The 144,179-nt window shown below is 34.1% G+C and overlaps 1 protein-coding gene across 1 annotated transcript; it reads right to left on the bottom strand.

Moving 5' to 3' along the window:
* Positions 1-39,708: 39,708 nt before the first annotated feature.
* LOC143256788 (kinesin-like protein KIF3A) lies at positions 39,709-119,535 on the bottom strand. The gene is made up of 17 exons (XM_076514463.1): positions 119,461-119,535; positions 110,064-110,162; positions 105,534-105,632; positions 90,206-90,374; positions 89,473-89,617; positions 78,263-78,347; positions 73,030-73,135; positions 70,932-71,071; positions 60,171-60,368; positions 57,035-57,209; positions 55,811-55,930; positions 54,051-54,195; positions 52,178-52,358; positions 49,609-49,845; positions 48,343-48,468; positions 46,813-46,946; positions 39,709-40,438 (listed from the first exon to the last, which is right to left on the bottom strand). The coding sequence occupies exons 2-17, from the start codon at positions 110,067-110,069 to the stop codon at positions 40,387-40,389; spliced, it is 2,118 nt and encodes a 705-aa protein (XP_076370578.1). The 5' UTR covers positions 110,070-110,162; positions 119,461-119,535; the 3' UTR covers positions 39,709-40,386.
* Between the last annotated feature and the right edge of the window lie 24,644 nt (positions 119,536-144,179).

The following is a 144,179-nucleotide window of genomic DNA, read 5'->3' as shown; positions in this document are numbered from 1 at the left end:
TGAGTATAGTGTCCACAACACACTGGCATAGCTACATTTTCAATGTGTGGCATTGTAGTGTGTCCTCTCGTATGGTTCCATTGTGGGTAAGGTTAGTAGGCAATGAATTTTGTCAATTTATATAAATCTGGAACCCAGTAATATAAGAAAAACCTCATTCTTAGGAAAGAGACCATGGTTGGAAGAGCATTTTTTCTCCTGTACCATGTTTTTATTCTACTTTCTTTGTTTGATAAACATTCAGGGAAAATGTATTCCTTTTTCATACAAAGGAGATTGGTTCTCTAAAGTCATTTAAGAGGCTGTGTTAAGGGGACATTTTGGTAGAAACATGGTACCTTTCAATGTTCTTCTACTGATATTTACATTGCCATTGTCAAGGCAGGTTATCTGAACTGTAAGCCTTATATTCCCGATCCTCTTAAGTGTTTCTAGTGTCAGTGGTTTGAACATTCTAAGACATCTTGTTGTGGTTCTTTCACATGTTCTTGTTGTGGTTTTTGACATCTGCTCGTTGTGGATCATGACACCTCTGTGAGTCAAATGGACCTTTGTGGTGTCAAATGTAGTGGTTCTTATACCATAGGTAGATGGAAGAAAAAGTGGTACAATGCTTATGTATTGTCAACAACATATTTTATCTCGAGATCTGCAAGTTGTTGTCCCTAGTTCCATCCTGGACATATGATACTGCATTGTTCCATTGCAACTATGGGAGTGTAAACAGATTTTCCATGCCTCCAACAGAGTCTTTTTATCGCCATGTCAAGAGTCGTTTGTCATAAGTGGATGCAAGAGCTCAGAATTCTATGTCGACTCCTGCCTCTATTCCCACTATCACTTCTAGAGACTGTTCAGGTCCGAGTCCTTCAGCCCCTAGGTTAAGAATCATTACTGAGTCATGCATAATTATTATTTATCCAGTTGTCGTAGAGCAGGATCCATAGAGATTGATAGATCTCTTTCTACTAGAGAAAAAAACGTCGTGATTACACACAAAAGGAATCTCCATTCAGTTTTCCTTCTAAATAAAAATTGCCACTCTGATACAGTGAAACTGTCGAGGTTTTCATTCTAATTTGGATGAAATTAAGGCTTTGATCAATTTCAATCATCCCCTGTGTCTCTCCTTATAGGTAACATCTCTTAGAACTGCTGACATTTTAATATTTTCACAGTTTTCCTTATACTGGAATGACAAGTTGTATGATTGGAAGCTCATGGAAAAGTAACACTGTTGGTTGATCAACATATATCCACCATGTCTGTACCACTCAGTACACCTTTGGAAGCTATACTCAGCCATATCTCCATGTGTCATATCATCACTGTGTGTTGTATGCCTATTTTTAATGCACTTACACAACACTTAATGTCTCCCTTTTTCTGTTGAGAGACTTTAATGGATACAATCTCCTCTGGGGTAGTGCTAATATCAATGGGAAGGGGCATAACCTTTCTCTCTTTAATACTGGTTATTTTACCTACTTTCGTTCATCTAGTTATTCTTTTACTGTTGCTGATCCATCTATCTGTTCACATTCACTTTTTCATCATTTTTCTTATAGTGTTGGCAGTGACCCATAAGAAAGTAACCATTTTCTCATCATTTTGAGGTAGATTGACGACAGTTGCTGCTACCTAACACGTGTGCTATACTGGAAGTTGGAGATGACCGATTGGCTCTCTTTCATTACTCTCTCAAAACTTTATCCTACTGTTGTTAGCCTTCCATCTATTAACTACTGTGTGGAGGTATTATATTATTCAAGAAGCTGTTTGTTCTGTCCTCTAAACCTTAATATGATTCCCATAATATCCTCGTTTCTGATGGTCTCTTGCCTGCCAACAGGCATTGAATGCCCAGAAATGGACCTGGAATATATTTTGAAGGTATCCAACTATGTTGCTTTCCAGCAGAGTCCTGCTCATGCTTGGTTGTTCAGATGTTAAAGCCAGAAGAAATCCTGGTTAAGTTCACCACCACTATTTCTTCTACCATAAGTTCCAACGACGTCTAGGACAATACTCAAAAGGTAAATTGGAAGTGTATTTCCCATTCCCTTTCCATCTTGCTCTACAAAGGGCGAGAAAGAACATAGAATGCTTATAGAACATTACTGATACTCTTTTGGAGGACTTTTTCCACCTTTTCAGCACATCTGCTTCTTCTCCCACATTCTTAGCTTTCAAGTCTTGAGCTGAGGTATCGTCCCTTTCTTTTCAGGTAGATCAACTCTGTTATTATAATCGCCCATTTACACTGGCGGAACTTAAGCTTGGTCACTACCAGTCTGGTAATACATCAGTTATACCTTATCATGGCCCCTACACTATGAGACGCTATGCTATCTTTCTCCCACCACTCTTGTTCTTCTTCTGGTTATTTGGAACTAGATTTGGCAGGAAAATGTGTTCCTAATGTTTGGCACGAGACTATTGTTCTCCATGTTTTAGAGTAAGGGAAAGTTCTCAAGATTCATTCTAATTATCATCCAATTGTTTTGACTACCTGTCTCTGTGAGATCTTATAGAGGATGGTTTGGTTCTTTAGTCAAACAACTTCCGTTTACCCACCTACTGTGTCTTTCGTCGATAGTGCTCACTGTGGATCACCTGATTCATCTCGATACCTCGATCAGGGAAGCCTTCCCTAAGGGAGAGCATCTTGTTTCTTCAGAAGACTTGCAACATTACGTGGAAATTTGACATTTTTGGAGACTCTCACTTTTATAAGTTGCATGGCCAATTGTTAATTTTTATTTATAACTTTTTCTTGAGAGGAATTTTCAAGTCCATGTAGTTTTATTTTATTCTATTCTTTTACACAAGAACTTGTTGCCCCTCAAGGTTGCGTATTAAGTGTCACAATTTTCAGAATAAAGATCAATGCTATCACTAAACATCTTACTTCTACTGTTGCAAACAGCCTCTACGTTGATGATTTCCACATTTCTTGCCTGTTATCGAACGTGGGATGTATTGAATGGCAGCTCCAGACTACTTTCACTCCCTTGTTGTAGTTTCACCTTCTTTTCCTCTAAAACCGTTTGCATTCATTTGTGTTGTCAAAGAGGCTTACACTCTGATTCTGAGCTTTTTCTCTGTGGTATTGTTCTTCCTATGGTTCCTAAGAAAGATCTTGAGGTTTATCATTGACCATAAACTCATTTTCATTTCTCACATTAAGCATCTTTGTGTCAAGCATACAAGGGCTCTGCACATCTTCATGAGAGTATGTAGATGTTAGATGATTAAGATCTATCGTACCTTCATATGCTCCAAGTTGGACTATAGGTTTCTGGTCTTTGTTTCTGCCAAAACCTCTGTCTTGAAGATGTTGGACCCTGTATATCATCTGGCACTTCAGTTCTGCACTTCACCAATTCAGAGTCTGTACAATGAGTCCCATGAATTTTCTTTCACCTCCAATGTTTGGAACTTTCTTTGCAATATACTACCAAGCTTCTATGTTTACCACAGCATCCCCCCCCCAGAGCTATGTTTTCCTTCCTTGTTGGGCTGTGCTCTTTCAAAATATATGGTCTGACATTCCTCCAACTGATCATTGTATCCAGGCACAGCTGGTTGAATTGGATGTATCATTAGATGATGTTGCTCAGTCCAATGATTAGCCCATCATATCATGGCTCATTACCAGCATCATCTGAAACTTTTATTTTAGTCATCTGAGGAAGTTGGATACTCCTGATTGAAAGTATCATATTTTATTTTGAGCCATTCTTCTGTTTCCATTTTTATGGATTTTCAAAACTAGGTTATTCTGTGGCATCTGCAGTGGTTGTTGTGGTTCACTGGTTGCTTATAGATATTATATTGGGCTTGAGTTGTTGTATAAGTAAAACTTCTTTAATTTTGCATTTGTTTATGTTTGTTTCTTTATTTAGTATTTGGGTGGTTTCTATAGTTGTGTTTATTTGATTTGCAGTGTTCGAAAACGTGTGAAGGTGACTTTTTGTGTTCTTTGAATCTGGTTTCCATTTTTCTACTTGTTTCTCCAATATTGAAGTCGTGGCAGTTATCGCATTGTATTTTATAAATAATGTTGGTGTGGTGTTTGTCAGTGTAGTTTTATATAGTAAAGACCTTAGTTTTGTGTCTGGTAATGCTGTGTTAATTGCTTGTGTTTCAACTTGTGTCATAAAAATATTGGCTAGAACTGGTGATACATGGTTGCCCATGCTTAGGTCATTTGTTTATATATAGTTGTGGTTGTTGAACATGAAGTTTGTATTCATCGTGGTGAATTCTATGAGGGTTGCTAATTGGTTTCTGGGAATGTCTATTGATGGGTTAGGGTCTCGGATATAGAGTTCTAAGGCTCTCTTGCAGACTTCAGCGGTTGGGACTTCTGTAAAGAGGGATATAACATCGAAACTGGCCATCAAGGCTTTATGATTAAGTTGATTAAGATTAGACTTGAAATTAAAAGTTTCTGATGAATGAGCTGGCTGATGTTACATATTTGGAGAATGCCCATGCTATGTATTTACCAAGATTGTAATTAAACCATTCATATGTCGTAATGTACAATCTGGTTTATGAGGTTTGGGAATGCCGTATATTTGTGGTGTGCGTGAGTCGGTCTTGCATAGGTAGGAATAAAGTGTTTACTTATACAACAACTCAAGCCCAAAACAAACCAATACAAAGGAACACCTTTATACCTATATTGATAAATATAATCAAACATCTAAGCATGCCCTCTATATTCCTATACTATTACACAACCCCCTTCAAACATGTGGTCAGCTATCAGTCAGTCACCTCTTTCTTTCTTTGTGAACCTGACCATGACCGAAGAAGGTCGAAACGTTGTTCGCTCCTCTACATAAAAATTTCTCAACCCCCAAACCAGCCGTTTTTACATATATAAATATGGGCGTAAAGGACATTCAAGATTGAAAGAATGAAAGGACATGTCATTTCTTCCTTCACCATCGAATGGCGGTGTAAAACAACGTGTTTGCACTACCTTGTCTGATTACCATTTAATACTTGCAGCAACTAGGATAAATTTTTGGTTAATTTACAGAAATATAATGGAACATTCATAATTTTTCTTTTTGATAGAAGCCTATGCTTCATTCAAGTATGAACATTACTCTAGAAACATTGTTGTTTTCTAATCCCATGTAAGGTCATATGACACATACATCCCAATGTATATCTTACATCATATAATAAAGTCTTATCAATTGCTATGTTAGATAATACAATTATTTCGATCTTATCATACAAGTACATTTCAACCGCTACTTTATAAGTTAACAAGTAAATCTCAAACTATTTTACTATATAATAAATCCGTATCAACATCAGCTGTACAATATAACAAGTACGCCTCAATCCCTGCCTTAATTATAGAGCGACAATTCCAGATGTTTACTCTAACACATAGCAAGTACTTGTTATCTGTACTTTACTATATAAAAAAGTACGTGTCAACTCTTGCCTCATCTTTTACAGATATATATACAGTTTTTATACCTTTATACCTCTATTTTTTAAATGATATTACAAGCAAATTTTTGTTGAATATCAAATATTGTTTAGTATGATAGTTATTATTTAGTTGATTCAGTAATCTAATATATGATGATTATTTAGTTTCATAAAAAAATTGTTTAAAATTAATTATTTTATTGGCGACAGTTATGAAAAGCAACGTAAGTTAGTCGTACATTGTGTGTGTAGTTCAATTGTTGCAGTATTGCTGAAGTCAGTTTTCTCGAAACTTCTAAAGTGTTTCTCGTTTTGTGAATATTGTTACATGATAGTATCACCTAGCTTGTAGGAACTTGTGTGTGATCAAGCGAAAGCAAGTTAAATAAAATTCAATAAAGAAAAGTTCTGTCAGATAAAGGAAAGAAAATGTAAAGTTAGTTGGAGTGTGAGTGCTTAGCCTTAACAGATGATTCATGTAGTTTGTTTCAAAGTCGTGCTCTAATAACAAAGACAGGAAGAATAATTTGTTTTGTTAATTGAATTCTAAAGTAATTGAACCAGCTTGTGTGGACTTATGACGGAAAAAATAAAGACTTGTCTTCTTAGAGACAATTATCTAAAGCTCTAGATATAACTGTGGTGACCAACAAAAGAAAGGAAGTCAGAAAAAGTTAAGTTAGTAAAAGTTAATTTAGACTGTGTGATTGTTAGTTTAGCCATAACGGGCAATATTTTAAAGTGAATGTTACAGTTTAACAGAGACAAGAAAAATAATTTGTTTTGTCAAAGTAACTGAACCTGTCTTTATGGAATTTCACAAAAATTAAAGGATTATTTAAAGTTCGATATGCAACTGCGTTAACCTACGGAGTAACGTAAATTAATCTATTCACAGATTGTACAGTAAGAAACAGAGAACAGAAAATAACTGGTCTGGTCAATTGGATTTTAGTGTGATCGCATCAGCCTATTTGGATTTTTAACAGAAGAAAAGAGAATTGTTTAGAGCTTTAAATAAAACTGCGATATCCTACACTGTAAAGAATCTTTGTACATACGTTTGACTTGTTTTAAGTATATTATTTTAAAATAAGTGGATTTTGTGCAATCTGATTTGTTGTTCGAATTTATCGCCAACAAATCACAGACACGTACTGTAAAAGAATCCCAGCCCACTTACATTCATATTTAAAACCCTGACAATTTTAATAATCACACCACACGTATTATATGCAAAATGCTTACTCTTAACACTAGGACATCATGCAGACATGTAGCTATATTCTGTACAACATCACTCCAGTAAACTGGCATTATTTCAACACTTAACACCAGTACTCTCGCAGACTGTCAAAATTCTTGCTCTGGACACCGATATTCCATGCAGGTATACATAATTCACATTGTGAGTATCAAGACTTCATGTAAGTAGGCAAATTCATAAAATGAACAGCACAACTCTACGTAGGCTGGAAAACGTTGATATTATGAAATTTAACATTTTATGAGGCAGGACAATTTTATATTCTTAACAGTGAATACAGGCAGGTAAAGTTTTTACTAAGAATATTAAGACTGTTTAAAGTCAGGCAAAATTAATATTCTGAATATCAAGATTCCATACAAGCAGGAAAAATCCACAATACGAATTTGCACGCACATGTAGAAAGCAGGATATTTTTCATATGTATTAAATTAATCAATTCATGATGACGAGAAACTCACTTGAAGTAAAAATGTATTCTCAAGACGGCTAGTATGGATATTAAAACTTTAATTAAAATAAAGTACAGAACAACGTTTTGACCTTTTTAAGTCATCTTCAGGTTAACTAACTCTTTTTGTTTCGATTAAAGTTTTAATACCCATACGAGCCGTCTTGAGAATAGAACTTAATCAATTATCCTGGATACCAGTACCACCACTTCAGTACAAAAAATTAATAATAAAAAAGTGCTTATATCACTGCACTCACTGTATACGAGTAAACAAGGGACCAAATATGTCAGTTCTCATTACATCACTACAGTCCATTTCTCCACAACCTTTCATGGTTTATCTGACTACAGTGCCTTTTGACAATAGCCTTGCTAATTAGTTCCACTGCAAAAGGCTCTGTCGTATAGCTATCATCACTTTTCCCTTCTAGCTTTTCACAGTCAATCCTGTCTATTAGGAAATTAGTTTGAAGCACCCATTTCAGCACTCTTATGGCACAAAAGACATAGGTGTTGTGTTTGGCAACTTGACCACTATTTCTTTGTATGGAATATAATGACTATCCATTTCATTACCTGGGAGCATGCAGTGTGTGATGATTAAGCCGAAAGTATTACTGGAACCCATAGCTTTGTTAACCCATATCCTTTATTCTTGGGCTCCAGATAAAGATGCTTTTTGATTATGTTGATAATGTTGCCTGAGACTAGCTATCGTGTTTTTGGACTTTGACCTGTTACAAGACGCCACACTTTATTTACCATTGCTGTGGTACAATTTGTTGCTAGTCTTTTTCTGGATAATGCTGGTGCACTAACTTGCACCATATTCCTTTGTTTTCCAATGTACAATAAATATCTCTTGTCTTGGAAATCTTAACCTTCATGTCTCTATATGAATATTTTGCATTCAAGAGGGCTGTTACACACCTTTCCCAAAAGCAATCAATTTTTTTTTATGATTACACACTGTATGTAGCATCAAATAATGTCAATATGTAGTTCTAATACATTGAGTTTCATCCAGATTTCATATTGTCTGTGATTCTAACGTGACTGCCTGATTTGCATATTCAAATCGTTTTAATAAAAAGTACTCATTTCTGTTTGTATCCGGATTACTCACATCTTAAGAAAATCAATAATGGCAGAAAACAATGAAGTCTAAATTGACGTCATTTCACAGAACCAATACATCGTCATTAACAAAATGATTCGAAAATTTAAACCATACTTTAAGTAGAGTTATATTCATAATAAAACGAGTATTAATTCCATTAAGTTATCCAGAAATAAATGTTGGAATTATCACGATGACATTTAGAAGCTGACTATTGAGTAACTTATCGCTGGTTGGTTTAATCTAACGTTTGTCGCTTACAAAGCGTCTTAATTGTCTGCTGTTTCAACTCTTCTCAGAGTAAATTTTGCAACCCCCAAGGCAGCATGGACAAGAAGGACTTTCGTTTGATTTTCCTCAACGACTTCATAGTTGGACGAAATGCTACCGAAATTACACGAAACCTCAACCAGTCTTTTGACTATGAATATGTTAAACGTTGATTCTAAAGGTTTTGACATGGAGATGAAAGTCTTGAAGATTACAAAGTCGTACAAGGAAGCTATCCTTAGGTGAAAACACATTAATGGAAGCAGTTGAGACAGACCCTTGTACAACAGTACGTGAGCTTGCAGAAAAGCTATGCACAAGCAAATCAAGCATTGCCATCCACTTGAGTGCAATTGTAAAGACAAAAACGTTGGATAAGTGGGTTCCGCAAGAGCTGAATGAAGGTAAACAAAATTGGAGTTGTGAGACCTGTCAAAGATGACGCTTCAAAAATTGAACGAATTAGGAATCGAGGTTCTGCTTCATCTGCCTTATTCCCCAGACCTTTCCTCTACAGATTTTCATTTGTTCAAACACTTTGATAACCTTTTGAGTAATAAATACTTTCAAAAACCAGACAGCTGCAGAAGAAGCTTTCAGGGAGTTCATTAACCATAGAAACTCTGATTTCTATAACAGGGGCATAAATAGCATCGTTTCACGTTGGCAAAAGTGTGTTGAAGCAAATGATGCTTACTTTGATTAAAGCATGTTTTATAACACTGGTTTATACTTTTTCAAACTTCGCAGTTCAAAAACGATATTACTGGACAACCTAATAGCTCCTAATTTTAGCATTTTTAATTAATTTAATATTTAATGTTCGTCACCGAACATGCTTTTCCATTCAGCCTTGTCAGCGTTGTAATGTGTGGGGTGTTGATTTACAGTATGACCGTTTTCTTCAATTAAAAAGGCTTCCTTTACTTTATCCTCCTTCCTTCCTCCCTAATGGCACAGTGATATATCTACAGACATTATACCCTTATAAACTGGGTTTTGATATCCATAGTGGGCAAATCATAGATAGCCCATTGTCTATTTTAGCTAAAAATAAATAAATGAACTATATATTGGTCAATTTAAAAAAAAAATCCTTTATTTTGCGTTTGTTGAAACCTGGATATAGTTTAAAAGTACAATGTTTTTCGTAGATATACTTTGTTTGTGTTTTTGGAAATGCAATAGTGATAAACATAGACGTTTTTTTATTATGTTCGATGAATCTGGTTTCTAGTTCATTTCAATTTCTTTGATGTATCTGTACAAATATTATACGTTAGTTATTTTACATACGACGTTGGTGTTGTAAATTGCCACACAATTTTATTTACTAAATATTTAGTTAAGGTCGTAATTTTACTTGAATTTGAAGTCAACAAGAATTTTATATTTAATGACAAGTTTTGTTTAAGTGGGAATTAATTTATTAGTAAACTGCCATGTAATGTTTTGTTATTAGTTGGTTCATTGGTATCAGTTATGTTCGTCGATTTCGTTTTGAGATATTTTTTGAGGTAGTTGAATGGAACATTTTCAACAGTAACTGGTGAAAATTGGTTCCTGTAAATGAAGCAATACTTTAGAAGATTGATTTCTTCATCAGTTTTTTTTTTTCAATTGAGTAGAGTTTTAATCATGTGTTTATCTTTGGGTTAGTCCCATGAGAAAAATCCAAGGAATGTAGAGAGCAGTATGAGTGTTCTTATGGTAAATTTCGGTTTTGACTTGTGTGTAGGTCTAATAATATTGATGTTGAAAGAAGGATAATTAATTGTTGTTTCGAGTCTCGAAGGTGAATTTAATGTTAGAAAGAATAGATTTTATGTATTTAGAGGAAGTATGTGTACATTCATTAGAAGTGAATCTAATGTAGAAGGAGTGGGTGATAAAATAAATATTTTAGTGTTTGTATTCGGACATAGATAAATATGTTGCAGAGAACAGGTGAAATAGAACTGAACATCTTAAACCACCTATTTTAATATACCTTTTGTTGTTGAGCATAAGGTTTGTTTTGGTTGTAGTTAATTCTAAGAAGGGAACAAAATGTGTGTGTCGGGGATGTCATTTAAAAGGCTAGGTCATTAAGATAGAGGTTAATGCAATATTGGCAAACGTCGCCGTTGGTGAGAACTTTATTAAAAAGTGACGGCCATTAAACTGTCTTTTAAGGCTACAGGTTTTAGTCGGTCAAGTGGGTTTCTGAGATTAGAGACGTCTTTAAAAATGGTATCTAAAGACTTTACATACGATGTGAAAGCTCATGCTATACGAGGGCTGTTCAAAAAATACGCGGACTGACGTCATAAAACAAAATGTACTTTATTTAGAAGTTACAGGTCTGGGACCCCTTCAAAGTACTCTCCTCCCCAACGCACACACTTATCCCAACGGTGTTTCCACTTGTTGAAACAGTCCTGGTACGCTTCTTTTGTAATGTCCTCCAGCTCCTTCGTCGCATTTGCCTTAATCTCGGGAATCGTCTCAAATCTTCTTCCTTTCAAGGGTCTTTTGAGTTTAGGGAACAAGAAAAAAATTGCAAGGAGCAAGGTCAGGTGAGTAGGGGTGGGTGGGGAAGAACAGTGATCGAGTGTTTGGCCAAAAACGCACGAGTTCTGAGGCACAAATTTCGCAGCAACGCGGTGCATCTTCAAATTTTCGGTCAAAATCTCGTAACAAGATCCAACCGATATCCCACACTCTTCAGCAAGCTCCCTGACAGTCAGACGTCGATTTGCCCGCACCAGGGTGTTGATTTTGTCGACGTGTGGGTCGTCAGTTGACGTGGAAGGACGTCCAGGACGCTCATCATCTTCAATGGTCTGTCGACCATCCTTAAAACGTTCATGCCACTTGAAACATGCCGTACGCTTCATAGCAACATCACCGTAAGCCGTGTTAAGCATAGCAAAAGTTTCAGTCGCAGATTTTCCAAGTTTAACACAAAATTTCACAGCAAGTCGTTGCACCTTCAGGTCATTCATTCTGAAATCCACCAAACGAAAAAGCCGCACTTCACTTAAAACCGCGTAGCTAATACACAAATGAAGATATCTGCAATCGGGAAATGGCGTCGTAATCAGCTGATCTGTGCGAACCTAGCGACACCAAGCGGATTCCCCTGGAATCAACTGGAGCCGCGCAATTCAAACAGTCCGCGTATTTTTTGAACAGACCTCGTATGTCTGCCAATGTTGTAGTTAAAAAAACGGTCATAAGGTAATAATGCGGGTCGTAAAATGCATTCTGGTTTGTGTTGTTTAGGAACTCCGTACAGTTGTCGTATATAAGTGTGTCAGTTTGACAAAGATAAGAATAAAATTCTTCATTAATTAAATTATAGTTTTTTATTTGTAACAAAGATCTATTTAATTGTTTTTTTTTATGTATTTGTTAGGTTGTTGTGGACTGTTTCGAAATTATTTTCGTCGGATGATTTTTTTTGTTTGTTTTGTTGCTAAGCGCAAAGCTACACAAAGAACTATCTGTGCTCTGCCCACCACATGTATTGCAACCCGATGCTTAACAGCATAAGTCCGCAGAGATACCACTGTGCCGCTGGGGGATTCGGATGATGCTAATATTTATTCGCGTTTTAGTAGATGGATCTAACTCAGGAGTTATTACACTTCACACGATAAAATATGTCATGATATTATGGTTTCAAAATGACATTTAGCTTTATTTCTCTTTAACATAACTTTGATACAACTTTACGCTTAGCAAATGTACTTACTGATGGACAAGTCAACCTGTTGGTCTTCTCTTTTGTAAATTATTTAAATCGAAAACAAACAAAAAACAATCTCATACATCCCAACGCCCAACATGTTCTAACTTACAATACATCTTAGCCAGAGCACAAGGACTTGGAGACTGGAAATTCACCTTTTATGATAAGTTAACCCTTGTTGAATGTAGATTTTCGATTTATTCTTTACCGCACACTATTCTTATCTAATAGATAATCACCTAATATGAGGATGATCAAACGTTTTGTATGAATAACGCAGTGGCGGCGCCAAGGGGAGGTTTGGGGGACTTGAGCCCCCAAATGAGCCAAGCCCCTCATCCCCCAATATTGTTTCCTACATATATTCATAAAATATGGAAAACACAATCATCGTTGTTGCTTAACAATTAACATCAAAGAGACATAGATCTGTATAACTCAACGTCTTCATTAAGACGGAAGTATGTGTCATGCGTCCCATAGCAACGTACTGAATGCACTGAAACTGTATTGCCGCTCCCTGTATAATGCCATTCTATCCTGAGCTTTGACGAAGATTAGACAACCACGTTTATTTCAAGTTACAACAGATCATCAGGGATTTTACTTGATAAAACAAAGGTTTCACAGGTATTTACCCATTAATTTTATTTATCTTCCATTGAAAAGTAAAACATAGCATGCATGTATAAGTGTATTGTGTACAGGTCAAAACTATGAAGCATTTAGCCGGTGTTGTGTCCTCTGTGAGATCATTTTGTATTGTGTATCAGCCATCCAAAATTGCACTGAGGATTGTGGCATACACTTAAAATTGTGACTTACAATACAATTAATGTTATGCTTATGATTAGATAATAACCTTACGTGTTAACTAACCAAATAATATTTCTACACAATTCTAGAATGAATTTTGAAATTGTCATTGGGCTATTTAGAAGTGCCTAATTTAAAGTAATGTAGTAGTTACATTATTGTAACAGGTTAGATTAGATAATAACCTTACGTGTTAACTAACCAAATAATATTTCTACACAATTCTAGAATGAATTTTGAAATTGTCATTGGGCTATTTAGATAATTTAAAGTAATGTAGTAGTTACATTATTGTAACAGGTGCTTGTCACACTTATGATAATAAGAACAATATCACAATCACAGTTTAGCCTGTATGAATAATGTAAACTTATGAAGAAACCAGCCTTTCTGTGAAGGTCAACTGCAATTTAGACATTTTGTTTTGGTGCTACTATGACCATTCAATATCCAGGCCGCGAGTTTGCTTTGTTCGAGCGCGCGTTTCCCACCTCGAACGCCTCAAGCGTATGATCACCGAGCCGCTGAACATGGTGTACGCTATGCGTACGGCTAACAATCGATTCAGCCGATCGAGATCCAGATGCCAGCCGCACGCCACACACCCCCCGCTCACTCCCATTAGCTGCCCACAGTTTTACAACATGCCCTATCAAAGCTGTGTTTGTATTCCCTAATTAGCCCTGTAATTTTACATTATCACTACCCTCTAATTAAGTACTTGTGCTATATGGTTAAAGATAAAAACTTTCTCTAACAGTATTTCACGGATATGTTATGGATGCCAGGAGACACACCTTCTATGCCATCATAGACAGGATGCTCAACGAGTTGAATAGAAGATTCTCCTCTGATGCCTGCAGTGTTCTGATGGGTGCAACTGAACTGAACCCCAAACACTCCACATTTCTGTACAAGCAAGCACTCTTAGAAATGGCAGCAAACTATGGTGTGGCAGAGCATGACTTCGTAGTGGAGGTCCACCAGTTGAACCGGCTAATCGCCAGGAAGAAAGACAAGGGGCAGGAAGTATCCATACCATTGGAGCTTGCAACCATGCTGGAGCCATACAAGGATGCCTTCAGGGATCTCCACAAACTTGTATGCATCGCTGTGACCCTGCCTGTCACTTCAGCTGCCTGTGAGAGAAGTTTCTCATGTCTGAAGCTTCTCAAGATATACTTGCACAACATCAGTGGTAACAACCGCATCAGCAACCTTGCTGTCATATCAGTAAACTCCAGGAGGGCAAAACAACTCGATATTGATACTGTTATAGACACATTTGCTGCCAATCACCAGAACAGGCGCATTGTTTTGAAGTAATATTGACCATAAACACAACATGATGAAAGATAGTTAGCCTGATAGTAATCTTACTTTTCCTCAGAGTGTGTTAACTTCACATGGGATAACTCGTTTCTGCTATGTAAACTATGTCTTTATGTTATATTTCTTTTGATTTGTAGCTTTACTCTTAATGGTATATTAAATGTTCAAATTAAGCTAATCTTGATTTTCTTTATTATTATGTATTACCTTGAGTGGAATTTAGGTGAGCTTCCTCTTTTACATATATTCATATTTTCATAAACAGATTATTTCTAATTTGTAATAATGAATTATTAATCAGAGAATGAGTTTCCAATGAAAACTGCATTGAAAACGCAGTTCAAAATAGCACACCTTTCTGAAATGTACCTTGTTATTTACATTATTATAATTTACCATTTATACTTCATATTGATGGCATTTTGGGAAGCCCCTCCACAGTTTACCTCAGCCCCCCCTCAGCACCCCCAACGAAAATATCCTGGCGCCGCCACTGGAATAACGAGTCACAAAATACTGATAAAATGACTCAATACACAAAACGAAAGACCTGCTGTGTGAGTTTCGCCCTTGGTAGGGTCATCGTATAGACATACTTCTTTTTATTTCGTGAGAACAAGAATCTTGTCGACCAATGGTGTGTGAAATACACTGGTATGTTCTTAGCGCCTTGAGCAACATAGAAAAGTTTCATACAGTAATTGAAGGTACAAGCACCGTTCTTGATCTAAAATTATACCTGTACTGCACAGCAGAATTCAGACTTTTTTTTAATTTCACACAAAGCTACATGAGGGCTATCTGCTCTAGCCATCCCTAATTTAGCAGTGTAAGACTAGAAGGAAGGCAGCTAGTTATCACCACCCACCGCCAATCTTTGGGCTATTCTTTTACCAACAAATAGTGAGATTGACCGTCACATTATAACGTCCCCACGGGCCGGAATTCAGACACTGGTTTCTTTTGAAACAACCAGTTGTACAATAAGTGTACGATTTAAAGCTTTAAACTGAATAATATACTAATCCTAACAGTTAAAGTAAATGGCTGCTTTCTCATCATTTTGTCCTCTAGGTCTATGCGAGAACCAAATTACATAATTTTCAGTATTCCGTGGTTTCTTTGTTAGATAATGGTTTTTGTTATAGTAAAAAGAACAGCAGATTATTTACCAACACAATACTTAAAATAGTGTCTGTCATTACGAAGAAAAATATTTTACTATATAGCTGAATTAACCCGCTAAAACTGGGTTTCGATACCCGTGGTGGGCAGAGCACAGATAGCCCATTGTGTAGCTTTGTGCTTAATTCAAAACCAAACCAAACCATATAGCTGAAGAAATTAAGCACGACTAACTTTGAATCTTTACTTTAATACTATACATATATTTTAAAGACGTCGAGAATACTCACATATTTTAACCTCTCAACAAGAACATTAAAAAGAAGATAGAAAAAGAATTGAAATAAATTTTTATGTTAATATATTTTCATCATTAAATAATGTGAACGCTGTGAATGATTAGTAAATAATGTACTTATTAATAAGGATAGAACTGATAAGCGCGGATTTCTATATTTACCTCGTTATATTAAGCCCTTTCCATGTGTGTCTCACAAAAGGTTACCACAACTTTGCTGTGGACCTTACTGAAATCCACCAGTAACAGTGGTTCTATTTCCTTCGGTAAACACCGCACATTGTTCAATGTGGCTTTGCTATAAGAAACAAACACACAAACCAATGAGTGGCAATATAGAATTATCATCTCTTGCTTGAACTGCTAGAAGTTGAGATTATTGGTATTGTTTATTTATATACATAAGTTGCTTTAAAAGAAATAAAGTGAAATGGTTATTTTCTTTCAATCTTATTCGTATCTCAATGCTTTATTGAATATAATTAACCTTCAACTGTGGCTTGGGTGAGCAATTTACTAAAAGTAATGAACAATTCTGAGGAGGAGAGATGAACATCGTTTCTCAAAAGAACGTTTTAAAAATGAGTGAGAAAGCGTGACCTGACTATACAGAGAAGTTCAAAACACCTTCTAATGTTGCATTCAATAAACTGAACGGGAATCGTTAACAAGAAAAAGGTATCACTATTCACAAATCAATCGATTTAGTTAAATATAGGATCTAGATTTTATAAAAACTGGTTCTGTAATTTGTAGGTTTAGTTTCAAGTAGACAAAACGGCAATAAATATTATGGGCCACAGAAGCTCATTTAATTCTGGTAAACAAAAAATAAATATTCTTTAAATAGCAACAAATATATTCAAATGTAAAGAATCCCTTATTGCTGCATTCAGTCTTCAAGAAATCGATGTACAAATAATTTAGTGTTCCAGCCTGTACCATGCGTAATTCCAAGTGATTTAAGATTATATCCTATTCTTTTATTAAATATCTATATATATATGTGATAAGTATCCTTTTTAGGCCCTTTCACATAAAATGAAATGAAATTAAGGAGAGCGAACTTATGATGATGTCTTCCTAAGGTATGTTAACAACATTCATTTACTAAGTCAACATGGTTGATTTATTGCAACATAAATAAATAAATGACAGAATGGTTGAATCAGTGTTACAGCACATACCAAGAAAAAGTTTGTACTCATTAATACAACGATGTTTTTAATATCCTCTTTTTTTCTTCAACATGTCTCGTATCAAAAGTGATCTCGACCGGTTTATAAAACGTTTAGTCAACATGCGCGTGACATAGTTAGTCCTCATAGTATTGATATTTTAATGAACACTTTGACAAGATAATCTTACATTTTGCACGGTTTTCACAAAATAAAGGTAAAGTTAAGATTAAGGAAACATCAGATAAAAAGTTCTCAGACCTAAATCAGTTTTTATTTTTTGTATATATTGTTTACATAAATAGATGTGTTTTTTATTTTTTTGTCTTCTTTTTGTGGATAGGTATGTGCGCATTTTGGGACAGCGGATACTCTCCATAGGTGTGTCGGTCGAATCTCAATTTACAGTCAGATAAAATACAGCAAAAAGATAACGTTGGATGCTGTTAATTAGCTGCCTCATCTCTCTCTCTATGTAGTGTATCCGTTTAAGATTAGAGAGGCTATATACAATTGTTTGTATAATTTGAACAAAAGTTCTGAGATAAATAAAAATGTTGATTTTCTGTGATAATGTACATGATAAGTAAGCAAGCTGTTGGTTTGCGAGTGTAGTAGATTGAGAAGTTTTGTGGCACATAACAAGTAAATAATCTATTTTTGTTTGTGGTACTGTAGTACATAACAAACAAACCTGCCGTTTATTATGAGAGTGTAATACACAGTAGCCTGCGGCATGTTCAAATACACTCAATATAGATATATTTTAAACGTACATGTTCTTTCCCATGAGTTAACAAATTTCTTTAAACGTAATTGATGTAGCCTTACTGACAACAGAAACAAGTGAATTTATAAACCACATTTGATGACTTTAAAGCTGGAATAATTTCCTTGAATCTGAAAAAAAAATGTATGCAACAGTTAGGTTTAAAAACTCACCTCAACTGCAATTAAGTCATGTTTTTAAATCTAATATAGAGCATAAATTACCCTATAAAGTACAGTTCTTAAATGATGTTTTCTAATCAAATAAAATTTGTCCCTTTATAGTAAGATAACAACAGTATGATATTTAGGTACTTCGAATATGCACAAGAGTATTATTGCAAGTGCGAGTTATTCTTCAAAATGTATTAAAACGAGAGTATTAAAAATAATTATTTATAAAACGAAGTAGGGTTTCTGCAACTAAAGCAATGAAACAATAATTAAAATCATAATCACAAATTTATAAAATTTAATCCTTACTTTAGCCTACACATAAGTGTATAAAGCTGCCAAAGTAAGGATTAAATTTTATGAGTTTCTGAATGTGGTTTTAATTCTTGTTTCATTACATTTCCTACCAAGATCCTTCCTTTGTTTTCAAATTCTTATATTTTAATACTTTTGTTTGTTTATTTTTTATTTTATACCTGTATTAGGCATATACTTTACTTTTAGAAATTGTCGCGTACGTATCCATCAATATGTAGCACCATCCATTGAGTTGAAAAGATATTTAAGTACATGCATTATAGTTTACCATTTATATCATACCTGTATGTATTTGAATTTTTATATACATAGCTTTATAAAATAAATTATCCACTTAACAGAGGTTTCTTCCTTTACCTTTGCCATCTTAAAGCAACGAACATAAAACAAAGTCATTAAATATGGAAACAAGAACAATGCCAAATTTTTCGTATGAGAGATTCTGGTAATCATACCCACTGGAAATAAACAAATGTTTTATTAAAATTGATAACTGTATTAAAAAAGAAGAATCGAAGAAAGCATTTAATCAAAAGTCTACTTATTTCAAGACCTCCCAAAGTCACTTTAAGCTAAAAAGCTTCCTAGCCTCCTTAAGAAAATCCGAAGTTCCAGAATAAAGTAGGCATTGTTGGTCAGTTTTTCTATCAGAGGATAGCGCAAGACTGAAAGGATCGACATATAAATATGTCAGAATAGTTTTTCTGATATCAAGACTTCTTGTAGTTTGTACCATTTTCTGTGGTTCACCCATTAAATATGTTATCATTCAAATAACATAACCTTTTTCCTTACCTCGGTTATTATGCCATTCTGCGGAAGTTTTTAATGCAGTGTGTGTATCTTCACAGACACAAAAATTAAAACGCTAAAAGCAGGGGATCAATTCCCTTCTGTGGACTCAGCAGATGTGGTTTTGTTGTAAGAAAAACACACACACGCAACATTTTGTAGAACCTTAATAAATATTACAAATATTTTGCACAAACAAATCATATTTTTAATGAAGTATTTTTGCTAAAGATTTGTTTACGAATATATCGAATCCCTTTCGTTACTAGTCCGAATGCGGAATGATTTTTCATGTTATGATTAAAAACTACTCTTTGTTCTATAAATCTCAAACAACATTTTTGTACTCTTTACAACTTCCTAAATATATTTAAAATAATTTTCTTGAGTAAAAAGTTATATTTTATTTCTCTACCCTAACGCCATATCGGTTGGTCAATTTGGCCAATCTTCTTGCAACGACAAACAATTAGAAAATAAATATATAGTATGCTTCTTTTGTTTTAGAATGACTACAATAGCACAAATGTTTAATACAAGTAGCTTAAATTTCATTACATTATACATGTATATATATATATATATATATTTATTATTGACCTTTTAAACCATGCGTGGCTAACATTACAGAAGTTCCAACGACGCAATTTACATGCAGCCATGTTACCTTACTCAAGAATATAGGACTGTTGTTTACAAAGTGACCTGTCTTGGTTGTTTCAGTGGACTATTATTTTGCGTGTGGGTTTTTTTTATAACAAAGCTACATCGGGCTATCTGCTGAGCCCACAGAGGGGAATCGAACCGCTGATTTTAGCGTTGTAAATCCGTGGACATTCCGCTGTACTAGCAGAGTCCTATTATTTTGTAAAATAAAGTTACATTTCAGCTATAATAATATATTATAATTTATCTCGGAAAAGTCTCCAATTTATTATGTTACGTATGTTAACGTATTACGATTTCAAATAGCCGGAAATTTTAATTTAAAAGTTAATTGAATGTCGATCTATATCAAATCTATGATATTTGTCAACAAGTGATAGATACAATTTTCTTTCTTAACAAAAATATACTTTAATGCACAAGCAACAACACAGTTTATAATAATAATTATTACGAATAGTTATTTAAAATATTAGTTCCGCTACAAGAGTTTTACAAACTATACTGAGTCTTCTATCAGGTCTAGAATTGATATTTTATCGTCGATTCAGGTCCACGACAAGCAAAGTACTTCTGAGTTGATACTGTTGCACCTCGGTTAAACTAGTTAGATGTCTTTTTTTTTTAGTTGGTCTCACACCGCTTACAAGCTGACTTTTTATCGCTGAAAATATTTAATGCCCTCATAGAAATAATAACGTCCGAAGTTAATTCACTAAAGTTGAATCGTTTGTAATATTCGAATCTATAAACGTTCCTGCTCAAATTATGTAGTTTTCTACAAATAAACTTTAATCACAATTATAGCTTCGGAGGCTTAAAGTATATTGACTGTAGCACCAAACAATATCCTATCACTATCTCTTGGCAAGTCGATTTATAAACTTTTAGACGAGAGCCTAGATATTTCAATTGGCAACAATACTGATAATCGCATTGTTGATTCTTACTCTAGAGAAAGCTTCTACAAACTTAGAGAATAGACAGGACTTATGCAATACTCATTTAATAATATGTATCACATTCATCAATCTGAAAGAAACGCAGAAATTGAAATCAACGTATAATAGAAATTCGTTATAATGCATATTCTTCATTGATATTTACGTGTGTGTAATTAAGCTCAAACTTACCGAATAACCTACCTGGGTTTTGCCCACCACGGGTAGTGAAGCCCAGTTTTTAACGACGTGAGCCCACAGACATGCCGCTGTGCTACTAGGTAGAATGGCTAATTATACACAAGTTGTTTAGCTGATTTTTTCATTAAAAGATAGAACTGTAAAGAAAGAAGTACAGCAAACAATTATCTCTTCTATTTAGGAATTTTGTAGTCGGTTGCTGTTTGCCCAAGATTGCTAAGCCTTATTAAATTTCGCACGTAGAGGATGGCAAATTAATTATTTTTAAGTTTTTACTTACATTTTGAAATAACTAAAAATCATAAATTGCTTTACTAATGCTATAGAATTCTGGTATAGCTTATCAAGTTAAGAAACTAAACTGTATTTGTGTTTTTAAAAAATTTCGACCTCACAAAAGTACTACCTTACCTTTTGAATTTTGTATACAAAGAAAGAGTTAATGTATCCACACATTTTAAAAAGGCTAAGAACGCCACTAGGAAACATTCTGTGATTTATATTGGTTACTCACGTCATAGACAGAAGTAGTTTTTAGTAATCACGTGTTTTCATAAATCGAAGGAAATGGGCGTGGCTACTCTGTTCGACTCCCTAACTTTAGCGATACCTCGGAAAATAGAAAAGTTTGTTTGTTTTGAATTTCGCGCACAGCTATACGAGGGCCCTCTGCTCTAGCCGTCCCCAATTAAGCAGTGTAATAGTAAATGGTCATAATCACCCACCGCCAACTCTTGGACTACTCTTTTACCAATGAATAGATGGATTGTTTGCCACAACAGAACGCCCCCACGAATGAAAGGGCGAGAATGTTTTGTTGTGACGGAGATTCGAACCAACGACCCTCAGATTACGAATTGAGGGCCCTAACCACCTTTCTTTAAACCATCTTATTTATGATAAGATCATTAAAATAGCAATAGCGCCATTTTTAAAGCTTACATCGCCCAAAAGTAGGAATAAAGGGCAATACAACTCAATAATAAAATATCCTCATCATGACGCTATCATTTTCCCCTTCTTATTCACTCAGTATCACATTCACCTAAATTTGAATTAATTTCAGAGGAATGGGATGGTCTTCTTAATACCAAAACATTCTACAAGATATTTATTTATTAAGCAGAAGTACTGAATATCTGAGTAACAGATAGTCACTTCTATTGAATTATATAACTTCAACTAATCACACCAGAATTATCTAACAACTGTCTAAATTGAACATTCTTCAGTTTTCGGGAAACGTGGACTTTACCCTCGTTTAGACCTTCTTGCTCAAGGTCCAGCATTACAACCATGAGTTCTAGGGATAGAACAGGTGTGACCTCATAAAAATGACAACTTAGGACTTTCTTTTCCACTTGTCGTATAAAAACTGTGCTTTTTCAGAATCAAATATAAATTCATAAAAAGCATTAAACCAAAATAGGAAAATAGGAACGTATGGTTTACATATTTACAGTATTATTACTAAATTCAATTTTACACTTCAAAACATATATTTGTTGGAAAACTTGTTTTATTGTACTCGACTAAAATTACTCTCTGATGACTGAAACTTCAACTCTTAAAAAAAAAAATTTTTTGTATCCATAGTTATATGGCTTTGTTAATATATTTTTCAGCTTTCGTAATATTATATCAGACGCAAAAGATATTACTAACAATACAAAAATATTACTGATTATCTGTAACATTTCCTGACTTAGAATTCAGATAAAGTCAATACACTTGAGTTAATTAAAGTTTGAATTGACAGAAAAACGGGGAAAATTGTAGGCTGAGAAGTTCTAAAACTTGTTTTTCGTCCGTGTCTTTTTTTTTTACATTCTACGTGCAGAAAAGTTTGTTAAAGTTGACCACTGAAGAAATACACCTTAAAAAAATAAGTATTTAGTCACATCTGTAACCACGGACAACCTCTAATATTTTAAGGATTCTAATCTTCTTACTAGAAAACTTTGTTATACTCGTTGCATATAAGACGTCTGACATTTTCCTAGCGTTTCAAACTATTTACTTTTAATTTGGATAGTAAGGAGGTACCTTGCAGGATAATGTGCAGTTTCGGGAAATCTAAAGTTGCAACGTTAATGTTGGGCTTCATCTTGAACTGGCCTATTGACTTCTAACTGCAGTAAGATGTTATGCATAATATCAAGATATCACAGTAGGTTATCGAGTGTGCGTGTGTTTTTCATATAGCAAAGCCACCTCGGGGAATTGAACCGCTGATTTTAGTGTTGTAAATCCGTAGAATTACCACTGTACTAGTGGGGAACGTTATCGAGGAACTGAGAAGGAAAACATGTATCGATATACTAATGGATTTCTAAGATCTGTATTAATCAATCTTCAGAAAAGAAGTATAAAACAGTTATCACTTGTCACTAATGTAAAATTTATAGCTTTAAATTTAACAGGTAGATTATTGTAACTGCTTTTTAGACTAAAAAGTGTTTGATCTGTGTTATACACAAAGCTACACAATGGGCTATTTATGTTCTGACCACCATGGTTATCGAAACCCAGTTTTAGCGTTAAAGTTTTCAGACATATCACTGTGATATTAGGGGTATAAACTAGAGAACTAGTGTCGTTTCTCACGCACTTGATAGATTTGAGTTCCTAGCTCCTAGAAGAAGTGCGGACTATTACTATTGGTTTGAGTATACTTTTTACCTCAAAGAGGAAGTAAACGTAGGCTTTATCTTTATGTTCATGCATGATTAACTTGAAATTTTTACTGAAATAATTTAATTAATTTATGTTACATATGCAGACCATAGTTATATGGAAAACGGAATTTGACTCGTACCCACTAAAAACAACAGCTCTGTATAGTGATTTTTTTATAGTTGCAGAACAGGAGATAGAATTTTAAAACACGTGTCATCTTCAGGGGCGTAGCCAGAAATGGCCATTGGAGGTGTTTTTTTTTTTGTTTGAGTGCTTGATGCAAGCACCGCAGACGCGAAGCTATGCTTGGGGGGTCCGGGGGCATTCCCACCGTAAAATTTTTAATAAAAACATGAAATAAAAGCCTGAATTATGCCCTCTGAGACTAAATTTTTGGCAAATTTCAGAATGGCACACTGAGGTGTTCGTCTTAATGTTTAACCATAAATAAATATATAGGCCTATATATATAATATATAACTTAAAGTTATCAGGCCCAGCAAAGTAGACCTACAGTCCTGTCATCAATATATAAAATATAGAGTCACTCAGGAGAGTGCAAAATATATGTATAGTGTCTATAATATGTATTCAAATATCATGAACAGTGTATGTTCAGATTCCCTGGATTTCAAGAATTAACTTCACAAATAACAGTGGGTAGCACTAACATAGTACTATTGGCGCCATCTATAGTGAATCATTCACTATTGGTGCCAATGGTACTGTGAATGTGACGTTGACAAAAAGAACGTGACGTTGACAAACAGAAGTTGCGATAAACAATCATTCACTATGCCAAGCCTGATAAAGCTAAAGACACTGCATGGGTTCTTTAAACCCATTCACGAGGCTGAACCTGATCAATCTGCTGCAGCCAATGAGGTTGAATCAAAATTGTCAACTGAATTGTCAGGGTCATCACCGTGGCCTTCAATCAGTGCTGCCACTACCACCTCAGGTCCAGTTTGGGACATTGAAAATTACATTTCTGATTATGTTAGCATTGGTAAACAGGTAAGTCGACTCCTCATTACATTAATTTTGTATTAAAAATCATGCAAACACCCTCCATCGTTGGCTTTCACAGTGGAGATGGCTACTCTACAGTCAAAATGCAAAGGGTGCTTTCTGCAAGTACTGCTGTCTTTTTGATCCTGATGGTGCTGGTGTTGAAAGCCAGAAATTTGGACAACATGTGAGATTTCCATACACAAACTGGAAGAAAGCTGTTGAAGGCTTCAAGGCACATGAATTGAACATTACCACCAAGACAGTAAAGAAAAAGTTAACAATTTCCTACGGGTCTTAAATACAAGTTCATCTGTGCACTTGCAGCTTGATGCAACTTACAAGCATGAAATTGAACAGAACTGGCAATATTTAATGCCTATTATTGATACTGTATTGCTGTGTGGGAGACAGGGTTTAGCTTTCAGGGGAAAATATGATTCTGGTCAAATGTTTGTTGGTGAAACTGATGAGGAGTCCATCAATAATGATGGGAATTTTCGGGCAATTTTGCGCTACAGGGCAAAGGGTGATGTCAAGCTTTCAGCAAACCTTAAGAGTACAAAGAAGAATGCTACGTATCTGAGTCCTCAAATTCAAAATGAAATCATCAATGCCTGTAATACCCATGTTCTCGATGCTTTGGTCAACAGGGTTAATGCTGCAAAGTGTTTCTCAATATTAGCTGATGAAACAACAGATATTTCAGGCATTGAACAGTTTTCGCTGTGTGTTAGATATTTGAATGCAAATGACAACTCTGTTACAATGAGAGAAGATTTTTTGCAATTTATATCTGTTTATGATGTGACAGGCACAAACTTGGCTGACGTTATCATAACCAATCTGACAAAATATGGTATTGATTAGGCTTACCTGTGAGGGCAAGGGTACGACGGTACTACCTCTATGAGTGGGAAATTCAATGGTGTCCAGAGACACATAACTGACAAATTCCCACTTGCACCCTATGTACACTGCAGTGCCCATTCCCTAAACTTGGCAATTTCTGATGCTTGTAAAGAAGTTCCTGTGCGAAATTGCATGGGAGTAATTTCTTGCATTGTAAACTTTCTCAATACACCCAAACGAAAGCACGTTTTGGCTCTGCGATGGAGAATAAAGCACCTGAATTGAAAAAAAAATTGAAAGGTCTCTGCCCCACCCGGTGGGTTGAGAGACATGACTCAGTGATTTTCTTTCTAGAATTAATCTATGCAGTTGCAGATGCCCTTGAGATCTAATCAGGTTGGCAAGACAGAGATTCTGCCACGCAAGCCAATCAATTGTTGTGTTCTATAATACAGCCATAATTCATCATCACTCTACTTAACATTGCTAAATTGTTGTTTTATTCAGTTTCCCTCTGTGCAACTTACTGCAGCAACAGAACATTGATTTAGGTGCTGCGATGCATCACGCAGAAATAGTGGAAGATTTAATCCATTCTCTCAGAAATAATACTGTGAATGAATTTAACAACATTTTATGTGAGGCTCAAACTGAGTAATGCGCTTCAAATTGACATCATAATGCCAAGGCAGGCTAAAAGACAGATGTACCGTGCTAACCCACAAACCACTAGCTCTGAGGAGTACTTTCGTATTGTTGTATTTGTACCATTTGTTGATCACTTTCCTTCACAAATCTGTGACCGTCTGTCCAGTCACAAAACTCTCCTTAAAAACTTCATGTGTCTACTACCATTAGGATCTACCACAGAACGGTCAGAACCTACAGCACAACAATGTGACCAAATTAAAGAGTTGGACAATATATACAAGGCTGACATTGACAGCACTTCACTAGCTGCAGTAGGTGAACTTAGGGTTTGGTACAAATCACTTGTGAACAACAGACCAAAAAATGTCATAGATGCATATGCAATGTGCAATACAGAAATGTTCCCAGTTATTTCTAGACTATTGAAGGTATTTGCCATGCTGCCTGTGTCAACGAGCTCAGTGGAGCGTTCGTTTTCAACTCTCAGAAGACTCAAAACGTGTTTGAGAAATACCACCGCTGAAGATCGATTGAATGGCCTGGCCTCATTATATATTCACCGTGATATTAAAGTTGAACCAAACTGTGTTGTAGATGTCCTGGCAAGAACGAACAGGCGTTTGAGTCTTTCATAGATATTCGATTGTATTTCTCTAGTTCTGACAAAACTTTCTGTTTTAAAAGAGTGTTCAATCAGAAATTTGCATTTGACTATTTGCTGTGTGTGAAATTATCTGCCATGCAAACACAGATCTTTATGAAACTTCACAGATGGCAACTGAACTTGACTAAAAAGTTTGGGTCCAAGGGATGAGGGGTAACCCCCAAACCCTCCCCTTGGCTACGCCCCTGGTCATGTTTCCTTTATTCAATGTTTGCCAACTATACAGGTCAAGGTATGGTGTTGAGAATGTTGGTATCTCTGAGTAAGCTAACGTCGGATCAAGTGATTTTTTTTATTGTTACATCCAACACACTTCAAACAAAATATATTACACTTAAATATACGAGTTACTTGTGACGAGGCCAACTAAAGAATTTGGCGCCACAATGGTGGAAACGAAGGTGCAAATGTATTAAAATTCAATTTGTTGTTCAAGTTGACCGACTACTTGGAACTTGTTTATCATTTTAATAATATTTCATTTTTTCATCATTAAATAAACTATTTTATGGCTTATTAAAATACGAGATCTTAATATATATTTGTTTTATTTTCGCACGAAGCAGCCGGTTGTGTTTTTTGTATAGCCACAAAGGGTTATCTACTCAGCCCACTGAAGGGAATCAAACCCCTGATTTTAGCGTTCTAAATCCGGAGACATACCGCTGTACTAGGGGTGGGCAGCAGTTGGGTTCAGAATCATGACATTTCTTATTTTATTGAAAACGTAAGTTATACGCTTTCAGATTTTGATGTAAAATATTGGCTTTAACATTATTAGCATAAGCTAAAGGTTCGTACAGAAATTTCATGTTAAAATAGATATTTTATATCATTTTTGTTCCAGATTTAATTGTGATATTTTTATTTGAATTCAAATTAACACCAAAATAGCAATAAATATAAGTTTCATTTTGAAGTGATATGATTTTATAGTATTAATATTTGTTAATAGGCATCAAAAGACATGTCAATTAACAAATAATTTCGTCGTTAAAAATGGGTGAAACATTTAGAGTAACCTAAATGCTGCCAAAGTTTGAGTCTTTGCCATTTGCAAATGGTGTTTGAAGACACCATCTGTGTCTTCGTATTTTATTGAAGACAATACGACTTCAGCTGAAGTATTTTTTTGTTTTTGTTTTAAACCTGCTACCCGAACGCCTTAACACACTTGGCTATGCCGGGCCGTTTTCAATGGCAGAAACATCTAAGTAGGATCTAGGACTGAAGTCATTCCCTCTAGTCTTACACTGCTAAATTAGGGACTGCTAGCACAGATAGCCCTCGAGTAGCTTTGTGCGAAATTCAAAAACAAACAGACTTGTTTATTTTTTTAAAGATTGTTAGAATACCCGCTCTTTCTAAAGGGAGGTAGGTTCCACACGCAATACAAATACATTTGCCCTGGTTTATGTATTGTAGTGTATTATGCTAAACTAAAGGATGAAAAGGAGTGGAAGTAGCAATAATTTTAGTTATAAAGGATTTATAATTAAACCTGCTACCCGAACGCCTTAACACACTTGGCTATGCCGGGCCGTTTTCAATGGCAGAAACATCTAAGTAGGATCTAGGACTGAAGTCATTCCCTCTAGTCTTACACTGCTAAATTAGGGACTGCTAGCACAGATAGCCCTCGAGTAGCTTTGTGCGAAATTCAAAACAAACAGACTTGTTTATTTTTTTAAAGATTGTTAGAATACCCGCTCTTTCTAAAGGGAGGTAGGTTCCACACGCAATACAAATACATTTGCTCTGGTTTATGTATTGTAGTGTATTATGCTAAACTAAAGGATGAAAAGGAGTGGAAGTAGCAATAATTTTAGTTATAAAGGATTTATAATTAAACCTGCTACCCGAACGCCTTAACACACTTGGCTATGCCGGGCCGTTTTCAATGGCAGAAACATCTAAGTAGGATCTAGGACTGAAGTCATTCTGCCTAGTTATTTAAAACTAACCATGGAAAATCAAAGGTCAAAATTGTTTAAACATTTCTGAATACTTGAAAAGCTCTCGCGAAAGATAAAAAGATTACTTACCAGACCACCAAAGTGCATCAGAAATTGTCAGCTGTATTGAAAGATTTGCTATTGGCTACTCTAAATAAGTAGCTCCAATTCCTTACTTTGGAAGTGCAAATATTTATGTTTATGGAGCATGTCCTTATTATCGAATGTTCTCTACAATGTATATGTTTCTAGAATTAGCTTATTCATTTTATTTGTTTGTTTGTAATTAAACACAAAGCTACACAGTTGGCTATCTGCGCTATGCTCACCATTGGAATCGAAACCCGGATTTTAGCAGTGAGTCTATAGACATACCGCTGTGCCACAAGGGGCCTTATTCATTCATGCAGTGTGTGTGTGGTAGTTTATTGCTTTCATGAAAGAGCTATGTTATTTTGTGTATTTATGTAAAATTATGAACTGCGTCTTATTTATTTAAAGGAATGGTACTATGATTTGTAATGTGTTCAATTGGTAAAATATTTTATTTTGTTCTGACTTGTTTATTGGCATGGCCTAGCGCGTTAAGGCGTGCGCTTCGTAATCTGAGGGTCGCGGGTTCGCGCCCGAGTCGCGCCAAAACATGCTCGCCCTCCCAGCCGTGGGGGCGTTATAATGTGACGGTCAATCCCACTATTCGTTGGTAAAAGAGTAGCCCAAGAGTTGGCGGTGGGTGGTGATGACTAGCTGCCTTCCCTCTAGTTTTACACTGCTAAATTAGGGACGGCTAGCGCAGATAGTCCTCGAGTAGCTTTGCGCGAAATTCAAAACAAACAAGCCATTGAAAAATTAATTTTATCAACAGTTTTTACAAATTTTCAAATTTAATGTGTTAATTATAACTAAAATTATTGCTACTTCCACTCCTTTTCATCCTTTAGTTTTCTGGATTCGTTATATTAACACACTCTCGTGGTAAGAATTTAGGTTGCTTTAAAATAAGAGGTGATCAACCACCCCTCTTTGCTTTGGTTTATTACAAATGTTTCATGAAAAGGGAGAACACGTGGAGACGAAAGATTTAACATGTGCGATTTAGTTAACTTTTAAATGCCTCAAGATATCAGAAAAAGTCGAGTCGACAAGGCTGCGAAAGTGGGAAATTGAGACTTCTCAAAACAAACGGCTCCTGTAGGAAAAGGGTCTTACATGGTAGCAGGTTTATATATATCCAATATCAGATAATTTTACTGTTGGGGAAACGGGAGGACCTCGAGAAAAACCTACTTCCACTGATCAAGCAATATCTATAAAGCTGATATTCGTCCAATTATTGAATATGGTTGTCAAATCAGATAGAACAATGAAAAACTACAATGTCAACAGAATAGAGTATTAAGATTAGCCCTGAGGCTTACCAGATATACACCAGTTAGCTGTTTACATAAAGAAAGTAAATTTTCACTACTTAAAGATAAGCATGATGCTTTGGCGAAAAGCATATTTTACGAAAAAGCAGAAACAAAGAAACATTCTTACTTTTGCCTTACACATCATTTTATGTGCATGACACAAAATAAGATCCCTTACAATACGCACCTTTGAAAAACATAAATCATGAAGACAATACGACTTCAGCTGAAGTATTTTTTTGTTTTTGTTTTAAATAATTAACCTATGTTTCTGTCTTACAGTCTGGGCACAAAGCAGGTAGACTATTTGGCATCTACTCTATGAAAGTGAGTTTTCTCGAAATACTTCCGTGCGCGAAATTCAAATCAAACAAAACAATTCCCCCAAAGCAAATTTAAATAAAAGGATACTCCATCATCAGACAAGACAGGAAGGATAAAAGAGATCCAAACATAGGAATATTACTATTGTATAGAACTAAACTTATTTCAGGAACTTAGAATACCTTCCTCTAATGAATCAGTAATAATAAACATGAGAACACAAAATAATACCGAAGTAACTGTGGCGGGCACTTATTGCTCGCCTAGCAAAGTATCAGATGCAAATCTTTTGCATTTCATATATAATCAAAATCCCAATATAGTAATTATAGGAGGTTTAAATAGTAAACATATCACATTCAACTGTAGATGTACAAACCCAAATGGCAAAATACTTTATAAATTTCTAGCCGAAACTAATATGATATTGTTAAATGATGTAACACCGACACATATCTCGTACGCACATGGCACCAGTAAAATACTGGACTTATGCTTGTGTTCGTACAATATGAGTCGTAAATTTGTAAACTTCTATGTTGGTCAGGATTTAGACAGTGACCACCTCCCAGTTTGGTGTATCTTCAATCTCACCCCCACTTAAACAAAAGTAAAAGTAAAAGATAAACTAAATTATAAAAAAGCTAATTGGCCATTATTTCAAACTGTCATAAACCAAACTTTATCAACTGAAGTACTAAATTTTGCCGCGGACGCATCAGATATACAGTCATGTGAAAAAATTAGGACACCCTATGAAATCTTGTGTATTTTTGTAAAAATTGTGGATAAATGGATATTTAATCTCAATTGTAACAATACTGAGAGATTAAAGTAACATAACTAAACAATTAAAACTGAATAAAAGACTTTTCAAGATCTTCTATGAAATGTAATTCTACAAAAATGCATATTCTATCTGAGGAAAAGTTAGGACACCCCCACTTAAAATGGCTCAACTCACACACAGGTGTATAACACCAGGTGCACGTGATTAGAAGATCATTACTCAGCATTTTAAATGAGGCTTGCCCTATTTAAACCTCAGACATTTAGTTTGGTGTGTTCCTGACTGTTGAAGTGAAAGTGAGCACCATGGTGAGAGCAAAAGAGCTGTCTGAGGCCTTTAGAAAGAAAATTGTAGCAGCTTAAGAGTCTGGAAAGGGATTTAAAAAAAATCTCAAAAGATTTTGAAATCAGTCATTCCACTATCCGGAAAATGGTCAACAAGTGGATGGGCTTTCAAAACAACTGCCAAAATGCCCAGGTCTGGTCGTCCAAGCAAGTTCACCCCGAGAGCAGACCGCAAGATGCTAAAAGAGGTCTCCAAAGACCCTAAAATGTCATCATGGGACCTACAGCAGGCTCTGGCTACTGTTGATGTGAAAGTGCATGCCTCTACAATCAGAAAGAGACTGCACAAGTTTAACTTGCATGGGAGGTGTGCAAGGAGGAAACCTTTGCTCTCTAAGAGAAACATCAAGACCAAAGAGAGAATATAGATAAAGACCAGGACTTCTGAAATAATGTTTTTTTTGGACAGATGAGCCCAAAATTGTATTATTTGGACACCAGAACAGAGGACCTGTTTGGCGTAAACCAAATACAGCATTCCAGGAAAAGAACCTCATACCAACTGTGAAGCATGGAGGTGGAAGTGTCATGGTTTGGAAATGCTTTGCTGCAGCAGGATCTGGACAGCTCACAATCGTAGAATCCATCATGAATTCTACTGTGTATCAGAGGGTGCTTGAGGATCATGTGAGATCATCTGTACGAAAATTAAAGCTGAAGCGGAACTGGACCCTGCAACCCAACAATGGTCAAAACATACAAGCAAATCCACCAAGGATTGGCTGAAAACTAGGAAATAGAGAGTCCTGGAATTGCCGAGTCAAAGCCCAGATCTTAATCTCATTGAGAAGCTGTGGGGTGACTTCAAACGGGCTGTACATGCAAGAAACCTCTCAAACATCTCACAGCTGAAAGAATTTTGCATTGAAGAGTGGGGCAAACTTTCTTCAGACCGATGTCAGAGACTGGTATATGGCTACAAGAAGTGTCTCACTGCAGTTATTACAGCCAAAGGGGGTAACACTAGCTATTAGGGGGTAGGGTGTCCTAACTTTTTCCTCAGTTAGAATATGCGTTTTTGTAGAATTACATTTACAGAAGATCTTAAAGTCTTTTCTTCAGTTTTAATTGTTTAGTTATATTCCTATAATCTCTCAGTATTGTTAAAATTGAGATTAAATGTCTATATATCCAAAAATGGTACAAAAATACACAGGCTTTCAAAGGGTGTCCTAATTTTTTCACATGACTGTAGATGCGTATAGTCATATAACCTCCGAGTGTCTAAAACATGCAGCCAACAGCTCGATACGGAAACAAAAACACTTCACAACAACACACTTATGGCAACCACATCAACATATAATACACCAACTAAAAGACAGAAGAAAACTACGCAGACAGTATATACAAAACCGAAATCCCACACCATTAACACTATAAGAAATAAAATAAGACATCAAATCAGACAACAAAAACAAGATAGTTGGAACAGCTTCTGCTCAGAACTAAATCACAAAACAATTCTGGACACACTTGAAAAGATATACGAATACAGGAAAAACAGCGTACACTAACACAGAAAAAGCTGAGATATTTAAAGGCCACCTAGAAAACACGTTCAAAACACATCATGAACAGATACTTCTATAATACAGTCAATAACTTTACTGATCACAACAAAAGCGTGCACACACCTATATTCCTAGTAAACACATTAATAAAACCATAGAAAACAATAGACTGGAGCACTCATCGACTAATAAAAGATATCGCAGTAATGGAAGTAGAAACTGCTATTAAAAACACAAAAACAAAGCTTATGGAGAAGATGGTATCCAAGCTGTCCTCCTGAAACATGGTACTCAGAAATTATATGAGCACCTATCAGCCTTATTTAACCTACCATTATCAGCTGGATACATCCTTGTTTCTTGGAAGGAAGCAGTAATATTAATGTTCCAGAAAGGAGGAAAGCCAGCGAATAAACCAAACAACTAACGCCCAATTAGCCTAGCCAGTTGTATCGGCAAAATTTTAGAAAGAATAATTAGTAATCGTCTATCTATATACTTAGAAGTAAATTCAAAACGCATTTAGAAAATACAGACAAACTACAGGCACCTAATTAGACTAAAAGAATCAATTACAGACAGCTTCAACAAAAACGAACGTACTGTAGCTTGCTTTCTCGAGATTGAGAAAGCATTTGACACAATGTGGCATAATGGATTACGTCATCGGTTAAAGGAAATAGATTTACCCCAGGGAATTATTCGCTAGCTATCCGACTTCCTGGAAAACAGAAAGTGTAAAGTAGATGTGAATGGGACCCATTCAGGATCCTTTTCACCCGAGGCAGTAGTCCCGCAGGGAGGGGCAATTAGTCCTATATTATTTATCATGTATATTAGTAATATGCCTTAGTCGGACCTAAATTTAGGTTTTGCATCACAATTTGCAGATGATGTAGCGGTCTGGAAAAGTGCCCCCACTCCTTCAATCAACAATCCTCCAACCAGTCCTGAATAATTTAGAAGAATACTACCAGAAATATATAATAAAAATTAATATTCCAAAACCCAAGTAATATTATTCAACAGATTAAATAAACTAAAAAAAAGATCCACCCAAGTTATACATGAATGGATCACTTTTACTGACTGCCATTTCTGCAAAATTTATAGCATTAACTTATGATACCAAATTAACGTGGATACAGCATACAAACAATATCCTGATCTGGAAAAGAGCAAATTATGCAAGAAGTCTTTCAGGTAAAAATCAAGGAACATCACCTGACAATATAATAAAAATATACAAAACATACATCAGACCTATAATAAAATACGCATCTCCTGTCTGGATAAACATATCACCCAAACAATTACAGAAACTACAAAGAATACAAAATTCAATTCTAACTTCAGCCGATAGAGTACCACGTAGCACTTCATCCACATTCATGCAAACATAAAAACAATATCTGAAAGACTCTTGCATAATGCACTAAATTATTTTAATAAGAATTGGCATAAAAATGATTTAATGTGTGATCTCGACAGATACTACGTACATGATGAACATAGTCCTAAGTACCTCTCTCCTATAAATATCTATTTAAGAAATATAAAACAAACTGGTCACCACGCACTAGACGCTTAAAACTAGTTTTATTTTATTATTATTATTTCACCGATAAATATATATAAAAAGAGAATATTATATACATAAAAGCGAAGAAAAACACAAAAAACGAATAGAAATATTGAAAAAAAACTTTAAATAATGAAAAAAAGGGCAAATCAAGACTATACATGGATATTGCTTTTAAAAGGGCCTGAGTACTGGGTAATACTCTGGCCCAAAGTCTACCCAATAACACAATCCGACGAGTAGACGACATGAAAGTTAGGGATGGAAGAAGAGGTCTCGTGCATCTGTCCCTCCTGGATATTCAAAAATTAACCTACCCAAATACCCACACAGTAGAAGCGAAGCGCAGCAAATTTCGAGGCGTTGGATTTACAGATCCCCGACAGGTCATAAAATAGTTTTTTCAAAAGTTGTCGATTTCTGGAAAACCAGCCTGGACTTTTAGTTTTGTCTTCTTCAACTTTATTTGTACTCCAAACAACTTCCAATTACTTTTAAGCATTCTCCAAACTCAATTTTAATTGTTTCTTTTAAAGCTCACCTTAAATGATAAATTACTGTCAGCGAATATAATATCTCACGATTAAGGTGAAGAGGAATATGAATATCCCTAAATAACCAGTTACGGAAAGTATTTTTTCCTTTAAAATTAAATTTCTGACACATTTAAAAAAACAAATAAGTGCCGAAAAATGTCCTTGGTCAGTGCTCGAGTCTTAGAAAATTTTAAAACATGAGAAGGAAGGAGAATCGTGACTTATCTCAGAAGGATTAAAAGTTGCTACGAGGTTCTTGCATTGGTAGAAAAATGTCTGAATGGATAAGAATAGCTCAAGGAAAATTTTGGATGTTTGGCGAGACTAGGTTCTTCATCATCATCACTGGAGGATGAGCGATGGAAGATTGGTTTGGCTTGTTTTGAATTTCGCACACAGTTACACGAGAGCTATCTGCGCTAGCCGTCCCTAATTTAGCAATGTAAGACTAGAGGAAAGGCAACTTGTTATCACAACTCACCACCATCTCTTGGGATTGACCGTCACATTATAACGGCTGTGAAAAGGCGAGCATGTTTGGTGAGACGGCGATTCGAACCCGCGACCCTCGGATCACAAGTCGAGTGTCTTAACCACCTGGCCAGGTGATGGATCGACTGATTTGAGTGTCGTTCACGTATTTTTGGAGCCAAGTTGAATCGTTGTAGATTGTGACTGGTTGTGATGGTGTATATGTGTTGAAACGAAAGCAGTCGTTAGAGAAAGTATACGTGTCGGGAGGCTTCTGTAGAATATTGGTCATTATGGATCGGCGATGGAATATTCTAGGCGCCTTTTTTCCCTTCTCTATGGCTTTGTACGAGTGAACTAATGAAGGAAATGAAAGTTATGGTCAAAGTCGACAAATCTCGAGTTTCTAGGGTTTCAGTTTGTGGGATCTGATTTGAGGTTTCCATGGAGTTTTTGGTTGAATTCCATAGCCGGTTACTGGTGGTGAAAGCAGGAAGAGGCAGGTTTAGAAGTGGGTGAGACGGTTTCCGATGGGGGGCTTCTGCTCTGAAGTGAAATAGGTGGTACGAGATGCTCTTAGCTATCGTGATCATTTTAATGTAGTCTTTAAAGAATCCTGTGAATGACATAGATTGTTTTTGTATTTTCACTCCTTTGCATGCTGAATTTTCTCTGTAGTCAGTGTTGGGTATACGCCCCTGAGAAATACAGAGAAGAGATTACTGGAGCTACATGGGTTAGTGCATGTGATTAGTGAAACAGAGTTCTATAGGCTACATAAACAATTAAAAGTCGGTTGTGGTTAAGGGTTTCTGGAAAATTCCATCTCTACGCAGGATCCTAGTTTTAGTTGGTTTAAATGACACCCCGGGTTTAAACTTATCAACGAAGGCGACGATTTAATGCGGCGAGAAGCCGTCAAGGATTACTACTGGTGAGACCCGAGAAAACACCGTGCGAGACTTAGCTAGCTTTGTGGATGTGACTGATAAATAACACATCTTACTAGCTCGACTGTCAACGTCGGAATTTTAAAACAGTCCATCTCAACGTTAAGTTTATTATTTAAAATAAAGTTACTGTTTTATTTTTGAGTGTTTTAGTTAAGAAAAAAAGACAATTTAACAACACCCATTTTTCATCAAGATACATACTCAAAAACCTTGCCTTCACCAAAAGTTATTTTGTCAAGAAAATTTATAGTCAATGAAAAAATAGGACCGATGTATCATTGTTTGTTTATATATATATAGGAAAGCTAATACAGTGAACTGGCGCCATTCCGAATTTTAAGCTGCCGATTAGATAGAAGGCTACTAGCTAGTAGCACCTACCGCTAACTTTCAGGCTACTCTTAACCAACGAATAGTATGGTATATAGTATATAAGAATACTAAATATAAGAGTACGTTTTTTTGTTTGTTTTTTATGGCTAAGCCACATCAGCTTATCTGCTGTATTCACCGAGGGGAATCAAACGCGTGATTTTAGCAAATTAAATCCAAAAACTTACCGCTGTCACAGCAGAAGACCTAAATATAAGAACTGTAGCACTTCTTACCTCAGAGAAAATGAATAGCTTCAACAAGATTGCAATGGCGCTTAAAAGTTACCTCACATACACCTGAAAATTGGCTAAATATATTTATCCGTTAGATTCTCCATATGATGAAATCATTAACTCCAAAGAGAATGTAAATTTTAGAAAAATTAAATATTTTTATCAAAAACAAACAAAAAACATGAATTTAGAAACATGTAGATACTTATGTTCATTTTACTTATCTTTAAACTGTTGTTGATTTCTAGTGCATTATCTTTGCTGTAAAATAATCAATATATGTACAAGTCGAGTATTCGTCGACCACACTCGATTTCTCCAAATTTCGAGAGTCCAATTCCACTTTTTCTCCTGTAATACTTCTTTCGATCGCCGTTACCCTTTTAGTTAAATTTAATTGTTAACATAGGCATAAATAGCTCTTAAATGTCGGCACCTTTTCTGCTATATAAAAGCCTGTCAATGAGAGAGTTCCCAGGACCAGATCAGACATAATTTACGTATGTGACACCACATCATTATGAAGTAAAGTTAGGTAAAATATAGGGTGTCCTAAAAACATGTATACGCACTTTGAATGATTATAACTCAAACTTTCTTTTTTTACAGGTGCAATTGATTTGAAGTAATTGCAGAAGCAAGACTAAGCTTTGAGAAAAGGAAGTTTATCTTAAAGTGTTACTGGAAGTGTGAGAACGTAGCTGAAGTACAAATACGGTTTAGAAGGGAGTTTCAAACAGATGCACCAACGCAACTCACCATTATTCGCATCAGAGATAAGTTTGAAACAAATGGAACTGTTCAAGACGTCCATAATGTGAGGGCATATCTTGACGAAAATTTGCCGAACAGATGGATTGGGCGAAGAGGTAGCACTGAATTTCCCCTACATTCACCAGACCTCACAATTCTGGTCTTTTTTTTTAATGGGGAAATGTCAAAGATAAGGTTTATAGCACAAAACCTGCAACAATCAATGAGCTGAGAGAAGCAATTGAAAGAGAATGCACTCAAATACCAAATGAAATGATTCATGAAGTTCGCAAGTCCATCTGTCCGTGTTATCAGCAGTGCGTGGATCAGAACATCATCAGTTCGAACACCTGCAATAACTCAAAAGATTCTACACGTCTTCTTAAACTTAGATTATAAAACCTAAATATATCTTAATTAGCATCGTATTTATAATCAAAGTGTGTACACATTTTTTGGGACACCCTGTAGAATGAACATACTAATTGTCTGTAAGGAAGAGAACGACTTTTACTCGAAAGAAGAACGGGTTTGTATGCAATCCCACAATCATCTTACGTTTAATCTTTTATCCAAAGGCACCAATGTGTGAAATGTTTGTTCACTTGGATGTAATGGATTCAGAAGCAATATATAGCATGTTTCTGGAAAAGAAAATTTAAAGACCCCGTTTGGCCAGCTGTGTTAAGGGGTTCGACTTGTGATCTGAGGATCACGGGTTCGAATCCCCGTCATACCAAACATGGTCGCACTTTCAGCCGTGAAACGTTGGTAAAAGACTAGCCCAAGTGTTGACGGAGGGTGGTGATGCCTAGCTGCCTTCTCTCTAGTCTTACACTGCTAAATTAGGTTAGCAGGGACGGCTAGCGCAGATAGCTCTCATGTAGCTTTGCGCGAAATTCAAAACAAGCAAGAAAATTTAATATTTCTTTCTGTTGTGTATTGATAGTTTTATGTGGAATACGTTTTGTTTCTTGTGTTTCCCCGTCATTTTTGACAGGCTTTTACACGCCAGTTACTTATATTGTCTGCAGCACGTGTCAATTTGATTCTGATGCTAAGCCTGATTGCGTTAGGGAAACGTACGTTTCAGAGCTTTTTAAAACATTTACTTTTATACCTGCGATTAAAAAATATGTAAAACTATTTAAATTACAAATATTTATTATTTGTGTGTGTATGTTAAGTGCAGTATATTCAAACATTATCCCAATATCTCGGCATTAATGTTTTTTTTTTCCTAAACAATCGCTTCGATTTAGACATTTGTTTACGCAAACGTTGCTAAGAAGATTCTATAAAGTTATATAAAAAACAACAAAAAACAATGTACCTGCACTGTTTTACTGTGTAAGTGATTATATCTCAGGGTCACGTATATTAAAGGCTTGGGCCACTAGCTATAAACATTTTTTCTGGGCTTTATGTAAAGTCCTTCATTCTTCATTAACACGCCATGATATTCTATTACTATAACCACCAATGAGCCATACGTTCGGCGAAATTAGTCGGGTGCAAAACAGTTTTAGGTCTAAGTCTTTCACAGATTCTTTCGTCGTCGAAATTACACATTTACCGAAGAGATGAAAAATCACAATTAAATATTTTATATTTTGGTTTAAAACCAACAAAATACGATGGACGATTAGTGATTGTGTTGATCAAAAATTAAACAACAAATTCTCAGTTAATTTTGTGTAGCGCTTTTATTATCATACAGACATTAAAAAATAAATAAATAAATACTGAAACACTAATTTTCGTTTCAACGAATCTGTGGTGCATAAAAAATTATGCTTGAAATATTATAGATTTGAAAAGTTCATTGTTTGTAAATATTACATGAATATACATACAACCACTGAGTTCTTGATCCTATATTAAGCACATATAGATTTTGCTGAACTAACTTTATAAATTAACCGCTTTTATTATTCGCGATAGTAGGCCTACAAACTTCGTAGATCTTAAAAATAAAACGAACACGTTCAGTATCTTGACAAGAATCTTCGTCGTTGGTCAGTCATCAGAACTAAGTGTTTAATTTTGGCAGAGAGCCAGGTTTTGTTCCAAGGAGGATATGCCGCTCAAGGATCGTCAATCTGATACTATCTTGAAGAGTATAAAACGATAGTAATAACTGAAAGGAGTAAGCTTATAGTACAAATTACTCTTTTCTTCAGTCGAGTGTGAAGAAATAGCTAGTGTTATATTGTAGAAGTGACTCACAAAAAACTGCAAAGCGCTATGGATGTTGGAATTATTCCAAAGTGCAAAATTTAAACTACAATTTTTAAAAACAACACAACCTAAACAAAATGTTCTTTTTTTTTTCTATTATTAGTATTTATCTTCGAGGAGAAGGTTAACGTTCAAACTGCTGGAGAAGAGAGTCGATATCTGCACTGCCTCGCATCCTACAAAACAATCACAACAGTTTTTTTGTCAATTATATACTTACAACAAACTTTCACAAAATATCCTCATCCGAATCTAATTATGTTTGGACTTTTAATAGTGTATTCCTATCGATTTAAATAAAATGAAAATTTTCACAAAAATCCCCAACATTACATTATATAAAATGAATTCACAATTCAAAGTGATGGGAAAAGTCAAGCATCAACTTTTTTGTTCCAAGTCCCATCTTTCTAACACACAGCTGATTCCACAAAACAATGTCATAAGAACATATTCTAAAAACGGTTGGTATGGGCTTTGTTAACCTGAAGATGACCTAAGAAGGTCGAAACGTTGTTTTGTACTTTATTTTAATTAGTTAATATCCATACCAGCCGTTTTGAGAATACATTTTTATTTCAAGTGGGTTTCTCGTCATCACGAATGTCGTAACGTGTTCTCGATTAATGGTATCCTAATAAATTAATGTAACACAGAGAAACGTAGCATGAACACAAACAAGGTTTAGAAAACCATAAAGTCGAAACTTAAAGAACTATGAGGATGCACAATTTTTACATCCTGCTGTATTACCTATCTGGATGTAATCATATTCAGTCTATCTGTATCTAATCATGTTCAAACTTACACAGTGCTTTCCCATCTGGTCTAATCTATATTCAAACTTTCACAAGGCGTTCATGTTTGTATCTTACACACTTATTTCAATACGGTATCAAAAAGTTAATGTGGTAATTTATCCACACCGACTCACTGAGCACAAAGTCAACATATTAATTGTTTAATATTATCACACAAACTGGATTCTACAATATCCAAGCTCATTAACAATTTTTCTCGTTCTACGGTTTCTTTGTTTGATACTTAAGTAAAGCAACGTGCAGGCTTTTTGTGGTTCTTTGCGGCAAAGAGACGCTAACCATGAACCCTCTGATAAAATAAGGAATGCTACTCACATGGTATTCCAATAGCTTAAGAACTGATCATTAAGTAATTTCAGAATTTCAGTAAAAATACTAAAAGCAAAGTACTTTTATTAGATCTTAAGGTTAGTATCACTGATAAATTTCTGTAACGAATGGTTCTGGAGTAATAAGATTAGTGTAAAATCAAACTAAATATACATTAAAATCTACACAGTCCTTTCATTTGATGAAGCCTTTTGCTTTGGACAATGTTCAGAACCGTCGAAACGAGAAAGAAGGAAAAAAGAAGTCATATTTGAAAAGTATAACTTAGGTTAACAGTACTAAACTGACTACGTAGTTAGATAATCACATGAAGCACTTAGTCATTTACAATACATGTCTCCATTTATACTCACTGTCGGTGTCATTTATATGTTCATGGTTGTCTATCAATCTAAAAAAAATTCAGTACAGATCATTTTCAAAATTTCATATCTACTTAGAAATTGTACTTTGTATTTGCAAAATATGCATAATATATATATATTGTTTGTTTTATATAACTTTACGTGTTTAAAAATACAATAAAATATTTTCAATCCACATTTTTAGTTACTTTTACTTGACCAGTTGGCAGGTAACGATGACACAAGGTAGGTAAAAATCAGTTGTTTCTAATAGAAGATACCGAAACTGTTTTAGTTTTGCTGGAGTCGCCCTTTTGTAATGTAATACTTCAAAATTATCTGAAGACAGAAACCTCTCATACAATGAAAATTCACAGCGATTCAATAAGAGATTGATGTTGAGCACCCCTTCTCGTAATGTATTTCCAATTACTCCACGTTTTAAACTGACATAGATATGAATTTTATTAAAGCCCTGTTTATTACATCTGGGATATAACATTACAATTTTATTTTAATCAAAGATATCACAATATCTTTTTCCTTCTAACGACACAATGAATACACTTCTCCATTTTAAGCAAATACTTATATAAGCAACTGAAAAGAAGAAACCTGACCAAAATATCAATGTCACTTCTATACTCTTCTTAGTTAAAATAGTGGGTGCTACCACTAATTCTGAATACATTTTAAACGTTATCAGCTAGCCCTATCAGTAAATACCCAAACACATAAAGAACTATAAAACATTTTCAACACGGAAAAAAGTGAGATTTAAGCTTTTCCACATTCTGAGCTTGATAATGAATAAAAGAAAATCTACGTGGTTAGCAATCAAGGAAGGAAACTGCAAGAAGTTGGCAGGTGCTTAATGTTACGACTGTATAAACACTCATAAGAGGAACAAATTCTTCCCCATGTAGCCTGACCTACTTTCTTTACAAAGGTAGGGCTTGTTTGATTCCTAGATTCTTCCAGATTTATTGATATTTATGTTCGTGTTTTTCTTTTGTCATGTTGGACTATTTGATGTATAGACATCACCACCGTCACTGTATGGGACGTGCAGCATAAATAACCATACTACATTCCATACACATTTTGTTCTTGCTACAATCCAAGACCTTGAAATTAAAGCAGTCTATCTTTCGTGTTTCATGCAAACTAGACATTTGGCTTTATCTGCGGATCTGGCAGAGTCGATGATCTACACAAAACACTCGAGACGGATAAACAAGTTTGACATGGCGGCAGTTAAAAACAGCCTCTTGTCTGCTCTCTTTAACTTAGTGCTGACCTTTCCTTGTAAATATACACTTAGACGATTGTACCAGCCTCTCAGTTTCTTTCACAATTAGTTAAAGAAAAAAAAAAGATAGCGCTTTAAAGTATACATGACAAAAACAAATCGTGAATAATTTGGAATCACGACTTTCAGTTTCCCCAAGATGTGTCATGATATGTAACGCATTTTAGAGATAGTTCAGGCCTTACATATGCTCTGTTGGTTCAGAAGCTCAACTGTAACGAACTCAGACTATCCATGACTTCCAGCTTCTCCATTATCTATCATGATATAATGTATTTTAGAAACAGTTGAAGATTTATTCATGAATTGTCGTTTCAGAAACTTAACTGTTACGCTCTCAGATTATTCATAATTTTAAGTTAAAACCCAGAAGCAGAAATTAATAAAAATATTTAACAATTATTAAAAGTCGAATTTAAATCTGACAGTTTAAGGGGATAAAACAAAACAATTTGTGATCCCACAAACTTTATATGCATGTGTGTGTGTGTGTCAGTGGCGTAGCTAGGGTTTTCAGCGGCCGGGGACAAAGTTTTCGCGCCCCCTCGTGACGAAATGTAAGCCATAATTCCTAATTATGTAAAATCAATTTGGCGCCCCTGCGATGCTGCGGCCAGGGACAAATGTATCCCCTTAACCCCCTCGCTACGCCACTGGTGTGTGTGCGTGCGCGCGTATGTTAATTTGACTGTACAGTTGAGTGATATTTATTTTAAAACTCTAAGAATATATTGATTCCTGCATTCTTTACAAACAATTCTGTTTTTATCCATTTGATATTTTTGTAATTCTTCTGCATATTCGAATATATTTGCATATTATGGAATAAACTTATCGAGATGGTTTGCCTATTCGTTTGATAACAATAACACGTACCTATTAACTGATCTCTTTATGGCGAAGTATACACAACACTGATAAAATAATTATGGGTTTGTTCCAAAAACCTGGACATGTATGCCAGCAAACTGTTTAAAAGCTATTTTAAATTTATTGTACGATTTTCAATAAGCTTATAAGTGATTTGATATTCAAGTATTTCATACAGTAAATGATTTAAGATTGTTTACTCAGGAATAAGCTAGTTCGAAAAGGTGTTCGAATTTGGCCAGTTCAAACGATAAAATCGTACATGCCCTTTCTGGTATGTACATTTTACACCAAAACAAAATTCCAAACCTCAATTTTATTATTTCCTCTTTAATGTCTTTATGTTCAGTTTCTTTTAGTTTGGTTACAGGACCACGAATTCCACAAAGAATACTGAGGTTATGTTTTCACCCTTGTGTGTGTTTGTCAGGAAGATTTCTTGGAAACGGCAGGATGCATTTGTATGAAAGCGACAGAATGTACTTAGAGAAAAGTTGGCATAAATTTGGATTATGACCCAACTTAGAACTAATTAGCTTTTGTCGTGTCAAGGTTATGAAAATAAAAAAAAAGCTGTTAACACGAGGAAAGATTTTTCACACCACTTTTGCTTTATAACTTGGACAAAATGATTGAAATTTGATAAAATGTTGTGAATAAATTTAGAATTTTATTTATTCTTCATTGTCCTGTCCTGCAAAAAACAAACAGTTATGTCTGTTGATAAGAATGAATAAAGTGACACATTTACGTACTTTTTGAGAACTGAATATGATTAACACTGCATGACTGAGATATGCACTCTACTTTAGTTTAACTGTTAGTGCGTGAATGCCTTTTCTAAGTTGCTAAAGCATGGTTAGAATTAATTATACTTGTCATATAACATCACTATTAGCCCTGTTGTGTTTTAACACTATATTCTTCACTCTGTCCCTAGGGTTCTTTAAGAAGAATAAGAGTACATATAATAGTAGTTCAGTCACAACTGTGTTTGTTGTATCTCAACCAGCATGATGAGAGCTGTATCGAGTGCAAAAAGCTTTGTGGATATAGTGAGTTGAAATACTATTAGACACTCTTCTTGAAAAAACCTAAGAAACTAGATAAAGATTACAGTATGATAAAAATAAGACAGGCCTAACACTAATGTCTTATGATAAGTATAATCTACATTTTTAACTACTAACTTGCAGACATAGTTGAAATATTATTAATAAATGAATATGGCAAATACTTGGAATGTTAATCCTATTCATAAATATCTGTAAAAAACATGACTTTGTAAAATCTTGAGTTCATCATGTTGTCTTTTGTTTCTTAAATTTATAATATCGAGTGAGCTATAAGAGAGTCAAATAAAAGTGAAATATGGCAATAAGCGCTATCATGATGTTTTAGAAGGTTCAAGTCAAAAACTCTTCAAACATAAATAAATTATTCTAAAGGAGAGTCAACCAGAAAGAAGAGAGTAAAGTCTGTGGGAATAGCTTCATAACTACATAAATAATATATCTGGTTCCTGAGAAAAATGAAGAATATCTGTCTAACTAAATTTTATAGTATACAATTAAATACGAGTTTAATCATAAATGTATTTCATCCATAGTAAACTTGTCTGTAAAGTAAGAAATAAAATAATTCTTTAACTATATTCTTCCATTTTTAAACAAGAGTTAGAAGTAATACAATGCTAAATTTTGTTTTAATAGTAGAATAAGGAACAGAAAATGTGCTCCAAAATCTTGAGGAATTGTTTTTCCTACTTTTAATACAGCAAATCAACCAGTAGATAGTTATACATCTGTACAAGAAAAGTTCAGAGAAATTTGTTTAAACACTTAGTAAAGTCTGATGCAGTTCATGAATAAATACTATAAATCTAGTTTATTTTCCAGTTGTTAATAAACTATAGTGTATTAACACATAAACATGTTAAACACATTACATAACTGTGGTCCATTTAAAAATTTTCCTCTTAGTAACCTCATCACATTTATCTGTTGTAAAACAGTATAACAGAAGTTAGTGGAGAATAATATGTTATGTACTGGGTAATTACTTCTGGTACATTATGTAATTTAATTTGAATTACGTAAAGAAATTACGATAAAAGAATAATTTCAGAATTTATGCAACAGTTTACTTCTAGCAGCAGCAGCAGATAGGGAATATTTGTTACATGTAATACCCAAATTTCTTTACAAAGCTGTCAGGCTAAATGAAGCACTTACTAAAACATTATACTTCTTACAAAAAGAAATATCCACTTAGAATACACAGAAATGTTTCTATCAAGGTTAATCTGATGAATTATTGCTAAAATTAGTATGAGTTATGTTTCCAATTTGAGTTGACATATTTTCTGTCTGAGGAAAATCTTTACACTTTTAATATCTTCATATTTTGTTTGATTAGTTTGTTTATTACTCTGTATAAATCTCAGCAAAGCAAGTGATAAATAACTCCTTTATTCTAGAAACTTAGTTCCCAAGCCCAGTTACAATATGCTTGTTGACTGTTAGTTCAGTGAAGCACCTAACTTGATTAGTTTATGACAAATGACTCAGAATAAACATTTCATTACCCTATCTATTCTCAACATACATATGGCTAACATGTCTTCCTTTATCGTTTTAAGCAGTATATTTGTAATATGTTCTAAAAATAACTTATTCCAAACCAAAATACATCATTTCAGTAAAACAATTCACCTGATATAAACATTTTTGTGCATAATGTACCCACTTAAAAACTGTCTAAACTGACAAACAACATGGAAACATAATTCAGTGTAAATGCACTGGTTAGCTTTAACCATTTATGAAGCAGTAGAATTGTTATTATGAAACAAATTGTAGTACTATACTTACTTTTTAGAAGATTTGGGCCTAGCAGCACTCCTTGGCCTACCTGATCTTGCTCTTGCAGACTTCTGACGCAGTGCCATTTGTGCACCTTCTGGAGTATAAGCTAGGTAAACATGGGATAAGTCCAAGTTTTCTTTCTAAAGCAAAGGTAAAACATTCAGCTTTTTTTGACAATCCCATCACATTTTTTATATTAAATTTTCAAATTTACTAAAAGAAAAAGAAAAATAACTTTACAATTTCAGAAAATTGTATACCAACTTGCACTGCAGTTGGTTTCAAATTACCAATTATAGGAATTATAAATGTTTAGTTTTATCTTCAACTTTTCTCACATTGATGAAGTCACTCTGTATTATTATAGTGTTTTTTTACAATGTCTTTTCATCTGAAGACCAGTTAACAAACTTGATTTTGTTTTTTAACTCATGTAGTGCAAGGAACACTTAAGTTACTTTGAATTAGCATATTAAATGCTTAACAGTGATTCAACTGTACAATTTATTAAAAAAGTTCACTTAAAGGATTAGCTCAAACCATAAACCTTATACAGCCATGAAGCCTTTCACACGAAGATGACTGTTACATTATTAGTTAGCTTACAAAAAAGTTTTGTGTCTCCTCAATTCTGTAGTTTAGATGGTCATTAGGACAAGCTTTTACAAAACATATCGAATTTCTTGAATAATTTGACATCACTTGAATGACATAGGAGACAAGTAAAATATACTTTTATTAATTTTTTCCAATTTCATTACAAACTAATCTAAAATTAGTGATATTATAGTCTCCATTCTTTGTAGAAGCATGATCTTTTACACATAACCATAAACACATACTGAATTGAATAAGCTTGAAGTAGTTGCTTCAAAAGGCTGTACGATTAAGTTATATCAAGCTTCTTGTTGTAATGAGCAAGCATTCTGAGCATTTTAGTTTTATTTTAAAGTTTAGTGGATGGCACGACCTAGATGAATCATAATAGACCTTTCTTGTCCCTTAAAGTTGTCCCCCCATAAAAAAAACTTCACGCTTTAATATTTACATGATACACTAACTTTTAACACTTTTGTGTTTTGTCAATATTTAGTTTAATGAACTTATGTGTCCTTAAATCATTCTTGAGAAAGTTATAGTGTTTAGGGCCTATTCAAATTCCAGGTTTTAAAATTAAGAGTAATCTATCATTATACTGTCTTCTTATTGTAAAATAACTCATCATTAGAGAAAATTCTTGCAGATTCTGAAAACTATTTCATTATGGATGAATCAAATAAAAATTATTCCACCTTTGAAATCTCTCTCAATCTTTTACTTTCAATCATTGTACAAAACCTCTCCTAGATTTATATCTTCCAAATTAACTTGTCAAATAAACAATCAGCTCAAACTACAATTTGATATTCTGGGTATTTCAACACTTAACAAACAAAGGTTGAAACCACTTATTATGCCATGCTAACCAATATTTAAACAAATTCATGTTTACCTCTTAACATTAAGCCTAAACAGAAATAAAGCCAAACAAATTACTTCTTTATGTTTATCTTTTTCCACAGAAGATGTCTGTTTGCGCATGTTGTTTCCTGTGTAAGCCACACATTTCAGCTGCCATTCTCCAATATCTTCATTCCAGTGGACTGACTGTTCCAGTAATTCCTGGGTATGTAGAAACAACAAACAAATAAACATTAATCTTTACCTAATCAATAAAGTTCCTGTACAAATGCATGAAATACTGTCATAAGTTGAGAGATTAACCTTACAATACCATTGGTCATAAACACTAGACTGAGACACATAAATGCTGTGTACAAAATTTAACTAAAAACTATTTCTTAACATGTTTTGGTTCTAGCTGTATCAATTTATACTTCACAAAAGTATTCAAAATGTTATATACAGGCTTTCTTTGGAATTATTTGATAAAATATAAAAAAGGGAAATATTTCTGGCAACAGTATTTTTACATTTTATAGGCAGTTAATGGAAAAACATCTTGTATCTTGCTACTTTTCACTAATCATGCAAAATTGAAACTTTGTCATATGCAATGTTTCTTTATATATTTAAAATACTCTAATGTACAATAAATTAAAAATATAAAGACCAATTCCAGAGCATTTTTTTGACAATACAAAATAAAATAGTTTACAAAGAACTATTTCAATTTTGATGGAAAATAGACATGAATATTTATTTTGTTTGTTGAATTTCACATACAGATATTTGAGGGCTATCTGCTCTAGCCTTCCTTAATTTTGAAGTGAATACCTTTATAGATGGAAGGCAGCTAGTCAACAGTATCATGTCTTGGGATGACATTTATCAAGGAAAAGTTGTATTGACCATCATATTATAGCTCTCTCACAGCTAAAAATATCGAAGCATATTTATTTTGGTAATGGGTTGCAATCTGCAATTTGTGAGTTGAGTGCTCTAATCACCATGACTTGCTACACCTGAGATTATCTTAATTTCTTAATACCAAAGTCTAGAATTATGTAAAAACTACATATCAGTTTTATGAGAATAAATAGTCAGAATTCATCATTGTTAGTGATGTTTTGTTAATTTTGAAGAGATAATTTACACATTAAGGGTTACACAAGTCATCTAAGGTGTCATTTTAAAACTGTATTACTTTGAACTTGTATACTTGCCATTTCTAAACAAATTTTTTTTTGTATACAATATCCACTTTAACCTCAAATTAATAACTTAAAAGTTAGTTTCCTATAAGAGTGTTTTAAGGAGCAATGATAATAAACTTTAGAATATCCTCCAATATTTATTTACCTGGTATTCAGGTGGGATGAAAGCATTGATGACTAACATATTGAGTCGAAGCTCTCTACTCAGTTGTCGAACATTTTCTAAAAGCCCTTCAGCTTCTCTCTGATGTTCTTGTTGAAGATCAGCCATCTCTGCCTTGGCACTCATTAACATGGTCCACACCTTCTTCAGCTTTTTGGTCTTGCCAGCAGCCTCCTCTTGCAAACTCGAGTACTTTTCTTCTATATCTAGTCTTTCAGCCTAAAAATTAAGAATCAAGAATTAAGGTTTTAGGCTACTTATACATTAAGTATTAGTCTGAATAATTATCACTGATTTTAAACTAATTATAACCTTATAATATTTTACAGTGTTCTTATCACACTGTACTTTTAATAAAATCAATGACAAAGAAGGTAGACACTTTTCTACCTCTGTTTATCATAAAAGTATTTTTACTGACTTTATACCAGTTTTTCACAGTTTTATAACCAATTTTCTAAACAACAAATTCCAAAACTAACCAATGTGCACATCACCTACAAATCTCCCCTTATTATTATTATTATTAGTCCACAAGTTTATGCTAAAAACAACAAAAAATTCTCCTCTTTAACAAAGAAAAAAACTTCTACTGTTAAATTTAGCTCAAATATACAGATCTAACTTTCATATTAAAAACTTATTTTAATATAAAAATCTTCAGTTCTAAAATTATTCAAAGTGTTCACACTTAAAACTCAACTGTCTTGAAATATATATACAATCTTTCAGTTTTATCCCATCCTCCAGTTTACCTCTTTACTTAATAACTAAGTTAACTACTGATTAATGATACTATAGTTTTATTTAATAAATGTCTCAAACACAATTTTCAGAATTCACTGAAGGTGGAATGAGTGTATTCTGAAATGTTTGGTTCTGACAACTATATTCATTATCAGACTTCAATTTCCTCATCATGAATTCACTGACAATGAGATCTCTCATAATGTGATGGAATTGTTCAAATAGAGTTTAATTTACATTTCTAACTTTAAATAATTACAATACAATTATTTTCTTAGTTCTCCTGCTATTCTACTTTACTGAATGTTTTCATGTGATTTACCAAGTGGAAGACCAATCCTAACAACATCTAAGCTAGTTTGTCAATTGTGGGGCCACTATAGATACACATATTTTTAGTCTGAAAACCAATAAGTAGTAGCCTGATAATGGACAAGTCAAAAAATTATTTCTCTTTTATATGTGGCTTTTTTGATCCCTTTAAGGTTATTTCTTGTTTTAATAATAACTTCTTTGCATTTGTTGAAATCAAAATAATGTCTGTCACTCAGACTCTTAAATGTTTCACTGGCTCCTCCAGAGAAGGAGATTACACATAACAGGCAACTAAGACAAAGATATACCATATGTAACAAAGTTTAATTAAATACAAAACACATGCATAAAAATTACTGTGAAGTGGAAGTCAGAATGTAAGCTGATTACACCATTAGAGTTATGGCTAACAACTAATGATTATTATACTAACACAGTGATCCTAAGTTCCAGTTTCATCACATGTAAGACTTGTTTGCACATTCAGTATTAGAGTTATAACAGTAAAAACACAAGTGAGTAAACAAACTTTAACCAGAAAAGATGCTGCCTAACAATAAAGGTGCTTGACATATTTTAAATAATAAACTGGATTATGAGTTTTAACTATGTGTAAATCAAACTACAGTTTACTACTATACAGGTTTATTAATGTAAATAAAATAATGACCCATGTCTCCATAACATACCTTTATTAGCTCAATATTTCACTACTTTATCAATAGCCCTTGAGAAAGCTTTAGTATTAAAATATTGAGTTAATGAAATATAGGTTCTGGAGATATACATCATCATTTTATTTACATTAATAAAAAGAATATGCCCTGTCTTTAACCTTTGATATAGTCAGGATGTATTTATCACAAAAGAGAAGTAAATAATTTTTAATATAGAATAAACTGGAATATGCCCTGGTTTTAACCTTTTTACGATATTTGTTTATAACAGACGAGTAGAACTAAATACTTTATGTAATAAACTAAAGTATCTTGGCTTTAAACCATTGTTTAACCATGATTTGCTCACCAGAGAAAAACAAGAGAAATTGTTTTATATAAATTATTTCTTAATACCATATTCCTCAAATGAAAAGTAGGTAAACTCAACATATTCACATTTACCCTTGACTATACCATTGTTTAGTAAACAGTAAATAAAAACTAGAATCAACAGAAGGTACATACAAGGTATAAAATATCAATTTGTTAGCTCACTTGAATAAAGTCAAACCAAACCAAAAACTCAGAGACCCATTTACAAGTTTTAAAACAGAACTTGTTTTATTCTATACAAATGCTAAAAGTGTTAGTCAGTCAGTAAGAAAATTTTAGTGACAACTTTTACAATTACTACTTTTCTGTTTTCAAAGTCACATACAGAACCCAAGAAAGTGTTTTCAAAAGCTAAATTTAAGGTAAAAATTACCTAATAATGGGCATTTAATTACAGTTTCATGAAAACAAAAATCTTATATGTACTTTAATCACACCTCTTTCTTTTCTAGTGCTTGTCTGAGTTCTTTCTCCTTCTGCTTTCTTTCTTCCAGCTCTTGTGCACTCTCTTCCAATAGTCTTTCTTGTTCTTCAGCTTTTTCGAGAAGATTTTCTCCACCAACAATAATTTTCTTCTCCAAAGCTTGTAGCTTTTGAACTAATGCATCATGCTCTTCCCTACATAAAGTAAGGAAAACCATATGTAACTTTCTTATCATCAGTTCAGAAAGCATCTCTTCACTGTAGTGATAATGAAACTGTAACGCAAGTTTGCAACCATACAATTAAAAAAATACAACTATTTGATTCATATTTCAAACTGCCGACTTGTGTAGTGAACTTGCATGATAGATAGCTCCTGAGAAGCTGTGAAAACAAAATATTGTACTAATAAAGATATATAAACTATTACTTTATTTACCAAAATAAAAGTGTCTCATGATAAATTACAGTTTGTATTAAACAAAGTTCAGAATAACAAATTATTCTCTGTAGGTCACACAGCCTTACAGAGTGTACAATTATTATTCTCTGTAGGTCACACAGCCTTACAGAGTGTACAATTTGAATATTAGTCAAAATTTATTTATTTAGCAGATGGTATGACCAACAAATATCAATCTGAGTTAATAAGCATGGAGGAAACCAGCAGAATAAAGAACATAATAAACAACAAATGGTAGAAATACAATTTTGATTTTATTAAAAAGGCTAACTTCAACATCAATTTTGCTACTAATAATGTGTTAAACATTTTGTTTCCTATTTCCTGTGATCACAAAGAATGATTTTTGTTATTGGTGAAATATTTAACACCACTGAAAGAAGAGACTTGAACTGATACTAAAATATAAATATTGTGAAAACATTTATCTACACAATGCACTGTGTATTATCATTCACATTTTGAATTTCTAGATACAAAAAACAAATTACTTGTACACTTTAAAATTTGCAACATTAATCCTAAACTATCAAATAGAAATTTCATATTTCTCTAAAAAGGAAAAGCAATAAAATCAGTTATAGTTACTTTATATTTTATCTATCTCTAGTTTCATAAAAAAAGATTCTAAACATATACCACAATCAAATTATTTTTGAAGTTCTTCCTGATCCTTCTTCATTTCAGTCTAATTATAGCAAGACTAGCACTGTTTTATCAATCTGTTATCACCTTCATGTTTAAAGCTCTAATTTTAAACTTATATACTGTTTTCACTTTGTACAAAAACTGAATTATAAGGCTTTAATGATAAAAATCTGTTTCTTAAAGTATAAGATAATATCAATGCTATTACCTTTGGAGCTTTTCCATGCAAGCCAATACTTTTTAACTACAATTTTTTAGCTAAACAATATTTAGGGTATTAACCTTAAATACATAAGACAAAGATATAAAGATGGAACAATTTTTGGAAATTTATAAATTTATGGTTTGACAGCAAACAATTATGAAAATCAGGATAAAAATATGCAGACTGAATCAGTTAGAAAAAACAATTTTTAAATATATAATTTTCATATAAAATACTAAATGATAACAATACAGAAACCTATAAAAACTTGGCTATCCAATTTACAACTTCCTTAACATTTTGATGTTAATTAAGAATAAATAATGGGAATATATTATTAATATATACACTTGTTACAGATTATTTTTTAATATATCTTGTACAACACCGTACTATCATAGTAACTAATCTACATTTTAAAGCCTAAGGTCAGTTCTGGTTCACACACACAGAAGACATCTAAATTAGAAAAGTATAATATGTGTAACTAAAACAGCTATACAGATATCTAATCATAGCACTTGTGTGTGAATAAGTCTACAAACTGTTTATATTAATAGAAAAATCATACTGTGCTTGTTTTAATTCATCTTCTTGTTTTATCAATTCATTAGCTATGCGGTTTCGTTCTTCTTCAGCCATGCCTTTTTCTTCCATCATTTTACGACTTGCTTCAATTTTTGATTGAATTTCTTTCATCTTTTCTTCAGAAACACCTGTAAAAGTAGGTACACATCAGAAAAAAAATTATTGTGAATAGAAATTATTTTGAGGTATTTTAAAAAATATAAAAATCTCAGTGAGAAAGCAAAAAAAAAAAAAAAGAAAAAAAGAAACAGACTTACCACTTAATTTCTACAAATTTTAAGAATTATCTTACTCAAAAATTCACAATATCAGTTTGGTTTATATACTGTAACTAGAAAGTCTAAGTTTTGACAAGTTAACTTTTATGTAATATCTACAGTTTGTATGCAATTAGTTACATTTTCTAATGCTAGTTACCACTAAATAATTTATGAACTTGTATTAAAATGAATGAATGTTTTTAAACAGCCTTCAGAAAATATTTTCATTTGTATTAATAACAAATGGTTCATTATTCAAACAGGTTAAACAGTTAAAAGCTTATGACATTAGAACTGATTAAAATTCAGTTATCTTCTTTCAACACATTCCTTTACATTATCTATGGTTTTGTTTAAACAATATTTTACATTCAGAACACATTCCATGCCTAAACCTCTGGACTCGTATAAGTTACAATTACACATTTCTACTGATCAAATCATTTAAGTGTTTGTGAATTAGATACCAGAAAAAACAGATTAACATTTTACATAAATCTAGAGCTATAATATTCAAGATAAGAATTGAATTAAAAATAATCTAAATTTGAACATGTGAAAATATTACAACTCTCTAAATCTTACAATTCTTAATAAACAGCATACTAAGAGGAACCATGTTGTGCCAATTTTCAGAATAAACTTACCTAATCTCACCTATATACAAGCTAAACCTGAAAGGCTTTATGTTTAAACATGTAATATACAATTGACTGTCGGAGTAAACCATATATTAAAGTTTGTACAGCCATGATACATACGTTTCAGCAATTCTTTTTATATTCAAATTGCTAGTAGTAACACAGATACAAATATATGAGAAAATCTTGTAGACTATTGATATCTAAAGTTCCTCTGGTTTGTATTATGTTGAGTAACATTGTTCAACTAATAATATTTAAACCTTGTTTGGTTAAATAGGAATAATAGAGAAATATTCTAAATTTGTATAATTGTCATCACTGAAAATTCCAGATAATCTAGAATAAATATGTAAATCACAACATCAAGTTTAAAAGTGTTTGTGCACATAAAACTGATGCATTACATGAATTAGCACTCATGTATATTCATTATTAGACCTGTACCAGCTATTCTTCTTCATATTTTCTTATGACAAGCAAGTATGGTAAGAGTTTTCTGTGACAATCTCCCCACAGAGTCACATTATTCCTTGAGGGCAAAGTAAGTCTTACCTTGTTCTGGAAGAAACAAATTTATTTTGTCGAACGCTAGGGAATACAAATCAAGCCCTGAATATACAAGTGATTTTGGATAAAAAATTTAGCTGAAACCACTACTAGTTATTTATGCTTTGCTCTATTATTATTGATAAAACTCTTTAATCTTAATTTAATCCAATCATGATCACATATTTTTACATGTTTATTTTAAAATCTGTATCACCAATTAATCAAAGGAAACAAGTGCAGAGCATACAAAAGTATTACTAATGTAGAAAAGAAATTATAATTGTTAATACCCTTTTTACGCTGATTTTTCTTCTTTTTTTCTTTCTTAGTGCCATTATTCTCTTCACCATTTTCTTCGGGGCTACCCTCAGTACCGCTGGTTCCTTCTCCAGAGTCGCTATCTTCTCCCTCTAAATAGCATGTTCAAAATCTTTAAATACAAAATCAGTGTGCATAGATAAAACTTTTATTAAATATAATATATATTAGTTCATTATAAGTAAAATAAGTGTTTTAAATAACAACAATTCAGTATTTATAAAAAGTAAACTAATTGGTCAAAGGTTTGGGTTTGCTGTTTTTAATAGTCCTTCCTTGTAATTTTACTTCTTTTACTATTTATTACTTAACTTCATTAAAATGTATTTATTTTCACCAATATGTTACACAGTTCTTATGCATTGTTAAGAACAAGAAGGTCTTCACAGATAGTTGTTTTTCTAAGTTGTTAAAATTACAATCAAATTTATCTTCTCAGAAGTTATAATAATGCTTTCTATTCAAATACACCCAAACTAATGATCTTTCCTATATTATGAAAAAAAAATGCATGCATAAAATCACAACAGATCATACAATAATATCAAATATTCTTCAGTCTAAGAAGCAAAGTTTCACCTGTTACATACAGCAAAAAGTTCTACAGCATTACTTACTGTTTCACAGATAATGTTTTAGTATACAGCTATGGACATAGAAATCAAAGGTTGTGACCTGTTATCTGGTTACTAGTGATCATTTTCCTTCAACTGCATTATGTTATATAATACAGTGATTTTCAACCAATTGACAATGAGATGCATAGTTATGGGTCATGTTTGCCCAGAACAGTTGTGACTACCTTAAACTATAAGTCACCATATATGAGCTTTTCAAATTGTCAAATAACTACATGGACCATAGGTAGAAGAAAAAACACAAAAATCATTTTGTAACAGACAAAAATATAAGACCCCAAAAATGAGTAAACTACATTAGAAATAAATAAACAAGTAATTGCAATAACATTTTCACACAGAACAGTTGTGACTACCTTAAACTATAAGTCACCATATATGAGCTTTTCAAATTGTCAAATAACTACATGGACCATAGGTAAAAGAAAAAACACAAAAATCATTTTGTAACAGACAAAAATATAAGACCCCAAAAATGAGTAAACTACATTAGAAATAAATAAACAAGTAATTGCAATAACATTTTCACACTGTTTGTAGTATACTGTTAGTAATTACCTTCTTTAAGCTGTTTCTTCAGTTCCTCTATCTCTTTCTGGAATTGTCTTAAGAGAGCATCTTTGGGATCTTCATTAATTCTGGCTTTGTTCTTGATGTTTTTGGCCCTGTTTGCATACCTCAGAGTACTAATGGTTTCATCATAATTGTACTCAGCAGGGCCGATATTTGCACACTAAAAAGCAATACAAGCACAATTCTTATTGCTAGAATAAAGGGATGAAAGTTTCTTTCATAAAATTAAATAAAACCACAAAATGATGAAAAAAAGCAGATTTGATTTTCCCATAAAAACTGTATTTACAAACATAAAAGTCAATCAATAAATCAATTTATTATGTAATTACAAAGTATGAAGCTCAAGAAAGCACATAATCCTGAATGTGTTCCTCAAGTATACAGAAAATATTCACATATACTTTCTTGCAGAATGATTCATAACTTGTAAAGCACTGTCGATGCAGCAGAAAATCTGGAAGTGGAGAATAACATGCAAAATGAAAAAATGGCTATGATAGAGGCACTATGATGTTTTACAATCAGGTACTCGATAAACACGCAAACTGCTACATTTTTGTCTGAAGAAATCATTCTACAAATCTGTTCATCATTAATATTGTAATTGTGTCTCAATGAGAGTGCTCTATAGCAAAAACAGTACATGTTATAGTACCATTATATCAGTTTTTGTCAAACAGCCATATTAAGTCACCATGCTTTTTAAATGTCAGCTTTGACATTAATTATTTTTTCTGCTCTTTGTACTTGAGGAATTCAGAGAATTTATAATTGAACAACCACCTGGTGGTCAAACAATGCATCACAGACTACTTTTGTCACAAACATACTTCCTTTGCATATCTTCCTTCACACATTCTTCAGTTAATGAGATATTCTGAAAATATTTCATACATTATGAATCACCTTCTTGTTATAATTTACATGAAACAAAAAAAAATTCTAGGTGATCTTTGTTAAATGCATGTATCTATACAATGTAGGATACTATTTGAATTGTACTTGCCATGTGTCAGTTTTACTTCTGTACTAAATCAAACAACCCTCTACTTTTTATACAAAAATTGTAACAAGCAGACTGGTCTGAAAGTGGTGAAAACATTTTCTTAACGGTAGTTTTAGGATAAAAGTTGGTAACATGGCATCTGGTCAATTTTTAGTGTGATGAATTTAAAAATCTATGCTACTAAACTGACAAGTGATTATTAAGGTCTTAAAATGTATAAATTAAAAATTGACATAAAATTATATTTTTTACCTCTCACATAACTTTCATTGTGCATGATACCTAACTGAAACTTAAAATAATTAGATATTTCCATATGCTCTCCACATGAATACATATTAATGGTAATATTTTATTACAATATTACTTATAATGTATTGTAGATACAACTTTTAATAGTCTGTTTCATTTCTGATTTTATCAATTATGCAAAACTTTTACACCAATGGTATTTCTAGTCCAAATACATGAAATGATAGTTTAACTAATTTGTAACAGTAATCATCCAGTTCTATATACAAAATAGCTAGGGTGATACTACCAAATAATAAATATTTATTTCCTATGTGATTATGACAGTATTTATAGATTTGATGCACTACGTTCTAGCAATCAGTCTATTGGTTAGACTGTACAAAAAATACACGATACATTGAGATTTGATTCCAATCACGTGGGAACATCACATGTGCACTAACATTATATGTATTTGGCATTATATTTGGTTAGCAATAACTGATAATGAACCCAATAATTAAACAGCTATTAGGGATGCTTTGAAGTATTGCAGCATAAAAGTACGTTACCAGTCTACAATATGGGGACAGGCATACACTTCATATCTTGTTTTGCCAGCACTAAGAGATATGGTACAGAAATGTATTAGCTAGAAACTAGTTCTAGTTCAGATATTTCTGTATCCAGTTACAAATGCATCTTGGGAAATTATTAGATTCCAGTGTAACATAGGATGTATAAACCTTTGTTGCAAATTTTGTAACACAAAATTACCATGTGTAGATTGTGTGGTTGCATTAGGTTTAGTGAAGAAAATTTCTGTTATGCACATTGCTTAATATGAGCTGTGATAAGTCACTCTTAACACCATATTCATGCAATTTACATTTCAAGTACATATCCAAATAATCTCTAATAAATTTTGGCTGTGTACTGTATATGTAACATCCAAGTACATGTAGTAAAACCAATGCTGTGTGTCCTTTAACAAAAGTTATTTATTATATGTGAAATCCATGTTTGTTGTTAAATTTTTTTAAGTTTATTCTAATGCCACAACCGTGAAATGTTACTGCATTTTTCATTTATATTAATGTTGCTACTATTAAAGATTCTTTATACAACACTGTACAGCTGGAATAGATAGGTGTATAATAATACATGGAAGAGCATTAAGTATATGATTCTCTCTCATTTAAACTATATGCACCTATATGCAAATAACAAACAGTAGCTCAACATTAACTAAAGGCATTAAAATAGCAGTTTGTTGATCATTTTTAATTTATGCATTTTCATCCTTTAAATGTCATTCTCCCATATAGAGACATGAACTTTCTTACTCAGCACATTCAAATTGACCAAATAAGGTATGTTACCAACTTTCCTCCAAAATGCTGTAAGAAATCTGCTCTTCCTAATCCAAAAACATTATAGTTGTATTAATGAATGACTGTTTCCATAGTTTCTGTATTTCAGTTTCATAAAATAACATCACTGTATACCAAACAGTACTACACACGTCAATATTTGCACTGATCACCACATAATAACAGTAATATCAGTACTGGATTACAACTTTTAAATTGTGTGTTATCATAACTTATTAGAAATAATCAATGGAAATTAGTAAGAGAAAGTGAAAAAAAAAGACTAAACAATGGTAAAAAACGTATCTTTCTTCACAAGACACAAGAGAGATGATGTCATAGAATCCATTAATCCACTATCACCCATAAAGTGAGGAAAAGTAAACAAACAGAAAAGTTCACCCACAGAAAATAAGTATTATAAGTGTTTGATGTCTAAGACTTAACACTGCTTAAGAAACAAGTATGCATGTTCTGTTTCTGAGGCTTAGTCTTTAATGATTACCATCAATGTCCTTGAGTTGCCTCCTAAAGAGTCTTGCAAGAGTCGAGTTAGTTTGGAGTTCCGATAAGGTACATGGGTACTTTTCCCATCTACCAGTGCAGAGATCACGTTACCTAAGGTCGACAAAGAGAGGTTAATTTTAGTAGCTTCTTTAAGTCGTTGTCCTGTGGCACCAGTCTTGCTTTGTCTCTCAGATCCCTGAAAAAAGAAAGGTTATATTAAAGGATTTCAAACAACTTACAATATATCATTCAGACTAATTTAAAAAACAAACATTTATTTAGGTACCTAAATTGAATCAAAAAACAATAGAAATTTATAGCCTATATTTCAAGAAAATTTAAGTTTTTAACAGTTTTTATGCCTTTTGATTACTGCATATTATTAAATATTTTTCTATACATTACTAACTCTTTGAGAAAAAATTTTTTACTAAAAGAAAAAACTGTATAGAATTCAACCTTTCTATACAAAAGTCCAAGATCTCAAACTCTTTACATAGTTCAAGTATAGGTTAACTGCAACACAAATAATTATACAAACCACACCTCTCAAATTTAAATATATAAGCACCAAGTACAATAATAAAAAAAAGGAAATACACAACCTTCTGCTGGAAAATAAAAATTAAATTAATAAGATTGTTACATAATAGTTTTAACAATTTTGGAACTTGTAAACTTGCTGTTTTTTCAGAATGTAATGTTAACTGGAGAACATAGAACACCCTCGTAAGAATAAAAAATGATCTGATATTATGAAAATATCACAAAGAAAAACTTTATATTGAACTAAGACATTTAAAAATTTCATATAAACATGTCGGTCCTTTCTCATTTGACATAACAACTTGGTGCTGTAGGTCAGGCATCCTTAATAACCTATTTGATATTGAAATAAATAATGTGTTGTTTATTAAATAATGCTAGGTAACACAAATTTTGTTCCTGGATAGTATGTGTTATTTCTTAATTGCTTATGTTTTAAAAGTACAGAAAATGGTCATTATTCCCTTCAGATTTTGCTTCTGTGACCTGGATAATGAAAATTAAAAATTAATCTATTTTCTATGTAAAAATGGGCAAATTTGCACATTTTCATTTACATAAGGTTTTAATAAAAGAACAAATGAATCAAGATATACATGTATTTATACTTGAGTTATACAAAAATGAACAAAAATGTTTAGAAGTAGTTTTTTGAGATTAGCAATCATAATGTAAATCACTTTCACGTATCAGCCCCCAAATATAGTTTCCCATCATGTTTTCCTCATATGCTCCTTGATATCACAGTTCAAACTTCAGTATATCTTGTTGGAAGTGCTTGCCTTGCTCCTCTGAGTATGCTCACATGTACTCCTTGAATTTATCAAGATGACCATCAAGGATATGAACTTTCATGGACATCCAGAGCCTCAACCAGTTCCACTTAATTTTCAGACTTGTGATTGCCCAAGAAGCCCCAAACCACTGCAACAAAACTGCCCAAAGCTTATTTTAATTCCTACTGAGCTTCTTGGGGAATTCTATGCACTCCAGGATCTTCTTTATTTGTGGTCCAACGAAGACACCAGCTTTGACCTTTGCCTCAGACAGCTTAGGGAAAAAGTCTCGAAGGTACTTGAAGGCTACAGACTCCTTATCAAGAGTTGTGACAAATTGTTTCATAAGACCCAATTTTATGTGTAATGATTAAATAAAAAAAATTACTGTATCTTTGCCTTTTAGTACATTCTACACATTTTAATAGGTTTAAGCATTTTTAAAAACCATGAGCACATACATTTATACATATCTCAAATTATAAGGTCTAAATATAAAAAAAATAATTTACCTTTTGTTCTCAAAGTTATATGTAATATAAAACTTTGATCATAAATGTCTGTATATATAAAAAAAAATTATCTTAGAAAACCAATTAAAGCTACAAATTTCACCAAAACTTTACTTTTTATTCAAATGTTTGTTCACTTTCCTACCCATTAACAATAATACTATAATATTTCATACTTCAACCTTTCTAAAGATTTAGTCCAAAGTAGAAGTTATTGTAACAGTTAAAGTGACAATTTCTGTACTTACAAGTTTCAACAAACTGATAAAGTTAGTTTGATCTTATGATCTGAATACTTTTTTAAATTATTAAGTTACTTTTGCATAATGTGGTAAAAAGATCACTCATACCAAAAAATAAAAAGCAGTTTGCTATGTAGAGCATTTCAAAAAGGAAATCAGGTCTTGTTGAAACTAGCAATAAGTAAGAACTATATTCAATAGAAGATATGATAACCCTGATATACATAGTTACATGACATTATAAAAAAAAATTGAGAGAGCTATGTTTTGAAGTAGGCAGCTGATATATAGTTGGTACACCCTTTCTCCTCTCATTAAAAGGTGTACTTCAGGAATAAGTAAAAATGAATTTCAGAAAAAAATGTAAGGAACCATAATTTTTATTATTTCCCAGGATAAACAGCATGTGTTAGCTGATAATATTACAATTCCTTGAATTCTATTTATAGACAACTTCCCTGATTAATGTTGTACTGAAAAATACGTAGATTAATTTATGTATATACATAACATTTTAAAATTCTTATTTGAGCAACCACGTGTTTCATAAGTTTCTCTAATTACTAATAGCAGCATCCATTATTAGATGTAACTGATTTATCTCTTTCAATGGTGGGTTCAAGCTATTATTATAGCATTGTCCATATCTGCTATTGTTAAAATTTCTTTTAAAAGCATGGCAGTAAAGTAGCTTAAGTGTAAAAAGATATATTTACAGATTAAACCACATGTAAAACAAAAGATGACAAACCAAAAACCTTTACTTTCTTTCTTACCTATAGGTAACTCTTCATTTACAAAACAAATTAAAAGCTTTACCTTAAAAATATACAAGTATATTGTTGTGAAACTGTACTGGCAGATCAAACAATCTAACAACAAATCAGCTAAATGTCTCTGTGTTTACACACAAAAAAAGGGTTATGTATACTAGCTGTTTCTTGGCTTTGAATTAACAGACTAAAAGAAAGATACCTGGTTAACAGCACCCATTTCCAACTCTTGGGATGCTCAAATTGAATAGTATATTTGACCATCAGTCTTATCATGCACAACAGCTCTAAAGTATTGGTCAAGAGCTTGATCCAATGAGGCATGAATGATGAACTGCATAGGTGAATAATCTGGCACATTGACTTAAATAATATTGATGTAGTGATATTTATTTGGACAAAAATATGGAAAACAGGAATGGAAAATACATTTTAGTTTTTTTTTTATGAACTATTTTCCTACTCTCATACTGACCATACAACACTCTTAATAAGTACTGTCATATCAATCAAGCCATGTCAACTTTTTCTAGAGATGCCCATTCTACTTGCTTGTATAAAGTAAAACAATCAAGGGAAAGACTGATAATAACACACAAGTGAAATAATGTGTTAGCACTAGATCATGTCACTTTGCCATTCATGACTACTATCACAAATTGACAAGTAGAAAAGCTTGCTATTTTCCACAATGACAATGGGAATCTATAAAATTACAGTGAATAATTTCTGAGTTTATTATCTAATCCATTCTTCTTCTTTCCTTTTGATTGCCTCTTGATTGATTGATTGATTGATTTAGTGTTTTATGGCACAACGCAGCTAGGCTATCTGCGTCAAACGTCCAGTAAAAAGTTAAAAATACAGTAAATGTAGTAAAATACATAAAAGGAAATGAAGGTAAAACAAAACATCATTGAAAAACAGAAAAAGTATAAAACAAATGTTGACACCTACCTAGTCTACAATGTCAAGAGAGAAAGCAAAGTAAAAGAAGTTGTAAAGTACTTACTCAAGCAAAATGGAAATGATCATAACCCACCAGGAAGGCTAACAGGTAAGTTCAAGAACCACTGTCAGTCACCTGAAGTTGGCCTTTATAGGCCTGGTTCCGGGTTATGTGTCATAGCAGCCTTATCAAAATGTAAAATAATAGAAGTTTTAAAAGACACATAGCAATATCGTAATAATGAGTAGCCAAATGTCCAGTAAAAAGGTAAAAGCCAAGTAAGTGGAGTAAAATTTGTAAAAGTAAATGAAGGTAAAAACAAAACAGCAAGTAAAATAGAATAATGGCATAAAACCAATGTTGACATCCAGTCTACAAAGTTGTAAAGGACTTCCTGTAGCAGAATGGTAATGATCATAACCCGCCAGGAAGATTGACAGGTAAGAATAAGAATCACCGTCAGTCACCTGAAGTTGGTCTTTCCAGTCCTGGTTCCGGGTTATGTGTCATTATGGCCAGTACTAAAAGGTAAAGTAGTAAAAGTGTCTAATGTTCAAGATAAACCTTGGGAAAAAACATGTTTAAAATATTGCAGTCGTTGAGAATTGTAATGACGGCAAGAAAGTAAAATGTGGCTGATAGTGATTTGAGTGTCACACAAACTACACATTGGTGCATCAGTTCCAGATAAAAGAAAACAATGAGTTAAAGAACTGTGACCAATGCGTAGTCTAGTTAGAACAACTTCCTCCTTCCGAACTTTACGAAAGTTAGATGGCCAAAGCCCAATATAGGGTTTTATTTGAAAAAGCTTGTTGTCGCATTGCTCACTCAAAGTGGACTGCCAGCTGGCACGGAGCCGAGCCTTGAATACAAGACCATAGTCTATGTACGGAATAGGCACAGTGGTGATAGTGCTGGAGCAGATAGATTTAGCTGCTGTGTCTGCAAGCTCGTTCCTGCGAATACCAACATGGCCTGGTATCCAGAAAAACTGGATAGAAGTAGCAGTTAATGAGAAATGGGCCAGTCGGTTTTGAATATCAGCGAGAACAGGGTGTGAGCCAACGTGTAGCGAGTCTAGGGCCAGTATAGAACTAAGCAAGTCAGTATAAATAGTACAGTTGGAGTACTGCTCAGCTTCAATATGATCCAGGGCAAGAAATATGACATACAGTTCAGCAGTGAACACAGAAGCTGTAGAGGGGATTCTGCGTGCAACTATCGAAATGCAGCAAACCATAGCAGAGCCCACCAAATTACCTGATTTGGAACCATCTGTATAAATGGGAATGGAATGATTGTTTGAAAGATGTTCATTAAATAAAAAACGGTACATCCAATGTGGAGTATCTGCCTTTTTCAGATGACTAAGAGAAAGGTCACATTTGGAGGCTGTAATAAGCCATGGTGGGATGGGCTGACCTGTGGAATCTGCAATGTTATCCAAGGACAGATCCAATTCATCCAATTGCGCCCGGATGCAAAGGCCAAACTGAGTAATGGCAGATCGTCTGTTCTGAAAAAGTACGGCCCACCAAGGAAGGAAAACACATCCCCAGATGGGATGCTTTGTTAAGGAAAGAGATTTCGAAGAATATTGTAAAGATAGTTGCAAATGGAGAAGGTGCAGAGAAGGTTCATGAGATTCAACATATAAGCTTTGAACTGGAGAGGTACGGAAAGCCCCAGTGCAGAGTCGAAGTCCTTGGTGATGAATGGGGTCCAGCATCTTTAAGGCCAAGGGTCTGGCAGAGCCATAGATCATTGATCCATAGTCGAGTTTTGATCGAATAAAAGCACGATATACCTTTAACATTGAACATCGATCTGCTCCCCAACTGGTAGAAGAGAGGACACGGAGGATGTTCAGTGCTCTTGTGCATTTGACCTGAAGCTGCTTTAAGTGTGGTATAAAGGTCAGCTTATGGTCAAAGATAAGCCCCAAGAACTTGGTCTCAGGGACGACTCGCAGTGAAACTTCACCAATATGAAGTTCAGGATCAGAGTGAATACCCCCTTGGCGGCAAAAGTGCATGCATATGGTTTTAGAGAGAGAGAAATTAAAGCTGTTTGCCATAGTCCACTTCAGTACACAATTGAGAACAGTTTGTAGTTGCCGATCAATATATCTCATGTTCGACGACTGACATGAGATGTGAAAGTCGTCAACATACAGCCCATTCGCAATAGTGAGAGGGAGTTGTTCAGTGATGGCATTTATCTGTATACTGAAAAGTGTGACACACAAAACACAGCCTTAAGGGACTCCAAGTTCCTGTGCAAAAGAATGGGAAAGTGTCAAACCAACACAAACTTGGAATTTCCTGTCCATTAAAAACTTTTTAATAAACATGGGTAAATAGCCATGTAACCCATATGTATGGAGGTCTCGCAAAAAGCCATACCTCCATGTTGTGTCATAAGCCTTCTCAATGTCAAAGAATATTGATACAAGATGTTGGCATTTGAGAAAAGCTTCTCTGATTGATGTTTCAAGTCGAATTAGGTGGTCCGTGGTGGAATGCTGTTGTCGGAACCCACACTGGGTGGGCGAGAGGAGGTTGTTTGATTCGAGGAACCAAACAAGACGAGCATTAACCATCCTTTCTAAGGTCTTACAGAGACATGTTGTCAAAGCAATTGGACGGTAGTTTGAAGGAATCTTGGGATATTTCCCTGGCTTAGAGAAAGGTAAAATAATAGCCTGGTGCCAGGCATCAGGAAAAACATTCTCCTGCCAGATTTGGTTAAAGACAATCAGAAGGACATCAAGAGAAGCAGGAGATAGATGGTGCAGCATGTAATAATGAACATCATAAGGTCCAACAGATGTACTGGCAGACCGACGATAGGCCATTTTCAGTTCCACCAGTGTAAAGGGACAATTATAGTCAAAGAAACAGTCAGTTCGAAAGGAAAGAGGTGAACACTCTGCCCGAGTGTTGATGGCCAAGAATGTGAAGAAACAAGCAGAAGTGCTAGATACCCGGCAAAAGCTTTCACCTAGAGTATCAGCAATGCTCCAAACATCAACCACCTCCTGACCATCAGAGAGTAAGTTTGAGAGGGGGACAGAATTGTAGTGCCCATTAACCTTTTGAATCCTGTCCCATATGATCTTTTAACTGGTGGTAGAAGATATGCTAGTTGTGAACTTAAGCCAAGATTCCTTCTGGCTTTGACGCCTTACCCACCTAGCATGTGTACGGGCCCATTGGAAAGCGACACAGTTTGAAAGTGTGGGATATCTACGTAAAGTATCCCAGGCCCGTTTTTGAGCCTTCCGTGCTAAGTGGCAAGCAGGATTCCACCACGGACGAGGATATTGTGGGAAACGTGTCGAGGTTTCAGGAATACACTGAGCAGCTGCTTGTATAATACAGCCAGTTACCGCTGCCACACAGTCGTCTCTTGATGGCTGATTTACGATGGCAGGATCAAGTTCTGCGAGAGCAGTGAAACTGGACCAGTCTGCCTGATCCAGCTTTCACTGGGGCACGCGGGTAGAATGGCATCAATCATGGGCAGTCTCTCTCAAAAGGATAGGAAAATGATCACTGCCTGGTGGATTATTGTCAACCCTCCATGAAAAATGGGAGAATAATGAAGGGGACCAAACCAAGAGATCAATAGCAGTAAAGGACTGACTAGGTGCATGAAAATAAGTGGAAGCACCAGTATTGAAAAGAGAAAGATTGTGATCAGAGAGCATACACTCTATAGAGCAACCCCTCCCATCAATAACAGCACTTCCCCAGAGGGGATGATGTCCATTAAAGTCCCCCAGGATTAGAAATGAAGACGGCAACTGTTCAAGATCTGATTGATCATATGTCTCTCCAAGGGACAGGTAGAGAGAACAAACAGTGATGGCATGACCCAAGGAAACACGAATGGCTACGGCCTCCAAGGGTGTGTTAAGTGACAAAGACAGGGTGGGCACATGCTGATCAACCAATAGTGCCACCCCTCCATGTACTCTACCACCACACAGCCTGTCATTTCTGTACAGAGAAAACTGCCGAATGGTGACTGTATCAGCAGGTTTGAGAAATTTTTCTTGTAAGGAAAGACAAACAGGATGGTAGGAAGCAATCAGTGTTTTGATATCATCCAGATTAGAACATAAACCTTGACAGTATCATTGTATCAAGGTGGCCATTTTTAATGACGTGTAGGTGAATTGGCTGGAGAACCCTTCTGTTTACGACCACGTCTTTTTTCCTTACTGTTCTTAGTCGGAGGAGGTCTATCAACCTCCATGGATCCTGCCCTGGGTCGAGTGAGTAGGTCTTTGTTATTGGAAGGGGATTCCAGTGACTGAGGATGCAAATGAATGATTGTTTTGCCTCTTGGGATAGGAGAAAAAGATGTATCAGAAGAAATGACTGTATTTGAAACTGAAGGATGTGGATATTGAGGTTTGTTGGAACGTGTGGGAGGAACAAAGATGGGTGTGGAAGTCGATTTATCAACCTTTTTTAACCATGGAGGTCAAAAGGCTTTTCATTTGTTTTAAAAAAGATTCTCTTGGAGGCATAGAGAGATCTGTCTGCACTCCCACTGTAGTTGTGGAATGAAGTGCAGCAGCATATGTCCAAGATGGAGTGGTGGGCAGCAATTTCCGAGCCTCAGAATAACTAATGTTATGGATCGTTTTCAAACGCTGCACCTCTTTTTCCTCCAACCATTTTGGGCAAGAACAAAAGTAGGAGGTGTGAGAACCATTGCAGTTGATGCAATGTGGGTCCATGTCACATTCATAGGCATCGTGGTCCTTGCCCCCACAACGAGCACATGTCAGGGAACCACGACATGATGTCTTTGAGTGGCCGAATCTCTGACATCGGAAACATCGGAGAGGGTTTGGAATGTATGGCCGTACCCTGCAAATTAGATAACCTGCTTTGATGGTGGCAGGTGCACGTGATGAAGTAAATGTCAAAATGAGGGTATCTGTTGGCAGTGTAACTCCATGTTTGTGAGTGGAGATGCGCCTCACTGCAGACACTCCTTGAGTGGAGAGACCAGCGAGAATCTCTGACTTGGGGACGTTCTTCAAATTCCTTTCAACAATAACTCCTCGTGATGAATTCAAAGTAGCATGAGGTGTAACCTCAATAGGTATATCCCCAATTGCCTTTGAATTCAAGAGGAGTTCACTGTGTTGCGATGTGGATGTTTCAACCAATATGTCTCCAGATCGAAACTTCTTTACTGACTTTGGAGAGCCAGCAAGTCCCTCTAGTCCCTTCTGAATAAAAAAGGGGGACAATTGCCCTAAAGGTTTTTCTGAAAGAGAATGTAATATAAGAAAATGAGGTACGTGTGTTACAGATGTTGAAGATTGCTGTTCAGAGTCTTCAAGACGTGGTTGCTTACCCATTGACTGTTTTTTCGCTATTTTATTTAAATTTTTTGAAGGAGGATCCATAGGAAAAATTAAAAATTTCGGTACCCACTGACCCCACCCACCATGAAGCCATACAAGGGAATGCACTACAAAGTCATGCAAAGACAATGCAGCAACGCTAGGGTTTCGTGAGCACTATACCTAAACACCAGCATCAGGCACAACGTCCACAACACCCGTTGAGAACTTCCAACACTGGTACTTGGTTGACTCTAGCCCAAGTGGACCAGCCGATTGACTCAAAAGGGGCCACCCAAAGGCCGCCTGTCTACAGGAATTCAAGGCCAAATTGGTGTGTTAGGGTTGGACCCCTCAACCACCAGGATCCTCTCCTCCCCTTCACGGGTCGCCACGCACGGCAAACACGTGGGTGGATGTTTAGATCCCAGAGAAGGTAACCAGACAGAACAGAACCTTCCCTGGGAGGTCCCCTCACCACGTACAGGAATCCACACCAAGGGGTTGCCTCTTTATAACCTGTATTTATAAGAAGCTGTTTTACAGAAGTACCACAAATTCCATGAATACTAATTTATTTGATCCACTGGAAGCATCCTGCTGCAGCATGTTTTATTTATGTTGTCCATCCATAGTTATCCAGTCACATACTGAGAACGACCTATTCAGATAACTTATGCCATATTTCACAGATCCAAAGCCAGATGAAAAGTACAAAAGTATTTAATCAGCTGATCGTATTCATGGACAACACAGAATTGAAGTGTGAGATGAAAAACTGTTGCACAAATCTCAACATTTTCAGCTTCTAACTGTAGATAGTGGCTATATTTACAATATTGGTTTTGCAATTTCAACTGTTATGTTTATGATTTAATGACCTGTTTGCAAGTCTTGTTCATAACCAAATACTTCTATAATAATAGCTACAGTTACATAAACTCTCATTATTGAATAACTGTGGATGGTTAGGTCACATTTAGGTGCCATAGTCTATTATGTTTATAGATCTTAGATTATTCTATGCTTTAGAATGACTTCTGAACTTCATATTTCAAATATAGCACTGGGCTAATAACAAGATTGTATTCAAGTTGCCATGATGTTAGCAAATAAAAAATACTAGAATCTGTAAATGACACCTTTTGAAGCACTTATAAAAAAGACTTACAATATAAATAACCCCCACAAGCCACAGGACAGCTTAAGATGGTTACATTTTCCCAATAAACTGTTTATTAAAGAACTGTTTTAGTTCAACTTGAACATTTCCTTGCATTTGTTGATCAAACATGCAATTTTTGCTCCAAAATTGAAAATCAAGAGCTTTTATGGAAGGAAAACTACTTGAATTTCAAACAACAACAGTTAAACTTAAATATGAAATTATTACAGTAAATACAAATACAACAGAAGATGCTAACATTCAAATCAAAATCTCTTAGCAAAATCAACTATATCTGAAATTCAAAGCTAGATTTAAAGCAAAAATAAAGTAAAAAATACAATATTTTGGCATATACAGATAATGTGAATATATTATACAGTATTTAAAATACAAGTATATTGAAGAAAACTAATACGCACAGCTAAGTCAACTAAATGAAGCTTTCCCATGCGAACATGCTGTTGTCCATCTAGTCCTTTCTCACTAGATTCCACAGTTATTGAGAAAATAGCGTGTGATCTAGAGCTGTGTGCATTCATATTGGTTGCTCCAACAGTTCCTGAAAACCATCAAAAAAACAGTTCATACATAAAAGGACTGATAAGTTTAAAAAACTGAACCAATTTACTTGCAACTTAAAAAATTGTTCAACTAAAACCATTAATTGCACAAAATGTAGTTGAAGTCCAGTTTTTCTATAAATTAAAATTTATAATTAGTGGATCTTTATTTTCCCATAAAATCTACTAAATCTCTGCACTAGTTTCAGAGTATAGAACTAATAAATCACCAATGTTCAGATATATTAAAACTGGATTAAAAGATACAAGTGCTCAACACGTAGTTAATGCAGATTAAATGTTCTATCTTCTCGCTAGATTCTACACATTTATTGTTTTATGTGACTAAAACAATTCTTTACAGCCAAAATATGAATCAATGATTACCAAAATGTTAGATATTAATCATTACCTAGATTAAGAGATCATGTTATAGACATTAACTACAGAGATTCCACTCATCTTACTGTCATGCTCAGACCAATTACTTACAAATCTTATTTAAAGAGAAGAAAGACTTTCAGATCTTTATATGCTTCACTCCATCCAAAACAATATTAAATAAAACTTCTTAATGCAATAGTTCAGATTAAGCATTTGATACAAAGCATAATATTCTTCAATCTCTTTTCAGCTAACACAATAAAAAAACACATTTTCCATAATTTAAGAAATACCTGAAAAGTTTACCTGGCCAGAATATTCATATAGGACAGGGGTTCCCAACCTTTTGGCACTCGCGACCCCTTACCTAAAAGTTTGAAACCCATGTGACCCCCTACTTAAGGCTTACTATCAGCAGCTTAATTTTTCTTTTATTTTCTGTGAAGGAGAGGGAAAGAAACATCTAAAAAAAATATTTAAAAATTCTGTAATTATTTATTAGCAAATTAAATCACATTGGACCAACCTGAATTCACAAAAAGAACATATATTTCTTAAAATAATATTAACATAGGTTTGAACAGCTATCCAACCCAGCTAGTGAGATGCCTGATGTTGCATTTCAGCAGCAAGCTTTGAAATTCGTGGCCGAGCGTTTGTTAGAGCCAGTCTCATGTCATCTCCAACATCCAATCTGACTGATACATAGCGCACCAGAACTGAGTCACGGATTTCACCTTGAAGAGATCATGAGCTGAAGAGTCGTTCCTTAGATCCAGAAATTCATTTTGGATATCATCTGGGATGCTGGATACATCAAGTTCAGTAAAAATGGGTTCCTTGCCAGGGCCTCCTGTTCCTGTGATACTGCTTACTTATCTCCTTGTTAAAATAAAATAAAAATGTTGAATAATGAACGCTTTGGCAACTGTAGATCTTACACTGACTACTTGTGGGGGGTGCAGGTAGAGTAATGATGGGGTAAGTATTGGGAGGGAAGGGAGCGTGGCCAGTCATGCGATTCGTCATCCACCAATCAGCAACGGACATGTGACTCACGTGTCGACAGCGAGCACACACACACTTAATCACAGCTAAACAGACACACAAGCATATGTACATGCTCGTGCACTCACATATTCGCTACTCACTAGTACACAACACACATACATACAGTTACAGTTGCAGACACATACACATTCACTCACAGGCACGCATACATACACCCATAATATCACCTGATGACATTGAACTAACGTAGCACACGCGTTTTGCTTTGCACGAAACAAAAAAAATGTAAGAGCATGAAAATGTAATTGATGAAATAAAATTAATGTTATCCCAAGCTACTTCTAACAAGGCTTCGCGACCCCCTGGGAGGTCACAACCCACCGGTTGGGAACCCCTGATATAGGACATATTTAAGATGCTGTTAGTTGAAAATCTACTTCCAAAATACCAGTGATTTATACAAAATCTTATGGTTCACACTTACACTTATGGACAAAATTTATCATTGTTACATTGATAAAGTGCCAACATTTTATATCATGAATCAATAAAAAACACTCACTGTTTTTGTTCCCAAGAGTCATGATCCTATCAAGTTCATCAGCTGTATTTACTACAAATGCAGAGAGGTCTTTCACATAAACACCTACATCAGGCCTTTCTTTCACCTATACAAGATTTCAATCACAGCCAAATATAAAAGAAAAACACTTAGTTTCTTGTTGCGTCACTGAATAATTTCTCAAATAACTAGTAACTTTCAACAACTAGTCTTTGGTTAGTTTCTTTAGTAACAATGTTAACTTTCAACAATATCACCTCTTTCATCAGTAGATTTAATTACTTTATTAACTCTCAATAATATGCATCTCTCTGGTTACTTTCTTTGACTCTAAGCATGAGCTCAGCCCCTTGGACCCACCTCATGACCAATTTCTGTTTGTCATAGTTCTTATGTTATAACTTTGAAATTAGTAAGCATATATTTAAGAAATTTAAAATATTATCAGTAAACATTACAATGCTTTCATATATATTCAAAATACCAGATTTTTATTAAATCTTAAGATTTGTTAATCTATATTTTCTCATGTCTATTTTTCATTTCACATGTTGGACAGGCAACATGCAAAGTAATTTTCATTTTAAGATTGAAAATACTTCTATGCATTGGAACATTTTCAAATTTCACAAGCAAAATTTTTATAACACTTGGGACTGGATAGGGATTGGTTAAATGGGACTTAAGTGAGCATTGAAAAATACACCCACATGGACGAGATACCACATTGGTGACAGAATGGATTTCTCCAGTATAAGAAAAGCCCACTTTTGTGGCTTCTGAAAGGAAAATCTGAGAGTATTGTTCTGTAAATTGATGGGATGGTGCTAGCAGGAACCAGTCATCCATATAATGATGGGTTCACAGGTCCAAAGAATGCAGGTGATGAGAAAAAGCTCTAACAACTCTGCAAAAGACATAACATGCTGATGCAAGACAAAACGTAAGAGCCCTAAACCTTGTGCACACATCTAAGAAATCTCTGGGAAGATTCTACTATAGGAATATAGAGTAAAGCATTTGGTAATATTGAACTTGGTCATCTGGAGCTCTAATGTAAAGTGCAATTATAGGTTGAGAAAATATTCCATAGTAAAGTGAGAAGGATCTAATAGTTGGTTGAGCCAAGAAAGATTGCTGATTGGATGCCAATCTCCTGTCTTCTTGGGTAAAATGAATAAACAGGAATAAAATTCTGGAAGAACAGGATCAACAGTCTCTACTGCTCTTTACACTAACAATTCTCTTATGATGTGGAAACAAAGGTCCACTTGCCATAGATCTGTTGGAGATGAAAATGTTGACATTCCAAAATTAGCACCAGATGCTGAGGAAAGGTGAGAAGCCAATGACGACAAACAAGAATGTAAACAGGCTTTATCAGTTCATGATTCTTACATTTCTGGAATTTTGGCAAACAACATGGGACAAAGAAATGGAGATTCCCATAAGTCCCAGAGTGCAGCAGATTGTAAATGAACACTTTCTAACAGAGTGTCTCTAGCCAATAAATCCCAAGAACACACCAACCAGGAGACCAAAGAAAACTCAAGAAGGCAATCTCAAGGAGGTAGACATTGGCAAAATCACAATTCGTCGTCAAATAACTGCAGAGAATACTGATGTGCTTTAGACAAAAGTTGGATAAATACCTCGTAACAGTTGTAAAAGTAAGCCTAACCCAAGAAAATTGTGATCTGTTTTTAAAGTGATCACAGGTTCCTATCTACATCCTAACAAGTCAAATAGGGAGTTCATCCCTTGAGAATATCTCCTCCTGGCAGTGATAAGCCGAAGCATGCTGTTCCAATATAGGTGACAAGGCATTGGTATTCCATAATGTAACTGAGTGGCTAAGCTCCCAGCATGAACAGCAATACAAAGAGGAAGAGGAAAAACCAAGAAGTCACTTGCTATCTTTTCTGTCAAAAAGGAAGGAGTAGATTCAATTGCAATTGGAGAGATCCTCCAAACCTCACAAAGTCAAGTAACTAACTGAAGAAAAAGGGCTGTAAGAGGCTGATCAAAATTATTTTCTGTTGAAGCCATCAAAGTGAAAGAAGCCAGAAAAAGCAAGTCTAAGTTCTCCCTAGCCAGTCCCAGGTCATTTGTAAAAGCTGCCTCAGAACCTCCCCAGACATACACCCTTTGTCTGCATGAATTTATCCATCTTGCAACAGATCATATCACTGTCAGCTTCAAATGAAAGTGATGCCTCTCCCCTGGCTGTTAACAAACAACAAATAGCAGAGATGAAAAAGAAGTCTGGTTGGATTCCATAATATAAATATTAACTCAGAAACACATAACTGTCAGCACGTTTTGTTTTTTTTGTGTTGTTGTTAAACAATGATATAACCACAGAAACACCAACCATGTTCAAAATTGCAGTGTAAATTAGAATTTACAAAGGCAATTCAAGTGGGGTATAAATGACTGAAGCAAGTGCATTCAGTAATTATATGGACAAAGAGTGGAAATCCTAAAAATTGAGAAATAGCTGTCATTAGAGATACATATGTTTTGTAAATAATATTTATCTCTAATTAGTTTCTGAAATAACTGTTAATTTTCAACAATCTTGTGTCTCTCACTAGTTTCTAAAGTGCTCTTTTAATTTCCAACTGTATTATGTCTGATAAGTTCCTTGAAAGATTAACTTTCAGCAGTAAGTGCCATTAGTTATTTATTTATTTACATTACATTCTTAACTTTAAGCAGTAAAGTATTACTAATTATTTTCTCAATTTACAGTTTTAACTTCCAGCAATATTGCCACTGGTTTGCTTCTTAAATTACCAAGTTAACTTTCAACAGTATTGTCTCTCAGTATTTTTATTAAATTACTCTATTAATTTCTAATAATACTGTGATGTCTGACTACCTGTATAAATAACAACTTTATTTATTGACATTACTGCATTTCTCACTAATTTCTTAAATTACTATATTAGCTCTCAACACTATTGTCTTTCTCAGCAGGTTCTTTGTTACAGTAGTAATTTTTAACAACACTGTATCTGTCTAGTTTCTGTAATAACTTTATTAATATTCAATGAGATTTTCTGCATGGTTAGTTTCTGAAGTTACTCTGTTGATTTTGAATAATATTGTACCACTAGCTAACTTTTTTAGCTACATTGTATTTTTGGTTAGTTTCTTAAGTTGCTCTGTTAACCTTAAGTAATATTGTTTGTTAGATTAATTTCATAAGTTATTATATTATCTTTCAGCAGTATTGTGCATCTAGTGTTCTTAAATTACTATATTAACTTTCAATAATACTGTCTCTAGCTATATAGTTAAGTTACCAGGTTAGCTTTTAAAAATATTGTGTCTGCAGCTAGCTTTTTATTTACTCTCTTAATTTATTCTTTCTCTGGCTAGCTTCTTAACTTATTGCATTAAATTTCAACAATATCATGCCTTGGACAACTTTAGCAAAACAAACATTTCTAATAAGATTCTTCAGGTACTATGAAAAGTCCGGCATGTGTCTGTTTTGTGTTTTTTTTCTTGAATTGTTGCATGAACATACAATAGTAACCTTTAAAAATTCCTTGTGTAATATTCAATATAAAAAACAACTCCCAATTATTTCAAAACAATTCTAAAAGTACAACAGTTTTCAATCTCAAACATACAATAACTTACCATACAAGATTAAAATACATAAAAAAGTCCAAGGAGACTGGAAAACAGTCTCATGCACTCCACATGTTTTGACATATATCAGTTCTTCATCCTCAGAGAGTGTTATGTTTTGCAAAACATAACACTTTTTTATACAATTACCAGAGTACCAATTTACATATTAAAGAATTTCATACCATCTACTGACAACATTTCTATCAGGTCCATCATCCTTATTTAGTAATTTAAATTTACTTTTTATACTTAATTATCTCAATAGATTCACTTACATTTATACTAAATAAAATTTCCAGGCTTGTGCTAAAATAACATTGAATTGCATGTTTCACTTCATTGATGTGTTCTGCTAAATAGCAATTTATTATTTTTAACATTTCTTTTGTGTTTATTAATTCTGAATTTTAAGCTATTTTACATTCACATGATAATTTATATCTACCAAATTTTTCCATTAAATCAATTTTATCTTTATCTATATTGAAAATTTGGCTTTGTTTATTGCTTTGTATGCTGGGAAAATATTCATTTGTCTTTTAAATTTTTCATTACTTCACAAAATAAACCTGGTATAAATGATAGTACCAAACAGTTTTCTTGTTTTACTATTTTTATCAAATGGTTTTAACTTAATAATCTCTGTTCCTTAGTTTCTTAATAGCTGTCAATAACAAACAGTAGGATTAAAACCTCATTCTACAGCTATGTGCTTTAATAGGTAATAACTCATTGTTAATATCATCCTGTTCATAACATAATTTTAGTATACTATCCACATAAAAGTAATAAAACAATAGATTTTTGAGATTTAGTGTGACATGATTTTTTTATGTGGTGGAACGATTACAGGAAAAGGTTTGCAATTAATGGTAGTTTCCAATTTATTCTTATTTTTACTCATTAAAACATCAAAAAAGGTAAGCACCTATATTTGTTTCAATTTCATAATTATAACAGTATAACAAGTAATTTACTTTACATTTCATTTTTCTTGGAGGGGTGGTAAATAAAATAGAGAAGAGGAGAATACGTAGAGAACGAATGTCCCAATTCTCATAATACGGGAATTTAGAATTTCTTTTAACAGTGCCTTATAAACTTAAAACTTATATAATGTTAAAATTTAGATTACTAACTACATTTTCATGTAAAATTTATTCATATACCATAACAACAAAATAATGTTATTAAATTTTGAAGATAACTCAGAAAAACCACATGATATGCACAGAAAAGGAAGCCCATAGCAAGAGGGATAAACAATTCACTGGCAATAAACATACAACTGAATATCACTAATAATTTCAAAAGTTTATTTAGCTCAGTTGGTATTTTTATATTCTTAAATTATTTATATTTTTTGTTATTTTTAACTAATCTACACATAAAAACACAGCTGACTAAGAGAAAGACTTAATACATTGAGATTCCTAGACATGTAACTACAGTCAAGTATTGCTCCTATACTGTTCATTCTGTTTCATCTTTAGAGGTTTTAAAACAACAAAAGTACAATGGATTAAAAAAAAAAGGCTTTTGAAAAGTTTAGGATCAGGTAATAAAGTATGAAAAACAAGCTAACCTCCAAATGAACATTTTGGTCTTTTCCCAAGAGATCTCGAACTTCTTCATTATAAATTTCCATGTAGGAAGCACGCACTAAAAACCTGATGAAAAAAACAAATTATCCTTACAGCAAGTAACAAACAAGTTTAATTAACAGGCATATAATCCTTTATTTTATAGCAAAATTTCAAGCTGAGTTGTGAAGCTACATTTTAGATCTAGAACATTCTTTTATTAATCTAGAAATTCTAGATGTGATAAAAACTTGATAATTTAAACTTTCACAAACAATTTTCAATATTATAATTCTTTTTTGAAAATTTGATATCTCACTGATAGAGGAAATATTTAATTTCTAATTTTACCCTACTTCAGATCTTTATAAATAATTTTTTTTTTCTCACACTTCAAGACTTAAATGGTTGGTTGGTTGGTTGATTTAGTGTTTTATGGCACAAAGCAGCTAGGCTATCTGTGCCAAATGTCCGTTAAAAAGGTAAAAGTAAATTCAGTAAAATTCATAAAAGAAAATTAAAGTAAAACAAAACAAAGTTAAAAAATAAATAAATAGCATAAAACCAATATTTACATCTAGTCTACAATGTTAAGAGAAAAACTACAGTAATTCAAGTTGTAAAGGACTTTCTGTTGCATGACGGTAATAATCATAACTCGCCAGGAAGACTAACAGATAAGTACAAAAACCACTGCCAGTCACCTGAAATTGGCCTTTCTAGTCCTGGTTTCAAGTTACTTAACATTATAGTCAGTTTCTAATTTCAGATTGAACTAGATGAACTGTGATTTGTAAAAGGGAGCCACATTTTAATGCGGTGTAAAGTATATATTACAAAACTTAAATGACATTAAAAAGATTAATGGCCTTTAAAAAACTAAAAACATTACCAAGGTGAACAGTGTCACGATCACCAATAACACTAACATTATGAGCAAACTTTAGGACAGAACGTGCTTAAAATAGTGTCATCGTTGTGAATCATAACGATGACAAGAAAGTAAAATGTGTCTCATTGTGATCCGAGCATTACACAAACTACACACTGATGCATCAGTTCCAGATAAAAGAAAACAATGAGTTAAAAAACTGTGACCAATGCATAGTCTAGTTAGAACAACTTCCTCTTTCCGATCCTTACAGAAACAAGACAGCCAAAGTCCAATATAGGGTTTTATTTGGAAAACTTATTTTCGCGTTGCTCACTCCAAGTCAACTGCTAGCTGGCATGAAACCGATCCTTGAATACAGGACCATAGTCCATGTATGGGACAGGCACAGTGGTGACAGTGCTAGAGCAGATAGAGTTAGCTGCAGTATCAGCTAGCTCATTCCCGCAAATACCAACGTGGCCTGGTATCAAGAAAAACTGGATAGAAGTAGATGTAAAAGAGAAATAGGCCAGTCAGTTTTGAATATTGGTGAGAACAGGGTGTGAACCAATCCCAGGGCCAGTAGAGAAATAAGCGAGTCAGTATAACTCGTGCAGTTCAAGTACTGCTTAACTTCTGTGTGATCCAGGGCAAGAGAAATGGCATACAGTTCAGCAGTGAACACAGAAGCTGTAGAACTACAACAAACCATGACAGAGCCCACACAGTCACCTGATTTCGAACCATCTGTATAAATAGGAATGGAAGGATGGTTCAAAAGATGTTCAGCAAATAGCAGACAGTATTTCCAATCAGGAGTGTCTACTTTTCTCAGATGACTTAAAGATAGGTCACAACTGGGGACTGTAAGAAGCCATGGTGGGATGGGCTGACCAGTGGATACAGCAATGTTATCCAAGGACAGACCCAATTCATCTAACTGTGCCTGGATACGAAGGCCAAGAGAAGCAGTGGCAGATCATCTGGTCTGAAAAAGCATGGCCCATCAAAGAAAGAAAACACAACCCCAGGTGGGATGCTTTGGTATGGAATGAAGTTTCAAAGCACATAGTAAAGACAGTTGCAAACGAAAGAGGTCCAAAGAAGGTTCATGAGACTCTATGTATAAGCTGTGAACTGGGGAAGTGTGGAAAGCCCCAGTGCAGAGCCAAAGTCCTTGATGATGAACAGGGTCTAGCATCTTTAAGGCCGATGGTCTGGCACAGCCATAGACCAGTGATCCATAGTCGAGTTTCGATCGAATAAGAGCACAATATATCTTTAGCATAGAATGTTGATCTGCTCCCCAAGTGGTGATAGAGAGGACATGGAGGATGTTCAGTGCTCTTGTACATTTGAACCATAGCTGCTTGATGTGAGGTATAAAGGTTAGCTTACAGTTAAAGATAAGCCCCAAGAACTTAGTATCAGAGACCACAGGCAGCACAACTTCACCGATATAGAGTTCAGGATCAGGGTGAATACCCTGTAGGCAGCAAAAATTCATGTAAACAGGTTTAAAGAAAGAGAGGGTAAAGCTGCCTCACAATACACCTCATGTTTGATGACTGACACAAGATGTGAAAGTCGTCGACATAGAGCCCGTTTGCAACAGTGAGAGGGAGTTGTTCAGTGATGGCATTAATTTTTATACTGAAAAGAGTGACACTCAGAACACAGCTCTGAGAGACTCAAAGTTCCTGTAGAAAAGAATGTGAAGGTGTCGAACCCACATGAACTCAGAATTTCCTGTCCATTAAAATATTAATAAAAATGGGCAAATAGCCATGTAACCCACATATATGGAGGTCTCGCAAAATGCCACCTCCATGTTGTATCATAAGCCTTCTCAATGTCAGAGAATATTGACACAAGATGTTGTTGTTTGAGAAAGGCTTCTCTGATTGACATTTCAAGTCGAATCAGGTAGTCCATGGTAGAGCACTGTTGTCGGAACCCACACTGGGTGGGCGAGAGGAGGTTGTTTGATTCAAGGAACCAAAAAAGACGAGCATTAACAACCCTTTCTAAGGTTTTATAGAGACAGCTCGTCAAAGCAATTGGACGGTAGTTTGAAGGAATCTTGGGATCCTTCCCAGGCTTAAAGAAAGGTAGGATAATAGCCTGGCACCAGGCATCAGGAAAGACATTCTCCTGCCAGATTCAGTTAAACACAATTAGAAGGAAAGCAAGAAAAGCAGAAGATAGATGGAGCAGCATTCCATAGTGTACATCATCAGGTCCAACTGATGTACTGCCAGACCGATGAAGTTGGAGTTCCACCAGTGTAGAGAGATGATTATAGTCATAGAGACAATCAGCTCAAAAGGAAAGAGGTTATCACTCTGCCTGAGTCTTGATGGCCAAGAAGGTGGAAGAAGAGACAGAAGTGCTAGATACCTGGCAAAAGCTTTCACCTAGAGTATTGGTGATGCTCTGGGTATCAGTTACTTCCTGGCCATCAGAGAGCAAAATTGAGGGGGGCAGAGTGATATTGCCCACTGACCTTTCGATTCTTGTCCCAAATGACTTTGGAACTGGTGGTAGAGGATATGCTGCTTGTGAACTTAATCCAATATTCCTTCTGGCTTTGACATCTTACCCATCGAGCATGTGCACAGGCCCACTGGAAAGCAATGCAATTCAAGAGTGTGGGATATCTACGAAAAGTACCCCATGCGCATTTTTGAGCCTTCCATGCCATGTGGCAGGCAGAATTCCACCATGGATGAGAATATAGTGGAAAACATGTCGAAGTTTTAGAAATACATTGAGCAGCTGCTTATATAATACAGTCAGTTACTGCTGCCACACAGTCATCTATTGATGGCTTACAGACAAATGGCAGGATCAAGTTCTGCAAGAGCAGTGAAAGAAAGCCAGTTTGCCTAATCCAGCTTCCACCGGAGCACGCAGGTCAGGTGGCATGGACCATGGCCAGTCTCTCTCAAGATCATAGGAAAATGATCAATGCCTCGTGGATTATTGTCAACCCTCCATGAAAAATGGGAAAATAATGAAGGGGAGCAAATTGAGAGATCAATAGCAGTAAAGGACTGACTAAGCACATGGAAATAAGTAGAAGAACCAGTATTGAGTAGAGAAAGGTTGTGATCAGAGAGCATATGCTCTACAGAGTGACCCCTCCTATCAATACCTGCACTTCCTCAGAAGGGACGATGTCCATTAAAGTCCCCGAGAATAAAAAAGGGAGATGGAAAATGTTCAAAGAGAGCATCAAGGTCTGATTGATCATATGTCTCTCCAGGTGACAGATAGAGAGAACAAACAGTGATGGTATGACCCAAGGAGGCACAGATGGCTACTGCCTCTAAGGGTGTGTCAAGTGGCAAAGACAGGGTGGGCACATGCTGTTCAATTAACTGTGCTACCCCTCCATGAACTCGTCCATCACACAGCCTGTCATTTCTGTATAAAGAAAACTGCCGAAATGTGACTGTATCGGCAGGCTTCAGAAAGGTTTCCTGTAAGGAGAGACAAATAGGATGGTAGAAAGCAGTCAGTGTTTTGATGTCATCCAGATTAGAATGTATATCTTGACATTTCCATTGTATCATGGTGGCCATAAGGACGTGAACAAATGATTGTTTTGCATCTTGGGGTAAGAGAGGAAGATGGATCCGAGAAAATGCCTGTACCTGGAACCAAAGGATGTGGAACTTGGGGTTTAGTGGAATGTATATAAGGGATAGAGATAAGTGTCTAAGTTGATTTGTCAACTTTTTCTACCATGGAGGTCAAAAGAGTTTTTGTCTGTTTCGAGAACGATTCTTTAGGAGGCACAAAGAAATCTGTCTGCATTCCCTTAGTAGCTGTGGAAATGCAGCAGCATACGTCCGAGATGAGGTGGTGGACAGCAGTTTTTGAGCCTCAGGATAGGTAATGTTATGAATCGTTTTCAAACGCTGCACCTCTTTTTTCTTCCAACCATTTAGGGCAAGAACGAAATTAGGAGGGGTGAGAGTCATTGCAATTAATACAATGAGGGTCCGTTTCACATTCATAAGCATATAGATAACCTGCCTTGATGGTGGCAGGCAGACAAGGTGATGTCAATGTCAGAATGAGGACATTTGTTGGCACCATAATTCCATCTTTACGAATGGAGATACTCCTCACAGCAGAAACTCCTTGGGTGGAGAAACCAACAAGAATCTCTGACTCTGGGACGTTCTTCAAATCCCTCTCAACAATAACTCCTCATGATGAATTCAACCTCTATAGGTATATCCCAAATTGCTTTTGAATGCAACAGGAGTACACCATGTTGAGATGTGGATGTTTCCACCAATATGTCACCAGATCAAAGCTTTTTTACTGGCTTTGGAGAGCCAGCAAGTCCCTCTAGTCCCTTCTCAATGAAATAGAGAGACATTTGTCCTAAAGGTTTGTCTGAAAGTGAGTGCAATATAAAAAAATGAGGTACAACAGGTGTTACAAATGGTGAGGATTGCTGCTCAGAATCTTTAAGACATGGTTGTTTACCTACAGACTGTTTTTTCACTATTTTATTAAGATTTTTAATTGGAGTATCCATAATAAAGAAAGGGAAATTTCGATGCACACTGACCCCACCCACCATGGAGCCCTACGAGGGGAAGCACTACAATGTCAAACAAGGACACTGCAGCAATGGAGGGTTTTGTGAGCACTACACCCAAACACCAGCATCAGATATAATGTCCACAACACCTGTTAAGAACATCCAACACTGGTACTTGGTTGACCCTAGCCTGAGTGGACCAGCCGACTGACCCAAGGGGAGCCACCCCAAAGCTGCCCATCTACAGGATTTCAAGGCCAAAGTGGCATGTTAGGGTTAGACTCCTCAACCACCAAGATCCTATCTTCCCCTTTACGAGTTGCCACACACTGCAAACACATGGGTGGATGTTTAGATCCCAGAGGAAGTAAACTGAAAGAACAGAACCTTCCTTGGGAGGTCCCCTCACCATGTACAGGAATCCACACCGAGGGGTCAAGACTTAAATAAATTATAGCTCTCTGTAAAAGATTGTTTGATTAAAGAATGAGAATAACAATGAGAATTTATGATACTTTGCTTATTGTTTTACCCTGCTAACTAAAGAACAATTATATTTAACAGACCATTACCTTAATTCATATAATGTAGAAGACTAGAAATTCTTATGCACATTTTAAGTAACAATATTTCAAATAGACAGTGTATTACTGTTTTTGCTGAGAAAATTTATTTTTTTCCTTCATAACGACCAAATTCAAACAGAAAAGTAATAACCTGAGAGGCTTTTTAATGCCTCTGTTCTAGATATTTTTGCAAAGCTACACAAGGGCTATCTGAGATAATCATCCTTAAATGATGAACTAAAGGGAATACAGCTAGTCAACAGCACCTACCATCAACTCTAGACTCTGCCCAGGCCTGATCTAAAGGAAATTTATTAAGTTTTCAAAATATTTCAGAAGATAATGCTATAAGCTCTAATAATTAACCAAAACATTATCATTCACCAATACTTATAGTTGCAATTGTACTGGACTCTAGAAAACTAATATGTTTTTATTTTATCCAGATACATTTTATAGCACAGATCACATGTATAAGTTGAAAGACTCTCTGAACATACACTATACAGAAGCTAGAACCAGACAATATTGGACTTGAACATACACTATACAGAAAGCTAGAACCAGACAATATTGGACTTGAACATACACAAGTTATTATTTCGTGTGCACACATGCACATTTTCTTCTTCTAATAGAGTAATGCACAACTTTTCTTTTTATGAAGTCTCCCATCTAAAATGGTACGTAGCATAAAGTAAACAATTTCAGTTTATTCATCAATTCAGAGTGAAGAATGGACTTGAACTTGGAACGAGATGAGATTCATTCTTGGTTGAACTGTAGGCACAGAAACTTGGAAATTCCACTCTACCAGCAGACAAAATTATTGCTTTGTTTTGGTCGTTGTAAAAGCAAAAATCTCTGTCTTGCACACATGTTGAAAGGTAAAAGTACATCAATTACTTTTCTTGAGAGGCTAGCATCCAAAAGTTTATAATTCTGTCTGAAGATATTTATTAGTAGATAGTTCTGTGAGCTTTTCCTGAGCTGCCATTGACTGAATGAGAGTTTTGCTGTCATTAAGTTGATTCCAGATTCAATCATGTTCTCACACTGATTCTTGGAATTCATCTGCAAATTGACACTGAAGTTTTTTCAGATGAACAGATACAAAGTTACAATTGAGACTACCTAAAAATAAATGGTCTAAGTATGGGGAATCCTGTATCACCAGTTCTAGTCAACATTTTTATGACACAGACTGAATCTCATGTGATCAATTCAGCCTTACACCCACCACTTTTCTAGTACAGGTATGTTGATGATACAATTGCTGGATTCACATCTACAAAATACACACTTAGTTTTTTTAATCATGTTAACTTGATACACCCCAACATTAAGTTCACCTGCAAATAGGAAAACAACTAACCAAATAGCATTTCTTCACCTCAAAATCACTAGAACTGACACACAATTCAAAACAGAAATCCACAGAAATATCACCCATACTGGATTATACATTCCCTGGGGCTCAGCACATAAAACAAAACAAAAACTCAACATATTAAGAAACCAAATAAACACCAGCCACAAAGTTATGTTCACCCAATAACAATTAATAATGAAATCAACAAAATAAAACACTTCATCAAAATCAACAAATTTCCTAAAAAAACCATGGAAAACATTATATGCACACACCTAGACCAACAACAAACAAACAACAAATCCCAAGTTATAACAAACTACAAAACCTTATACTGCTGCATACCATATGTTACTGACATCAGCAAAAAAAATAACCAACATTTGGAAAAAACTTACAACAAAATACAGTATTCTAATACACACCAAATTTATTCAAAAAACCAGGTAAAAAATAAAGTCCATACTATGTAAAAACTACACTGACAAATAAAAAAGTAACATTGTTTATAAAATACAATGTAATAACTGCCACGACTTCATTATTGGAGAAACAAGCAGAAAAATGTAAACTAGAATCAAAGAACAAAAAAAAACACCTTCACACATTTTTGAACACTACAAATCAAATAAACACAACATAACCATAGAAAACACCTGGATATTATGTAGGGAAACAAATACAAACAAATGCAAAATCAAAGAAGTCCTACTTACATAGCAATTAAAACCAAAATTAAACCAATATAAAGGAACACCTTTGTACCTATATTAATTAATAATCTAACATCCACCTGCAATTTTCCATACACATTTATATGGTCACTTGCAAACTGTCTCTTTCTTAACCTGAATATGACCTAGGAAGGTCGAAACGTTGTTCGCTCCTTATCAATAAAAGTGTTAATACCCATACCAGCTGTTCTGAGGTACATTTTTATTTTAAGTGGGTTTCTCAACATCAAGAATACAATGTAGTTGTTCTCCATTATTATAAACTCTGTATGTGAATCCAAATTTCAAATAATCCTACCGGTACTTAACCATTTTAGTTTAGGTTAGGTGGTCAGTTTACCAACAGAGGAAGCAAAAACTGAGAAACTGCTTAATTCAGTTACAGTTTCTATTCATTATTGTTTTTCATCACCATTATTTAATGATTTCTTCTGTTTTTTTGCCTCTGAGACATCACATGATAAAACATTAGGTAATTTTCTGTTGACATGCAACAACCATTTATCCATGTTTTTGACATATTAATAAATCTACACTGATACCAAAAAACTTGAATCTAATAAGCTGACAAATGAACATAACAAAAAAACTTAACCATCCAGTCAACAGCCAAGTTGCTTTTTGCATAGAATGTAGTCATGTCTACAAGCCATATTCTCAAACCATTGGTCTATGACGTATCTCTGTACCGTAATTAAGAGAAGGATATTGGTGGCTGGGTTTCTGAATGCTTTTAATAAAACAAAATTTTTGAACATTTACCTTGTGATGTTTAACCAACTATTTGATGCTGACTTAATTAATTTAAGTGCACAAAGTCGAACCTATAAATACAGTATAAACTTAATTTATGAGGGAATAATGAAGCATTACTTAAACAGGTTCAGAAATGATTGATCAGCACTACATGTAAATTTACTTCCAATTATAAAATAAGACAAAATAATCAGTGGTTTTGAAAGGCAACTACCTTATTTTTTAAACTTGTAGATTTCAAATTACTGCAAGTTCCAACTGTTGACATAGCTGCAACATTGGAATCTGCTGCACAAATCTTCCCAAAACCTACAGCAGAACAATTCCAACATCAAATTTACACTATCCTCAGAAATCCCAAAAAATCAAAACCGAACCTCACTAAATAAGCATGTAATATACTGAGCCATGTAAGACATGACAACACTACCAAGATTCTACCAGCAGATGAAGAAACCAGATGTCAAAGATTATGACACAAAGATGAAGCAGTTGCTAGACAAACACCAATACAAAAAGATTACCAATGATCCTAATGTAAAAAACAAGGACTCATCAATTGAACACTTACAAACATAAGAAGCATAACTTAATCAAAAGAAGCTAGCCAAAGACTTAAGATCCAATAAAAATATTCTCCTTCAGTTCTAGACTACCTCAGACACATAAATGTAATATACCTTTAAGGCCTATTGTCAGTGCTTTGAGCTCACCTTGCCATTAACTAGCAACCTTCTTTGTACCTATTCTATCTCCACTATAAGAGAACATCAGGTATCACATTCACAACTCAACAGATTTCATAAAACAACTTGGAAAGCTACACATCAGATGCCAGGATATTCTGGTCAGTTTTAATGGCACAGACCTAATTACCAATCAATGTACCAACCTCGGAAACCTTTCAGATTGCCAGATAATAACTGCTGAATAATAACCCTGTACTACACAGAACTAACATGAAAATAAGGTACCATCATGGAACTAATGACTAAAGATTGAGCTGAAGCATTGGAATTACTAATGGTATACTCATTTGGACTATTATTCTTGTCTTTATTACATGTATTGTTACTCTCTTCCACAATATTTCGACCAGTGAATCTGTCCAAAGAGACAGCAGTTATCAAGATGCTCAAGAATGATGACACAGTCATCACACTACAAGCTGAAAAAGGAAATGCCACCATTGTCATGAACAAAGAGTATATTCACAAGCTGAACATCCTAGTGAGTGATAGGACATAGAAAATATTGCAGACCCTACATCTGTAACTGAAGAAAAAAATGTCCAAAATCTTGAAAAACACAATATAAATACTTGAATCAATATCATAACAAACTACCACATGTATGACTATCAAAAAATACACAAGACTGGCATACCATAAAGACCAGTTCTCAGCTGCTTTGTGACCCCAACCCCCCAACCTATTCAGTTCTGCAGTATGTCACCCATTGGATCAATTCCTGGAAGACATAGACAAAGTTTCCACATATGGTGGCAACATCTTCAGATAAATTTATATGCTCCTATAGTTTTAGCTCCCCTCTCTCCCAACAATTCTCCATGCCCATTTTTAGGTATGTACACCAAAGTGTGTGCACCATGACTTTAATATAACACTTCTTTTACAAGATCCAATCTACTATTTATACATTCATGTTAAATACAGTGGTCATCTACTATGTAATCTTGATAACAAATCTCGGAGTACAATACGTAAAAAAAATGGGTTAATTCATTGGCTTTTGATGAAAACACTTGCTCAACATATTTCTGAAAAGAACAATTTTAATGACAATGTTCTATATGATTGATAAAAATGTACTAACATTGGGGTTTGATCTGCAAATGGAGCTCCAATTAACTACATTTTTTGATAAATCCTAAATAAAACTTGAAGCGAACCTTCAACAAACAACTTTATAGTGTTCATGAGAGATGGAGTTCACAAACTGCACCATATAGAGTAACTTTACATTTCAACTTCACAATTTTCACTATAAAAAGTGAACATCTAAGTTAGATGAAATGATGAACTTTTTATGCCAACCACAAATAGAATCTCAGCAGTAACTAGTAAAATAAGATTATGGTATTTTAGTTTAAATTGTTTTATGTTACTTCTAAATTATTAGGGAACCTGTACCTAACAAAGATGTATCCACAAAAAATCTAGTATATTTATACTTCAGTAAATGAATGCTTCTGAGAACCTGAATATAACATAGGTTAAAATGTATCACAAATACTTAATTTATCTAGTTTGAGTTTCTTTGTTATATCTTAAAACATAACTGTTTAATAAATAAATAGTGACAATATACTTAATATTTGCATACTTTTTATCATCTTCTGCTTTAGCAATATGACCAAAGATGTGAGCAAAAGAATTTGGAATAATGCCTTTCAATTCTGGTGTTGAACGAACCCCTTCCATGGTAAATGTTTTACCTGTCCCAGTCTGACCATATGCAAAGATTGTTCCTAAATAATTGAAAATTTGACCCAAATTTACTCATACTTCCATTTCAATAAATTAAAGTGCAACTGTTCTTTTATTAAACCTCTCCTAAATATTTTTCTGGATCTTACCAAAAATTTTTTTACATCAAGAAAAGAGAGTAAAGCACAAATTAAAGTACAAAAATGTCATTCAATTATTAATATTTATTTAATATAATCATAGTTCCAAAAATTATTTTTCATACTTATTAATTAGTTACTCCACAAGTAAATATCATACTTGAATGCTTATAGACTAGCTCACATGATTATAAATTATTTATTTTTATCTGAGATTGATAAAATTACTAAGCACAATACACAAAATGTACAGCACATATTACTGTAATTACATTAAAAAATGTGAACTGCTACCATTCTTTAGCTATGTTTATCTGAAAAATGCTTATCACTTCTCATGAAGAAATGTTTCACAATACATATATGTCTATTTTGTCAAAGCTTGTAATACCTATTCAAACTCCTAGTGAGAATAGTTAATGATATTTAACAAAATATATCAAGAAAAACACAGCATTCTATTAAATTGGCTTAGGTTCATGATCTCACCATTATATCCTTCCAAAACATTTTCCACAATGGGTCTTGCTGCCTGGTTGTAGACCTCAACTTGTTTAGATTCATATCCAAATACTGTGTCAAAGGTAAACATTTTAGGGGGTTCCTCTTCAGAGCTATTAGGATTATGCACAGTAATTGATCCTTGTACTGGTTCTACCTAAAGCAAGTAGCAAAGCAACCAACTCCCAATTGTTACAAATAAATTAATTCAAACTGTAAATACATTATCTTACATTGATAAAAATAAGTTACTTAAGTTGTAGTAGTTGGACAACTGCTAGATTTTACTGTTCTTTAAGTTAAAAAAAATTGATTTATTTGTGAATATTGTGTTTTCAAAACTTTCTGAAAGTATGTACAATAGAACATACAACCATTAATGTGCAATAATCTTTGCCTCAGGCTAGGGTTATTTACAGCAATGATCATTTCATTAACCTTATACATTGAACACGATTGTGTCATCATACATCTAGGATTTGCACAAGCTAGAATGAGTTACAGATAAACCTACCCTTGAACATGTAAAAGAAAATAGTCATTTTATCTAAGTAAACAGTGCAGGAAAGTCGCAATGCTTTTGTTCTTTTGTGAAGTTGTCTCTTTTCTCTCCAAAAACCAGTAGCTAGAGGTGTTATTACAAACCTTTACAGGTTCACTATTAACCTTATGCATAGATGTCAGGTCAAAGTGCACATGCCATGACCTATTTCAGAGAGTGACATTCAACACAGTATTAAATGTTTGATTTTAGTTACCATCTATTCATTTTATCTTACAATGTTGATTTAGTGAATTAATGGTAGAGGAGAGTAAATACCAATCACCATACTAAGGGAGGCAATTAGGAATATAAATAGAGTTTTACAAACTCTAAATATGTATTCCACAATTTCTAGAAGTTATGCAAATGCTATATGAAGACTGTATAATGGACAAAAATATTTTTATCCTTCTCATTAACATTTCTACAGATTCTAACCTGTCAGAGTTTCAACCAGATTGATATTGTCAATTCACAGAGTACAAATACTTTGTAACACATCTTACTTTTTGTGTACCAGAAAGTACATCTTATTACAGACTTCCAAAACTTTGTGTATATACACAGAATAAGTCCAAAATTAATCAATATTCCTTCTCCAATCTGGGATCAGTCCATTTGGATAACAGTGTAAAGTGAGACCCCAACACATTCTTTGCTTAATGTATTACACAAGTGTAGAGGCTCACACTTAAATTGAAGCCCCAATACTAGTTTTTTTACTAATGTTTATATGAGTGTTTGAGCCTTCTTTCCTTTGCTGTTTGTGATCAGTTTAGTCTCAATAACACAGTTGGTCAATCTGATTTTCAATGCAGTTCTTCATACCTAACTGTTATACACAAGTGAATTTGAATACCACAGATTAACACAATTTCATCCATTTAGTTTAGTGAACAATATGGCCTAAATGGACCAAAAGGTCTGTTGTTCTTTAATATTATGTTTTTCAGGTTATTACAGTGATGTGTTAAGCCACATACATGGATGTAACCTGAAATTGCTTAATCCTTGATTTACTAACACCTTCCATAATTTGACAAAACTCATTTTTCTAACAATTTTTTGTGCCTGGAATAGTAAAAACTAAATTACAAAACATTTCACAACTTATATAGGTGTGTAAAAAGAGTCACGATAGGCGATCATTAAATGCAAATTCCCAAAGTGAACAAAGATAATGATGATATAAATGAACCCTATTACAGTATGTGAGCAACATAATACTGAATTACATCATTTAAGTAAAAATAACAATTCTGTCTCCAGTTGAATCATTGTTAACTAAAACATATTTCAGCATTATTATATTGTCATTTTCAACATTTTGTGTAACATGCAAAAAATGTAACTCCTTACAGATTTATTTAAAATGTGTGCTCATCCCAAAGCACAAATTTATATTTTCTAAGAAACATTTCAACACATGGTGATATAATCAGCCATATCTTCTTTTTTCATGATTTAACTTCTACATTTGCAGCTCTATTATTACAGTTCTTTCACTCTCATGTCTTTATAATGTTACAGCATGTAATACGAGCAATTATGAATAAAGAGTACTCTGATAACACTATGTAACACAAATTTTGTTCCTGGATAGTATGTGTTATTTCTTAATTGCTTATATTGTAAAAGTACAGAAAATGGCCATAATTCCCTTCAAACTTTGCTTTTGTGACCTGGATAATGAAATTTATAAATTAACATATTTTCTATGTAAAAACGGGCAAATTTGCACATTTTCATTTACATAAGGTCTGAATAAAACAATATATGAATCAAGATTTACATGTATTTATACTAAAGTTATACAAAAATAAACAAAAATGTTTAGAAGTGAGTAGTTTTTTTGAGATGGCTACTTTCTCTCTGATGGAGTGGGTACAGGGAGCTCAGGGCAGTGTGGCACTGGGGTAATGGATGATGGAAGGTCTGGATACACGATAGCAGATGCATTCTTGCCAACCTGACATTTGGAAGAGCCCACCATGCAGAAGTAGGAATTGCTTGAGTGGTCAGTGGGTTCATGCCACATTCTTGGAATAGTAAACTTCATGGCTCTCTTTTCCCCTCTGTACTATCCTGCAAAAGAGCAAAATAAAATTGTTATTATGATGATGACTATGAAGAATAAATTTATTTTATCCACAACTAATGTGTAAGAGGTTCATGCAAGATATTTTATATGTGATATTTTTTCTATACTATTGGAAATTTATAAAAATAAATTAAAAGATATTTAAATTTTAAAAGATCTAAAATTTGTATAATATAAAATCTTACTATTCAAGCAATCAAAAACTGTGTCTTACCTTCTACAGTTTTTTGCAGTGCTCACAGGTAAAATGATGTGCCCAGGGTTTGTCTTGATCCCTGACAGGTATGCAGAAACATGCCTTGTAGATTTCACATATTTTAGCAGAAGCTGTCACAGAGTACTTTTTCGCTCTTGTCTTCGTAAATTGGCCACACACATAGCAGAATGTGTCTAGAGAATGCTTGCAGCTTCTTGATGCCATCTCTGATAAAATCAGATAGGTCTACGTGTTCACTTAGGCAGCTAGAACTAAATTGAAGTGGTGAGCCCCTGTATATATATAATACTATGGAAAGTTCTACAAAATTCTAAAATGTTCTTGGAAATTCTCGTAAGTTCTACAACGTTTTCGAAAATTCTTGTAAGTACGAGAAAATTCTCTATCAGCTATTCAGCATGAAATCTACTTGGAATATTCTGGAAAATGGGTAAATTTGAAAATTTCATTACCCAAGTCACAAAAGCAGAGTTTGAAGAGAAAAAATATGTCTCTTCTATTTACTTTAGGCATAAGTAGGAACAAGAAAAAGTAAAAATTTTGTTACATAGTAAATTTGAAAATTTCATTACCCAAGTCACAAAAGCAGAGTTTGAAGAGAAAAAATATGTCTCTTCTATTTACTTTAAGCATAAGTAGGAACAAGAAAAAGTAAAAATTTTGTTACATAGTGTAATAGCTTCAGGCAAATTTTAAACACCATTGGACAGAGTAGATGATAAACTATTCATATCAAGGTGGAGTAAATACAGTATTGTGTACATGTTTCTTGTAAAGTAAGTAAATAAAATGCCTGCAATGCTAAACAACCTTTCATGAGTAGCTAACAGTCTTAAAATAAAAGATTCAGGATTTTTTTAAAGAGTTTGTTTAGAATTTGTTTTTCCATACTGAAATTGTTTTTGTGTGTGTTAAATTACATTTCTTTTAAATCCATGAAAATTTTCTTTATAACAATACTTCAAGTAGTCTTAACAAGAACAGTAGGTAATGAAAAATGTCAAGAATTCAAATCCCTATTTTTTTCAATATTACTGCTAAGTTCACCATTATCAAATGATACAGATAAGTAAATAAACTAATTATTTATTGAAAAATACTACATTTATTAGACAGGTTCTTTTCAACCAAGAATAGTTTCAGCTAAAAATAGTGACTAACCAGCTCATAGGTTTACCTATAAATCGTTTTTTCAGATTTTATTAGGTTTTAAAGTTTATAGCCAAACATGGTAACTTATGCTATCAGCAAAATAAAAGTATGAAAACACATATGTTAATTAAGTTAAAACAGATTCAATATATAAAATGAAACTTTCTTATCAATGATAAAAATCTGAAGTTCTAAGATGAAAAGAAGTACATTTTATTTTTTGTTCCAAGAGTGTCTCAAATTATGATTTTTTTAAAGTGAAACTAGACACTATTTTGTAATTTGTGATCAATTACATTCACCTAATTAATATTCTCCCATGGTTTTAATACTCATGATAGATAGATAACCCACATTTAATGTCAATATTTAGTTAAGTAGTTGGAATAATCAAAAACTGTAATAACCTAAATAACCTGGTTAGTTGATTATTTTCATGGGTGTGATATTAATTGATTAAACTGAAGTCAAGTAAATCAAAAAGACTAATTAGATATTAAAATGGCAACATTTTAATCAAACATATAGTTGAAATAATAAAAAAATAGTAACAACTGGATACTCTAATTTTGACTTATTCCTGTAGTATTAACAGATTTATCCATAACTACTATTACTGGATAGTTGAATTTACTTGAAACAGTACTATTCCAGAACCTAGTTATTATTTTGTACATTAATCAATTGAATTATGATTTTGATTACATTCTGTGACATTAATTGATACTCACATATAATTGATATCAATTATTTGAGCTAATCAACCAATTCCATAATATTGATTCTATTAAAGCACGATGTTCATTCTCTTTAAGTTCACAATGTCCAATAAAACTGCTATTACTTTAACTGGATTTATATTTAGTTGACTAATATAACACAATTATACTGGTTGGATAAAATGTAAGAAAGGGTCAAGAATCAAGCTTTGTATGAATAGACTTAACTGAAAGACAAAGTTTGAGAAAAGCTTAAATATCTTATCATGCAAACCTAGCAAGTCAACACCAAATTAGCAAAACAAACTAAACTGTGCAGAGAAAATAATACATATTTTGTTACATAATAATTTTACCAACTTATATGTATTCTTGTTAAAAAAACACGTCATTTTAAAACTTTCAGGTTTTTGTTATAAGTATCTTGTAAGCTATTACATTTTCAGAACTTAGAGTTTGTTTTATAACATCTATCCCAGTGAAGCAGAGGGGGAAACTAACATCCATTCTGCAAAGGGGAAGTGCTCATGTTGGGTGATCTTATGCCTATCCAACACCAAACTACCTGACAACCCAGCACCTAGACAGCAGTAAGATGGCAGAAAGCCAACCATACATAGTGGGTCAATTCCAGTGCAAAACCAGGCAGCAATGGGTATTTTTCATTTGTATCTGGTAGAAGAAGGTTCCCTATCATCTTTATGAGTGAGAACTTATGTTGGCTGGTCCAGTGCATATCCATCTCTAGACCACTACAAAATCCAGATGAAGAGGTAACCGTATATGGTTGGTTAACCCCAGTCCGCAACCTACTAGTATCAGCTATTTTTTAACCAGTCCAAGGTAGGAGAAAAGTTCCTGCCACTTATTCCACAAGAGCACCACTGCTCTACCCTCTACTGAGTGGAACTGGTCACATTCAGGAATGCTCTTCTATGATACAAAACCCTAGCAGCCAGTAACTGGTGAGTGATAAAAATGCCTGTACTTCACTTAAAAAAACAAAAAAAGAGGAGGAGTGAAAGCATGTTAAAAAGGCCAGAGGAGCATAGCACCATATGGCAGCACAATGAGTGACCACAAAAACTTTATTTTCAAAAGCAGGCAAGTGTCAGTTCATCCAACTAAACATGCAGGATGAACAACTATCCCTTTCCTGCTTTACTCATGATAGTCCATGAGAGAGTATGGTCAGGATCAATCCTTATTTAGAAAATGATGCAGTCTTCTTGAACACCCCTTCTCATAAGTGAGCACTATACGAGGCTTTGAACTGGATCCAATAAAGTATGAAGGAGGGGATGGTGCATCTTGGAAAACTAATAAAAAATAACTTAGCCAGTGAGAGCCAGTAAAATGTATGTAAAATAGTAACTGAAGGCAGCTCATAGCCCAAAAAAGAAGAAATGACCAAATGATGAGGATAACGTGAAAAAAAAAAGTGTGGGGATTGCCCATTTGGCAGCTTGAAAAATCTCATCCAACATATAATAGAAGTGAATAGCCAAGGAGAAAGTAAGATGGTGATTTAATAAGAAGTCACCTGGAAGTGTCAATGAGCACCTTCATCCAACAAATGAATTAATGAAGATATCCAGAAAAAGTAACAGGAAATATATTGCATGTGGAGGAGAGATTCCAAGGAATGAATATACTGGAATGGAAACTATAAAATGAAGTAGCATAAACCAAGAATTCCAAAAGATAGGGAACACAAAGACAAGAAGGGGAGAAAGAATGGCACTGTGACCAACTGTAAAAGTACACCATTTTCATTGATACACAATGATGGAAGAAAGACAAACAGAATGAAAAAAAGGAAAGACTGCACATGAAGAGAGTCCAAAACATTTTGCAAACAGAGAAAACCCATGTATAAAGTTGGAGTGAAGACAGCTGAATGTAAAAGAGAAAAATGAAGAGGAAGAAGAAAATAATAGGAGAGAGAAAGAGTTATGGAAAAGGTTCAACATAAGAAACCATAGTTGAGCTGATCAATAAGGAGTTAACACAAAGATCCGAAAAGGAGTGTTGCAAATGAGTAAGAGAATACATAGGAGGGGAAAAATATGAGGATAGGCTTAGAGACTCAATGCATCCTTCACAAAAGGTGATAGATGCAAAACAGAAGACTAGAAAATGAGAAGTTTGGTGTTGTGGTAAATGCATTTATAAGAGTAAAGCCACATGAAACACCTGAGGATTATGGGACAACTTCTTGGGCAATATCCCTTTAGTCTTTTATAGATGATCCACAACATGATTCAGGTCATCTGGAATATAACAGACCATCAGCCATACATGTAAGGAATGGACCCAAAAGAGAAGGTCAAGCATGTGGAAAAAGATGAATGGAAGAAAAATAATGTAAAAGGGGTGAGAAAACTAAGCCTAAAAAAGTTGAACAGAAGACACAGGTTCTGACATAAAGCCTGAAGAAGAGAATGAAAAGTTTGAGAATTTAAGAAAGAAAGAAAAGCTCAGTGTTGAGCCCAGACATATGAAGTAACAAAGAAAGGAGAAAAGGACATGAATGAACCAAAGTTGAGATAAAAGTAATCAAATACAGGCTTGAAAATCTGTAGCAAAAATAAAAACATAAAAGTAGGAAACAATGAATACATTACAAGGTGGAAGAGAAAAAGAAAGTAACATTCATGAGAAACCCTTCATAGAAATAGTGAAAAAGGCTTAAGCAGATTCAAGACAACATGGATATGAAATTAAACAAAGGTAATTGGCAAGAAAAATACCAGCAAAATCCCTGCTGTTGGAAACAAGAAACTTAAATAGAGGTATTTCAGGTTCAAAAAAAAAGGTCCAGGCAACATAAAAGACTCCACCACCTCCTACACAAAACTGTTATTTCCCTAATTGATAAATCAAAACCTGATACCATTTAAGGTTTTAGTCTCACACCAAAAAAATTGAAATAAAATGCAACAAATAACTGCAGGTATAGAAAATTGATCAATTGATTGATTTAGTATTTTATGGCACAAAGCAGCTAGGCTAACAGTGCCAAACGTCCAGTAAAAAGGTAAAAACAAATTAAATGTAGTAAAATACAGAAAAGAAAATGAAGGTACAACAAAACATCATTGAAAAATAGAAAAAGCATAAAACCAATGTTGACACCTAGTTTACAATGTTAAGAGAGAAAGCAGAGTAAAAGAAGTTGTAAAGTATTTACTCTTGCAAAATGGTAATGATCATAACCCACCAGGAAGACTAACAGGTAAGTTCAAGAACCACCGTGAGTCACCTGAAGTTGGCCTTTCCACTCCTGGTTCCGGGTTATGTGTCATAGCAGCCATTATCAAAATGTAAAATAATAGAAGTTTTAAAAGACTTATAGCAAAATCGTAATAATGAGAAGCCAAATGTCCAGTAAAAAGGTAAAAGTAAAGTAAATGTAGTAAAATTTGTAAAAGTAAACAAAGGTAAAAACAAAAAAGCAATTAAAAACAGAAAATTGCATAAAACCAATGTTGACATCCAGTCTATAAAGTTGTAAAGGATTTACTGTAGCAGAATAGTAATGATCATAACCCACCAGGAAGACTAACAGGCAAGGGACCTCTGGCAGCGAAACTTCACCGATATGAAGTTCAGGATCAGGGTTAACACCCTGTTGGCAGCAAAAGTGCATGCAAATGGTTTTAGAGAGAGAAAAATTAAAGCCGTTTGCCACAGTCCACTTCAGTACACGATTGAAGGCAGTTTGTAGTTGCTGCTCAATATATCTCATGTTCGACAAATGACACAAGATGTGAAAGTCGTTGACATATAGCCCAATTGCAACAGTGAGAGGGAGTTGTTCAGTGATGGCATTTATCTTTATACTGAAAAGTGTGACACTCAAAACAGCCCTGAGGGACTCCAAGTCCCTGTAGAAAAGAATGTGTCGAACGCACACGAACTTGGAATCTCTTGTCCATTAACATTTTTTTAATAAACATGGGTAAATGGCCACATAACCCATATGTATGGAGGTCTCGCAAAACGCCATACCTCCATGTTGTGTCATAAGCATTTTCAATGTCAAAGAATATTGATTCAAGATGTTGGCATTTAAGAAAGGCTTCTCTGATTGATGTTTCAAGTCGAATTACGTGGTTTGTGGTGGAGTTCTGTCGTCGGAACCCACACTGCGTGAGCTAGAGGAGGTTGTTTGATTCGAGGAACCAAACAAGACGAGCATTAACCATCCTTTCTAAGGTCTTACAGAGACATGTTGTCAAAGCAATTGGACGGTAGTTTGAATGAATCTTGGGATCTTTCCCTGGCTTAGAGAAAGGTAAAATAATAACCTGGTGCCAGGCATCAGGAAAAACATTCTCCTGCCAGATCCAGTTAAAGACAATCAGAAGGACATCAAGAGAAGCAGGAGATAGATGGTGCAGCATGTCATAATGAACATCATCAAGTCCAACAGATGTACTGGCAGACCGATGAAGGGCCATTTTCAGTTCCACCAATGTAAAGGGACAATTATAGTCAAAGAGATAATCAGTTTGAAAGGAAAGAGGTGTACACTCTGCCCGTGTCTTGATGGCCAAGAAGGTGGAGGAACAAGCAAGTGCTAAATATCCAGCAAAAGCTTTCACCTAGAGTATCAGCGATGCTCCTGACATCAGCCACCTCCTGACCATCAGAGAGTAAGATCGAGATGAGGACAGAATTGTAGTGCCCACTGGCCTTTCAAATCCTGTCCCATATGACCTTGGAACTGGTGGTAGAAGATATGCTTGTTGTGAACTTAATCCAAGATTCATTCTGGTTTTGACGTCTTACCCACCTAGCATGTGCACAGGCCCGTTGGAAAGCGACGCAGTTCGAAAGTGTGGGATATCTACGAAAAGTATCCCAGGCCCGTTTTTGCTAAGTGACAAGCAGGATTCCACCAAGGACAAGGTTATCGTGGAAAACGTGTCGAGGTTTTAGGAATATACTGAGCAGCTGTTTGTATAATACAGCCAGTTACCGCTGCCACATAGTCATATATTGATGGCTGATTCATGATGGCAGGATCAAGTTCTGCGAGAGCAGCGAAAGTGGACCAGTCTGCCTGATCCAGCTTCCACCGGGGCACGCGGGTACGGTGGCATCTACCACGACCAGTCTCTCTCAAAAGTAAAGGAAAATTATCACTGCCTAGTGGATTATTGTCAACCCTCCATGAAAAATGGGAGAATAATGAAGGGGAGCAAACCAAGAGATCAATAGTGGTAAAGGACCGACTAGGTGCGTGAAAATCAGTGGAAGAACCAGTATTGAAAAGAGACAGATTGTGATCAGAGAGCATATGCTCTACAGAGGGACCCCTCCCATTAATAACAGCACTTCCCCAGAGGGGATGATGTCCATTAAAGTCCCCCAGGAGTAGAAAGGGAGACGACAACTGTTCAACGAGAACATCAAGGTCGGATTGATCATATGTCTCTCCAGGGGACTGGTAAAGAGAACAAACAGTGATGGTATGACCCAAGGAAACATGGATAGCTACGGCCTCCAAGGGTGTGTTGAGTGACAGAGACAGGGTGGGCACATACTGATCAATCAATAGTGCCACCCCTCCATGTACTCGACCATCACACAGCCTGTCATTTCTGTACAGAGAAAACTGGCTAATGGTGACTGTATCAGCAGGTTTTAGAAATGTTTCTTGTAAGGAAAGACATACAGGATGGTAGGAAGCAATCTGTGTTTTGATATCATCCAGATTAGAACGTAAACCTCGACAGTTCCATTGTATCAAGGTGGCCATTTTTAATGACGGGTAGGCAAAGTGGCAGGGAACCCTCCTGTTTACAACCATGTCTTTTTTCCTTACTGTCCTTAGATGGAGGAGGTCTATCAACCTCCATGGATCCTTTGTTAGTGGAAGGGGATTCCAGTGACTGAGGATGCGAACGAATGATTGTTTTGCCTCTTGGGGTAGGAGAAAAAGATGTATGAGAAGAAATGCCTGTATTTGAAACTGAAGGATGTGGATCTTGAGGTTTGTTGGAATGTATGGGAGGAACAGAGATGAGTGTGGAAGTCGATTCACCAACCCTTTTAACCAAGGAGGTCAAAAGGCTTTTCATCTGTTTAGAAAACGATTCTCTTGGAGGCACAGAGAGATCTGTCTGCACTCCCACTGTAGTTGTGGAACGAAGTGCAGCAGCATATGTCCGAGATGGAGTGGCGGGCAGCAATTTCCGAGCCTCAGGATAACTAATGTTATGAGTCGTTTTCAAACGCTGCACTTCTTTTCCTCCAACCATTTTGGGCAAGAACGAAAGTAGGAAGGGTGAGAACCATTGCAGTTGACGCAATGTGGGTCCATGTCACATTCATAGGCATCGTGGTCCTTGCCCCCACAACGAGCACATGTCAGGGAACCACGACATGATGTCTTTGAGTGGCCGAATCTCTGACATCGGAAACATTGGAGAGGGTTTGGAATGTATGGCCGTACCCTGCAAATTAGATAACCTGCTTTGATGGTGGCAGGTGCACGTGATGAAGTAAATGTCAAAACGAGGGTATCTGTTGGCAGTGTAACTCCATGTTTGTGAGTGGAGATGCGCCTCACTGCAGACACTCCTTGAGTGGAGAGACCAGCGAGAATCTCTGACTTGGGGACGTTCTTCAAATCCCTCTCAACAATAGCTCCTCGTGATGAATTCAAGGTAGCACAAGAGGTAACCTCAATAGGTATATCCCCAATTGCCGTTGAATTCAAGAGGAGTTCACTGTGTTGGGTTGTGGATGTTTCAACTAATATGTGTCCAGATTGAAGCTTCTTTACTGACTTTGGAGAGCCAGCAAGACCCTCTCGTCCCTTCTGAATAAAAAAGGGGGACACTTGCCCTCAAGGTTTTTCTGAAAGAGAATGTAATATAAGAAAATGGGGTACGTGTGTTACAGATGTTGTAGATTGCTGTTCAGAGTCTTTAAGACGTGGTTGTTTACCTATTGACTGTTTTTTCACTATTTTATTTAAAATTTTTGAAGCAGGATCCATAGGGAAAAAGAAAAATTTTGGTACTCACTGACCCCACCTACCATGGAGCCCTACCAGGGGATGCACTACAATGTCATGCAAGGACAATGCAGCAACGCCAGGGTTTCATGAGCACTATACCCAAACACCAGCATCAGGCACAACGTCCACAACACCCGTTGAGATCTTCCAACACTGGTACTTGGTTGACTCTAGCCCAAGTGGACAAGCCGACTGACCCAAGGGGGGCCACCCAAAGGCCGCCTGTCTACAGGAATTCAAGGCCAAATTGGTGTGTTAGGGTTGGACTCCTCAACCACCAGGATCCTTTCCTCCCCTTCATGGGTCACCACGCACAGCAAACACGTGGGTGGATGTTTAGATCCCAGAGAAGGTAACCAGACAGAACAGAACCTTCCCTGGGAGGTCCCCGGTATAGAAAATGTTGGAAAACAAAAATTCAACAACTAAATATTTCCACAATAGATTATATCACTGCTGATACACAAAAAAAAATGCCTATATCAGAAACATTCAAGAGCAAAATAAAGACAAGTCTTCACACACACAAGTGATAACTAAATAATCAGTATAGAGAAAGCCAGTACTAAGATGGTGCATTGCACCCTCAATGACAGAGTGTTGTCATATGCTCATTTACATGCAACAGTGCAGCAATATCATGCATAAACATTTGATTTTTAGGTGTGATTTACATGGTTAGTAGTGAACAAAATTTGTACATACAGAGGATAGCATCTACTTGGGAAAGGAAAATGTTAGCAAAGATAAAGTATTGTATCAGAAACTAAAATTTCTTGCTTGTAATTAGAAGTTCTAAGTTAAATATTTGAGTTATTTAACTAGGCGCTAAGAATTTTTGTTCAAAAATAAGTTGGAATAATTAGATGGAAGTTACATGCATGTTCTATCTAAAGGAAAAAGGTTTAGAATGAAGGAATACACTGGTCGAGAAAGAAAAGATGAGAGCATTTAATTTTTATTTGTGCATGTGCTCACTATTCATGGATCATTCCAACAAAGAGCGTAATTATGACTTCATGCCCACTGAACAATGACTATGGTTCAGAGGTGAACACCTTGAAGAATGGAAGGGGCTTGCAATTTCATTTTAAGATGCACATGTCTACTACCAAACAATCATAACTACCAAACTTTTATTCTTACTCAAAAATTCAAATGAGTTTTACCCTAACTTCTGGTATTAAACAATGTATAGATATAACACAGTGTAATAATTAAATGTTAAAGTGCTTAGGTACATTTTGCATAGCACTAACAAAACATTTAAAATAGAGAAAATGTTTTACAAAATCATCTGATCTTGAAAACAAAAAAATTACTTGTACCTGCCACAAGCAGAAGTAACAATTTCTCTGCAACAGAATATTCTAACCTGTACACATAACTAAAATAAACTTACAAACTTGTTCTACCCCTTTCCTCTCTCTGAAGATTTAAAATAATGGCTGTATATGAGAGTAAAAAAGGTTACCACCCACAACGGAAATGATTCCAGGAAGCAAACTCTTTTAGGTAAACACTTTACGTTAACATCTGGACTTTTCTCATAAAAAAACAATCAGGAGCTAAGCAAAATATAAAATGGTACTAGCTCTGTAATCTAGGCAAAAGATGATTTATTTACAAAATTTCACAGAACTTTAAAAATCAAACTGCAGAATGGCAGGTGCAGTGGGTAATAAATTCCTATAGATATGTACATTTCAACTCATTTTTAAATACTGCTGTATTTGTCGAAGATAGGAGCTCAGACAAGTAGCAACCGCAACAGGTCAATGAGAAAAACTGTATGTATGTTTAAGACATCATCCCTCCCAACCATGTACTTTCCCAGTTGTCTTCCTCACTCCCAATTCCAAAAAGCCTAGACACAGCCTTAAAAAATTACTGGTAGTGTATAGTGCACACACACACACACACACACACACACACATACATAAATATGTATATATTATGCATACATAATGATCAGGTTATCATGTCACATTTAGTACTAATTTAGCACATTTACTTAGTCATACTTACTCTGTTTCCATTCTGAACAGCCTCTTTAAGGAATCCAGCAATTTGTATGTTGTGTGTGCTGTTTATATACATATATTTAACTGTGGCTCTTCCTCAACTTTATACACAAAAACTTGCTTTAAACATTTGAATGCTAAAAAAATTATTTGCTAGTGCCTACATTTCATGCAATATAACAAAACTTACATTCACAGGCATGATACCAGCTATGTGAGTTGCAGTTATTTTTTTTTGTTACTCATGTGACCAACCAGAAGCATCATTTCACAGATCTTTCATAGGAAGCAACAAGTGGTAATAAATTTCACAAACTGATGTGTGTGTGTGTGTAAATTAAAAACAAAGAACAGTGTGAACTTAACACAGCATAAACAAACCTCAAATAAAAAATAATTGTAATTTTACTTAAAATCTAAAACAAAAAATTTTTATGCAGAACAAGAAAGAAAAGAAATATCATAGCTACAAAACAAATATATATCACCTAGACACACACCATAATGGGGGTAATTATACAGTGTGCCATGGATATTGAGGTACTGGCAGAAGAAAGGGCAAAACTGCACTGGGGGTACACAGTATATCAAGTTTAACTTCAGTTTTGAAGGTCTCACAGAATAAAAAGAGGGGGAAAAAAAGGGAGACAAATGTGGTTACTTTAGCTCACATCTTTACCATCTTTTGTAGTCTACAGCCATACGTTGGAAAGTGGCTGCTCAAAAGATAAAATAAATAAATATTTCTTTTTTAATAAGAAATAATTGGGATACATACAGAAATGAGAGAGACAGTAAAACAGTCCTTGAATTTGGCATTACAGCTCCCAATATGATGTTTGGGCATAAATACCAACCAAAGCCAAAATATTTGAAATGCAAAATCATTTCTTTTATCAGCAAAAGATGGTAAAGGTGTGGGACACTATGGGCTAGAACACCAACATCTGCTCTTATCTTTTTTCCCCTCTCTCTCTCTCTCCCTTTGTTTATACCAAAAGGCATAAATAAAACTGAGGTTGAACTTAATAGAAAGTGTACCCTAACACAATTTGGGTATTACTTCTGCCAGTACTTCAAAAACCAGGACATTTCTACCCACCTTATGATGTCTGGGAGGTATATAATTGTTTTGTACCTGCAATGTTTCTTTTTTTCGAGTTTTGAGTAAAGTTAAAATTATATATATATATACACTGACTTTTGTTTTGGGTACAGGACATACCTGTGCAAATGCAAGTTAGTGTCTCACTTTACTTGCCTCACATTCTATATACTTATGATACATGAGCACTGTGTGGTAATTTTTTTAATCTGAACAAATAAATATTTTATTAGAAAAATTCATGAAAAACAAAAAACAAAAAAAGATGAAATGAATTGTATTTAAAAAGTATAATTACATTTTACCTAAAACTTACGTATGGTAAAATTATGTTTCAGATCAAAAATCACTCTTGAAAACCTGACTTCTTAAACACTATCATGAAATAAATGTATATTAAAGGGAAGTTAAAAGTTACCTCAACAATACATTTATATCCAGATGCCAACTCTTTCTCATTCATGGGCCGGCATCGGACCACAACATGAACATTGTCAGAATCACTGGATTTTTCACCCTGTAAGAAAAATATATTCACATGCAAATTAACATAACCATTAATAATGCAGTCCATAAACCAATACGAATTGACATATTTATGTAACTTGATGTATTTGTACCTGAAAATCACTCTCAAACTTTATTATTTTTGTCACACCATAAATTTTTTAAACCTTTATATTAAAGATAATTTCAGATAAAATTCTCATTTTGACAAAAACATCTGTATGCTCAATCTCACAAAAATATATGCACAAGCTGGCATGATGAGGTTTAATTTTACTGGTCTCAAAAACAACGATTGATAGACTAGGTTTAACTGTGGATTCATACTGTACTTTTTTATGATTAATTCTAAAAACAAATACGTATATGTTATAAAATAAAGAACAACATTTTATAAAAACACAGTATTCATATCTATAACAAAAAAATCAAATATTTTACAAGAAATATCTCAAGATTTAAGTTATTACATACATACACAATGTATGTTTAACACATTTGATTACAGCTTAAATGTTTTAACAATTTATGTGAATCACAAATGGAATTTAACAGTTAATCCTTTCTTGACAAGTCATGGATCAAAGGCCATGTCCTTGTGTTTGTTGATTTGCATTCAAAATTTAATTCAACTACTATTTTATGAATTTATGTCAATAAGTTTGGAATCAATTGTAGACTATGATTTAAGTTCTAATATTATATATGATTTAATTTCTTAATTTAAAAGTAAATACTGAGAAAACACACACAAAATAGAGATTTTAGTAAGTTATGTGGTATGTTGAATGCAGCAGAGTTTAAAATTAGATGTTTGTGATGTAAAAATACTAAATCTATATTCTTGTACAATCTAGGAACTCAAATTACCAATATTAATAAGCTAGAATACAAAATTATAATCTTGCATCTTTTTATTTTGTTTATGTACTTAAATCAAACACAGTGGCCGTATTCACTTCTTTCTATTTTGGAAACAGTCCCTTCTATAAACTTACTCAATATATGAAGTGTGACTAACCAATCGACAGCTTAAAATGTCTCCCTAATGGTTTTCTCAGTCATCTTAATATGCTAAAAGATATCTACCATCTTTTTTTGAACCAAGTTTTGCATTTTGTTAAACCTAAATTTATCTTAGTTACTAAGCTTAATAAATTATAGTGGAATTCTATGGTATCAACACAGTTATTTATGATTTTTTTGGTTATTCAACTGTGTACATATATAAAACCTAAAAGAAAATTTTGTTTCATATCTTCCACATGTGAAATTTTAAAGGGCTTAGCAACCTATGTCCAGCAGCGAGTACAAAGGTCATAGTTAGAAAAGAATTGTTTGCTTTACTCCTTTATTTATTGTTCTATATTTTAAGAAAAAATAAGTATTAAAACTTATGTCTAAATAGTATTAATCTATATACATATATATTGTATAATAATTGAAATGTAGCTAAATATCATGAAATACCAGACCACTAAAATACAGCCAAGATAGGGAAGACTAAAAGTCAATTTAATACTACTGGATACAGTAACACGAGTATACGTGCACCGCATCAATGCAAGTTATGTAATGTTAGCTAGCCATGAATGAAAGGTCAATATAAAAAAATAATAAATATATAATGATATGAAATTTAAGTTACTTAAAATAAACATTTGTATTTTCATGTTATAATATGTACATCATTCTAGCACAAGAAAAAGCATATTTATTTCATAATTTTTTTTTATTATGGTTACAACTTTGGTCACTTCACAGACCCCACATACTTAAGGTATAGAAAATAGCATAGAATATAAAGTCTTACTGAACATAAACACTTGAAATGTATTTAGGAGGTTTTAGAAAATACACTAATAATATTTGAGATTTTGGGACAAACAAATTTTTTAAAATCATAACATGAAATTACTTTGCACGTGAACTAGTAAAAAAAACAGACCAATAATTTCACAAACAAATCTTTGGTAAAAATATTTCATTGAAAATCTGATTTTTTGTGTTTAAAATAATTGTAACCTTTTCTAAAAGTCTACCAAATTTTGTGAAGATACACATGATGTATCAAATATTGTAGTGCAAATACTTAACAAGTGCCAATGTGCAGACAAATTCATACATATTATATTGAGCTCATTGAGAAATGGTTAGAAAAGTTTAAAATTTTATTGGATAGTCAACATGCTTTCACTAGGGAAGAACCTTGCCTTACAAGTATTTTGACATTCTTTGAAAATGTTATTGCTTAAGTAGATAAGGGTAAGAATGCAGATTTGGTGTATCTGGATTTTCAGAAAGTATTTGACACTGTACAACATAAAAAGATTGAACAAAAAATTATCTCTATTGGTGTGGAGTCCAAATTAACTAATTGGATTGAAGAGTGGCTGGGTGGAAGAAAGTGGAAAGTGTTATAAATGGAGTTCAGTCAAAACTGGATTAATGTCACAAGTGAGGTATTTTAGGGCTTAGTTTCAGGACCTTTGCTCTTTTTGATTTACACTAATGACATAGGTGAAAGAATGATCAATAAAATATATTTAGATATGCTGAAAATATTAAGGTCTTGGGTGTAGCTAGCTATGAAGAAGATACTGCTACTCTACAAAACTATTTAGATCGTTTAGTGTGTTGAGTTGTTAAATAAATGGCAGAGTGGTTTTAATTACAAAAAATGCAAGATAATGCATATGAGAAATCAGAACTTGAATTATAAGTATAATTTTGATGGTAGTAACTTCAACAGTGTCATGAAAAAAAGGGATCTTGGTATAATGATTTATCATTCTCTTAAGCCATTCATGCACTGTGCTGTTGCTAGTGGTAAGGCAAATATGATTTTCAGTTGTATCTACAGAAATATTGAACACAAGTCTAAAGAGGTTACACTTTCTTTGTATAGATCATTGGTTAGACTGCATGTGGAGCACTGTGCTCATCTTGGGCTCCTTACCTTAGGAAGGACATTGAATTGTTGAAAAGGGTTCAGATAAGGGTTACTAGAATAGTGCCGGGAATAGAGGGTTTATCCCATGAGGAGAGATTATGATCTTTGAAATTGTTTTCTCTTGAGAAAAAAAAAGTTTGACTGAAAAATTTAAGATTGCATGTGAAATTGATAATGTTGACATATCTTTTTTCATACTTAACAGTGAAAATAGTAGAATACAGGACACAAGTATAAATTTTGTGGTGGTAGAATATTCAGCTAAGACTATTTTATTTTTCTAACAGTGTGGTTGGCCTCTGGAATGGGTTACCTCTAAATGTTGGACAGGCAGTAAATTTAATGAGTCTAAGAGGAAGCTTAATAACAATATGAATTATGAATAATAATGGATAGCTTTAAGATTTTTTAAAAATAATTTTAGTTTAATTTAGAGGATTGTCCCTAAAACTATTTGTCAGAAAAAGCAATATCCATGTAGTTTATGGCACTTAATGTACAAAGAGAAAAAAACAAAAACATTTTGATGGAAAATAGGAACTGTTGATTATTTGCAGATTTTCTAAAAGAAATATTCAAATGAAATTAAATATTGAAATAAGAAATAAACAAGTAAAGTTATACTAGTTTGATAGAATTTGAAACAATTTCCAATCCCAACTTTAGATGACAAATTTAAGACTGCTTCATTTTGCTATACAAATCACAATGTTCCTGCAAAACAGAAAGATGTCATTTTAAAGTAATAATTATTCCATCAGTGAAAACTAGAATAAAACACCATAACACTATTAGATCATATAAAACCAACTATCATTCATTTCTTTCTGCACTAAGAATCATTCACAAACTGTATGTAAATCCATGGGGCATCTTTGACCAACTTCTAGAATACATACAACTTGTCTACTGAAGCTAATGAAACAATAGTGCAATTTTTATGCTTAATTATAATTACTGCACAATATGATAGTTGATCACATCGATTTTGCTAAGAAATGGCCTATAGCTATCTCCAACTAGTTCTCACTCATTGGTGTAAATGCCTTTCACTGCATTTATAATCAACCACAAAATTAGCTTCACAAAACATGACAAACAAGTAACCAACATTTGTGTGAAATAAAGGAGTCTCCACAAAGAACGTCTCAAACTCTATTGACTTCACTCAATTCATATCTCCTGACACCGTGATGGTTGAGATTGATTATGCAAGCAAATCACTGACAACAAATGTTACTTTATAAACTGGATTAAGCTGGTTAAATGTTTTCTTTAAAAATTTTATTTATGTCCCAACATAAAATTAAAATTATTGTACGGAATTTTAAAAATTCTATATATTTAAACACCACATATTATTGAAAATGCGGGACTTAGAAATATCATGGTGGTACATGAACGCTGGAAAAATACTGAGTAACATCATATTTTCAACAATAAAGCAGCTTTATGAACGATTTAGAAATGGCAAAAGAAATAACTTACAGGCATGATGTTTACATAGATGATTCACCTTGAATATCTGAATTGCTGTTCCCTACACAGAATAAATAGTCTCAGCTAACAGAATATCCATGGAATTTTCTGAAAATATTCACAGCCAAGTTCAACATAATTTCTTAGAAACATATTAAAGTTATAAAAACAAGATGATAAAAAAATTTATAAAGCATAAACCTAAATAAAAATACATGCATTAACAATTAGCAGAATGTTTTAATCAGAATGTTACTGATTCATTATTTTTTAGGTCTTAAAACTGCTGATAAATAAAACAGCAGCACAATGTCATCTTAAGCAAAATTTAATATACTTTAAGTAATTCAAATTCACATCCACAAGAATATTCTAAATTTGTTACCTCATTTTAGCAGAAGAATGTATATATACGTGCTGACACATGCAAACAAGCAAAATTTTGCATATGACAAAATGTAGTCACAAGTTACTTGCACCTCCAATCCTCTTATCACAACCATTCAAAACATGAACAGGTTTGTGAAAAACTAACAGAATATAGTGTTCATGTACAAGGGATATGTCACTGCAATTATATTTAGATTTTAAAAGTCTGGTTAAAGAATTGTAAAGTTATTTTGGTTCAGTAGTAATTTTCCTTTGTGGTAACTTAAAGATTTCTTTAATACAAAATGTCCATTCAAAATAGCCTGCCAGGATTTTACATCCCTTAGGAATAACTGTTATGTCATACACTTCCATCATATGCTCTCTTATTCTGGTCAACAAACAAGAATACAACTTCAGCCAGTTTTAATACTTCCTCCTAGGTGGCAATGATACTACCTATATATACAAAATTATATTTAAAACAATTAAATTCATATACTACACCAGATTGTTGAAAGTAAAACACTTTTTGCTTGGCAGGTATTGCTAATATGACTAGCATTTTTTGTAAACTTGAGAAAAGGTACTTGCTTTGGCATCATCAACCACTAGATGGCACCCTTAATCCACCTCCAAATGAGAGCACAATCTCACAGAGCTCCAGAGTGAAGAGTGAAGAAAGCAATTCTATGGTTAATGCTAAAGTAAATGTTACTTGTGAAACTCCATTCCCCCACATGTATATGTATATTCAAAAATTTCTAAACATTAGCCTCCTCAAGAATAGTGAACTTTTATATTTTATAGATACAGTAATACTTGAATTTAGGATAAATACAAAGGTTAATAATATTTAAAAAAATGTGAGCATAAAGACTTACTCAAAAACAGAAATCCCATATAGAAAGACAGCCCATACTTGAAAACATTAAAGGAAACCTCACCAGTTATAGATACTATTGAAGCAGAAGAATAACCACAAGTAGCAAACCCAATCCCTAATTGAAAAAATAGCAATATCAATAAAGTAGAAAACAAAAACAAGACCAGGTTGGCAAAGGCATCATGGTACATTTGATGATACATAACACAAAATTCACATCTAGGGTGTTTATAAACATTATGGTAAACAAGATTTTCCAACTGTACAAGACAGTCTGTTAATAGAGCAAGATCTATGGAGAGATTTGGCATAAAGAATAAATAACCTGTGATGAACCAATTAAAAGGTCTCTGCTCATGCAATATAGCAGCAACCCACTCTGATAACAAATAGAAAGCATTCTGGGAAACAACAATTAGAGTCAGTTGGACAACATAACACAATTAAATAAAAAGTGTGATTCTTTCACACCACTGCTGCTACAAGGATACCACTTCAGAATCTTTAGTTTTTCCATCTTCTCTTGAAATTCAGGTTGCAACTAATGCTTTTAGAAATATAGGTTCATCTTACTGCCCCCTTTTTTTACCATGCATTTCTCATTCCACTATCCTTTTGGTGGACTCATTCATTTTTCTGCTTTTCTAAATGTGAGATCCCACCCTATTTTCTCATCAGATTTTTCATTGTCATCTGTAGCTATAATCATTCTTCTTTGGCACCAGCACTTACTAACTTGGTTTCTGTTTGCCACTTTGCTTGCATGTTAATTTATGTTGACTTAAAGTGCTATTTTGCAGGGAATTTGTTTCTGCCCCCACTGTTGCTGATGATCTCTAATAGGCCTGTTCTTTGCAATTTTTTGTTTTTGGTAGAATTTCTCCTAAGTTGGTTATTTAGTCAGGGAAAAAGCATCAACAAGAGTTGCTTAGAACTAGGGATTTGAAGCTTATCTCAGGTCATTATCCAAATGATCAATATCCAGATAATATTTGCTATTCTTCTCTGTTACCTGTTTCTGAGTCTGTCAGTGCTTGAACTTTTATATTTAATTTTTCTTGCTCCTTTAATATTCAGTAACTGTGTTTTGTTTCCCATATTTTTCCCTCTGCATTTTTTAAAGGGCCACATGGTTTTGTTTTAATTTGTCAATTATTTGTCTTTTATACCACAGGGCTTAGCAGGTGTTTCAAGTTCATTTTTATATCCACTTTCATCGATGCCATGTTTGGCTTTATTATATACCAAGAAGCACCCAAGCTAAACCTGGATCCTCCAGTTATTTCTCCTAAGTTCTGAAAACGTTAATCATTACATTCAACCCCAATGAAATCTCCTACCATATGCTTCTGTGTTGTTGAAGAGGATATGGCTTTAACTCTAACTTGCAACTTACTGATACAACACACAAACATCCTTTCTAGATTTTTCTGATTCATAAGTCACTTCAATGAAGCACTTCAGTAATGTTTCATGAAAACAGCAACTGGAAGATGTTCTTTTTCTCCTCATGCAGTATCTCTGCTTTGGGACTGTCAATAAATGATTAACATATTTTGCTCAATTCTCTGTTTTGTTTTCTGCACCCTTCCCTCTAAAGTTTTATGAAGGGCCACATAGTTTTGTTTTAATCTGTTGAGTCTTTGTCATTTCAACCACTGGGGCTCAATGAGTGTTTCAAGTTCATTTTTATATCTGCTTCACCAATTCCTTTTTTTTAACCTTCTAATTTGCTTTCCACTTCAGGATGATCTACCTTGTGTTCATTGTTTCATCATAAAATTTCACATTTCCAACTCATCAATAGTATGAAACTATTAATTTTGGTTTCCACATGGTTTTATATTCTTGTTTTATGTGGCACCCTAGAAACTGGGAAATTGAAGACTGCTATGAGCTCTTCTCTGTCTCAGTCATTATCTCTACATTCCTTATTTCATGATGGAAGCAATACAAACTTTAAAGTAGTTACTTTGTCATGGCTGTTAGATGATAAAGTGCATATCAAGGATGCTTATATATTCTGATTCACATTGTTTACAGTTTTATTAGATTCTCTTCACTGATCTCTTGTATGTTATTACATTCTTGCTAATGTTCCTCTATGACAGTTTATCAGTCTTGTTGGAATATACTTCTTGGTTGGCACCTTTAGAATTTGATTTCTTGTATTTCACCAAACCCTCCACAGCTTCTCTTCTCTTTCATGTATTTATTTCTAAAGTGAGCTTGTCAGCTTTCTTGAATTCTGTTCATAGAACTGCCTTTTCAGCCAGTTTTTTCTTGCCATGGAAGTCAAAAGCCTCTTGCATCTTAATTTTTTTCAAGATTTATGTAGAGCTTTTTGTTTATGGTACCTAAGAATGTCTCAATATTATCCTCAGTGGTACTTGAGTCTGGTCTTAGGTCATCTGCTATCCATTTTTTGAACTATTGGTAACATGTTTGTTATATTTTACTTTGTTACTTGTTTCAGGGAGACAGAGTTCTGTCATATTTAACACCGATGCTTCTTTTTTCCTGCAGGTTCTATATTCAAACCCATACAGACTTGGAATCATTAGCCCATTAAAAATGTTTAATAAAAATAAACAAATGGCCACACAACCCATACGAGTGGAGGTCTCACAGGATGCCATACTTCCACATAGTATCATAAGCTTTCTCGAGATAAAAGAATACATACACAAGATATTGACATTCAAGAAAGGCTTTTCTGATTAATGTTTAAAGTCAAATCAGGTAATCCACATTGGTGAGCTGTTGGCCTGGTCCAACTTCCATTGAGGCACGAACATCAAATGACATCTACCATGGTCAGTCTCTCTCAAAATGAATAGAAATGATCACTGCCACATGGGTTACTGTCAACCCTCCAAGAAGAGTAAGAGAACAGGGAAGAGGAATAGCTAGAGAGATCAATAGCAGTAAAAGACTGACTAAGTGCATGAAAATTAGTATAAGAATCAGTCCTGAAGAGAGAAAGGTTGTGATCTGAGACCATACACTATATGGAACAATGGAACAACCCCTCCCATCAATATCTGCCCTGCCCCCCCCCCCAAAGGAGATTATGTTCATTAAAATCCCCTAGGATTAACAAGGGAAATGGTAACTGCTCAGTGAGGGCATCAAGGTCCAACTGAACATAGGTAGCTTCAGAAGCCAGGCAGAGAACAAATAGTGATGGCATGACCCAAAAAAAATGGATGGCTACAGCTTCCAAGGGTGTATCAAGTGGCAAAGACAGGGTGGGCCCATACTGACTGAACATCAGTGCCACCTCTCCATGCACTCATCCATTGCACAACCTGTTTTTTCTGTACAAAGAAAACTGCAAAATGATGACTGCATTGGCAGGTTTCAGAAACATTTCCTGTAAGGAGAGACACACACAGGATGGAAAGAATGAATCAGATCCTTTATGTCATCTATATTCAAACAAAAACCCCAAAAATTCTACAGTATCAAAGTAGCCATTTTTATTAAAGTGGGGGAGAATTGGGCAGGGAGCCCTTCTATTTTTTACCACACTTTTTTTCTTTACTGGATGGAGGTCTATTGACATCCATGGATCTTGCCCAGGGTAAAGTAGACAGGTCTCTCTATCTGGACAGATTCCAGTGACTGAGGATATAAACAAGTAATTGTTTTGCATCTCAGGTCTGCAGAAGAGGATGGACCCAAGGAAAGACCCAAAGCCAAATGAAGTGGACATGAGCAGTCGCTGGAAGGAGTGGCAGGAATAGAGATGGAAGTAGACATAGATTCATCAAATCTTTTAACCAGGGAAGGCAAAAAAAGTCTTCAGATGTTTTGCCTAGGAGGGGAGGGGCTATAGCCTATAACCCTAATATGTTTACTTTAGTTGCTGCTTTTAAACTTTAAAATATAATCATTGCATCTTGATTCAACTTGTTTCAGTACTTCTTTGATTATCCCTATTTCCTATTTTAAAGTAACAATTTTTAATTATCTTAAGTTTTTTTTAATGTCTATTCATGGAGAATAATATTTATGCTTATATGTAGCTTTTAGTTTAACAGTGCATGTTTTTCAACAGTTTACTGCTGCATTTGCTTTATTCCATAAGACCATTATTTACTGAGCCACATGGTTTTGTGCCAGGTGTTCAAATAAGCACACATTTAACAAGAGAAGCACAAAAATCAGGAGAATATATCACCACTCACAAGAGTTGAAAAATCTACTATGGCAATCATTTACTTTAGAAAACTCTCTGAAATATAATAGTAACCAGTAAGACCAGCAAACTTGGAAAATGATAAATCTTCAGTGTGGCAATTTCCTGTTAATGCACTGCAAGTTATACAGGTTATTTTGCAATTACTGAACATAAGTAAAACATCAGCTTTTTTTTCAATAGCAGAAAGTAAAAGGATGGAAAATAACAAACACATGCATTTGAATTAAGTTTAACCTTTAAATGGCAGCCATCATTAACTGATGCTGCTACCTACAACATTCCCACTGTTTAAGGGTTAAAACTATTCTACGACATACTTACTGATGAATTCATTACTATTGTACAAGCTTCAGTAAAATATTTACAGTCACTTTTTCTTGTTACTTATAAAACTCCAATCAGTAATATTAAGGCTGGAGATATTGCTATACATATACACATTGTTTACTTTAATAAACATTCCTGACTTGTATAATGGTCCTTAATTGGCATCTCACTTTTGCAATGCATGAGTGGATTTGAAGAACTTATGCCGATAGCAAAGAACTTAGAAAATTTTTGAGGGTAGTAATTTAACATTTTTCTAAACTGGAAATGTATTTTTGATAGATACCTTCACTCACAAAAAGCCTTTCTGATTAGTACTGCCCTCTATCAACGCAAATTTTTTACTCTCCACTATCTTTGTAACTCCCACTTCTTTCTACATATCTAAATGCAAATGACCATGCAGCCACCCTTCACCAAGAGGAGTGCCATTTGACTTTCAAGATGTATAAAACTAAAATTCTATTAGCTTTAAAAACTAGCAACAGAGCACTATTCTGATAGTCTTGAATACCTTATCCACTGATGTTAGTTGGTTCCTATATATGCATTGTTTTCCACTTAACTGTATTTGTCCAACTTACTACTTGATATAAGTCATCCTATATTACCCAAACATCCTCAATACCACTAGAAAGATCAGAGTTTAATGCAATTAGCAATAGTTTGTTAATGTAAATAAATAAAAAGGGTCCAAGCACTGACTCCTGATGTACTCCACTAGTAACAAAAGTCCAGTCCAACTGGACTCCATTAATAACCTTTTTGCCTTTCTCACTTAAGTACCCTACAATCCATGTAACTAGTCTTTTCCCAACACAAAAAAAAAGTAATTTTCTTAGCTATTATTTTATGTGATACCTTATAACCTATTCAAAATCTAAGTATAATTCTACATACTTTTTTTGTCCAGATGACAAGCAACATCCTTGAAAACACAAGATTAGTGAGACTAGATTTAACTTTTAACAAATCAATGTTGGCTTTTCTTTATGAATCTTACTTCAATAAGTAATTTTTAAAGCTTTCTTTATCAGGCTAAAAATTTTCTAACTACTAATGTAATTCTAAGAATTTATGAATGAAGAATAACTGACTTATTATGTAGGGAACTCTTGTCACCTCCTTTAGAATAGTAACAGTTGCAACTTTCCAATCCTCAAGCATTCACCTACTATTTATTGACCTACCGATGGAAGGAACATACTTGTGTATCTAGTATTTAACCTCATTTAAATTCTTGAGGAAATGCTGTCTATTTTTAATTTGTCAATCTTTCTACTCAACACTGTGGGATTAATAGTGATATTAGGTCAAACCCAATATTTTCCCCAGAATTTTCCAAGCAGAAATATTACTATATTTACTTGTAAAAGCAGAAGAAATATTTTAAAGCTCTGTCATCCAATCCTCATTCTACAATTCTACTTACTTTTACGTTTAGCACACTTATATTAAAAGAAAAAATAATCCTTGCCATTTGTTTTAACATTATAAGCCAGCTGTTTCTCATAAACTTTTTGGTGATTTCTTATTAACAAAATCACAAGCTTTTCTACAGTTTTTGCCAACAGGAGACAGCTTCAAAGTACTAATAGGAATTTTATCCTTTAAATCTTCCAATGTATCTGTCAATTAAAAGTTTTAAAGTTAATTCACTTATTTCCAATTTTCTCCTCCATATCTTTAATAAGCAAATTATATTTTATCTAACATGTTTTTCTTTTTTCTATTTTAAGAAATATGTCTACTTTGACTTAAAAGGAACTTTTTAAAATTTACTCAAATCTGTCCCATATTGCCTTTTAACTCATTCACACAATCTACCTTTGGTATCAAAATTGGCTTTCTAAAAAAATAAGAACAAAAATTTCATTGATCCTAACATTTTCCAAAACATGAAATGTAATTACACAATGATCACTTTTCCCCCAACATGTCTTCTATTTCAACTTTTGCAACCATATCCTTATTAGTGATATAATTATAAACCCAAACTAACATCTCCCTGACGTGGCTGTCAAATCATTTAGTATGGAAAACCATCTTGAATTACTTCCATCAATATTTTCCTCTATACAATCCAATGTCTAAAATTATTCTTGAATTGCTGCACAAGTATTCCTATTAGTAAAAACCCTGATCTCCCTATACAATATTTTGTTTCTTTCTGTCTGATCAGGTGATATGCAACAATATCACAAAAAAACCTTTTACCCTCCCCTTGAAACCATGGATGGTAACCTAAATAAATACAACCTCTTGAGTATTTTTTTTATTCAGTAGTAGTGAATACTTATGATGGTTTAAAATGCTATTTACACAATGGACATCTAAAATATTCATGTTTCCCAGCACATAAAAGTAACAGAGCTTGATGGCATAATATGCAAGACATTAAGTTGATTAGTTTCATGATCTAGTTATGCCAAGCAATCTTTTCTTTCTTACAAGTTTCTCTCATGGGATGAAATATTGTTGTTGTTTTTTTCACATGTATAACAGTAGCAAAATATTTATTAATTTACTTTATCCTGAATATGCAAAAAACCATGATGAATGAAGATAATAGTACTACATTCTCTATAGCACCTAAGCTAGCTTAGATAGGGCTCAGTTAGGATATCACTTAGTTGTAACTAATAACATATAATGTTTCAGTTGGTCATGTATACAGTCAATCTTGTAAATTACTTTTACAACACTCACATATTACTTTTATTTTACCATTTACTACGTACATAACAATGACATAATCATCTGTGATGATGAGAGAAACCACTTGTAGAAATAAATATATATACGTAAAAATGACTGGTACGAGTTGAGAAATTTTATGTAGAGGTTCTTTGTGAACCTGACGATGACTGAAGAAGGTCAAAACATTGTTCGCCCCTCTACACAGGATTTTCTCAATCCATACCAGCCATTTTTACATATATATTAATCACATAATTATATTAATTTTACAGGACACATAACAGTCATGTCATATCTATCCCTTTCATAAATTTTGATTAAATACACATCTATGTGTTGTGTGTAACCACTTTAATAACACTCACATATTACTTTTACTATTTAATATGTACACAACAATCATGTAATCATATTAATTTCACATTAGAAAACCAGTCATGCACATATCTATTCCTTTCATAAATTTTATGATTAAATAAACGTCTGTGAGCAATGTTGTATGTAACTACTTTAATGTAACATTAAACTTGATATTAAAGTTAAATCCCTTCAATGCCCAGATGGCACATTGAATCCAATATTGAACTCCAATTCAATTGGAATAAGTGGAAAGGAATAATAATTAATTCCCCCTTAATAATAAAATGTTAGTCCATCACAGCTCTTTCAGACAACAAAGGAGTAGACTGAAACATTGAGATGAGCCTTGCTCAAGAAAAACATCATCACATCGTACAGCAGCCCCAAACGACTAACCATTAAACTACAAATCCAAGTGTGAAACCAATACACCGTGTCGACCCCAAACTTTAAACTAGTAACACGTAAAATTCCAATACGTAAATATATATGATATAACCAAAATTATAGAATGCCTGAATTATATAACTGAAATAATGCAAATGAAGTAAACTTACTAAAATATTTTTCTCAAAATTACAATTAGTAGGAATCGAATGGACTATGAGTAAAGACAGTGCCCCTAGCGTACAAATTAATGCAGGATATCTAAAATGTTTAAGATTTAAAAATATATATTACTCAATATTTTATTAATTGTTTTTATATTATAATTGCACATATTTCTTCTACGTCTACCAATGCATTTATTTCACGCAAATAAGCAATTTTCTTTAGTAATTATTTTGTACTTTATATATGCTTTCTTCTTTGTTTTGTTTGTATAATCCGATAGTTTAGAGTTTAGCAAGAAAGTTTATTATATCCCTAAAATTTAAAGGCTCGATATTCATGCTGGACACAACGCAAATAGCATATTGAGTAGCATTATACTTATAACAATAAGTATATTGTTTTCTACCTGTGTTAGTGATCTTGGAACTAAAAAACTAATTTATATTGTTAGTTTATTTACAATTGTAGCATAAATATGTGGTTCAGAATACAGCTGAGACTGTTTTGTACGGAATTGATTTTTTTTTTCAATATAATATTATATCTATTCTACTCGAGGGAATATTGAACTAATACATAATCTGCATTAAAAGGATTACCTACCGTAATAAAATATGCAATCCTAATAGACATTGTCTGCGTGTTACAACCAACTAACACTGTGTAAGTATCAGGGGCGTAGATCCTGGTTGGGATAGGTGGGATACATCCCCCCCTTCATTTTAGGTGGTGGGTATGGTGCATACAATCATCCCCCTTACAGTTTGGTCTGTTGAATTGTTTTATTGCATCACAGGCCTACAAATTGTGTGTTTGTTCTCGTGATTCTCATGTTCTTACCAATCGAATTACATAATTAGGCCTAGATGTAGGCTTTTTCAGTAGCCGAAATGTACATCTTTAATATAGGCGTGTTTCTAAGCTTTTCGATCTAAGCGATAGTTCGTAAGTATCAGTCAGTAGGCCGAAGTATACATGCAAGTATCGTGGCAACAAGATTACTATGTGACTGCATGTTTACAGCTTTCAGGTTCAAGTAATCAAATTACCAATTTTCAAATTGAACAGTCCACATAAGTGGTTGCAAAAATCATCACCCCCCCATCGTGTGTAAAAAATCTACTCCCCTGATAAGTATGTTATCTGCATTTTCTTTTTGTATGATTATAATAAAGGTTGTGTTTGTTTCATTCAATACTTTCCTGTCTCTTTATTCCACACACAAGAAACCCAAAGAAATTTTCAAATACAGACAACTAAAGTAATTTCGTGGTTGAATCTGCTGTTATTATTAGATAAAATATAAATCTGATACCTGCAAGTCAATCACTTCACCTGAAAAAAAAAGTATAGTAAACAAGAAAAAAGCATTATAAAGCAATAAACCAACACTGGGAAATGATTTGAAGATAAAGTATTGAAATGTTATGCTTTTTTCGAATTTTCTTTCTTTGTTTCTTAAAAGTTTGATTTATAAACTACAAATATTGAAATCTTATCGACTGCTGTTTTTTCATTATTACATATTATCTGACACATTATTCACGAATACATTACTATATATTTGTATTTTCCCTGTATTCGTTTTCGTATTCGCATTCATAAAAATATTGAGTGTTCGTATGTGTACTACATTTCATGTCAAGTCCATTGATTTCTTAGCAAAGGCTCATTTAGGTTTAGTAAAACTCAGTTTCACTTTGAAATATAAAACTTTTCAAACCTATTGTTTTATATTGGTTCTGCCTAATTCACTATTTCAGAAAATCGTTTTTAAATTAAGATATTTCGATTAGGAAAGGAAAGAAGCGATCTTGAAGCCATGACCACATAATATTATTGCAAAATTTTATATTTTTGCTAACTTGTTTATTGTATTTACCCAGGCTCTAGTGTAAGTCAATTTAAAGAAATTATTGTCATGAAAAGAACTGAATTCTCTGCTAACAGAATTGACCCAAAATGGCAGATCAGGCATTGCCCCCCCCCCCCAAAAAGTGAAGATGATTGGTGAGTGTTGATCGCATGGGATGGTCTGTACAAGACACGTGGGGTGTTATCAGCTGGACTAACATAATTTCACCTCTGATTTATATCACTTGAGACTGGTTTTGGGCTGGAAATGGAGACATCCTGCCAAGGCAATAATAAGTCACGAATAAACATGTTCTGACACAGAACTGACGAACGAGTTACTGAAAAGAAGTTGTTACTCGGCTACCCAAAATCAAAGAATGATTACTTCTCTGAAGATTGAAGTATTTGAGTACACTTATGACGTTTGCAATGTCTCAACCTGGTATTGATTGGGAAACCTTAAATGAGAGGCTTTAGTCATAGCCACATTTCCCTGTCACTGATACAAAGCATATTTTATTCACATTGTTCAAATATGTGACAGATTTAGATCTTTTCATAATATGTTAAAAAAGTAACAAGTAATGAGATTATAAAGCTTACACACGAAATAAGTTGTTTTTGTCCAGAAAGCAAGTGACATTAATTCAAGCAGTTGTCTGTCTGAAGAGCAATAAATATTTTGTGTTGTTTTGTAATTGTGGGTAATCAACAATCCAGCTTTACTCTGGAATAGTCATCTAAGATCATTAATTGTGTATACAATTTGGATATATTGGTTAAATAAGCCAACGTATTTGTGAACTTTATGGTCAGTTGAATAGATAAAGTGGCTTTGGGTAGATAAACCAGCTTTTCTGAAGTACTAAAAATATAACCAGTTCTGAAATGCAATGGATACTAAAGGATAAGATGATATGATATTTGGAATTTGTTTGGTCATATCCAACAGCGATTTTCAACAAGAAGGATGGTATTTCAAAGTGCTATGTTGATTCCAGATGAGTGAACGTGATAATTCAAGTACATGACTTTCCTTTGCCATGAAAAGATAAAAGTTTTATGTGTTGATAAGATTTTATTAGTTCCTTGGTTCAACGTTTTAGATCTCATTCTAGGTACTGTCTAGTCGAACTAAGTAATGGGGACTGACCTAAGATTACCTTTAGTACGAAAGATGGTTTTCATCTGTAGTAATGTAAAGCTTAACCAACACAAATGGAGGAATACAGATTCACGTAATAGTACTTTGTGTAATCATCTGAAAGTTCAATATTACTGGTTCATTTTCTAAGACAAAACACAACTACTGGTACACATTTGTTGCAATTGGCTGTTTGGTAAAGTGGATCAAGACTTTGCCTTTGAGTAATAAATTGGCACAGTCCATGGCCAATATGTCGGCAAATCATTAATTTGAACTTAAAGGTTTAAAGCACTTGGAGAGATCCAAACAAATTATAAATCTAATTTCAGCAACCAATTGTTTTTGAGTTATGCAAAGTGTTAGGTACGATGAAAACACGCACTTTGTCTTAGCATCTCCAATCTTCATTAGCATAAATACTTACAATACGTCATGGTGGTATACAGAGCAAATGAACAGAGGGCTAAGGTCATTCTTCAAGAATGCTTATGTTCGAGTAGGAAGTCTTACTCCCTGTTAATGTGATATGTCCTTTTCAATATCTATAACTTAGGACGTATTTTAGCTCACAAGATTAAAGGCTCTAAAAGAGCTTAGTAATCCTTTCTGAGGTATCGTGCAGAATTCCGTTAAAGAAAATAACCACTAAATATTGGATGATAATTGCTTGATTATTATAAGCAATGATAGTAATGAGGTTGTGAAATCAATACTATAAAGGGTGCTATGTTTCTTTGCTTTAAGACTTATCTAATAAATTTTCTGAAGCAAAATTTCATCAGAAATTTTGAGAAAATTACTCACTTGATCTAGTTGAATGACGAAAGCTCTAAGGAGCATGACATTTGATCATCACGAGATTCTTCCCTGTACACCTGAAGATTATATGGGAATCCAATTTGTAATGAGAGAGTTCTATTCATTCTGAATATATATATATACATGATATACTGTAGTAACACTATAAGTAGCAGGTTTGGCTAACAGGAATTTTAGCTGATAACTCTGAAATTGATAAATTTTACCAGATATTATTTATTTCGTGATGCTTCAAAAGGAAAACTTGTTGGGTTTTACAGTTCCTAGATTCTAGTACAAAAGGAATAGGGTCAGCAGGGGTATAGGTATTGGTCAACATTTTTACTTCATTTAATCTAATAATCTCTTTTATTGTATTAAATATAAATTATCCAGAAGCTCTAACTGATAATTATATTTTTTACCTCAAATTGTATAGCCAAAAAGCTAATGATGAACCAGAGATGTTAGCATTAATTACTAAATATATCCAAAGTTTGTAAGACGATATAAAAGCGTGCATGACGTTATCTGAAAATTAAGATTTAAAATGAATCAGCACAAATTTGATGTCAAACTCGATTAAGATCTTCAGAAACTTTTTACAGTTATATTCTAAATACTCATGACCTATTATAAAAATCAACTTTTTTCTGCTTTTCATTTTCAGTTTATGGTAATCAATAAAATTTATTTTATGAAAATTATATTATTAACAAGTTTGGAAGCAGTTTGAGTCTTATTTAAATGGCTTCCGGACTTCTTATGTTTTCAAGTTATTTTTCATTTACAAGTTTCTAATCATGAACCAAGATGATGGTTTATAATATGGTTTGCCCAGGAAATTCACAAAAAAACTATAATAGAATATATGGGCAAAAACTCATCTTAAAGAGAAGCTTTGTTCTTGAAACAACGCTCGAAACCCATCTTAATGGTTAAGGCTGCTAAAATTTTGATAATAGTAGAAACGTTGATTTTCCGATTGTTAGACATAATTCATCCACTTATTTTTTACTATTCTTTTTCTCACAAGTGTACCGAAAACATAGCTAAAGATATTTTATCCAAATCTGAACAAACCTACTAAATAGCACCAGCGCAAGTCATAGGACTATTTTTATGCTGATTCTAGAAAGAGAAGAAGAGATGCTATCAGTTTTTCATTACTATTATTTATATAATAATCGTTATTTACATTATTTTTTTGGAATTTTTTCACTAGGATGCATGTGTTTGTGTATATATTAATATATGCATATATTTCGGTTTTGTTAAATATTGTGTATTATATACTATTATCTTGTCTGAAGAGTAGAGCTAAAAGTCTAACATAGATTAATATATACGATATTTCGAACTTGAAGAAGCTTTGAGTATTTATATACACTTACTATACTCGAGAAGATGACACACGGCCCGACGTGGTCAGGTGGGTTAAGGCGTTCGACTCGTCGTATGAGGGTCGCGTGTTCGAATCCCTGTCGCACCCAACATGCTCGCCCTTTCAGCTCTGGGGGCGTTATAACGTGACGATCAATCCCACTATTCGTTGGTAAAAGAGTAACCCAAGAGTTGGCGGTGGGTGATGATGACTAGCTGTCTTCTCCTTAGTTTCACATTGCTAAATTACAGACGGCTAGCGCAGATAACATTCGTGTAGCTTTATGCGAGATTTAAAAAAAAGATGACACATGACACATACATATACGTGGGTGTGTGTCGTACTGAAACTTAAATATATAACGTGTGGTTAAGAACGCCATAAAATTGACTCCATTTGTGTTTTATCATTCTTTGAAAATAATATATGGCTTGCCTACAAGAATATTGCTGTAAAGTTGCAACATATGTGTTAAGGTCAATAGTATTGTCTTTCAATGGTAAATTAGGTAACGCAATGAGGCTACAACCTCCTTTATGTGTTGACTGGGAATGGTTATTCGCATAAGTAGTACTAGTTGGTCTGAGCAAATTTGAAATTACCGATTCAATTAAGTACTGTGAGATTTAGTCAGGTTAAAGAATAATTTTGAACAAATAGTTCAGTCAGGAAGCAAACCAGTCTGATTAGTCCAAAACTCCAGTATATGTGACTGTCCATTGTGAAAAGATGCTGTACATATGTCATGTGAAGTCTAAATAAAGATTGTTTCATTGTGTGTTACCTATTGCCTCCGTACATAAAAACATAATTACTTGACAACGGTTTTGCTTTTTTAATATAAAGATTATTTTCAAACCTAAGATCCTCTTAATTACCAGAGTCACACAATACACTGGAATTTTCATTGAGTGTTCTGCCTTAAGAGTCACTATCATTTATGTTATAATTTAGTATATTATTTTACTTGATGACACGAGTAGAGTTGGGCTGTAGAAGGCCCAAAATATTTTTGGCATACGAACTTTATAGGCTTATGCATACCATTGTGTATGCTTGAGACTTATGATTTCAACAAAGGTAAAATATATAAAAGCTATCTTGTTCACAGTTCATTGGAATAAAACAATCGTTTAAGTAGCGAAGATCTCTGAATGAGAGGTTGTGAATTTTAACATATATAAACAGTTTTGAATACGGTGAGATGCAGTTTAAATGGTTTTTACGAGTGTAACGACCTTCCCTATGATACTTGTTTTGTTATCGAAATCATCTTTGAGATTGGTGGGTGCCAGACTTTGTATACATTTCAAATATTTTCATTAAAGGAAATATCCCTTCTTTAGAAAGGAGTGTAACATCTACATCTATAGGGAATTGTATTTCGTGACTAAGCATGGTCATTTAAACTGATTTTTCCTCTAGACAGCACATGCCATGCAACTTCTATACCACAATTTAATGTTTCAAGTCGAATGCAGCCAATAAACTAAACACATACTAGCAAAGATACATGTAACACATCAGTAGTTACTTTGAAATGCAAAGTCTATACTATTTCTTTCCTAAAAGCCTCGCAGGTTGGAAACTATATCTCGGTGTAAGTAGGAGGAGTACAGCATACCTTCCAGAAGTCGTAGCTGTCATAAAATTGACCTAGATTACATATACGTACGCTACGTTCATTAACCTAGGTTAACCATGTTTAACTTTGTTGCACAGCAAGAAACACCCAAGATAGATCTGGATCCTTCAGTAATTATTTCTGAGTTCTGAAAATGTTAATCGTGATATTCAACCCCAATGAAATTTCTTACCATATGTTTCTGTGTTGTTGAAGAAGACATGGCTTTAACTCCAATACAGTATCTCAGTCATGGCTTTAACAGACAACATCTAGCCATGTTGTGGACTTGGATAATGTAATACCATGGCAGTACTTGGATAATGTAATACCATGGCAGTACTTGGATAATGTAATACCATGTCAGTACTTGGATAATGTAATACCATGTCAGTACTTGGATAATGTATGGCAGTACTTGGATAATGTATGTCAGTACTCTTCCAACTTTCTGACACAATGCACAAACATCTCTTCCAGATTTTTCAGATTCGTAAGTCACTGTAATGAAGCACTTAAATAGGGTTTCATGAAAACAATAGTTGGAAGCAGTTGTTTTTCTTCTTGCAGTATCTCCAATCTTGGACTGTCAATAAATTATTAATGTACACAGTGACATACTTTGCTCCATCCTGCAACTGAGATAACACTGCTTCAGTGCTATTATCGCTGGTATTTGCTTCAAGTAGAAATTCACTATCTCATCATCAGTTTGCCAAGCAAGAACTTCGAATCAAGTGCAATTTAATGACTCAATTGCTTAGTTGTATTCTCCAGCCAATTTAAAATGCAAACCAGTTTTAGTGAAAGTTTAAGAAAGTTAACCAAGACACATCTGTAATAAAATACCAAATCAAGGAGGCTGCTAACTTCTCACTTGGTCATAGGATAAGGCCAGTATCACACTGCTGTGATGTTCACGGAGTCACATGAAACATGACTGATAAGTTACACCAATTTCTCTATGATTACAAACTTATGCTATTTAAACTTCAAGCCAGATTCTTTAGTTACTGAAATACCAAGCTCAGGTTTTCAACAGCACACTTGAATGTGTAGCCAAACGCCAAAATGTCATTGACCTCTCATAGAATGTGGTGCAACTTAAAATTCAAATAGGCCATCTTAAGAGCTGAAAGCAACCTTATTCATAGAGTTCAACTTGCTGATGCCAGGTCTAAAGTGCTGAACTGTTGGGCACCTTTCAATAAATTCACATATCTATTTGTTAATGAAAGATAGAAGCCATAAATGCAGGTCATCACATTCTACCACTATAATAATGATTATTTCAGTGGGGGACGAAGTAGTTGACGATTAACAATTACAGAATAACACTTGGACCACACTATCTTTCACATAAATAACTGTTTGGGCTAATGCAGCCTGCTATCTGAAACAAAAATCATACAAAAATAGTACATTTCATGTGCTGGTACCATCACCACATTATACAGTAATCATTTACAACATCTTATCTATGGTAAACCACAAAACTAGCTATGTATTCTCTACACAACATACACTTGTACAGTGTATTGTTTCTGAACTGATTTGACCAGCATTGACTGACTTTTCCATGTAAACACAGTTCACCTGTTACCAGGCAAAAATGGATGAAAAACCCATACCTAAAATACTAAAGCCTAGATCTTGGTCAGAAATAACTACTTTCATTCTGCTGTAGATATAAAAAAGATGTAGGTAGAGACATATCTTTTCATACACACTCAGTTTATAATAATTTATTAGAATAAAAGTCCATTTGCAATGTCCAAATTTGTGCTTCACCAGAAGTACCTGATACACAGTAAGATCAATCACGTTCTGGTAGCTCTTGCATCAACTAGAAAAATCTAATACTTACTCTGTACCATTATCAACATGTAGTAAGTGATACCCAGGCTTGAGAGATCTCAGATGCCTACCAACTATTTTAGTGAAAACTGTACACTTCACTTGTCAAAGTCAGTTACCAGAAAAGTTCTAACCACTTACTGAGATCTAGTGGGACTGTGTTACAGTGATAGGATGTGTTGGTCACTAGTTTCATTCAGCAAAACTCAAGCTGATGTGATGCATTCACTTCTGAAGGATGCCTTGTCTGAGGTGGAACTATTGCAACCATTGCTGCAGGCTTTTTTCTCTTCTACAACTTATTGGAAGTAACAGCTTTGAATCTTGTCACAAAATTAACTACTTCTATCATGGTGAAAATGTCTCACACATCTAAGTGATGTCTCAGCACCTAATTAGGTAGTTCTTCAATAATATCGTCTATGGTGGTATCTTCATGATATGTTTAAACCATTGCAGAGTATGTAGATCATCCATGTAACCAGTCAAGATCTCAGTTCCACCCTTATTTTGAGACTTAAATTTTGCTTAATGGCGAGTTCCATTTTCTGTCATGTCAAAATATTGGTACAATTCTGTCACAAATGTATCCCATTTCCAAAGTTTATCTTCAATCAAATGCTCGACTCAAAAACTGGTCCATTTAATTAAAGATCAATCATTTCTTGAAATGCTCCAAGGAATATCCAAGTTCTCTTTAGATGCAACTTCACAATATAGTGGGAATATTGGAAGATCTCTACACTTAGACAAATATTAGGTACCTGCTCCTGAATATCAGAATTGTTTACCATGGGCAGCAACTTCTCCATGAACCCTGCATAATCCTTGATCTGTTCTTACGTTCATTTTAGTAGTATATCTTCTATCATTGAGAAACTCAAGACCTCACCATGAATCAACATTTTTATCAGTCAATGCTAACTATTCTGTTTGCTAGCAAAAAGAGCTCAGGCTGGTGAACATTGTTCATCAGTGCACCTTCAGTTTCTTCCAACTGGTTTTGAGTTAATTCCATCATAGCTGGGGTTGGGCTGCCCTGGTTGGCAAAGTCCTGTAGATACTGATCCATATGGTCTGAGTCTTGTTAAGTTGCACATCAGTATGGGTGCACCAGATTTTGGCAATTCTATTTCCTGAATCTGTTGTAGCAACAATAAGTATGTCATGGACCTTCACAACATCAGAAATATGCCATTCAGAAAGACTCTTTTCCAATACCAAACTAACTTCCATGACAGCCTTCTCCCCTCAGTTACTAAGTCTCCAACCTCCTTATAAGTTTGTTAGCTCATAGAAAATGCAACATTTTCTCAAGAATTAAGCATTTTTCAACTTAATCATACAATATTCAAGAAGAGCACAGGAAAATATCAATGTCAAGAGGGGAAAATAAAACTTCACAAAAAAATCTTAGCCATAGTATGAAAATGTTCACATTCCTTCCTACTCTGCATCATTCCCAGGTTCATTGATATTTCTTAGGAGTAATCTTGTAGAATCCAAAAAATAACAATATATTAAGTACAAAATATTTTGCAAGAGTCTTAATTATCTGTTTGACTGAGTTCTGAAGAAGAAAGATTCAACACAAATTCAAAACAATGAAATTAATAATTATTTATTTCACAAAACACAGTCAAAATTAGTGTACTACTGTAATGTGTTCTGTCATTGGATGAGTTCTTTTGCATTATTTAGTAAAGATAATGCCTAGCCAAATTCATGTAACGATAGCAAATTAACTTAATTTGTTCATAAATGTTTGTTACAGCCATTTTACTAGTAGGCCTAATTTCATAAATAAATGATTATACCAGTGTAGGCCTACGTTCACAAATAAAGTTCAATAGAAATTCCCAGATTCATATTACTTACTCCTAACTTAATTAACTTTAACAGATAAACAAACACTTACTCACTAAGTAACTGAGTAGTAGAATAGACAACAACTTGCTGGATGGGTTCCACAGAAATGGCTATAATGATTCAGTTCAGACAAGGGGAGAAGTGTCCTGCTGGTGTCGAGGGAGTTACAAGATTCTCTGAATAGGTGATTTTTCCAGAGTTGAGACACCCAAATGTACTTGCCCCTCTGATTGGGTGCCATTCTCCTATAATTGCATAGTTATTGGTATCAAATTAGTGAGGTTTTGGAGACTGTGTGTTTGAATCAATAAGACCTCACACAGGTTTCTGGTTGCCCATTCTTCCCTCTTGATTGCTCTTTTGCGTATTGGATAACAACAAGTATTTGTGGCATGTTTCTGTCATGGTTTTCTCTTGTCACGAGGTTGTTGATGACACAAGTTGTCTTGGGCTTGTTCACAGTCGTGGGGTTGAGTGCATGTAATGGAGTTCCTTTGGATTCTAGATTACATATTTCAAATTACCTGGCATTAGGCCACTCTGTGTGTTCCCAAAGTCTTCTGATAGGTTTTCTTTGGACTCTAGGACTTGAAGTGGAGATGGTATAGATCCTCATTCTACCATTTTGAGGAGTTTGATAACCAGCAAGCAAGGTTATGGATGTAGTTGATTTGCCGAGTGTGGTGTGTCACACCCTAGCCTCTCTACACATTGGGGCATGTCGTCTTTTACTCACCTTATATCGAGATATTGAGTGATTTTGCTTTTTTTGTCTCTCTTGCACCATCCTTCCCATGAGAATATGCCCAGTTCTTGTGTTGCCATGTCTTGTTTTCCTGACCTTATATCTTTTCATGGTAAAGACATATGTGGCTCAGATGTCGTACTGTGCTATTTCTCAGATCTTTCGATCTGGTAATCTCAAATTCAAAGATGTCCTTTGGACACTTCTAGGGTTCTAGGAATTATGCCTGTGCTTCCCTCCTCACATTGGTTGGTCCTCTAATTTAGCGTAGGATTGAAAGGGAGAATACCATATCAGAAGTTGTAATTTTCTTAAATTAAAGTGTATTTCTGGTAGGTACTTCAATCCACTCACACTTCCTCCCCAGTGATCATGTCTTCTGCAAAACTTCGAAGTGATAGTTTACAGGTGGCACTCAGTCACTTGCATTATGTGAATGTACTATTATCCTATTGGTGGAAAGGTGATTCATAGTGATTTACATGAAAATTGTGTTGGAATTTTGGATTTCAACAGAGGAAGGGTTGAAGGCTTCTGTTTGTGAATTTTTTGAATGCATGCCACAAGCCTTCAACCCTCCTCTGTTGAAATCCAAAATTCCAACACATTTTTCATGTAAATCACTATGAATCACCTTTCCACCAATATGATAATAGTACATTCACATAATGCAAGTGACTGAGTGCCACCTATAAGCTATCACTTGAAGGCTTGTGGCATGCATTCAAAAATTCACAAACAGAAGGCAGCACAAAATGACAAAAAAACTAATCTTATGAGAAGAGGGAAGTACCTATCATAAATATATTTTCATTTAAAAAAATTATAATTTTTCAATATTTTCCAGTTGAGATATGGACACTTAAGAAGGTGTGGCTCATATGAATACTTTCATATCTGTGGATGATCCAGGAGTTGAGAACCATTATGTTACAGTATACTTTCATGTCCATGGCTAGCCAGTACTTGTGAATCATTGGGTTACAGGATGCATGGATATATATATATATAGATACATAAGTATACTTGTGTATTCCTGGATGACCAGCTCTGTTGTATGATGCATGTATACACACTTTCATATCCATGGATGACCACCAGTTGGGAACCATTGAGTTCTGGAATGGATTCATGTATACCTTCAAGGTCTTTAATTTATATAACCATGATAATTTAGGTTGCTTGCAGAAATTAAATACATAATTGCAGTGATCTTTGAAGACTTTATAAATACTTCTGATTGTTCATTTCATGTTTTTTTTTTCAGCTGGCTTAATTGAAACCACACATCCTTTTAAACCATAAATAATGACAAAATCTACTTTACACCTAAATGTAGCTTAAACATTTTAGTATTTGAAGTATTATGTTGCAACATTAAAAAATACTAATTAATTAGCTTTGTAGTTTTGCAAACTTTCTTTTTTACCAAAAAAACAAAGTTGTACAACTCAAAATATACATTAGTACTTTTTATGTGGCAAAAGAAAATCGATTTTATGATCAACAATTGGCTTTGTATCTAAACTAAAGCCTTTGCTATATGCATTTCTGAAACACTGAACATCATAGTTTTAGGATTTTGTGTTTGGAGACTTGTTCTTTGGTTAAAATGTTATTATAATGTGTAATTTAGTAAATTTATAGTGAAAGAAATATCTTTTCACAGATGGTATAACTATGATAATGACCTTATTTTAAAATTGTAGTAGATTAAAAATAAGAGTAAAATTTTAAATTGAGATTAATGCATTATTTTCTTTTACTCATCATGATTATGTTCTGTACTTAAATTTTTTTTAGCTATCTTAGATGGAAATTTTATTAGATTATTTTAATATCATTAACAAACTGGCTGAGTTAACCAAAGCAAAGTAAAAGAAGTATTTTGTTAATGTTATTTTTTCTGTTCACAGGAAATACATTCTACAAGAGTCAAATACTATATTGTCATCCTTTGCTTTAAAAGCCTTAGCTAGTCATTAAAACTCAAGATGTGGTGTCAAAACAACAATTGAACACTTCATTGGATAACCTGATAGATCTGGATTATGAAAGAGTTCCCACTCATCTTCCAAAGCAACCTGAGCCAGATAAGGATAATAAAATTCTCTGCAATTTTATTTTAAGTCATTTACAACCAAAACAAAAGATGCATTATAGTGGTAGTTTTATAGTTGTTCACAGGATAGTCAAACAATAACTGAACAAATATCATGAGATTCAAAATCTTCATCTTGTCAGTCTGCACACACTGCATTAATAAAAATAATTTTTAATGTTTTTGTTTCTTTTCTTGCCTTTTGCAACTTATCATTCATTTTAACACAAAGCAATGGTGCCCTCGAGGTATATTAATTTCCTTGGAGAATGCCCAAACCTTTGGCAAAATTTTCATTCAGCATGTAATATCATAAGCCTTGAGAACAGATTCAAAGTATGATGTACATCTAAAATATGTTTAAACCTTTTAATCATACATTTTAAAATATACCTAATACATAAATAACTAAAATATAATAGTAAGACCTAAACACAATTTAAACTGTATCTCTAACTATGACATATTTAGGTTAGAAACAACCACAAGTCCTATGGTCGATCAAGCAGCCAACAATACTACATTTAGTTACATGTACTTTATGACAAAGAATTAGTGCCAATTTCAAAGTGACAGTTGTTAGTTTATACTGGAAAATGAGCTCTCTCTAATTGTTATGTACCCGAGTATGTGATGTCTATATGGAAGGAACAAAGCTCAAACAAATCTATTGATGGTGAGAATGGCATATGTCAGGTGATTAAAAAATGTTTTACTTGATTTAATTGCATTCATTCAGACAATTTTGAAAGAAATGAATCAAACGGTTATTTAAGTCTCTTAGTAGCTAGACATACTGCTACTTCATTACCATTGTATCAGTGAAGATACAGAGGATCAGCAGCTCATTGGTCATGTGACAATACATCTGAAGTTTCAAGTAGTTTTTTCAGATTTATTTTGTAATAAGGAACTTAAAACTTCATTAGAGTAAACTTCAAAATCATACCATATATTACAGTATTAAATGCATTCATATCATTGATATTAAAGGTATTTAATTAAATTTTCAATATAACACAGCTAATTGCACAGAAAAGCATTAAAAGGTGCTCCTGTTGCTAAAGGGTTAAATTTTCAACTATATGACCTTCATAGTTTAGCTAAAATGCTAAGCAGATGCTTATGTTTTCATTGCAGTAATTGTAACATTTTTTTTAACCTTTTTCATTTGGGGTTAGTTGATGTAACTGACCTTGTAACCCTAAAGTAATCATTAAAGTTCCATACTACAACTTTTTTATTAATTTTTGTGTATATTCCCTAAATTTGGTGAAGTTTAATGAGCATTACAAGTACTTTTGTACACAGAAAATCAGACTTTTTGTAGTTAAGTATTTTTTACTAAATATTTGCTCATGAATATATAGAGTTGGAGTCTTGATTGTTGTGAGTGTAAAATGTTTTCCATGTTAAGATTAAAAATGCTTTTCTTTATTTGAAAATTTCAAACTTTTAGTTGCTTAACCTCCCAAATAAATCTCATTTTTATCATTACAGCTTTAACTTGTACCTGCTATTTTCTCTACCATACCTTTATATAGACTAGATCAATTTGACCAACCTTGTAACCACCATAAAATCTATGAAATAAATCTAAATTAAGCCTTTTTTCATTCTAGAATGATTGTAAGATATAACAGAAAACTGCAACTGTTTATCCTAATTAGCTTTAAACTCATAAAGGTCTACATCTCTTTATAGTTAATTCAGTTGTTTTATTGTCCTTTAAATCATGTTCTGACAAATAATCCTGCCACTCAAGTTGTAAATCACTTAGTGAATGAGTAGCTCATGTTATTGTATGGAATTATTTAATGCATAAGCTGCTCATGAGAATACCTGGTGAAGAACTTCTTTACTCTTATTATTATTTTTAATTATCTTATCTAATATAACCTGATAAGTTTCTATTTTTTACATTTTAACTGATACTTTAACAATAAATAAAAAATATATTTTTAGATCTACAAGATTTTTTAGTTTAAAAATTATTATTTAGTTTATTATTTAATGATTATGCTTTGATAACAATATTGTTAAAAGTTAATTATTTTAAAAGTGATAGTTATGTCAAGACTTCTGGTGTAACTTTATACAAATGGTACATTGCATATGCAGTTTAATTGTTATACTAGGCTTTTGTAACATTGCTTATGTCATCTTACCTGAAACCTCTAAGTTCTTCTCATTATGTGTAGTATTGTTGATACTAGAGTTTGGATGTTTCTAGATTTTTCTTTCACATGATATAAGTATTTGCAAGTACAAGAGGGAAGTAAGTTAATGAAAATAAAAGTGAAGTTGGACTCCATGATTGTCAGTGTAGTTGTAATAAATGATTTCTTAAGTGAAATTTATTACTGATTGTATTGTGTCAACAGAGAAGAGAAGAAATAATTTATCTTAGCATTGGGTGATCTAAAGTAATTGAACTCACCTGTGTGGACTTTGACCAAAAAAGACAATTATTCAAAACACTGGATACAACTGTGGTTCACAGTAGTATAACATACCTTGTACATACGTTTCACTTGTTTTGAATATATTATTTAGAACATCTGGTTTGTGTTCTACCTATTTGTTGTTGAAATTCCTTGCCAAAGGGTCAGATGACTACTGTAAATAATCCAACTCACAAAAACTTGAGATTGGTAGGCCAACTAGGATTATGCATTGGTAAATGGTGATAGAAGAAAACGTGAAATTCACTTGTGTATTTACAGCTCTAGTGGTGGTAAAATAATGTAGAGATTGCAACCATGTCAGTTGATTTTGATAAATGAATAGATAGAGAAATGGGTCTTAGGCTTAAATGTAGCAAACTATGGGAGTTTGTTAAACAAAAAAAATGAGGGAGAAAAGAGCTTAGGCAGAAAAGATAGGAAGAAAGACTGATAGAGAAAAATGAAGTAGAATAAGAGCACAAAAAGAGAAAGACTGGAAATATAGTTGCAATCCTTTCCTGTGAGAAGTGGGTTAAAATAGACTGTCCAGTTGCCTTTGTCTGAAGATATATGAAATATGACAAGTTAAAAGTGATGTTACTGAAATTCTATGAGCTTATCAAGGAATATTTTGGCCATATGTTCAAAGAAGTCAAACCTGACACTGTATAAATTGTGTTTCAGTTTGTGGCATGGCCAAGTGTGAAAATAGTTTTGATAGACTGACAGATCTACTTATACGTAAATAGTTCATGATCATTTGCTCAAGTGACATGTTCCTTGTCCAAAAGGAGAGATGTGTTCAAGATGAACAATCTGGCAGAACAGTATATGGAAGCCCATGGAGGGAGTATAACTGGAAAATCTAAGTATAATCAGTTAATCTGAAACAAGGAGCAGCTGACCAGAAACAAGATACCAAGAAAGGAGATAAGAACTCAACATACAAGAGGGAAAAGATATGTTATATTTGTTATAAAATGTAGCACATTGCAAGTGAGTGCAAGTCTGGAACCAACAAACACCAGCAGAAATTTTATCATAAAGCAGCTGCAGAAACTTACAAAGATGGTGTTGGCAAGAAACATGAAAATGTGATTATCATCATGAATGCTACTGCAAGAAGAAACAAAAGAAAGACAATTTATCTGATTCACCACCAGAAAAAAGTGCCATTTCCATGAATAAGCAGTTTACAATTATTGCAAGTTAGCAAGTGGGTCAACAGTGCAGGTAGTGATTGGAGCATGATGTGATAAATATTGAGAGATGCCAACAAATCACAGTATCCCAACAAATGGAGGCTATGTTTAGGACAAGAAAGTGCATGTCCAGCAAGACAATGGGTGCAGTAGTGCAGCACAGAGAACCAGTCTAGTATCTGATGGCCAGATGACAGACACGATACATCTATGTATGCTGACTGATGGAACAGTTAGTGTAGAAAGAATAAAGTGTACACTACATGGAAGACCATGAGGCCATAAGTATTGAGGAATCAATCTATGTCTTGATGACTGAAATATACCAGGCAGTAAAAACCTGAAGAAACCAAAGAGAAAGAAGACTGATAAAGCATCTGCAGTCACCACCAGTGCTCAAGAAAAGTAAGCAAGTTATATAGCTCCTGCAAGTTAAAAGAAAAGCAACTAAGACATCAAGCCCCTGCAAGTCTCAAAGTGACATCCCAAATGTAGATTTACAGAAGGCATAGAAGACCTTTCACTGCAGAAGCTTTGGGACAGTGCCTGAGAGAAAGTTAAGCACAAGACAAAGAGAAAAGGGACTTACAGAATAGATGATTGGAAGGGAGTGCTGTACTGGATCTATCAAGACAGTTATATTGGGGATGTTAAACAGATCAGAGTACCCCACAAAATACTGAACTCAAATGATGAAGCTGGCTCATGAGTTCATTGTGGAAGGACTCCTATGAGCAGATAAAATAGGAGACAAAATGAATAGCAACTCTCATTGGTCAGAGGTCATACAAATTGTGAATAAATTCTACATCATGTGACATCTGCCAAAGGACAATACATATTGAGTAGGATGGCTTTCATAGAAGAGCCATTTGGCAAAGCAGTTGTGAACTTGATTACACCACTAGCAACAAGGACTAGGGACAATAGTTTATAGCATACTACTAGCAATGGTAATGCAGCATGCTATATGTTTGCCATAAACCTCTGATGTTTGTACTAATGTCACTGGCCTAGACCTTATTAGTTTTTGTAACCACATATTGATCAAGATATTGAAAACATTAATTCATGCAAAGAAGGCCTTAGCCAGGACCAAATAAACTGGTACGACTAGTCAGAATCCTTTCTTATGGCATATATAGTCATAACTCATCTATTAAAACTGCTTCCTTGTGTGCATGCGGTATTTGTAGTTTGAATGGCTCAAGATTCAATTTAATAGCATTTAATTTAAAAAAAAAATTTGGGGTTTGTCTCCTCACTAAAATGGCAACGTGAACTCCAAGATTCTTCCTATGGCAATGTAAACTTATGGTGATTACCCATTGCACTTGCCGTGAAAATGAAAAATAAATAAATAAACTGGTCACTTTAGTTTGCAGTATGAGACTGACACTACTTTCAAGGTTTGAACAGACCACATTAGTGAGATGTAAGTGGTTCTCCATTAACATAACAATCCTACTATCTCAGTTCTAAATAAACTTTTCTCTTTAGTTTGGTTTTTATTATAGACTAAAACAGTTTCTTTATATTGCATTTTTAATGGAAATAAATACCTGATATCAGTTTAATAGGCATTACTACACTGCCTCCTGTACATATATTGAAATTTAATTTGAGGAGTGGAGTGATAAATTTTGAATATATTTTACATGTTCAAATCACTTACACAAAAATCATGATAATTTTAGATAATTTTACATGGTGCAAATATAAATTTCCAAACTGTGGTGAAGGACTGTGCAAGTGGGGAAAAACAGGAGGACCAAATGCACGTGAAGCTTACAAACAGTGTAACAACAGTTTGTAAGAAATACAATCTGTATGGGTTGACCCAAATCTTCATGTTTATAGATAATTATATTCCTTCTCCATATGAACTTGTTTGTTGGATCTGGAAGCCATGATTCTGTATGTTCTAGTCAAAAATTAATTTCCATTTTCCTCAACAACTATTATACTAAATTTGGCAGAAAAGATGTCCAAGGAATCACATGCACTGAGTAAACTCTGCCTATCATGCACCATGTTATACAACAACAGGTTACATTTAGCCAAGATCTTTGAGGACAGATCATGTAAGAATTTAAAAACCTCATTCTTTTCTTTGAATATTGATGAATTGATAAGTATAAATCACAAAATGTATTGACTGTATTAGTTAGTTGCTGTTCTGAAGTACAGCAGAGATTGGTTTTATAGTATATAAACTTGCATTTTACCATTGTTACTAGAAACAGCCTTTATGAGGTACTGTGTAAAATGTTTGAGGTAAAGTATATTCCATGGAAGAATTTAGGTTCTGCATTGATGAACAGCTGTGCAAGTATGTGAGGACCTAAATATGATCTAGAGAAGCAAGTTAAAAAAAAGGAAGCTAGTCAGCTGATTTACATGGATGGTGACTCATTTAACTGCATCCACAGTGGTGCCAAGAAATTCTTTGAATCTTTACAGAGCTATGTCAAGCACATATTTACACAAATTTACAGTGATCACAAACAGTCTCTATATCTTCATTAGAAATTGGCTGAGATATATGAATTGCTATCTCTCAGTAACATGCAGAGAGCACTGAAAAGGCAGGAGCTCATTAACAAAAAAGACGACTTTTTATACATCATAAGGTAAGATTTTCTGGGGAGAGGTATTAGCGGAGACTATGAGAACTGTGATACACATAGAATAGAAAATCATGGGAAATAAACAAATCCTCTTTTACTCCTATTTAGTAAGTCTGATAAACACTTTTAAAATCTAAAACTAAACAGTAAATTATTTCATATTAACACTTAATAGTATGCTATGGTTGTTTTGTTTGTTTGTTTTTTCTTTTACTGTAAAGACCTACAAGTCCCTATGTGCCATTCATTTTAAAGTTGAAGTCGTTTTTTTCTCTAATAACTTGCAGCAAGCATCAGCAATGCCTTATAGTTTTTATGAGTTAAAGAGCAATTTTGTGGCATGATATATAGCTCTTATAAGTTGATGCCTATGTTGCATGGAAGTAGTTATTTTTCTTTGATGTAAGCTTGAGCACTGTAGACTTTTTATACTTTCTGCAGATAAGTGGTTCTATAGTACAATCATAGATGCCAATTTGAAGAAAAGAGAAGTTGGCCTAGAAGCAAGAAGGAAGATCAAGAAGATTCAGACAAAACTGACTAAAACATTGACAAAAGATGGAAAGTAAATAATGAAAGAATATCTATCAAAAGATCATTTTAAAGAATAGAGAGAGCAAAATGATTCTTCATTTCTATTCATTTGGATTTGAGTTTTTAAAGAAGTATGTGTATTAATTTCAAGTAAAGTATCCTATGATACACAAGTTATATGAAAACAGCTTAAAATTTTCAAGGAACAATAATTATGTTGCTTTATAAAGCCAGAAGATGAGTTATCAGGGCCAACAGTGAAGCAGTTTCATTATGAGGGTTGAGTATTGCCAGTGAAGCAAATCATTTATCAACTGGAAACATTCCATATGGATCAAAGGTAGCCAATGTAAATAAGTCTAACTATACAATCAGAGATGTTTACAATAAAGTCAAAAAGGTGTGTGTAAGCTGTACTGTTGGTCAAAAAATGAAACTTCCACTAGCAACTTAAGTCTTCAAATGTGCCTCCGTCCTAAGTCCTGCAGTAAAAGATCATACAACTACACTCAATAATTTGAAAAATTTTCCAAGGCTGATGGAGGTACTGACAGAGCCAGAAAAATCCCAGTGTTAAAAAGAAGCCTACATGTTGCAGCGTGTGGGAACTTTACCTCTTTCAGAAGAAGATGATGACAAGGAGATGTGTATGGATCAGATGGAAGATGGGTTCTTTGTTTTGGCAAAATGGCTTCTGCTGTACTCACACTCTACTATGAAAACCCAAGTGGAAAATAATTTCTCAATAATGAATGACACAGTAGAAAGCAATGAGACAATGTCAGAACAAATAACTGCAGTGTCATCTAGATTGTGAGATGTGCATTTAGATTAACTGATAAGTTATCTGTGAAGTATTTTCAAAGTAATATTTCACATGGACTAATCTAGAGATTTGATCAAAAAAATGTAAATTTGAAAAAAAAAGATATTAAATAAAGAAAAACTACATTCCAGGAAAACTACCCTAAACAGAAAGAGTTATAACTATCCAAGAAAGACTGAAACTCACCAAAGCAAAAGCTAAATTGGCAGTATCTGTGGCAAATAAGAAAGCTAAGTTGGCTTATAAAAGGAATGTGAAAAAAGTATTGAGTGCCATAACGAAGGAAAACTTTAAATTTATCACTAATTTAACAAGATATGTAAACACAAGTGATCATGTATAAATACATAGACCTGGAATCCTTTGAACAATTATGTATATAAAACTGACTCTTTCTGTTCTACTTTGATATTATAGAACAAAGATGAATGACTAACACATACAAGCCTTTCTTCCATAACCAGCAGTATTCTTTATGATTACTTTGGTTATGAACTACTTTTGTAAAACACAGCTTGCTTTACCAGAGGCTTTTATGTAGTGTTATTATTAACTTTACACGCTTTTCAAAGTCCATCAATTGTATGTAAATAATGAATGACTTATGGAAGCTGCTTTATGAATCTAAATGTATAGTAGTACGTGAAAAATGTCTGCAAATGGTAAAATATTAATGCCTATATTAATAATTTGCCCAGACCTTGTAGGGTGAAGATAAACTATCGTTTGGCAGCTACCCATTTACAAGTTACATAGCTTTTGATAGTTGGTCTTTTGCTTGGTTGAGTACTTGTGAATATGTTGTGTCATTTTTCTAGACCTATATTTATGAGTATGCTTATAATTCCAGTGCAAGTTTCTTCTTTAGATGCAATGAGCTGCTGTTTTCTTAAGGTACTTTCAATGACAAATTGTCTAACATTCTTTACTTCTTTCAGTGTGCTTCCAATACCTGATCATGGAGTTTCATTCTTTTCCTTACTGGAATCACATGTCCTTTGCTTTACTGACATGGTCCAATTCTACAGCTATTCCTTTCTTCAAATTCTAAACTTTTCTGCCCTTATGTTTTTGGAAAAATAAGAGAACTTTGCATGACAACTCTTATGAGGCAAACCTTCAAAAGGGATCAATGTTAGACACCATTTGCACTTGCAAAATCACCATGGACACATTTCAATTGAACTGTACCTAAGGGTCAGGATTTTGTACCTTTATAGTTGACAAACTGTGATTACCAAAGGTATGGTAAATGGACATGCAAGTTGTGACCATACATTGCAAAAAACCTTCTTTATTTAGATGGAGCATTGTTTCATCCGATTTTGTGTTATCAAATAAACTTAGATATAAGATATGTTACATCAGCTGATTTACAGGATTGGGTATGTGTATGGAATAATTAATTATAATTTGAAATTTCTGTATTTATATTCAAAACATGTTGATAGCTTTAGTTTTAACATTATTAAAATGCATGTTGAAGAAAACGGCTATCTTTGGGAAAAATCGAAGTTGAATAGTAAGTTAGAAATGGTAAATATATAGTAGGGACTTGTAGGCTTTTATGCAGGAAACTTTCATTCTCAGAGCAAATTTTAGCATTCAACTTTCAATAGATATTTTTTACACTATGGTTAGTTTGGCCATGTCATATGATAGGCTTGAACGAGTAAATCCTATATTTTTGAGATTATGCATTGTAGCATATATGAACCTTTATTTAAGAAGTTATTATAACTACTATTTGAATTACTTAACAAAAGTTTTCAGCATTATTACGATTTAATCCAGATATAACTGTTGGTTTTAAAGAATTATACAAATTTTTTTGCTGCTTTGAAACACTTAAGAAGTTACATTTGATTGATGTGTTTTGTTTTTGTTTTTGGAATTTCGCACAAAGCTACTCGAGAACTATCTGTGCTAGCCGTCCCTAATTTAGCAGTGTAAGACTAGAGGGAAGGCAACTAGTCATCACCACCCACCGCCAACTCTTGGGCTACTCTTTTACCAACGAATAGTGGGATTGACCGTCACATTATAACGCCCCCACGGCTGGGAAGGCGAGCATGTTTAGCGCGACGCGGGCGCGAACCCGCGACCCTCGGATTACGAGTCGCACGCCTTACGCGCTTGGCCATGCCAGGCCGTGATTGATGTGAAAGTTTGAGTAAAACGAAACAAGAAGAAATTACTGGCATTTTACAAAGACGTACGCTGACCACTAAGAAGTCTGGTTTAAACTTTATTGCATATTTCACGTTTTGTGTTTATTATGTATTTGGATTTTATTTCATGTAGAAATTTATTTATAGATTCACAGGACCTGACACTATTAAGTACTGATTGACTGTTTCACTAAGTTTTTAACTGTGGTGTTTTTTTACATTATTATTAAACTACTGATGAATTATTTAAATTTTATCACGCTTACTTTTACTAATATTTTTCTTGTTATGAATATAAAACTGAAAGTTTTTGTTATTTTAATGCCTTGTAACTAGCAAGGTATAACTTGTTAATTCTGGTTCTGAAATGATTGCAAATAACTTAGGTTTCTTGGTTCCAAATGCTCATCAACATTTTGTTTGTTTTTGAATTTCGCACAAAGCTGATTTCTCCAAGCCCGTTCCTTTGGCTGTGGTTTCGTTAGCCGTCCCTAATTTAGCAGTGTAAGACAAGAGGGAAGGCAGCTAGTCATCACCACCCACCGCCAACTCTTGGGCTACTCCTTTACCAACTAATAGTGGGATTGACCGTAACATTATAACGCCCCCACGCCTGAAAGGGGAAGCATGTTTGGCGCGAAGGGGATGCGAACCCGAGACCCTCAGATTACGAGTCGCACGCCTTAACACGATTGGCCATGTCGGGCCCTCATCAACATTGTTACATATTCTTACAACTACCAGCAGATGGCCGTTAAAACAATAATTTTCTTAAAAGCAGTTACGAATAAATATAAAATGTGCAGTAAATATAATCCTTTGGTCGGAACGTATATGCATTATAATTGTCTAAAGGGGCATTTACAACCATCTTTTGTTATTCTGTATGTTATTCGTGTATGTAAAATTGCAATATATTTGTTTTTAACTAAAGGAAACTGACCGCAATGAACTGTTGGCAAAACGTTTGGGTGTCATTGCAATGGGTACTTTGGTGCGTGTTTGGTGCGACGGGGATTTGAACCCGCGACCCTCAGATTACGAGTCGAACACCTTAACCCAACTGGCCATGCCGGGCCAAGTCGTGGCAGTTGTTTCATTGTATTTTATAAATTATGTTGGTGTTGTGTTTGTCAGTGTAGTTTTTATATAGTATGGACTTTAGTTTTGTACATGGTTTTTGATGTCGGAAACATATGGTATGCAGAAGTATAAAGTTTTGTAGTTTGTTGTATCTTGGAATTCATTGTTGTTTGTTTGTTGTTGGTCTAGGTGTGTGCGTATAATTTTTTCCACGGTTTTGTAAGGAAATTTGTTGATGTTGATGAAGTGTTGTTTTATTTTGTTGATTTCATTATTAATTGTTATTGGATGAACATAACTTTGTGGTTACGTTTATTTGGTTTCTTAATATGTTGAGTTTGTGTTTTGTTTCATGTTCTGAATCCCAGTGAGTGTATAATCCAGTGTGGGTGATTTTTCTGTGGATTTCTGTTTTGAATTGTGTACCATTTCTAGTGATTTTGAGG

Source organism: Tachypleus tridentatus, chromosome 1 (assembly GCF_004210375.1).
Source record: "Tachypleus tridentatus isolate NWPU-2018 chromosome 1, ASM421037v1, whole genome shotgun sequence".
Taxonomy (NCBI): domain Eukaryota; kingdom Metazoa; phylum Arthropoda; class Merostomata; order Xiphosura; family Limulidae; genus Tachypleus; species Tachypleus tridentatus.
This window is presented reverse-complemented; position numbering and strand designations above follow the sequence as displayed.

Excerpts from the sequence above, each read along its gene's own strand:
- LOC143256788 (XM_076514463.1), bottom strand. Across the intron at positions 71,072-73,029 it reads GACTCTTGGGAACAAAAACA|GAACTGTTGGAGCAACCAAT; the intron begins GTGAGTGTTTTT and ends GATGGTTTTCAG. Across the intron at positions 55,931-57,034 it reads GAAGAAACAGCTTAAAGAAG|AGGGAGAAGATAGCGACTCT; the intron begins GTAATTACTAAC and ends CATGCTATTTAG.